This window comes from Pleurodeles waltl, chromosome 7, assembly GCF_031143425.1.
Source record: "Pleurodeles waltl isolate 20211129_DDA chromosome 7, aPleWal1.hap1.20221129, whole genome shotgun sequence".
NCBI classification, from domain to species: Eukaryota; Metazoa; Chordata; class Amphibia; order Caudata; family Salamandridae; genus Pleurodeles; species Pleurodeles waltl.
Window position 1 is genome coordinate 256,225,994 of NC_090446.1, and position 144,179 is coordinate 256,370,172.

Below are 144,179 nucleotides of genomic sequence, written 5' to 3' on the forward strand. Positions count from 1 at the left end.
TCCTTTCCTCCATACTTTGTTGCCCTTCTCCTTTCCTATTTCCTGCTTCCCTTGATTCTCTCCCTTTGTTCATTTCTTTCTTTTCGGCCTTCTTTCCTTCACTATGTCTCTTCCTCTTGTCTAGTTTGCCTGCTTTCCTTTTTCCTTTGTTCCTTTTTATTTCCTTCTTTCCTTTTGCTTTCCTTAATTCTTTCTTTCTTTCTCTCTTTCTTTCTTTCTTTCTTTCTTCCTTTCTTTCTTTCTTTCTTTCTTTCTTTGATTCTTTCTTTCTTTCTATATTTCTCTTTTGCCTTCTTTCATTATTTCTTTACTTTCACTCTTGTTTGTCTACTTTCCTTTTCTTCTTTCACTCTTTCTCTCTTTCCTTCTTTCCTTTGTTTTGCCTTCTTTTCTTCTTTGCTTTTTTGCAGTCTTTCCTTTTTTCCTTCTTTACTTTCTTTCTTTTTGCCTTCTTTCCATTTTTGACTTCTTTCCTTTTGTTTTTTCTTTTCTACATCTTTATTCCTTGTCATTTTATCCTTCTTTCTCTCATTTGTCCTTATTTCTTTTTTGCCTTTTCTTTCTTGCCTTAGTTCATTTTTCTTTCTTTCTTTCTTTCTTTCTTATTTTCCTTTTTGCTTCTTACCTTTTGTAAGGAACTGGGTCTCTAGATGGCAGCAGAATGCATCCTGTCAAGTAGGCACCACAGTCCTAGTCAGGATAAGTCAGATACAAACCCTAAATTAACCTGTGCTCCCCCTCTGGTAGCTTGTGTAAAGTGTTTATGCATTACTTAAGTACTATAACACAGTAAAAACACCACAAAATTACTCCACACCAGTTTAGAAAAAACAGAAATTATCTGTTTAAAATATGCCCAAAGTGATAAAAATCCAATCATTTGCATAGGCTATTACATTTCAAACATGGTTATGAAAATCACAGTGCTCAAAACGAAGTAGCCACTCTCTTTACAGGAGTTATGGTAATGTCTATTCTGTGCAGTGTCCCAACCACAGTGTCAGTCATAAGTTTATTTTAAACCATAGTGTTTAAACCATTGGCGCAATAAAGCTAATTCTGCATACATTATAAAAACAATACAACTAAAATCAGGCCAGGCCTGCGATTAAAGTCACTGGCCTGCCACTGTTCAATAATACAATAAAATATTCAAAGTTTTTCTAGAACATCATTCACAGACAATAGTACCCAACCTAAACACAAGTTACATCTAAAAACCACACATTAGGAAATGAATTAACTGCTTGCCACCTTTCCCTATTGTCATATTTGTATAAAACTGGCTTCAGTAGAGACTTTTGTTAGGCTAAAAACCACCAACAATCGACTAAAACATACCTTAAGTCTCCCTTCATATTAAGGTCACATTTACAAATGTTATCACCCTTTAACAAGGAGCCTAGGACATCAGAAATTAGGACCTGGCTTACCCCACATCTACATTTCAATAAGCTTTGCTTTAATCGTACATTGGGCATGTTCTCTAGAAAGGGGAAGGGCTCCCCTCCATCCACAAACTCAGCAGGAGAGTACTTATTTCTTATTCCTTAAATTACTTAGATATTCCTCTTGAGCCACCTGTCTTGTTATCCTTTTAACCTCTGTTTTTCTCACCCCTATCCAATCGATCTTGCCTTCTATTGTTAGCTTTTTGAGAGAGATCTAGGATTCTTTTTCTGACTAATCCTTCCCAATTTAGTTCACTTACCATTATTCAGCAGTGAAATTTGGGAGGATACTCACTGCCTATTGTTACTCAGAAAAGTCTTGTTTTTGTGAATGCTAAATAAGTCCATGTTGTGAGGCCTGTTTCCATCCTGGCCACCTGTACCATTGTAGGAGGTGGGAGAGAAAGCAACCTTTTTAAACAGCTGCCCTCTTCAAGGTCCCAATTTGATTTCCCACTAATACGGTGGGAACTCGAAAGCCTTTAGTCAATAGAGGTATTTCTCAGATATACTTGACCTTAAGGGTAATAGACTTTTAAAGAGAGTACTTGCTTCTCCTTGGCAGCAGTGCCCAAACTAAATATTGTACTTATAGGGTAATGGTTGTTCCCTTCTATCTGCAATACCTCAAACTTATCAATATAACTAAAAGCCCATGCTTAAACAAACAAGTAATATATTGGGTAGTTGTGATTGCCATAAACAAAGGTTTTCCTTGCTGAAAATCAGGTGGAACACAACCATTAAGGCTCACAAAGCCATTTGATGCTAGAAAGTCTAACAAGGACACATCTCTTCCTGTAGTGGCATTTTCTCGGAAGCAAATAAATCAAACGCAAACAGTAAATCATCAAACCTTTGATCAATCATCGTAGAGACTAATTTGTGATTAAAGTCACCCATCAAAAAAATCAATGTGAATACAATGAGCCTATTTTATCCATGTCCTCTTTAAGTGTCTCCATATTTTCCTCATAGTGATGTTGACTACTTGCGTGCAGGTAGATATTAAGAATAATGATACATTCCAGGTCCATCTTATCATTAGATAGTTTTACCCCACAAGCTAAAATTCAATTGCTTCTGATGTTGATTTCCCACACCTTTGTGGCGACTTTAGTGGATATCAATTTTAACATATCCCCTGATGGATGCCCTGTGGGATTACCTGAAGCACTCTGGTACACTTTCAAGAAACCATCTATCTGCAGAGGTTTCATACACAGCCATGTTTCTTGGAAACAAAAAATTGAGTACTGGTCAATTATAGTTTTGAAGATTTGCTGTTTCCACACGTTACTGAAGCTGTGTGTATTCCAGGAGAACATGGTAATGCTGTGCATAACATCCCTTCCCTAGTCTAAATTGCTCAAATTATTCCAGTCCCATTTAACTTCCTTATCTCACCCTAAGCAAGCATACCTATGTTGGCCAATTAGGATTTGCCTATATTTATTACACTCCGTTTGGGGAACAGTAATTTTCAAATTGTCTTGGCTAATCTCCAGGATCTGCCTGGGACTATTTAGCACCCTTTGTTTTTTCAGCCTACCTTTATATAGCTGGAGTCCACCATGGCATTGCAAAAAGCCTAAACTAGTGAATTTGACAGGTTCTAACTGAACCTCCAAAGATATTTTAAGGCCTTGAGATTTTAATTCACTTTCAGCAGTGAGCAGGACATCTCTAACCAATGCTGAGTAAAGAAGGATTTTTGTTTAATCTTTGCCTACTTTGTTCACCAGGAAGCAAACTTGCATCATATCACTAGAGGATATTGAATGGAGCCTTGGGCAATTAGAAAATATTTTGAGCAGCTGTGAGCTATTTAGGGGATTTAACTTCCAATGCCTTTTTCTCTGTGTACTTTCGGGGGCTTGTTCTAAAAATACCCATTAGCCCTTTCCATCCTTCCCCTGTGCATCAACATTTCTTTTAAGCATGAGGATACCCACAGCCTGAATGCCCTGAGGCTTACTTTCCTTGTCCAGATTGGATATTTTTGGATTATCCACTTGAATTCTGCTTCCTTTTTCCTGAACCCCACCCTTTCAGGACTCTCCCTCTCTTAAAACCCTTGCCCTCATATCTTTGTTTACCTCTTTGCATGCCGCATGATTCCCTAGCATTACCACAGACGATCGACCTGCCGTTTGCGATTTTAGATCTCCTAGCAGTAATGCCTGATTCTGTGCTGCAACATCAACTTTTATCCTGGTTAGTACTTAGGGGCTGATTTAAGAGCCCCTAGTGCCTCCTTGCGCCACATTGGCATTATTTTTTTATGCTAATGTGTCCCACTGAGGCCAAAATGTCAGCGCTACATTTACAAAGTGGTGCAATGCAGGCATTGCGCTACTTTGTAACCCTTTGCGCTACATTATGCCTGCGCCAGCCATAATGTTTGCAAAGGGGTGTTCCCGCATTGGGGGGGGGGGCGAAAATATTGTGCGAAGCAATCTAAAACAATTCTTTGCGTCATTTATCTCGGCACTTTTAAAGCCTGCTCAGAGCAGGTGTTAAAAAGAGGCATGACATTGTTTTCAATGGGCCTTAATGAGTTTTGCAGGATTAGCGTCAACATTTTTGGCACTAATCTTGCAAAACTCCCAACTAGAGTCAAAAAGTTTGACGCTACTTCCCCCAACTACCGCCATGGTGCGCCGTATCTTAGATACAGCGCACACATGGTGGCATTAAGGGTATGCTAAGGGGAGCAGGAAAAGTGGTGCTTCACTGAGTGCATTGACACTTTTCTTAAATCAGGTCCTTAGCATCTTGTTTTTCCTTAGGACTCTATCAATCGTCTTATTCAGTTTTTTGCTCTTCTTACTATGTTTCTTCCTTTTCCTGCCCCGAATACTCAGAGCCCCCGATACCCATATTTGTCCTCTGGATCTGCCTTATACACCCTCGGACAGAATATAACTGACAAAATAGGTACCCAATTTTTTTTGCTAACCTTGACCGTCTAGATAAATATACAGAGAGTTGGTCCCCAACAATGGTGGTTACATCTGGGGTATTTACTATTTTGCCCGCTCAATCACTCATCACATGATTCTGTGGCTCTTCCACACATTTTACCAGTCTTATTACTTTGGCATGCAGCTATTAATCTGATGTAGTTCAGAAGCAATGGTCTACATATAGGGCTTATGGGACTTCAGAAAGTTGATTTTGAACAGCTTCTTTCATGACTCTGTGGCCTTTGCTGTTCATGCTGCAAATTGTTGACCCACAATCATTGCTCTTTTCTTTTGTTGGAGTCAGGCTGTGTTAATTGCAACAATGTATATACATTTTAGAGGCTGGGTTCCATCTCGGAGGGAAAGACTTATAAACCACCTTGGCACTGGTTGCTTTCCTATTTAGGACCTGGCTGCCATAACCATGCACCAATGCACAATTAAAAACTCACATTTATGTCCTTCCAGCTGTACCTTTGCAGATTTCGGCTCCGTGGTAGGCAAAGAAGGAGGTCAAATGATAGTGGAAGCAAGGAGGTAAGAGCTGGCTGGGCTACCTATCTGAGGTAGTGAGGCTTGAAAATGTAGTAACAAGCATTTGCAATGCAATAGGTCTCGCATATTTAGAACAAATTAATTGTCATCTTTTGACGACAGCACCCATGAGCAAAAACAAAGTAAATCATGCATTGAAACTGAGAAAAGACAACTTGGCAAAATAAAAAAGTTAGCTTTAAAAAATAAAACTTGGCAATTTTGTTTGTCCTGCTGGGCATGTTTTTGCCAGTGACAAGCCTTTTCTTTGCGGGGCACTATAAGTTAAAAAGAATAAATAGTACCTCAATCACATCAGGAGCAGCGAATGGGCACTAATTAAGTTGAATCAATTAGTGCTTGATCCCTGCTCCACACAGAGAAATGGAAATGATGCCAGGTGTGCCTTGACAAATTACGAGGCTGTAAAGAAGAGTGCCAGGCAAACCAACAAATGGTGAGCGACAGGCTGACTCCAAGCCCTTTACTGAGCATAACAGAGTCTCGCAAGATAGACGCATGCACAAGCGCATGCCCTCACATGCACGACCCTAAAAAAGGGTTGCTAATATCCGAGGCTCAGAATGGATTTGCTGCTGTGAGCAACATCATCGAATCCAGAATTCCACAACATCCAGCTGTGAAGTGTAAACACATGCAAGCCCTAGTGCTGGCCTCTGCACACCTACTTGGGTTGGTTGAGTTTCAGTAATGTACTAAGCTACATGCATAGCTTCTTTCCGTTTAAATTAAATTACAGAAAAAGAGGCATCAATGGCTTTCTATGATTTAACCTGCTGTTCAAGCTCTGGGAAATATAGTACAGACAAAAAAAAAGCTTCATTTCGAAGCGTATGTGCAGCAGGGACCTCTGCTATAGCCTGTTTTCTTTACAGCTTTCAGCTGAATGGCAAGAAGGGATGGATTACATTTTAAATTCTGTGCTTTTGTTTTTCATATTGTCCAAAATTTCTATTGCCATATTCAGAAGCATGGACATTGAGCGGCCCAAACTGCACTAGGAGCTAGAACACTAGAGTCGAGGATCAAAAAGGGAGGAATTATGTTTTGAATAGCCAAGTCTTTAAAGCCTTGCGAAAGGTTAGTTCATGGCTGATCGTTTGCAGGTCAAGAGGTAGGGAGTTCCATAACTTTGGCCCTGGTAAACTAGAGATCTTCCACCCCATCTGCCCTTCTTCACTTTAGGGGTCACTACTAAGAATGCTGTGGAGGATCTAAGTGGCCTATTAGGTGAGTAGATGGAAGCTAAGGTCCTCAGCAGTTCCGGACCTTTATTGTGCAGTGCTCTATGCATATGGCACAGTGTCTTAAATTATATCGCTTGGCCACAGGAAGCCACTGGGCAGAGGAAATTCCTGATTTTATGGATTCATGTTTAGGTACATTCAGAAGCAAACGAACAAAAGTATTCTGGACTATCTGCAACGTTTTGATCACATATCCAGGCGCACCAATATACAATGCATTTCCGTAGTCCAGACGTGAACCAATCAATGCCTGTACAATAATTATTTTGGCTATCAAAGATAAGATTGTAAAGACCTTCCTTAGAAGCCTGAGGAGGCCGAAAGAGGTTGCAGCAGTTTTATTAGCTTGATGCGTCATGGACAATTGTGGATCAAGCCAGACACTAAGGGGGTCATTACAACCCTGGTGGTCAAAGACCGCCAGGGCTGTTTTGGCGATTGCACCGCCAACAGGCTAGCGGTGCAATCCAGGGAATTATGACCGCGGCGGAAGTGCCACGGTCGCACCGCCGCGGTCGCACCGCCGGGGCCGGCGGTTTCCCACCACAGTTGCCCCAGCGGTGTTAATCCGCCAGGGCAGTGCTGCCCAGGGGATTATGAGTCCCCGACCGCCTGCCTTTTCCTGGCGGTTTGATCCGCCAGGAAAAGGCTGGCAGTACGGGGAGTCACAGGGGCCCCCTGACAGGGCCCAGTGCAGCTTTTCACTGTCTGCTATGCAGACAGTGAAAAGCGCGACGGATGCAACTGCACCCATCGCACAGACGCTACACCTCCGGCTCCATTTGGAGCCGGCTCCTGTGTTGCGGCCGAGATCCCCGCTGGGCCGGCGGGCGGAAACCAGGTTTCTGCCCACCGGCCTGGCGGGGATCTTATAATGACCGCGGCGGGGTGAGGGCCTAAGACTCTTGATGAGTCCTTTGTGTGGAGGTAGGTATCCCAGACCGTCCGCGATCGATGGATTGGGAATGGGTTTTGTACGTTGCCCGAGTATCATCACTTCTGTCTTATTATCATTAAGTTTTAATTTGCTTAGGGACACCCATACCGCCACAGCTTGGGGGCATGGACCACGTGCTGAACCTTTAGTGCAGGAGTCATTAAAAAATAGTGATACAACTAGCTGTGTGTCATCTGCATATGATGCCAGGGCCAGCCCAAAGGGCTTGACTATTTCTGCGAGAGGTAACATGTAGATATTAAATGAGGTGGGGCTGAGAGAAGAACCCTGAGGGACTCCACAGCTGTTCTTAACATGCTCTGAGAAATATGATCTATCTAAAACTTGATATGATCTATTCTTAATAAAGGAAGTGATCCAGTCTAAGGCCGACCCAGATATTCCAATCTCTTGTATCTTATCAGTTAATACATCAAGGTCCACCGTGTCAAAAGCGGCCCTAAGATCCAGGAGAATGATAGCTGTCTCCAACCCCTGGTCTAAGTGCCTTCTGGCCTCTTCTGTGACAGTGATCAGTGCTGTCTCAGTACCATGTAGTGGTCTGAAGCCCATCTGAGTAGCGTGTAGGATATTGTTCTCCTCCATGAAATGGGAAAGTTGAGTATTAACATGCTTTTCAATTATTTTAGAAAGAACAGGTAGCAGTGAGATGGGTCTATAGTTGCTAAGCAATGCCTGATCAAGATTAGGTTTCTTCAGAAGTGTTTTAAGAATGGCATGTTTCCTTTGTTCTGGTACTGAGCTAGAGGACAGTGAAAGATTCACAAGATATGTAATAACGGGAACCGTCACTGTGGCATCTAATGTCAGCACCTGGGGAGGGTCTGGATCAAGGGGGGATCCTGACTTAAGAGATGAAAGGTATTTACGCATGTCTTCTTCAGATATGGGGGAAAAATATGAGAGAAAAGCGGAACCCATAGACTTCTGTTCCAATACCTTCTGTGCCTGGTCAGCAGCTCTAGGGAAGGTTGAATAGATGTCTAGTACTTTTTGTTGGAAATACATTGCAAGATTGTTAACATGTTCCTGGGAGGTGTCCAAGAGTGCCAGGTCCTCCTGTGGCTAGGTAATCTCATTAAATATGCGAAAAATCTCTTTAGGAGAATTTGCCACTAGCTCCATTTTTGCAGAGTAATAGCCGGTTTGGGCTAGTTTTATTTCAGTGTGAGAGGACCGAATGGCTTTCCTGTACCCTTGTTTTAACGCTTCATCATATGAGTTTCCCCATCTCCTTTCCCATTTTCTACATTCTCTTTTGAAATGCAGAAGATGCAGGGTAAACCAAGGAGAGCTCTGTCTACAGCATGCTTTGACTTTAGTGGATAAAGGCAAAATAGCATCTAAACTGCCGGTAATCCAATTATTAAAGGACTCGAACATATCCATAATATTATTTTTGGTAGATGGGTTATACCTCTCTAGAATATTAATCCATGCATCGGCTTTAAGATTACGCCAGCGTCTGTTAGGAAAAGATGTATTATGGATGGGTTTCCTATGCCTAAAAATTGCTAATTCAAGTGTTATCAGAAAGTGGTCAGACCAAGCCAAAGGGCGAGGAGACGTGGGATTTAGTTCTATGACATTCAAAAAAACGAAGTCAATCGTATGACCCCTATTATGCTCCGGACCCTTGATCAGTTGTACTAGGTTTAAGGCATCCATGTCAGAGAGTAAGGATTTAGTTACCAAATTGTCTACCTCCTCTGCATGAATGTTAAAATCACCCAGTAGAGTGAAATTAGGTTTAGAGCAAACCAACTCAGGGATGTTATCTGCGAAGAACTGTAAAAAAAATTCAGGGAGACCCGGGGGCGATAAACCAGATCACCTGACAGGGTATATTGGGGATTCAAACTGATGGAAAAGTACATACTTTCACAACCTATTAACTCCAGGGGGTGTGAGTGAACTGTTAGGTTGTCCCTACAGATTATAGCAATGCCCCCACCTCTGGCGGAAGCTTTGTCAGGTCTATCTATTAAATATCTGCTAGGTAGAGCCAAAGCAACATCAGGGGCCCAACCCTCATGTACTGATGTGTTTTACATGTCCTAACAGTGAAATACTGCCAAATGTGTTTTTCACTGTTGCACAACCTATCTCTCTCATAGGTTAACATGGGGGCTGCCTTTAAATAACTCTTTAAAGTGCAGATCCCCTTTGGGAACAGATAGAAATATGGATTTTGGGGTCTCTGAACTCACAATTTAAAAATACATCTTTTAGTGAAGATGGTTTTTAGATTTTTAGTTTAAAAATGCCACTTTTAGAAAGTAGGCATTTCTTGCTTAAACCATTCTGTGACTCTGCATGTTTGTGGATTCCCAGTCTGGGTCAGTTTGACAGTTGGGCTGTTTACACCTTTCCTCTAGACAGTGACACAAAGGGAGCTGGAGTGTAGCCTGCATATCCTGATGAGCCATCTGAGCTAGAGTGGAGGGAGGAATGGTCACTTACATGTGAAAGGACTGTGTCTGCCCTCACACAATGCAATCTCCAACCCCCGGTGTGTGTTTGGGGCCTGGCCTGGGCAAGGCGAGATCTTGCCAACAAGAGAGACTTCCCTTCGAAGTTTTCCAACATCAAAGGCATAAACGGGTATAAGTAGTGGACCCAAAACCCCAGACCTTTAGAAACTTTCTGGAATCAAGAGGAACCTCTGCCAAGGAGAAGAGATGAAGAGATGGAGGAGGAGTACTGACCCTTTGCTGTGTTGCTTAGCTGGGTTGGCTTCCAGTTGCTGCTTCTGCCCTAAAAGAGAGCAAAGGGTGAACTTTGCTGTGTATCCTGCTTGAGAAAGTTCACCCAGGGTTTGGAGTAGAGCTTACCGCCTGTTGGAAGTCTCAGGGATATCAAAGACTTCTGTTTCATCTGCCTACAGCACTGGGAACTGTGGGGCCAGAGATGTCAATCTCCAGCTCTGCGGCCGGCACAGTACCGCTGGCGGCATTATGAGCCTGCCTACCACCATGGTTTTTGTGGCATTAGCAATGCCACAAAAACCATAGCGGTAGGCCCTACCGGTGACACCCCACCCCCCTCTGTCCAAAGCCCCCCTACCCCTATACAAACACTAACCCCCCACCCCTGACATTCAAATACACCTCCCACCCCCTGATCTAAACACACATATCCTACTCCCTCTGATCTAAACACCCCAGCCCCCTCTGATCCTCTCACTCACCCCCCACGCACACTCCCAGACACTCACATTGGCATACAAACATTCATACATGCATATCTCAAGACATGCTCGCACACATTCTTACACACAATCCCACTGACATACCGACATGCACTCACTTCATCATTCTTACACACATTCAATCACACAAATACAACCACGCAAACAACACAACACACACAGACGCATTCACACACTCATCACACATTCATGCACACATTCGATACACACACACACAACACCAGCCATCCTCCCACCCCATCCCCTGTCTGAAGCCAGACTTACCTTGTGCAAGGAGGTCCTCCGGCAGGCAACAGGAAGGGGCAGTGCTACCGCCAGCAGCACCTGGTCAGAGAACATCGGCAGGCCATAATACTTGTCATAATACAGCTGGAGGCATTCTACTGGCGAGGCGGTGCTGGTGGTAACAGCGCCACCTTACCACCGTCTGCCACCATGAACACTGCCGGATTTCCACCCTTCTTGTGGCAGAAGTCCGTCAGTGCTCATAATATGGCTGACGGATGGTAGCCGCAGTGGCAATATTTTGGCATCCGTCACTTCGACGGTGGGCAGTTTTTACCACCAAATTTAAAAGGAGCACGAGTGTGTTTTGTGCTGTTCAAGAAGAAAAACCACTGAGATGCCACCAACAACACCGCTGGCCTGCACCTTGACCTGCCGATGCCGCACAAAGTCCAATTGCCCTGCTTCGCACCACAAACCTGGTCCCACCGGAGCCGCAGCTGGCACTGTGACCTGTGGGCCCCGCACTCTCACATCGCCTTTCTGACACTGCAGCCTGGGCATACCTCATGACATAGCTCATGCCGACACCAGTGCTGCTGCCTGCACTGTTTCCTGTGGACACTGCTCGTGAGGTACACGAAGCACTGTTCCATCCCACACCACTGGCTTGGGCTGCCGACTACAGCTCTTCAGCAACTACGATGATGCTGCCTGCACTGTGATCTGATGCACCACATGTTGCACCACCCTGCTTCATCACCAAACCGCTGCCTGCATTGTGACCTGTGGGCACCACACATCGCATTGCCCCACTTTGCACCGCAGCCCGACGCCATCCACACGAGAGCTCTTGACTTCATCAGCCCGGAGTTCACTCCGCAACACGTGTGGCTTTAACAGCCCCCTGCACCAACTCCGTTACCGACACCCCGATGCCAGCGACACCTCTCTCCGGATCTCATTGCAAGGATTACGATGCCCTGCAATTCCAAAGGTATTGTTTGTGGGTGTTCCCGAGACCCTAGCTGTCCCGCAGCGTTGGGGCCTGCTTGTTCTGTTAGTTTTGTTGATCACAACACCGTAATATCCCCAGGTGGAGCTATCGACTTCAAGGAACTGTATTTATGAGTAATTCTTGCAGAATTCATATTTTTATTACTGTATGTTGGATATTTATCATATTTGGTCTTTGTTTTCATAGATAAATATTGGCCATTTTCCTAAAACTGGTGTGGTGTCCTTTTGGAGTGTTTTCACTGTGTTACTGTGTGTTATGTGCAAATGCTTTACACATTGATTCTGAGGTAAACCTGACTGCTCGTGCCAAGCTACCCAGGGGGTGAGCAGGCATTATCTGAGTGGGTATCTCCCTTATCCAGACTAGAGTGAGGGTCCCTACTTGGACAGGGTGCAAACTGACTCCCAACTAGAAACCCCATTTCTAACATTGAGAATCAGGTTTCATTGGCTTTACATACCATAAAGGACTTGAATATTTAATTAGGAGCCTAAGCGTTTTGGAAAATTTCTGTAAAAATTGTGCTTTAAAGCACATTATTTGACCAATGTTTTTTTCAAAGTTGAATCGAGGGGAGAGCCCCAAACCTGTATAAAAAAGGTCAGGCTTCCTTGCTTCCCATGCTCACTGTAGTTCGGGACAAGAACTTTGCCCCACCACTTTCAAAGATCATGTCAGCCCTGTAATATTAGTCATTTTGAAAATAGATATTTATTTGTGTTAAATCTGTCATACCATTCTTGATGCTTCAGTGATGTCAACTATTGTCATGCCATTATGTTTAAGGTCATGTGACCTTCCTTCCTGGGAATTTTCACAGTCAAAGGTCATATGATGTCACTTTCATTGATGTCATGAAGGTCAAATGGTGTGTGATGTCACTTCCCCTACCCTTGGCTTGTTGATGAATTGATGTCCAAGAGTAAGCCCTCCCCGGCTCTACTGAGGCCTGAAATTCCTGAAATTCTGCCATATTTGAAAGGGGTAGAGATGTATGTGGGCTAAATTGGAAGGGGTAGTAAGGACACACTCTTCTTTCTTGGCAATTTCTTCCTCAAATATTTTCCCACAGTTTCTTTAATAGAATCTACCAAGAGCACTGCCTTAGAGTCATTGGATGTGTTTAACTCAAGGGCCATTATGTTACAAGTCTGAGCAGTTTCTGGAAGTAACTGGTCTAAGCCATCCCCTGTAGAGTTCACTAGACATATGTTTTTGCTGGGCTCTAGTTTTCCTTGTCCATTCACTCCAACTCCAGTAACTTTGTCTGATGTGCTTATTGGCATTATGGCTTTATTACTGTGACTGCTTATATCTATAGAAGTATGGGAGGCTTCACTTCCACAAGACTCTGACAAGCTTATAGACCAATTTCCACATATGGTGAAGTAAAAATTCAGTCAATACTGTGGCAATCTGGCAGATACAAGGCTAGAAATAAGGTCCTCAGGTGATCCAGGAATCTCCCTGTACTGCCGCCTCCACCACAGAACTACTGCCTGAATCCTTTTTCTGAAAGCTTGAGGGTCATAAAACTCTTGGCTGCTTTTAACTGCCAACTTGACCTGATCACCAGATGGTCTAGTGAGATCTGGAAGTGAGTCTGAATCTGAATAGGCAGCACAAAACTAAGTTGCCTCCTCTGCACAGCCCCAGCTCCAAGGGGCCGTGCACAAATATGGTCATGCTCCGGAGCCCTAGAGAGGCCTAATGCCTCACTGCTGCATGACCGGCCCAACTTCGGCTACCCAGGGCTGGATGACTCAGTGACTGCGAAGCCCTTCAAAGTGTGCTAGGAAAGATAAACAACTGTTAATTTACCTTTAGAGACTGCTCCACTGTGCATCAGTTGCCCTCACAATTAGGCACAGTCATCCTCAGCCTACCTTGGTCCTCCTCAGTTCCATGGTTCCTTCTACTGGTGGCTGGCCATAACAAAAAGGTAGCCCAGCACCCTGCCCTGCGCTATTGATAGAGCACTGGCTGCTGCCGCCACTCCATGAGACATAAGACCTGAGTTGTGCATGTTGTGCGTGTTCTGTGGTGGTAGCACGACATTAGACATTGTGGGAGGAGTCATCCAGCAGGTGGGGGAAAGGTCCTCCAGACCTGTCAATCCAAAGTGATAGACATGCGATCTCATTTTCCCCGACTCTCTGGGTTATGGCCTCTCCGGATCAAGGTGTGGGACCAGAGCACACAGCGGGCAGCCCAGAGCTGCAGCGCGTGTCCTCAATGGGTATATGCACACATGGAGGCTAAGCAGTCTGCACTGATTCCCCCACTCACAGTACCTTGTTGATGTCTGGACAGCCACATGAAGATGTTTTCGGTGTTGGCAGCTGGGCTGGGCAGGGCATAGTGCACGACGGATAAACAAAGGCGCAATCACCTGCAATGACTTGTAAAATGCTGGAAAGCGCTCTTCATGCACTCGTGGGTAGGCAAAGAAGAACTCTCTTGCACTGACTTGTAAAATGCTGGAAAGTGCTCAACACATGGTGGGCCAGTAGTTGATCAAGAACTCACCCACGATGACTTGTAAAATGCTGGAAAGTGCTCGACACACACTGGAAGGGTGCAACGTGTCACACACATGGAGCAGTCAGTTGCAAGGCTCCTGCTTAAAGCTCACTGCTGCCAGATTTATGATTGGCAGAGTTCCATGGTAGTTGTGCGCAGTTTAAATCTTTGATGACCCTGAGATTTCCAATATGGGGCAAGCCAACAAGCCCTTGGAGTCATTTGAAATGTCCTTTGAGGTTGTAGAGCAGGAGCAGTCATTCTCACTACAAGAGGCAGCAGGCCAGCACATCAGAGCGAGTTGCAAAGTGCCAGGCCCTCCTAGCAGGACAGCAAACAAGTAAGTAGCATGCCAGTACAACAGAGAGTTAGAAAACTGGGAGTCCCCCCGGTACACAGCTTCTTTTCTTGTCAGAGTCTCCTCAGGACCCAAATATTAACTGATTTTGTGGGGATTGGTTCAGTACTTATACCCAAATGTGCATTTGAAGAGGGGGAGACTTTAAAAGGGGCCTTTGAAGATCATAAGGTCCCTTCCCTTCCTTCCCTGGCTCCAGACACTTTACCGGGGGATATGCAGCCCTTTGTGTGAAGAGCGGCACAGCCTTATTTATGTGTATGCATTAGCTCCTCCCTCCTATCTAGCCCAGGAAGGCCCATCAGCCAGGTGATGGACAATCAAAATGCAAATGTCACACTAAGTTCCCTTTGTGTGTGATTGTCTAGAGGGAATGCACAAAGCCCAACTGCCATCTACCCAGATGTGTATTCAGAGACAGGCAGAGGCACAGAAAAAGTAAGAAAATGCCAGCTTTCTAAAAGTGGCATTTTCAGACTTACAATTTAAAATCAGACTTCACCATAAGTTGTGATTTTAAATTGTGGGTCCAGAGACACCAGACTCCATAATTCTATCTTTTCTCTATTGGATGTTACTCTTAAAAGATGCTTCTAAGTAAACCTATGACACAGATAGGCCTTGCAGTAGTGGAAGACAATTTAACAGTTATCCACTACCTGGACATATCAAACTTAAAAAGTACACATCCAATTTTTTCAATACTCTTCACCCTACCCTTGGGGCTAACTAGGGTTTACCTTAGGGATGACTGACTTTTATGCAATAAAAAGAAAAGTTTGGGCTTGGCAAGTGGGTGCACTTTCCAGGACGAAATGTCTGTTTAAAACTGCCCACACAGACCCTGCAGTAGTTTGAGAGGCTACTGTAGCGGATGGCCCAATCAGTGCTGCAGGTCCACCAATAGCATTTGAATTACAGGCTGTGGGAACATATGGTGCACTTTACTAGGGACTTACAGGGAAACCAACTATGCCAATTGTGGATAAGCCAATGTAAGATTACAGAGCGCCTGCACTTTAGCACTGATCAGCAGTGGTAAAGAGCACAGAATCCTAAAAGCCAACAAAAATGAGTCAGAATAACACGAGGTCAGAGGCAAAAAGTTAGGGGAATGCACACGAAGGATGCCAGATATAACACCTTTGTTAATTCTTTTTGGCTTCTTTGTTCTTTTCCACCATCTTTCCTTGTTTCCTTCCTTGCTTCTTTCTGTTGTGCCTTCTTTCTTTCATTCTTTTTTCTGTCTTCTTCCTTTTTTCTTTTTTCCTTGGTGTGAGAAAGTACCCTCTTTCTAGCCTTGTTACCCCCACTTTTGGCCTGTTTGTGAGTATATGTCAGGGTGTTTTCACTGTCTCACTGGGATCCTGCTAGCCAGGGCCCAGTGCTCATAGTGAAAACCCTATGTTTTCAGTATGTGTGTTATGTGTCACTGGGACCCTGCTACCCAGGACCCCAGTGCTCATAAGTTTGTTGCCTATATGTATGTGTTCCCTGTGTGATGCCTAACTGTCTCACTGAGGCTCTGCTAACCAGAACCTCAGTGGTTATGCTCTCTCTGCTTTCCAAATTGTCACTAACAGGCTAGTGACCAATTTCACCAATTCACATTGGCATACTGGAACACCCTTATAATTCCCTACCATATGGTACTGAGCTACCCAGGGTGTTGGGGTTCCAGGAGATCCCTATGGGCTGCAGCAATTCTTTTGCCACCCATAGGGAGCTCTGACAATTCTTACACAGGCCTGCCACTGCAGCCTGAGTGAAATAACGTCCACGTTATTTCACAGCCATTTACCACTGCACTTAAGTAACTTATAAGTCACCTATATGTCTAACCTTTACCTGGTAAAGGTTTGGTGCTAAGTTACTTAGTGTGTGGGCACCCTGGCACTAGCCAAGGTGCCCCCACATCGTTCAGGGCAAATTCCCCGGACTTTGTGAGTGCGGGGACACCATTACACATGTGCACTGGACATAGTTCACTACCTATGTACAGCGTCACAATGGTAACTCCGAACATGGCCATGTAACATGTCTAAGATCATGGAATTGTCACCCCAATGCCATTCTGGCATTGGGGAGACAATTCCATGATCCCCTGAGTCACTAGCACAGACCTGGGTACTGCCAAACTACCTTTCCCGGGGTTCCACTGCAGCTGCTGCTGCTGCCAACCCCTCAGACAGGTTTCTGCCCTCCTGGGGTCTAGCCAGGCTTGGCCCAGGAAGGCAGAACAAAGGACTTCCTCAGAGAGAGGGTGTTACACCCTCTCCCTTTGGAAAAAGGTGTCAGGGCTGGGGAGGAGTAGCCTCCCCCAGCCTCTGGAAATGCTTTGATGGGCACAGATGGTGCCCATCTCTGCATAAGCCAGTCTACACCGGTTCAGGGATCCCCAGCCCTGCTCTGGCACAAAACTGGACAAAGGAAAGGGGAGTGACCACTCCCCTGACCTGCACCTCCCAGGGGAGGTGCCCAGAGCTCCTCCAGTGTGCTCCAGACCTCTGTCATCTTGGAAACAGAGGTGCTGCTGGCACACTGGACTGCTCTGAGTGGCCAGTGCCAGCAGGTGACGTCAGAGACTCCTCCTGATAGGCTCTTACCTGTGTTGCTAGCCTATCCTCCTTCCTAGGTAGCCAAACCTCCTTTTCTGGCTATTTAGGGTCTCTGCTTTGGGGAATTCTTTAGATAACAAATGCAAGAGCTCAGCAGAGCTCCTCTGCATCTCTCTCTTCACCTTCTGCCAAAGGATCGACTGCTGACTGCTCAGGACGCCTGCAAAACCGCAACAAAGTAGCAAAGACGACTACTAGCAACCTTGTATCGCACTAGGAGCTCTGAAGAAATCTCCCGTGGGTCGACGGAATCTTCCCCCTGGAACCGCAGGCAACAAAAGACTGCATCACCGGTCCTCTGGGTCCCCTCTCAGCATGACGAGCGTGGTCCCTGGAACTCAGCAACTCTGTCAAAGTGACTCCCATAGTCCAATGACTCTTCAGTCCAAGTTTGGTGGAGGTAAGTCCTTGCCTCCCCATGCTAGACTGCATTCCTGGGTACAGCGTGATTTGCAGCTGCTCCGGCTCCTGTGCACTCTTCCAGGATTTCCTTCGTGCACAGCCAAGCCTGGGTCCCCGACACTCTAACCTGCAGTGCACAACTTCCTGAGTTGTCCTCTGGCGTCGTGGGACTCCCTTTTGTGTCTTCGGGTGAGCTCCGGTTCACTCCTCTTCGTAGTGCCTGTTCCAGCACTTCTGTGGGTGCTGCCTGCTTTTGTGAGGGCTCCCTGACCTGCTAGGCGCCCCCTCTGTCTCCTCATCCAAGTGGCGACATCCTGGTCCCTCCTGGGCCACAGTAGCATCCAAAAACCTTAACCGTGACCCCTGCAGCTAGCAAGGCTTGTTTGCGGTCTTTCTGCGTGGGAACTCCTCTGCAAGCTTTTTCACGACGTGGGACATCCATCCTCCAAAGGAGAAGTTTCTAGCCCTCTTCGTTCTTGCAGAATCCACAGCTTCTACCTTCCAGTGGCAGCTTCCTTGCACCCTCAGCTGGCATTTCCTGGGCATCTGCTCAATCTTGACTTTGTTGCAACTCTTGGACTTGGTCCCCTTGTTCCACAGGTACTCTCGTCTGGAAATCCACTTTGGTTGCATTGCTGGTGTTGGTCTTCCTTGCAGAATTCCCCTATCACGACTTCTGTGCTCTCTGGGGAATATAGGTGCACTTTACACCTAGTTTTCAGGGTCTTGGGGTGGGCTATTTTTCTAACCCTCACTGTTTTCTTACAGTCCCAGCGACCCTCTACAAGCTCACATAGGTTTGGGGTCCATACGTTATTCGCATCCCACTTTTGGAGTATATGGTTTGTGTTGCCCCAATACCTATGTGCTCCTATTGCAATCTACTGTAACTTTACATTGCTTGCATTACTTCCTTTTGCTATTACTGCATATTTTTGGTATTGTGTACATATCTTGTGTATATTTGGCATCCTCATACTCAGGGTACTCACTGAGATACTTTTGGCATATTGTCATAAAAATAAAGTACCTTTATTTTTAGTATATCTGTGCATTGTGTTTTCTTATGATATTGTGCATATGACACCAATGGTATAGTAGGAGCTTTGCATGTCTTCTAGTTCAGCCTAAGCTGCTCTTCTATAGCTACCTTCTATCAGCCTAAGCTACTAGAAACACCTCTTCTACACAAATAAGGGATAACTGGACCTGATACAGAGTGTAAGTACCCCTTGGTACCCATTACAAGCCAGGCCAGCCTCCTACACTTGGTTCGCTCTTTTTTGCTTCAATTCTACTTTTCTCATCTTCTTTCTTCCTTCTATTTTTGCCCTCTTTCCAATCTTCTTTCTTTTTGCCTTCTTTCTTGTTTGTTCTTTCTCCCTTCATTCTTCCTTTTCTCCTTCCTTCTTTAATCTTTATTTCTTTCTTCTTTTTCTTTCTTTTTTTCCATTTTTGGCTTCCTTCCCTTTTTGCCTCCCTCCCTTCTTTCCTTTTTACCTTCCTTCCTTTCTTTTCTGACTGTCTTCTGTCTTTTTTTGTCTGCCTTCCTTCCTTCTTTCTCTGGCTTCCTTCCTACTTTTTTTTCTTTCCTTCCTTGTTTACTTTCTTCCATTTCTTCTTGCCGTCTTTCTCAAAGGCAAGGCTAGCAGCAAATACCAGACCAATGGCTTTGCTAGGCCTGTGTTATTTAAGACCCTTTGATTTTATTAAAATTATGTATAACATAGTTATTTATAGGGGTTTTTAGAGAGGTCTCATCCATTAGTCTGTGATAGTGTCATTTCTTTTTTCTTCTGGCCACTCCAGTATGCATGAAGGGGCAGTATTAGTCCACTTCAGCCATTGAGTTACTTTATTATGAGTTACAGTAAGCTGCCATTTCACAAGGAACACATCCGCACACAAGATAGTTCCCTTCAGTCTCTGACGTACAATGGTAATGTGTACTTTCTTAAGACCAGAAAAACGCTTTGACTTATTGGCTTTGCCAATGCTTGTTTTAATTGTGTCATATCACCTGGGACAAAACAAAAACAACATATACACTGGTTCTTTCAAGTTTGCTCATCAAGTATCAGATTGATAAAGAACTCGGCATGCTGGTTCACCACTGGACACTGGATGTTAGATTGCAAGCAATTCTATTGTCTGTTTCATCTTAAGTTAACAGGCAGCTAGAAAATATGTAGACATTTCTACGTCGAAGTTCAGAAAAGTGTCATTCCACAAATCTTTAAGTCTTTTAATTAGTCTGAGTCTATTTTCCATTTGGAATGTTGGATCGTGAACTTGTTTACAAACCCCTCTACGGAAACGTGCCCAATTTTTGGGATTGTACTTTTTCAATCTTTTCCAATATTACTGAACATGTTTGCACCAAACCTTATGATTCAATGTGTGAGATTGCCTATGAGTAACCTGTATAGAAGGTCTTGATAATTTTCATAAAAATCAAGATAATGTTGGAGATGTAGTTTTTTTTGGTGACTTAAACTGTTCGTTCAATTGCATTTTGCTCATATGTAGTATTTCATTGCAGGTGGAAAGACTAGCTCTACAATGTTTATTAAACCATGACTAGAAGGCTGCAGTCTGACACTATAAAGCACAGGAGAAATGTGAAGAAATAGCCTATCAGTCAGTAGATGAGAAAGCTTACAATTGTGATGTGAGCTGTAACAGAACTTTTACACTGCCGATAAAGGGATTACTGTTATCTACCTATGTCGCTTAGGGTAGGCATCACTTCGAGAACATAAAGATAAATTAGTGGTGTGTAAAGTTGCAAAGATTTTTTTGTGTTTTTTGTAATAACCTGCAATTTAAAATTAGAACCAGTGAAGTTAAACAGAGTGCAAAAATAGGTATTGTGCAGTAGCAGCAATAGTACTAGCTCAGGATCCTGATCATACTGTCTCATTTGATGTCTCTTGGATATACGTCCCATTGTTTGGCTAGTTCGCTTCTGAAAAGCATATACTGTGTCTCCAAGTTGCCTATTATGGCTATGGTAGTCCATAGTGACAGTGGGGAAACACATTTCCATCCTGTCCATCTTGGGCAGGAGATCTAGCTGCAGATTATCGAGACAGATCAGGTTCAATTTTGCCTTGGGCGAAATCAAAAACTTTATCCATTTGTCACAACAGTTTTTTAATTTTGCCTAAATTTGCAGCAGAAGGTTTTTATTTTAGCCACCCCAGTGCTTAATTTGTAATAGAATAGGTGCTGGGCTCCAAACCTTTCCTCTGAAGCCCACAGCTGGTGCTATTGAAGGGCAGGATGCTGAATACCGAGTCTACATAGTCTAGATTACACCTCATTTCTCTTTAATCCACCCACAAACACTCCTTGTACTTTTATATCACTCTTGCAAGTTCTAGCTTTTCGTCTGTCATGTTTTTTGTCTTTCCTTTCCTCGTTCTTTCACTTTGAATGTTTTTCTTTTTCTTTCTCTGGATCAAAGTCTTTTAGGAAAAATAAGTGCTGGTCTCCAAAAATGGGTGCACCTGCAACCACTGGCTCAAATCAAGCACTGAACAACCCCTAATAAGGTCTTGTGTTTAACAAACAAATTAAAACAGCAAGACAGTATGAAATGTAAGAAATACAATCTTAAGACTAGTGGGAGAAACTTTTAAGAGTGTCAGTTAGTCTTTGCATGTTTATTTCGGCTACGTGCCATAAAAAGCAGGTAACACATAATAAAAAAAAAAACTCACTATAAAAGGCAAAAGTGTTCAATAAAACATAAAAATTACATTCAATACTATTTCTGCAATTCGAAGAAAAGTTAATAACTTGTTTAGAAAAAGACCTCAGTTTAAATTACCAAACTATAGCAGTTTCTAATCCGGATTGCACTCCTCATAAAATTTAGCACTGCACGCATGGCACATGTCTTCGTGTTTAATTTTTGTAAAAATTCCATTATGGGCCGATATTGCCTGAGCTCCACTTGTCGCAACAAAGGAATCAGAAAGGTGCTTCTACGGTTTGCACAAGGTGGACAAAATAAGATAAAGTGACACGTGCTTTATTTGGTGGCGTTATCACAGTGACATGGTGGTAATTCCCACTGCCAAGCACATTGTAACTGAAAAGCCACTTTCAAATTAATTAAATTAAATCTCAAGTATGTTAAAAGGAGACAGTGATTTGCATTATCAATCCATCCCAGATATGGTTCAAATAGTTTAATTGTGACAATTTGCAACTGTTTTCAAGTCCAAATACCTTGTAACCTTTCCTCCTCACAATAGCTGGCATACTAGGATTTCACAATGGACTTAGCATTGGGTGGATGATGGGTAGGAGATTTGAACACTTCTATTAAGCCCAATTTGTGAAAACCTGATTTTACATACCTCAACCAAAGTATCTTGTTCACATTTTCTAAGGCTAAACAGTCTGACATGCAAGCTCTGACCAAGGCTGCCTCTGGGGTTTGCCAGCACTTGGTCCACAAAAGGAGTGCTGACATTTTTATTTGATCATCTTTGTAGGGGAGGCCCAACTCCTCATGGCATATAAAATGTGCCATATGTTTTGGAACTGCAAGCAACCTGCAAGTAAAGGCAATATTGATATATTAAAGTTTATCTCATTTTGGTATCCCCAAACCCCTGCCCCATAAGGGGCAATGGTGATACATTTGGCTTTACACAGGGCAATCAACTCTACCAAAGCTTTGTGACCTAATGACCTTACAAAGTGAAAAATGCCCTCCACATTCCTTCCCTGTTGTTGGGTTGTCATTAGAAGGTGTGATTTCCAGCCTAAGGTTACCTAAATGGCTAAAATAATTTGTTCATTTTAGGATGGTGCACTCAATTTTAAAATGCATGGATTTCATGTGTAATGGCCCACATGTCATGGTGTACAATTTTAACTAATTCACTGTCAGGTCCAAGCCTTCCATGTACTCAGAGAAAAGATCTACTTGCCTCTGCAGTGAGTTTGGGGTGCGTGGAATCAGGACCGCATCACCTGCATACAAGAATATCGACATGGGTTGGTCCCCTAACTTTGGTACGTCCACACCTGCCTGTGATAGATGTTCTGTAATACCATTGATATATATCAAGAACAAAAAAGGTGCTAAAATACAACTCTGTCTAACGCCTTCTAAAGACTTTATTTGAGACAATCATTCCCCTTGTGTGCCATATTGGACCGAGACGTCAAGGTCATGGTGTAAGCGTTTTAATAGAATGAGCAAATTCGGTTCCACCCCTAATTTCTGCATGGCCTCCCATAATTTACCCTGTTGACCAAATGAAAGGCACTGGACAAGTCAATGAATGCCATGTGAATGGCACCCGCATTTGCCTTCACATATTTACTGGTGATCAGATTTAGGTTTAACGTTTGTTCCACAGTCCCTATACCTGGCCTCAACCCATACTGTATGGGCATTAAAACCTTGTTCTCTTCTGCCCATGTCCTGAGTCGGGGGAGGATCCCTATCCCAGGATTTTTACTGTTGTGTCTATTAAGGAAATTGGCCTTTAACAAGCTGGGCATGATTTATCTCACTTTTGAAAAATGGGGACAAGGATGGTAGATCTCCATGAGTCAGGGATTTCTCCCACCACAGCACTTCTTAAAACATTTCTCAGTACTGGACCCCATAGGTCTGTGTTATATTTAAAAATGTCAAATGGCACTCCATCCATGTCTGGGGCTTTTCCAAGAACAGTTTTATCTAGTATAGAAAGTACCTCGTTGATTTCTATGGGGATTTCACGGGGTACTGGGGCTGGGGCTGACTGGAGGTAGCAATTTAAAACCCCATTTGGAGGCGGGTCACTTTCTATAGGTTGAAATACGCCAGTGAAATGTGTCACCCACCGGTCTTCTTGGATTGTAACTTCCAGCTTGGGCGTGATGTACTCAGGGAAAAAAGAATGATTTATAATGGCCCAAAACCTTGCACTTTCCCCTTATGATGAGGCCTGCTCTTCCTAGGCGTCCTCCGTTATTAACATCTTCCTTTCCTCCACAACAGACTGGTACTTTCGCCTAGCCTTTTTGACATCCGCTGGATTGCGTCGTGAGATTTTGTGTACAGCCTTTAAATGCTTGTGTGCAGCTGAACAGGTGGCGTTAAAAAACTGATGTGGAGCAATCCCAGACTGTGGGCTATGGGTGACCAAACCGTCAGAGATTGACTCACATAGACTTTTAAATTCCTATAAAATGGAAATGTCAGTGCAATTTTCATCCAGGCATGCAATAATAGACTCCATATTATCATGGACAATTTTCTCATTTGATTGTAATGAATCTTAGTTTGTTTTAATGGGATATCAGGAGTTAGCTTAGCCTTTGGCTTGCAGACTCGTGCCCCCATCACCTAGTGACATTTAACCTACTTAGCTTGCTCTGTCTTAGCCCATTTATTTAATAAATTCTTTTAAGATGGCTGTGGTGTTTATAGTTAGGCCATTTGTTTAAGTTTATGTTATCAGTGCCACCGTGCTAAGGCGTCAAATCAAGTGAAAAAGACAAACAGACAGTAGGTGCTCACATTAGGTACTTTCCCTCGTCACGCTTTTGAGAGGATTGTTTATATTAATTACCATCCCAAGCATGTGGTGTGTTACCTATTGTTTGGGAACAACCTACGTCAAGGGTCCAAGTAGATCTGTATAAGTATACCTCACTTTAGACAGATAATTAGAGGGATTCTGACCAGATACCATCGCTGCTATCGATGCTGCACGTCGCCTTGACGCTGACCCGGACTTCAAGTTCTTATGGAGTCTGAGCTAGAGACCTCGTTCCAAGTTAACAAGGGTTGGGGCTCTTCTTAGGAACATGGCATTGGAAGATTAGGTTTAACAAACCCAGCTCCTTTAGGTAGAAAGTTAGGTCTATCACAATAGGGTAATAGGACATATTACGTACTCTATGTCTTTCCATGCTACTCCAAGATGGAGGGGGTCTTCATAATCATGACTCTTGTTTTTTCAGTTCTGTCTCTTGCACTGTTCATTATCCTAATCATTGCAGCCCATACGATTTATCGCAGATTGTATTAAATAAAAACTGTTGAAACATTACTGCATCTTCGTTATTGCCTGTGTTTGGTCGAGACATAAGGTATTTGTGAGAAAGGGGTGATCTCTGTTTAACCACGACATTGCCTGAGATGTCAGACTCTCAAGTCCATGCGTAAAGGCTGCCACAATTCACCTTTAACTGTTTGGGTTTTTGGTGAGGTACTGCTAGTGAGCCGGAAGGGTTGGGACTGCAGTTGCGACTTGTTGTATGATAGACATAGGCCCTCATTACGACCCTGGCGGTTGGTGGAGAAGTGGCGGTTTTACCGCCAACAGGCTGGCGGTAAAAAATGTGGAATTATGACCATGGTGGTCACCGCCATGGTCATCCGCCACTTCTCCGATCAGACCTCCAGGGCGGAAACGATCGCTGGGCTGGAGACTTGGGTCTCCAGCCCGGCAGCCATCACAATACCGCCGGCGGTATCATGACCCGGCTGACCGCCATGGATTTCATGGGGTTGGGAACCGCCATGAAATCCATGGCAGTGAGCACTATCAGTGCCAGGGAATTCCTTCCCTGGCATAGATAGGGGTCCCACCACCCCCCACCCCCACCCACCCGAATCCTTCCCCAACGCCCCCCACCCCCAGTTACCCCCCCAAAGGTGGCAGGACCCCCCTCCCCCACCCCCAACATCTCATTACTTATTCACACCCGACACGCACGCAGGCGCCACCAACACACATACCCGCACACACAAAAACAAACATGCCAACAGCCACACACACAATCATACATCCATACCCACATTCAGACATACACGCACACATCCATACAGACATACATACAGACAGACACGCACACATTTCCAAACACACAACACCCGCATGCATACACGCACTCACACACCGCCTCTACATACTCACACGCACAGCCCCATGCACACACACAACACCCCCCACCCCCTCCCCTAACGGACGATCAACTTACCTCCTCCGTTGATCTTCCGGGAAGGGACGGGATCCATGGGGGCTGCTCCACCGCCAGCACCCCGTCAACAGAACACCGCCACGCCGAATCACAGAACGTGATTCGGTGGGCGGTGTTCTGTTGACGTAGCGGTGGAGGTTGAGCAACCTCCACTTCCCCACCGACTGCCAGTATGGCTGCTGGCGGCTCTCCGTCCGGAAAAGGATGGAGGGCTGCCAGCAGTCCTAATGCGCCGAGCGGAAAACCGCCGGCACTGGCGGTCTTCAGCACGGCGGTCCCTTGGCGGTCTTGTAAAAAGACCGCTGAGGTTGTAATAACCCCATAGTTACCTACAAACAGAAGTACTGTCATTCTTAAACCAGCAGTCTTGCCTAGAGCAAGAGTCCAACTACGACATGGCACCACCAACGATGGTGTTTAGGCACTAATTTAAGGACACCCCGACTATCACTGTCTCACAGACAACAGGTACCCTAAGTACTGTTATACGGAGATGTCCGTGGTCCTCCTAAGCTGAGCAGTGAAGACCTAATTAGGCTGTAGGTTGTTCAAGCTCGACTTTACTCCCCACTTGGTGCTCCATCTCTTCACCCATTGTACAATACGGCTAACGCCATAGACGTTCCTGAGACTGCTAGACAAGCATTAACATTACACCTAGTAGCACATGGGGTTACAGAAGAGGGCGGTGACGTCACTTTCATAGTAGAAGCTAATGAAGCTTACCAAACAGAAACATTTTACTCTTGGGTCACCTTTGCAGAGGAAGACCACACATATACATATACAATTGCTGATGTACCACAGCGGTACCAAGCATACCAGTATCATAAAATACCGCTCACTTATCAGGAGCATTTAGAACTGGTTTGAAGGCGCCCTACCACATCTAATACAATGAGTGAGATTAGGTCCTTTAAGTTGTAATGATGGACCTACGTGGCCGATGTTTGCCACATACACACCTCACCTGGGTATACAAAATTTGCAAGCAGCAGATCTGCAAAACGTATATAATGAGATAGTAACATTATATAGATGGCTTGTTCAGTTCATAATGCGGACTTTGAACACAACACCAGTGCGTCCAGCACCACCAGCACCTGCTGGATACCAATTGGCTACTGGGATTAATCCACAAACAGTGCATACTATTATGGGTAAAGTACCCACAGAGTGGGAGAAAATACCATATTGGATAGCCCAGAAAACAAATCGCTGGAAGCTGTGTTTCCCCATACGGGACCACGGGAGAAACATAGAATTCTCACAATGTGCTTGCCCTTTGGGATGGTTCCCTCAGTGGATGACTGTGCCACATGGGGTACAGTCTTCGCTGCAATATATTCTACCACACATGGTACTCCGACACTTGCCAATTTACTGGAAGTGTTAAAACAAATACAAAGAATGAGCATGGGGCAGCACCTGCCCTAGATTTGTGGATGAAATTAATGCGTAATTTTGACGTAATTTCCTCAACAATACTCAGTAACTTTAAAGGGGAAGTGGTAGCACTGGCTATACCCCAGCGTCTCCGAGAAACTCCAAATTTGGAACAAGAGAGACAGCTACCGAAAATTATTTCTGATACCTATACTATTATAGGACGGGTTAGTCTGGGAGCCAGGCCAAAGAAGCTAGAAGTACAGGGTACCGCCCCTAAGGAGGGAATGAAACAGATGCAGAAGGGTTCTAAAAAGCTCTGGGATAAGCCAAGACAATTTAAAGACAGACAGAAGCAGAGAGCAGACTCTCCACATCCAGAGAACTCCGAAAGGAGCTACACTCTCAGAAATAGGAGAATATAAAAACTCCTGATAAATATACTGATTCATGTCCCTCTCGTTCGTTTCAGGAAGCACCGGATAGGCATAGCGAGAGAGGGGGCCGTCCTGACCGATGTCCTGAATACATGAAACAAAAGAAAGACTCCATACAGTCTACAGTTAAAAAAGAAGAGAAGACTTCACAACAAAAGCCACAGTTTAAAAAGAAAAAGGAAAAGGTGGCAGCACTATCAGTTAAAAATGCTGGTACACTTGAAAACAATGCTGAAGAACAAGACGTGGGCAGTGACACTGTTGTACAGCACAGCAGAGGTCACGGCATGTCGCCAGGGTCTGAAAGATCATCTGGATGCAACAGCAAACAGCGATTTTATTGCACTTGAAACGGGGACGGGCGCATATTCCCCCCTGATAGAGTTTATGATTTGAAGATTCAAATTGAGAGAGACTTAGAACGCACCATCAGTGTGTTATTTTGGGACGAACTTAATTGTGACATCCTATTGGCTGAAAGAGATTGGCCGTCCAAATATGTCCGTAAGCTCCCACATGGGGAAAATGTCATTTTGCCTTCTTTCTCTAATCTTGTTCCAGAGGCGGAAAAGGAAGCCTACGCTGTCAAATGGGCTTTAGCGCAAGCACATGCGTTATACCGCAATCTTGTAGGTTGGGACAGGGCTCTCTTTTTCATGTAATACCAATTAGGTCCACACCGCAACCTCAGACACAATATCCAGTCAAACATGATGCAAAAGCTCCGGTGAGGGAGATCCTCACTCAGCTAGAGTATCAGGGAGTAATTGAGCCCTGTGCCTCTGCAATGAATAATCCGTTATTTCCGGTTGTGAAGCCAGATCATTCCTATAGAATGGTATTAGATTACAGACAATTAAACAGTCATACACGTACATATGCTATACAAAATTCACATAGCACAGCACTAATAAACAATGTAGTGCGCAAGAAATATAAAACAACGTTGGATATTTCCAAAAGGTTTTTCTGCCAGAATTCAGCGGAAGAAAGTTGGGACCTAAGTGCTTTTTCATTTGCCTCACAAAGACGCTTTTGCCGTTTACCCCACGGATATAAGAATAGCCCAGGGCTGTTCTCAGCCCAAGTAACATCATTATTACATGATATTGATGACATTTATCTCACAGTCTACAACCTCAACTTTCATCTTGTTAGGGTTGATCAAACAATATTGGGGTTTGCAGCGGTCTGTTATAAATTAAACTTTAAGAAAAGTAGAATTGCCTTTCTCAGTGTATTATTCCTGGGATATGAGCTATCGAACAAGGGTAAGAGTCTGGCCCCTCACTTTCTAGAGAAATGTGCACAACTGCACCCACCAAACACTCTAAAGAAACTACAGTCTTTATTTGGTTTCTTCAATTTTGGCAGAACATACATTCCTGATTATGCACAACGTATCAAGCCATTTTATGACTTGATACGTCCAGACTTTTCTAGCAGATTTAGTGAGAGCAGCACATGAGGGTAGTATTTCGGCCACGGTATCACTCTTGCAGAAAAGATTCGGGTGGCCAGGTTTCTACAAACAGACAAGGCAATATGTCCTTTGTTGTGACATTTGCCGGCAAATAAAGAGCTCTAATATAAAATGCCCACCACAGACATCCCTCGTAGTGTCCGGCAGGCCACTACAATGTGTGCACCTGGACCATTGTGGCCCACTTCAACCCGATGGTGCATACAAGTACATCCTAGTCGCTGTAGATTCTTGTTCTAGATTCCTGTGGGTATGGCCGCAGCGGTCGGTTGACGCTTGAACTGTTATAAAAGACTTGCTGATCTTTATCACTACATATGCAGTTGCAGCATTCTATTCGGACCAGGGGCCTGCATTTGCCTCTAAGGCATTCAGGGACACCGGAACCATGGGTGTTGAGCTCCATTACTCCTCATCATACCATCCCAAGGGAAATTCGGTTGTGGAGAGGCAGAACCGTGATCTAAAGAAGTCCTTTACAGCTAGAGTATTGGATTCTGGTTGCAGCTGGCTTCATCACCTATGTGGGGTCCAGAGAGCACTGAATATTCTGCCAAGACGGTCCTTGGGGGGACGCACTCCCTATGAGGTTCTCTTTGGGATACCTATGTATGTCCCAGATCTTGATGCCTCTGGTTTGGTGGCAGCAGAAACACCATTTGACATAAATGAACGTCTCACTGTCTTGCAGGAGCTTTAGCAATTTCGCAATGATAAATCATCCACCAGTACTGCCACCTTCGGAATAAGGGATTGTTAGAAATGGGGTTTCTGGTTGGCTAGGGTATGTACCTCAGCCAGGCAGAACTTACCCACTCTAGTCAGGGCAAGGGAGTTACACGTCCAAGATAACCCCTGCTCACCCCCTTGGTAGCTTGGCACGAGCAGTCAGGCTTAACCCGGAGGCAATGCGTAAAGCGTTTGCACAACACACACATACATGTGACGCAATATCCCCACCACAAAGGAAACACAACACCAGATTATATGAAAATACACTGTATTGTACACAACGTAATTATTAGACCAACCTCACATAACAGTACTATCCTGCTACCTTAGCAGTTGTCAGAACGTTACACATTAGTTACCCTGCAAACTAGCAGTAGTCACACATAACACACAGGTTACTCAGTATTCTGCAACATAAGCAGTAGTCAGGAAACACGTTATCACATTAGCACACTTGTCATAAGAATATCATAAAACGCCCATAGTAGGAACATTAGAAAACCTATGGCAAGTTAAGCAAACATATTAGCAAGTCATGCCCATAAAAGGAACATGTGCACACATATGTAAACACATCATAGGACAGGCAGGCAATATAACATAAGTAGAAAAGTCTGTAACAAGAACTTCAATTCATAATCATATTGGTCCATTTTAAAAAGTACCTGTAAATGATGAAAAGGCACCTCCAGTGCCTAAAACGAATAAATGGGGCCCCCGGCGCTCTTCTGCGCAAAACGGGGGCCTCCCTAACTTGGCAACTAGAGAGGGGCGGCACGCACCCTCTCTGATTCCTGACGGGCCCCTTCTGGGACCCGTGATCGCTGGGGGGCCCCCCCGGGCCTCCACCGGCCCTCCCGAGGGGGGCCCAGGTCGCCCAATACACTTAAAGGGTAGAGGGGGCGATCGCGCCCCTAGGGCAGTGACCGGGGAGTAGGGAACTCCCGTTCCTCCCCGTGTCCTGCGTGCCAGGGGGCAGCCGCCCTTGTCCGCGGTGCGGCTGCCCCAAAAGGAAGTATGGGAAGCAGGGACCTCCGTTGAGGTCCCTCGCCGGCTTCCTGCGGCAGCTGCACCCGGTCTGGTGCACAGACCGCTCCCCTGCCGTCCCTCGTCCACGAGGGAGGCAATTTCGGAAGCTGGTGCCGGCGTGTGCCCCGGGGGCGCTCCGTAGAGCGCGCGTCACCCGGGGGCACGAGAGGAGCGGCCCGCTCCTCTCTGTAACTCCAGCAAGTGCCCCGGGGGCACAATGAACAGTGCGGTCCTGGCGGCCGTCCCCGATGCGGCGCCCGGGCCGCGGCGGTGATTCTGTCCAAGAACAAAAGCGCTTTAGGAAGGCGCAAAGGTCCTCCTTTACGCCCGGGTTGCGGCGGTGATCTCCTTTAGTAGAAACGCGCTCCAGGAAGCGCGAGGCACAATTAAAAGCCCGGGCTGCGGCGGTGATTTCCTTTTTAGTCAAAGAAAAGCGCTTTCAAAGCGCGAGGGCACATCAGCAGCCTCAGCAATTTAAAAGAATGCCTTGTTCCTGGTGGACGCATTCTGTGCAAAGGTCTAAAGGATCGTTACAGGGGTCAGGGGCCACAGCACCCTGCCCCTGGGAACAACTCAACAAGAAGGAGCACAGGGCTGGTGGGCCCAGCTACAGGCCAGCACAAGGGGTGCAGTTGGTGGCAGTTCCTCCTAGTGACCAGGCAGGTCACAGGTCAGCACAGCAGCAGCAGTCCATGGCGGTTTCCTGGTGAGTCCATTCATCAGCGTTCTGTGTCCAGTTTCAAGTTCCAAGAATGTTCAAATTGTGGGGAAAATTCCCCTGTACTTATAGTCAGTTCTTACAGTGTTTTACAGTGGTAGGGAGAGGAGGTTCCAGCCAGTTACAACTGGTTCTGGGAGTGCCCCCTCTCTCCTTTCAGCACAGGCTCCAAACATCAGTGGGGGGTTAACGACCCTATTGTGTGAGGCCAGGGCACAGCCTTTACAAATGTAGGTGTGCCCCGCCTCTCCCTTCTCTCAGCCCAGGAAGACTATTCAGTATGTAGATGCACCTCAGTGACACCTCCACCCTCCCTGTGTACAGGCTGTCTGAAAAGTATGCACAAAGCCCCAACTGTCACTCTGCCCAGACGTGGATTGGAGTCAAGCTGCAAAACACCAGAATCATAAGCACAGATAAATGCGCACTTTCTAGAAGTGGCATTTCTGTGATAGTAATAAAAAATACACCCACACCAGTAAGCAGTATTTATTATCACCATCACAACCATACCAAACACGCCTACGCTAGCCCTCATAAATCAGACAATACCCCTACACATAAGGCAGGGCATTTCTAATGCAATCCTATGAGAAGGCAGCACTCACAGCAGTGAGACACCAAGTTAGGCTGTTTGTCACTACCAGGACAGGCCATGCAATATGGCACATGTCCTGCCTTTCTACATACATGGCACCCTGCCCACAGGGCGTACTTTAGGGGTGACTTACATGTAGTAAAAGGGGAGTCCTGGGCCTGGCAAGTAAATTTAGATGCCAGGTCCCTGTGGCAGAAAACTGCGCACACAGGCCCTGCGCTAGCAGGCCTGAGACAGGTTTGAAAGTCTACTTCAGTGGGTGGCGCAAGCAGCGCTGCAGGCCCACTAGTAGTATTTAATTTACAGGCCCTGGGTATAGAGATACCACTGTACAAGGGACTTATAGGTAAATTAAATATGCCAATCAGGTATAAGCCAATCATACCAACTTTAGATGGGAGAGCACCTGCACTTTAACACTGGTCAGCAGTGATAAAGTGCTCAGAGTCCTAGAGCCAACAGCGAAAGGTCAGAAAAACCAGGAGGAAGGAGGCAAAAAGACTAGGGATGACCATGCGTATGGCCAAAAGTCCAACACAACCCCCTACCAGCCAAAAGCCAGGGGAGAACAATCAATACCTTGATGGACTTCCCTGATTGGGGCGATAGAACAAGGACCCAGGCCCACAACAGCAGGGGCATGTTCCAGTTCTACGCCTTCCTGACTCCACTGGGATCTCTCTGTCAATGCGTCCCAGGCAGCCTAGACCAACCCACGGGGATTCTCTAGCTGCCAATGGCCAGAACCAGGCCCCAGGCCATCTAGGAGCCTCTGGTCTCTGAAACCATAATGAGTGGGGGGCGGTAGCCCCAGGTGCAAAGCAACCTGTCTCCACTCCCTTTCCGATCAGTTCAGGGGCTCTACCCTGCCACTGATCCACCAACCTAGGGTCCGCACCCATAGGTTCTACAGGGGCTAGAGGCGAGGCTCTCCTCCCTCTACCCCTCCTTCTAGGATCCCGCCCTCCTCTCCTAGGAGGGGTATCACCAGAATCCACACTTGCCAGGGTGCTGGGTACAGCAGCCCTGCACAACTTTCTCGCCAGCCCAGGATCACTACCTGGCGACTGACCACCCAACCCAGGGACGACACCCTTGGGTTGCACCGGGGTCCGGGGCGGGCTTCCCCCTCCCTGAACCCCACTTCCAGAGTCCTGCGTCTCCCCACCTCGGGAGAAGCCACCAGAAGTTTCACACGGGGAGGTGAGCGCACTAACCGCCCCCCCAACCAGGTCAGAGTTTACCCCCTGAACCTGTCTATCTAGTCCAGGGACGACACCCTTAGACTGGACCATTGCCCAGCGAACCAGGACTTCCTTGGGAGCACACCTACCCCCTACCAGATCAGAGTTTACCCCCTGAATCTGGCAATCCAACCCAGAGTCACTACCCTGCGGTTGAACCACTGCCTGGCGCACCAGGACTTCCTTGGGAGCACACGTACTCCCCATCAGGTCAGAGTTTACCCCCTGAACCTGATCATCCAACCCAGAGTCACCACCCTGCGGTTGAATCATTGCCTGGCGCACCAGGACTTCCTGGGGGGCACACCTACCCCCCACAAGGGAAACACTTTCCCCAAGGGCCATACAAGAGTCTGGCTGGCGCAGGTCTCCTGACCTCTGCCCATCTGACAGAGTCTGGATTCCCCCCAGCCCAGAAATGGTCTCACCAAGGTCATTCCTGGGGGGCTCTGCACTCAGAGCTGACCCCTGACCCTCCAGGTTCTCCACTGGGGCCCGCAGCCCCCTCTCAACCCTATGCCTGGATTTCCGCCTCCTCCGCTGTAGAGCGAGACTACCAGACACCAGGACCGGCGGAACGCTATCACCAGCCACCCGCCCAAGTCCTAATGACAAAATGGGATCCTTCTGAACAGCTGGCCCTACGGCACAGGCTAGGCTCACCTCCTCGCGTTCACTCATGGAACCCTCCAGGACCTGGGACTGGAGCTCGGGTACCCTGGGCCTCAGCCCAACCCCATTCCCTCTCCTCTGAGACTGGACATGGGGTGCCTTACCCGCCCCAATACACTGGGACCTACCTGGGACACAAGCCTTTCCCACCACACCTGGTTGGGAAACACCTAGACCACTCTCATTAGGAACACCCCCTAATGTCACACCAGACCCTCTGGTACGCAACCAGAAGTCTGCCTCCTTTGCAAGCTCCCTGGGGTCAGAGAGCTCACACACTGACAAGTGTTGGCGTAACTCTGAAAAACAACAACGAAACAGGTGCTCTCTGAGAATCAGATTAAACAGCCCTTCAAAATTGTTTACTGTGCTACCCTTCACCCATCCATCTAGTGCAATGCAGCAAGCCTCCACAAACTCCTCCCAAGACTGGTGGGACAGTTTCTTACCACCCCTAAACCTTTTTCTGTATTCCTCAGGGGAGAAACCATACTTCACAATCAGTGCGTTCTTCACAGCGGAGTACCCCTCCCTGTCACTCTCTTCTAGAGTCAGTAGGGCATCCCTCCCCTCCTCAGGAATAAAACTCCCTAGGCCAGTTCCCCAATCCTTCTCAGGGATCCTGCGCTCTACCAGAGCCTTCTCATATTCCTTTAACCACTGACGTATGTCACCCCCCTCTTGGAACCTAGGTACCAGATCTATGGGTATGTGAGGAACCTCTTTGCTACAGCACTGTACATTGCTGCCACCACTGGACTCCACCTGCAGCGCTGGTGAGTCCAGAACCTTCAGACTGCGCTCTAGAGCGAGTCTTTCTCTGGCAAAGGCCCTCTCTGCCTCTGCCATTCTCTCCTGTACTAAGGCCTTCTCTACCTCAGCCCTTCTCTCCTCAACAGCTAGGCGCGCTAACTGCAACTTCAGGTCCCTCTCTTCCCGCCTATCTCTTAGCTCATCAGGCGTCAAGGAATGAGAGGTAGCCCTGCTTCTTACACTGGACCCAGCAAGGGACTCCCTATCACTGGGGCCTTCCCTGTCAACTGGTGTCCCCACCCGGTCATTCTCACCCTCCTGATCAGTCTCTCTACCACTCTCTAGGGATGAGGTCTGGGAGCCCTCCCATTGGGAACCCTCGCTACACTCAGGATCCTCTGGGTACCCCCTACGCACACTCCCTCCCTGGGTAAATGTCACAAACCTTTCAAAGAAATTCAGAGATCTCCTGAGGTCCCCTTCTACAGGCAGCCCTCTCTCTCTACAGAACCCCTCTAATTCCCCCTGCGTGTAAAACGGCAGGTCCTCTAAATCAAAGGTAAGCCCCATCTTGAAAAGGTACAAATAACTCAACTGTGACAACCACAATACCCAAGCGTGAGAACTGAAAACAGGAAAAATGACCAAAGAGAGAAAGTTAAGAGAAGCCAAACATGTGATGGTCTAACGCAATCCTTGTAGTGAAATAATGAGTCACAATGGTATTGTGCAAGCGCAAGTCCTATCCTCACCGCTGACTTCCAATGTTAGAAATGGGGTTTCTGGTTGGCTAGGGTATGTACCTCAGCCAGGCAGAACTTACCCACTCTAGTCAGGGCAAGGGAGTTACACGTCCAAGATAACCCCTGCTCACCCCCTTGGTAGCTTGGCACGAGCAGTCAGGCTTAACCCGGAGGCAATGCGTAAAGCGTTTGCACAACACACACATACATGTGACGCAATATCCCCACCACAAAGGAAACACAACACCAGATTATATGAAAATACACTGTATTGTACACAACGTAATTATTAGACCAACCTCACATAACAGTACTATCCTGCTACCTTAGCAGTTGTCAGAACGTTACACATTAGTTACCCTGCAAACTAGCAGTAGTCACACATAACACACAGGTTACTCAGTATTCTGCAACATAAGCAGTAGTCAGGAAACACGTTATCACATTAGCACACTTGTCATAAGAATATCATAAAACGCCCATAGTAGGAACATTAGAAAACCTATGGCAAGTTAAGCAAACATATTAGCAAGTCATGCCCATAAAAGGAACATGTGCACACATATGTAAACACATCATAGGACAGGCAGGCAATATAACATAAGTAGAAAAGTCTGTAACAAGAACTTCAATTCATAATCATATTGGTCCATTTTAAAAAGTACCTGTAAATGATGAAAAGGCACCTCCAGTGCCTAAAACGAATAAATGGGGCCCCCGGCGCTCTTCTGCGCAAAACGGGGGCCTCCCTAACTTGGCAACTAGAGAGGGGCGGCACGCACCCTCTCTGATTCCTGACGGGCCCCTTCTGGGACCCGTGATCGCTGGGGGGCCCCCCCGGGCCTCCACCGGCCCTCCCGAGGGGGGCCCAGGTCGCCCAATACACTTAAAGGGTAGAGGGGGCGATCGCGCCCCTAGGGCAGTGACCGGGGAGTAGGGAACTCCCGTTCCTCCCCGTGTCCTGCGTGCCAGGGGGCAGCCGCCCTTGTCCGCGGTGCGGCTGCCCCAAAAGGAAGTATGGGAAGCAGGGACCTCCGTTGAGGTCCCTCGCCGGCTTCCTGCGGCAGCTGCACCCGGTATGGTGCACAGACCGCTCCCCTGCCGTCCCTCGTCCACGAGGGAGGCAATTTCGGAAGCTGGTGCCGGCGTGTGCCCCGGGGGCGCTCCGTAGAGCGCGCGTCACCCGGGGGCACGAGAGGAGCGGCCCGCTCCTCTCTGTAACTCCAGCAAGTGCCCCGGGGGCACAATGAACAGTGCGGTCCTGGCGGCCGTCCCCATGCGGCGCCCGGGCCGCGGCGGTGATTCTGTCCAAGAACAAAAGCGCTTTAGGAAGGCGCAAAGGTCCTCCTTTACGCCCGGGTTGCGGCGGTGATCTCCTTTAGTAGAAACGCGCTCCAGGAAGCGCGAGGCACAATTAAAAGCCCGGGCTGCGGCGGTGATTTCCTTTTTAGTCAAAGAAAAGCGCTTTCAAAGCGCGAGGGCACATCAGCAGCCTCAGCAATTTAAAAGAATGCCTTGTTCCTGGTGGACGCATTCTGTGCAAAGGTCTAAAGGATCGTTACAGGGGTCAGGGGCCACAGCACCCTGCCCCTGGGAACAACTCAACAAGAAGGAGCACAGGGCTGGTGGGCCCAGCTACAGGCCAGCACAAGGGGTGCAGTTGGTGGCAGTTCCTCCTAGTGACCAGGCAGGTCACAGGTCAGCACAGCAGCAGCAGTCCATGGCGGTTTCCTGGTGAGTCCATTCATCAGCGTTCTGTGTCCAGTTTCAAGTTCCAAGAATGTTCAAATTGTGGGGAAAATTCCCCTGTACTTATAGTCAGTTCTTACAGTGTTTTACAGTGGTAGGGAGAGGAGGTTCCAGCCAGTTACAACTGGTTCTGGGAGTGCCCCCTCTCTCCTTTCAGCACAGGCTCCAAACATCAGTGGGGGGTTAACGACCCTATTGTGTGAGGCCAGGGCACAGCCTTTACAAATGTAGGTGTGCCCCGCCTCTCCCTTCTCTCAGCCCAGGAAGACTATTCAGTACGTAGATGCACCTCAGTGACACCTCCACCCTCCCTGTGTACAGGCTGTCTGAAAAGTATGCACAAAGCCCCAACTGTCACTCTGCCCAGACGTGGATTGGAGTCAAGCTGCAAAACACCAGAATCATAAGCACAGATAAATGCGCACTTTCTAGAAGTGGCATTTCTGTGATAGTAATAAAAAATACACCCACACCAGTAAGCAGTATTTATTATCACCATCACAACCATACCAAACACGCCTACGCTAGCCCTCATAAATCAGACAATACCCCTACACATAAGGCAGGGCATTTCTAATGCAATCCTATGAGAAGGCAGCACTCACAGCAGTGAGACACCAAGTTAGGCTGTTTGTCACTACCAGGACAGGCCATGCAATATGGCACATGTCCTGCCTTTCTACATACATGGCACCCTGCCCACAGGGCGTACTTTAGGGGTGACTTACATGTAGTAAAAGGGGAGTCCTGGGCCTGGCAAGTAAATTTATATGCCAGGTCCCTGTGGCAGAAAACTGCGCACACAGGCCCTGCGCTAGCAGGCCTGAGACAGGTTTGAAAGTCTACTTCAGTGGGTGGCGCAAGCAGCGCTGCAGGCCCACTAGTAGTATTTAATTTACAGGCCCTGGGTATAGAGATACCACTGTACAAGGGACTTATAGGTAAATTAAATATGCCAATCAGGTATAAGCCAATCATACCAACTTTAGATGGGAGAGCACCTGCACTTTAACACTGGTCAGCAGTGATAAAGTGCTCAGAGTCCTAGAGCCAACAGCGAAAGGTCAGAAAAACCAGGAGGAAGGAGGCAAAAAGACTAGGGATGACCATGCGTATGGCCAAAAGTCCAACAGGGATATACCAACAACTTCCACTGACTGGATTCCTAAAGTCGGGGATCTGGTTCATGAAAAGATCACTGTGAAGAAGGACTTCGGTCAATCGTACAGAGCACCTGTCACAGCCCTGGGAGTAAAAGGTCCCAGAACTGTTATCTTGCCACCGCTGTCCGGTTCACGAGGAAACAGATTTGTTTCAATTGACTACACCATGTGGCCGATCCTGCACAGTAGACCCAGAGGTCCCTTGGGTAGTTCCAATTCCCCTCTCACTACCCAACAGGACTTACCTCTTTGAGATAGAATGAACAACACTACTTTGGACTATGCAACAATGTCCAACAATGCTTCAAATTCCTCCTCGATCATGGGGAGGGTGCAAAATGAGCTCTTGCTGGTTCCTGTTACCACTTCAACATCAACTCCTGTCCAAGCTTTGGCTGTTTTATACACCAATACAACACAGACTGATGGCACCATCTACTATGAGCCTCCACGTGAAGTACTGCACTTGCTCCCGTGTTTGCAGAGACTGCCTCTGGTTACTTCATCGACATTGATGACTTTTCTTCAGATTCAACTACCCCAGTTACTGAAATAGTTTCAAGGATACGTAGACTATATCTATGGCTTAAGACAAATTAATTAGTATACCCCTGGAACTATCTATGGTTCAGCTTGACTGTTTTTACCTTATTTCTATGGATTGGTTTTGTGACTTAACGCCATATCTTTCCTCCCACAAAGTCCGAAGAGACTTGTCCCTGGTGAACATTTCAGCTGTACCCATTTCTGATGGGATTGTATGGGACGAAGTTCCATTTGAAATATACGGGCCTACTGAGGTCATCCAAATTCCATATGTATCTAAAATATCTATGACAGATGTTATTACACCTGGTGTTGTATCTGATGAATGTGATGTCCAGACAGTTGATTCTATGTTAACTGAAATGAAGGACTATTCAGTATTTGAAAGTGATGATGTATATGTAAATACAATGAATTATGGGAAAATGTTCTGCAATAACAATTGGGGACATTACTACCTGCACCGTGCAACTAGACACAGACTGGTACTTAACTACACACAGAGGGAACATTGTTCAACACCACCAGTGGGGAGCCCGAAAAGTTATTTAGAGAAATTCGCTTATTTTTCTGGCCATGACAAAAAAATGTTCTGATTCATATTTTTTCAAGTTACCTCCTTCAAAAATTATGAAAATTTTGCTAACAGACACAAAACTGATTTACTCAGATTCCTTTGTTTCACACCTTGCAGTTGAAGGTTACGACTACTAGAAAACTATTGAGTCAAAAAGTGTATGGGGAAGACAAGATTGGCAAATTCAGGGTAGGGAATCTTTGTTTAGAGCATGCTTGATTCCTGTGCAAATGATATTTTTAAATGACACCATTCAACAGACATCTTGCCTGGGGTTAGCAAAAATAAAAGACATGAACACACCCAGCATCCCCACACTGGCTAAATTTAAAGATTGGCAATTCATCCTGAATGTCACAGAGGAAGAGCTAGATGCAAAGATTCAGGCTGGCACCTATAATTCTTCACTTTCTAGTCCCGGTGAGTGGTTAATTTGGCCAATAGGCACCAATGGATGTCAAGCACGTTATTTTAATTCCTCAAGAGGTTTCAAGATTAGCCGGACAGATCCTCGCTTTCTCTAAGGTCAACACACAGGGATAGTTAATACATACAGTGTGGGTAAACCGTGCCAACAATGGGTACAGTATAACAGGTTAGCCGCAGTTAAAGAACACCTTATCATGCTTTCTGAAGATATAGACTTGCAGGACTTTTTGTTAGGTCCTAGGAAAAAGCGCTCTAAAAGACTTATCTATGCTATGTACAATGAGATATGGAAACTTTCTCAGATAGAAGCTGCTGTGCATTTAAGGCAATTAGATAAGGAGAACTTAGAAAAGGCTTTAACAGTTGTCTATAAGGCATGAACACTCTGTCCAACAGAATTTTTTTTCTAACAAACTTGGGGGGGTCATTGCAACATTGGTAGTAAATGCCGCCTACCGCCGTGCAGAAGACCGCCAACACACCACCGCGGCCGCAGAATTCCGCCACAGCTAATATGACCCACAGCTCAGAATAGGCCAAAATTTAGACACCCACACAAGTCCGGCACACCAAAAGTCAGTGATAAACTGGCGATAACAAACCCGACACCGTCATGCCAACAGGAATATGTCCACACTATCATGACCCACGAATCCCTGTGGCGGTCTTTCAACCGCGGTATTCCATTGGCGGTACACACCGCCAAGCTCAAAATGTACACACTCTTACAAAACACATCCACATTGGACAAATCGAAATACACACACCTGATACACATACACACACCACTCCCACACACTCAATACAATATAAAACACACACCCACATCACCCACAAACCCCTACGACCACAATTGCGACTGAAGACCAGAGAGAGACACCACCAGAAACAACATCTAGCATCCACAGGCACTCAACACCTTCACTCACACAACATCCACTCACCTCACACAACACACCCCTAAATATCACCCCACACATCACAACACACACCACCCCACACATCACCCACACCACCCCATGGCACCGCAAAGACACCCCAGGTTTTCTGAGGAAGAGCTCAGGGTCATGGTGGAGGAAATCATCTGGGTAGAGCCACAGCTATTCGGATCACAGATGCAGCACACCACCATAGCTAGGAATATGGAGCTACGGCGCAGAATCGTGGACAGGGTCAACGCTGTGGGATAGCATCCAAGAACTAGGGATGACATCAGGAAGAGGTGGAACGACCTACTGGGGAAGGTGCGTTCCGTGGTCTCAAGACACCAGATTGCAGTTCAGAGGACTGGCGGCAGACCCCCACCTCCTCCCCCAGAACTAACAACATGGGAGGAGCAGGTCTTGGCTATACTGCATCCTGAGGGCCTCACAGGAGTAGCTGGAGGAATGGACTCTGGTAAGTCAAATCTTAACTACTTCATCCCCCACCCTACCTGCATGCTATCACATACCCCCACCCTCGCCCTCACCCCCTCACTCCAACTCCTCACACATGTCCCACTATCACAAACCACACATCCCAAACCCAAGCTCTGCATGCAACACCAAAGCATGGACACCCATCACCAATGCATGGCCACTTCACATACCCACACCCCCCCCTAAACTATTATCACAGAATGTCCCACACAAGAATGCAAGCACTGGGGTACAGGTTCACCCACCCATTGCACACCATGGCACATCCAGATGCAATATTCATGCTTTTACACCCCTGCAGGACCGCTACCCAATGTCACCGGACAGGAGGGTCCAGACATGTCCACTCCACCCACAGAAGAGGCCAACAGTGATGACAGCAGCTCTGTCCAACTGGATCTGATGACCAGCCCAGCCCATCAGGGACCTCGGGACAGTCGGTTCCCCTCACACAGTCACTGGCAACTACAGAGCTTCCCCCCTCTGGAAACACCAGCACAGCACCTACCCAGCGGGCCCATACCTCTGTCCCCAGGACACGTCAAGCAGCAGTGTGTCCACCACTACAGGGAACCCAGGCTAACCCCCCACTCCAACAACACCCGGGACCTGGGGGCAGTGGTAGTGGGCACACGGTTCAGGGGACAGAGGCCCAGGAACACAGGGGAACTGTGAGGGCTGTTGTGCGACAGGGGGAGGACAGGCCCAGGGAACCCACTCTCCATGAGGCCCTCTCCAACATCATGGGAGCCTACCACCATTCCCAGGAGACGATGGCAACGGTACTGGCCAAGTTTCAGGAGACCCAGCGGCTGCAGAAGGAACAGTATTTGGGGTTCAGGGAGGAACTCAAATCCATCAATACCACCCTGGGCACCATTGTAGGGGTACTGAATGAACTCGTCAACACCAGGAGGGACACTGTGGCACAACAAGGGACCCCTGACACTAGCCTGGACGATGAACTGCCCACCACCTCCACCGGCGCAAGTGGACAGGAGGCACCGCCACAGGACCACGACACCAGCACCCCACCCCCTGCAGATGGAGAACCACCCCGCAAACGGTCCCTGAGATCCAGGACAAAGACAGAGAACAATGCCAAGACCCCAGCCAAGAAATTAGACCACCCTGAATGTCATCCTTCTGTCCCACTTTGTCAAAGTGTCCATCCTTAAACTGCCCTACCTCCACTTCCTATGCCCCTTTGGACAATGCACCTGTGAGACTAATAGACTGGACTCTGCCATGGACCTTCCTCCACCATCACCCATGACCAATTTACAACCCCCTCCACTATTTTGCACTTAAAGAAACACCCTTAAATCACAACACAATCTGCAGTCAATCTGTGCTTTCAAAAATGTGTATTTGCAAGACCTGTGGAAAAATGCTATATCCAATGTATTGTCAACATACCTATGCCACACAGCTCTACTCCATACAGAAACAAAACAAATGTCACACAGTGGGACCTACATCTGTGAAATTGAAAGGGAAAGTGACAAATCAGGGTCCATACAATGGGTGAATATGACAGACAGATGAGAGGTAGAAGAATTATATCAGATGTAGCAGGCAGTGTTGTCTTCTTACCTGTGTCTCACTGGAAGTATTGATGAATCACTGTGTTCTTGTTGTCTATGTCCTCTTCTTCTGCTTCCTCATCTTCACTGTCTACAGGCTCCACAGCTGCCACAACACCTCCATCTGGGCCATCCTCCTGCAGAAAAGGCACCTGTCGTCGCAAAGCCATGTTGTGAAGCATACAGCAGGCCACGACGATCTGGCACACCTTCTTTGGTGAGTAGAATAGGGAACCACCTGTCATATGGAGGCACCTGAACCTGGCCTTCAGGAGGCCGAAGGTCCTTTCTATAATCCTCCTAGTTCGCCCATGTGCCTCATTGTAGCGTTCCTCTGCCCTTGTCCTGGGATTCCTCACTGGGGTCAGTAGCCATGACAGGTTGGGGTAACCAGAGTCACCTGCACATGTCGAGGGACAACTGTTAGACACACACTAACTCTTAGGGCCATACCCAGACACCTAGTCACACTGTATTGGGTCTATGTCCTCACCTAATAGCCACACATGGTGCCTCTGGAGTTGCCCCATCACATAAGTGATGCTGCTATTCCTCAAAATGTAAGTGTCATGCACTGAGCCAGGAAACTTGGCATTCGCATGGGAGATGTACTGGTCGGCCAAACACACCATCTGCACATTCATCGAATTGTAACTCTTCCGGTTTCTGTACACCTGTTCACTCCTGCAGGGGGGACCAAGGCCACATGTGTCCCATCAATGGCACCTATGATGTTGGGGATATGTCCCAGGGCATAGAAGTCACCTTTCACTGTAGGCAAATCCTCCACCTGAGGGAACACGATGTAGCTGCGCATGTGTTTCAGCAGGGCAGACAACACTCTGGACAACACGTTGGAGAACATAGGCTGGGACATCCCTGATGCAATGGCCACTGTTGTGTGAAAAGACCCACTTGCCAGGAAATGGAGTACTAACAGGACCTGCACTAGAGGGGGGATTTGTGTGGGATGGCGGATAGCTGACATCAGGTCTGGCTCCAACTGGGCACACAGTTCTAGGATTGTGGTACGATCCAGTCTGTATGTGACAATTACATGTCGCTTCTCCATTGTCGACAGGTCCACCAGCGGTCTGTACACTGGAGAATGCCGCCATCTCCTCACCTGCCCCAGCGGACGTGCTCTATGGAGGAGAACAGCGAGCAGAGAGCCAACCAACACTGAGGTACGTAAACACAACTTAATTCCATAATTTCTTTTAATTGATATATGCCTGTATTAGTGTTTATGCAAGGCCTAGATATGTGTGACGCAGTCAAAATTAATGCCATGTGGCCCCCTGAAATGGCGGCTGCCTGACCTGTAAGGTGGGACAAGGGGATATGAGGTAAATACGCTGGCGTTGTACACCGTCACGGTAGGCGGTCGAAGACTGTGCGCAATCCTGCATTGATTAACATTGGACCCTATGGGTCCCAGGAGCCAATAACGATGTACGCCGGCGTTGACGGTACGCACCGCCGCGGACGTGACCGCCATTTTTGCTCTGTTCACTCACTTGATACCTGATCTTCGACAGGAGAGGACCTACACTGCAAGTGCTGCTGTGACCTCAGTCTGGAAGATACAATGGCTCATGTGTCTGGGAAAAGGGCCCCCGCCTTCAGCATGGATGAGTTGGAGAAACTAATGGATGGGGTCTTCCCCAGTACACGTTACTCTACGGTCCTCCAGACAAACAGGTAAGTACACTGTGAGTATGCCGAATGGGCAATGCCTGTGTGGAGTGGTGTGGATGAAAGATGGGGGGGGAATGAGGCGTGCATAAAATGACTGTGAGTGCATGTGCGTCATGGCAAGGGTAGGGATGCGGGCCAATGACTGTGACGGTGCGGACGGTTTTATCTTCTCCTTTTCCCCTGTACTATTCGTGTAGGTCAGCGCCCACCAGAAGAAGGATATTTGGCGTGCCATCGCCAAGGAACTCCGGACCCAGGGGGTCCACCACAGACAGAGCACCCACTGCCGACAAAGATGGGAGGACATTCGCCATTGGAGCAACGAGACAGAGGAGGACCAGCTGGGGATGGCCTCCCAACGTGGGAGGGGTGCCCGTCGCACAATGACACCCCCTGATGTTCTGGATCCTGGCAGTGGCATATTCAGAGTTGGATGGGCGCTTGAGGGCATCACAGCAGCCACAAAGGGGTAAGTACACTCTCATTCTGCTGTTTCAGCGTGCATTGTAGGTGTCTGGGTGGGGGAGGTGGGCTGAGGGTTCCCCTAGGCCAGGGCGAGTTTAGTAGGCAAGGTCCCTTCTTAAGGCAGGCCATGTGGCACCCCACCCCACCTGTGTTCAGAGCCAACTACACCTAGTCAGGCTCCTGTGACTTCCATGTGTGCAGCAATCGGGCATAGGCCTTGTACCCCATGTCCCTGTGATTAATTTGGGAACTCTGCACGGCGTAGTGCAGGGGGCTTCTGTGTCTGTAGTGTCCGCCAACGGTAGCGGTATTGCATGCACTCAACATGTCTTTCTTTTGTCTTCCCCCAACTTTTTGTGGTCTCCCTGTTCTTGTGTGCATTAGCACCATCAGGCGGAGGAGCAGTGGCACCGGAGCAGGAGGGAGCTGCATCCCACATGGCCCTGGAGGGCGAGACAACAGAGTCAGAAGCCACCAGTGGGACGGAGGGCGAGGGGAGCTCCACGGCGGGGACAGGAGTTGAAATCAGCGACACAGACTCCTCCTATGATGGGAGCTCCTTTGCGATGGCGGGCCCCTCTGTGCCCCCCGCATCTACAGGTACAACCGCCATCCCCCCTCCCAGCACTGACCTCCCAGCAGCCCCTCAGTGTGTGCCCCGTGCCCGCTCGCCCAGGAGGCTGGGCATCTCCTTCGCCCCAGGCAGCTCAGTCCCTGCCCCTGTCGGCCCTGATGCCCTCAGTGAGGAGGCCATTGACCTCCTCAGGTCCCTCACTATTGGGCAGTCTACCATTTTGAATGCTATCCAGGGTGTAGAGAGGCAGTTGCAACAGACAAATGCATACCTGGAGGGCATTCATTCTGGTCAGGCAGCCCAGCAGCGAGCTTCTCAGACTCTGGCCTCAGCACTGATGGCAGCCATTGTCCCTGTGTCCAGCCTCCCCCCTCCAACTTCCTCCACCCAGACCCAAACACCTGTACCTCAGCCTATCCCAAGCACACCATCAGACCAGCATGCACACACCTCAACACACAAGAGAAGCTCAGGCAAACATAAGCACCACACATCCCACAGGCACTCAAGCAAGCTTCATACACATGCACACATACCAACATCCACTGCCTCCACTCTGTCCCCCTCCTCCTCGTCTCCCTCCTCCCTCCCAGTCTCATCTCCACTCACACCTGCATGCACTACATCTTCAGCCACTACCTCCATCACCAGCACACCCACCACCACAACCTGCTCACTTGCACTCACCAACCCCACTACCATTCACACATCCCCTGTGTCCTCTCCCAGTGTTTCTGTGAGCCCACCTCCCAAGGTACACAAACGCAGCCACACACCCACCCAACAGCCATCCACCTCACGACAGCCTCCAGCCCAAGCACCTTCACCCAAAGTCAGCAAACGTACACCTCCTACAACCACTACCTCTTCCTCCACTCCCAAACCCCCTCCATCCACCCGTCCCAGTGTGTCCAAAAAACTTTTCCTGTCCAACCTTGACCTCTTCCCCTCACCTCCCCCACCCCTTCAGTCCCCTAGGGCCCGCCTTTCCAGGTCTCAACCCAGCACCTTAGCCACAACATCTGCAGAAACAGTGGTGCCAGTAGTAACCGGCTTCTGGACTGCGCCAAGCAGCAGGGCAGCCAGTGAGCCAAGGAGCCAGACCACGGACAGTCCCCCACCTCAAAAGCACAAAAAGTTGGCAACTGCCCGGTGGGGGAGAGGCAAAACATCTACCACCAAAGCCTCTCCCAGGAGTACAGTGGGGATTGGGAAGACAGCTGCGCCACCATCCAAGGTAGGGAAGGGGCACACAAAAACAGGCAAGTCACCAAAAACCTGCACGGCGGACAAGACCGCCACCAGCACCGCTGAACAGGACACCACCGCCACAAGCACCGCTGCCAAGGACACCGCCAAGACAATCACAGCTGGCAAGGACACCGCCGCCACAAGCACCGCTGCCAAGGACAAGACCGCCACCAGCACCGCTGAACAGGACACCACCGACAGAAGCACCGCTGCCAAGGACACCGCAGCCACAAGCACCGCTGCCAAGGACAAGACCGCCACCAGCACCGCTGAACAGGACACTGCTGCCACCAGCATCGCTGAACAGGACACCGCCGCCACAAGCACTGCTGCCAAGGACACCGCTGACACAAGCACCGCTGCCAGGGACACCGTCGCCACGAGCACCGCTGAACAGGACAGCGCCGCCACAAGCACCGCTGAGCAGGACACCGCCGCCACCAGCAGCGCAGGCCAATGAGCGCCAAAAGCTCCAGCGCTACTGAGGCCGCCACGAGCAGGATGAAGCACTCTGGACACCAAGCCCCCTCCAGAACCAGTGAAGTATCACATCCACTACCTGAGTCCTTGGCAGGATGAAGCACTCTGGGCACAAAGCCCCCTCCAGAACCAGTGGAGACTGTTATCCACTTGAGAGACTGTGGCTTTGCACTCCCCAGGATACAGCTGTGGGCAAACCACCCACTGTAAAGACTTGTGAGACTGTGGCTTTGCACTCCCCAGGATACAGCAGTGGGCAAACCACCCACTGTAAAGACTTGTGAGACTGTGGCTTTGCACTCCCCAGGATACAGCAGTGGGCATGGAGTACCCTTGTGGATCTGGCATTGTGCACTCATCCGGCTGAGGTGCCCCCCCTTCCCTTCCCCCTGAGGTGCCTGTTGTATTTCTATCTGATGCCCCAGCAGTGTTCTCTCCGTTTTGATCGGGGATTCGAGTGTGGGCCTCGCCCCTGCATTTTGGGCCTAGTGGTCCACGGACTTTAATGGTGGAATACCTTGGACTTGTATTCTTGGTGTATATATTTGTTCATAGTGTGTATATATATTTTTGATTACTGTATTTTAATAGATTACAAACGTTCAACTCATTTCCTTTTGTCCTTGCATTCTTCTGGGGGGGTGGGGGGATGTAAATGTAATGTATCAACATGTACTTGTGTGTGTGTTGTAGTGGGTGAGGGTGGGGGTGGGAGTGTTGCGTGTTTCGTGTGTGTGTCACTTTCTTTTCCCTACCCCCTCTCCTGTATCATAGGTGCAGCACTCACCGTGGTCTTCGCCGCCGTCTTTGATGCTCGTGGTAGAGGAGCAGGAAGACAAAGGCCGGGAGTATCTGGAGCTCGGGTTCCATGGCTTCCTGATTCCTCGTGGGGTGTGTAGAGGTGAGCGTTTTCCCTTCCAAGTCCTGTTTCCGCCATGTTTTTGTTTGCGGTGAATCCGCCCCGGAAAAGGTGGTGGATTGGACTGTTGTAATACAGTGGGTGGAATCTTGTCTTCCGCCTGTCTGTTGGCGATTACCGCTGCGGTGCTTGTTTCTACCACCGTGGCGGTCGGAGTGTTAAAGTGGCTGTCTATGTTGCCAGTTTCCGCCATGGTCGTGATTCCATTTGTTTTACTGCCAGACTGTTGACGGTTTTACTGCCGCTTTAACACCGACCGCCAGGGTTGTAATGAGGGCCATAGTGTCATCTACGATAGATATAATTCCGACAGACATGTCCCGTTTAAACCATGGACAAAGTCAGCTGCGTTCTACTATGCAGATTGGTTGGATGTTACAAACATTGAAAAATGGCCGTATTCCATGGAGTTGCATTAACAGTAGTGAATTATTCACTGCTTTTAATTTATCCAGGGAACAGAAGACAATGGCTAAAAGGGAAGCGAGTTTCACCATGCTTCACATAGAGAAGTTAGAAAAGTTGCCTTTTATGGTCGCAGAGAGTCCTTCAAAGGTATGGCTCTTACATGGCATTATTAATCTGGCCATTTCCACCTTTCGTTTTACTAAGTGCTTAAAACATCTTGCCTTGGGCAGGTACGAGCAACTGAGCGATAGCTATTTTAAGGAAGAGTGGGAGTTGCCTTTTGATTACAAATGTCTGAACGGCGGCATAGAGGTCTTTCTTAGCGGAAACGAATGTGTAACTACTGTTAGTCATTCAATGATCTGCAAACAGGTGTCCCTTCACGGTCATTGCAGTGCGGGGTTTGCAAACTTGGCCTGTTTCCTGAAGGGTACTCCCACCTCTTTGATTCGACCAGCATTTCATGTACTTTCCAATGGCAGATATGTGGTGCTGAGCGATCAAAGCTGTTGAGGTATGTGACCAGGAATTGCCTACACAATTTCGGTCTCTAAGGTTTTCAAGTGTGTTTGGCGGCTTTCCGGTAATTTTGGCATTAATTGGCGGAAGACTGCTGCTATTTTTTCTGATTCGCAGTGGTTGTTTCTTTACAGCTACATAGTGCAATGGAGCAGCTGCCACCAGCACAACTGTGCAATGAACGCATGTTTCCGATCTTCGATGCTTCCTTGCTGGAGGAACTAGAGTGGGATTGGTCATTGTTATTCCGACCACTCCTTTTGTGCATGCAGCCTGTCTTTCACTGTGTATGGTGCTTCTTCAAACATTTGCCAACAGTGTGTCTTGCTGTCACGCCAGTGCCTCCTGTGGACCAAGAACTGCTGATGTCCTCGATGAGGGTTCATACACGGTTCAGCTCCGTGAGACTAAGGCTGGTCCGCGAGGCCACGTATGAACATTCTCTGCTGAATGAGTTGGCTGTTCACTTTTACGGAACTTGGCACTAATGCAGGTGGGCCTGCACAAGAGACTACTGCGCACCTTTGTTCCGTGAATCCATCCGCTCATGTGATCGATCTGACATCTGAAATTTGGCCTAATTTTTTGATGACTTCCTAGTTGGTGACTTTGGAGGTACTCTTCCAGATCATGACTATTGTTCCTCAAATTCGTAATTGGCTTTTTTTTACCAAACAAAATTCAAAGTATGCTTTGATTGTCTTTACTCTGGCCTGCTGTGCTTGTCATGGTCGACATTAGATGTCTTCATATGTTTTTTAAGCTATTACATTTTAACAATGTTTTTAAACTTGTTTTTATGCTTGGCTTTTAGTCCAGAGCAGTTTTTTTATCTTTTTGGATTCATTCACCTTCGTTCAGAATGACCCCCAACCTAGTGTGTTTAAAATTTACCCTGTCCTTACATTCATCTGATGAAAAGCCCCATATATGGTTATCTCATATAGGACACAGAATGACATGAAAATCCCACAGCCATATTAGAATTACATTTTTTGTCAGTTGGGCAAGAAACCATCTAAAAATTAATCTAAGTCACTCATTCCCGTATCAGCAACAGGATTAAGAAAACTATTATAAAAATGTATCAACAGGATGTCTTTTTCTGTCTGCGAAATCAGTGATACCGAGAACTGTGCAGCAGACCATTTGTGGGAAACATGTACAGTAGGAATTTTAACAGAGACAAAAATGTCAAGGCCCCCATGTGCCCTTCCTGCAGGGGAAGGGAGTGCTGGTTGGAATAAGGAGGTAAAACTATCTATATAAAAAAGGGTCTAACATCCATGTTTCTATCAAAGGACGCAACCAGCTTTTGCCAGTCTGGATTTATTACCTTATGACGGACACCTGCAATATGTCACCCCCTTCAGTCAAGTTTTTAAGTTTCTTATTGCCTTGGCCTCGGGATCTATGCTCCCCCTTTTGTGAGCATATGAAGCTTCACTTCTCTTGTGGGATTAACATTTGTTAGTAGGGCCATGTTGACCCAAATGCAGTGAGGGTGAACTTTTTTCAGATTGCGTGATACCCCCTTGGTTTATTAAGTCTAAGAGGAAGGGCATATTCGTGCCAGGGCCAGGGCTAATATAAGCCTCCAATGTGGCCCTCCCATCCACACCACCTGAGTGGTGGTCAGGCTCCCTTGATAAGTGAGAGTCCGGCCCACTATTATTCCCCATTTTTGGATGTCTTCCCTTAGAGAGGCCATCTATTCCATTCTTAATACAAGTAGAGCACTGTGAAACCTCTTAGTTGACTAGTCAATCAACCTGGTCGAGTGTTTCAAACCGGTTAGACACTATGTGGCCCCACTGGCCGTAGAACGCTATTGTCAGGAATGCGGGGGCATTTGGGAAGCTGTACAGGGGAAAGAGCCTGAGCCATGCAGTGGTTTGTAAAAATGCCCCAGAAGACTGATAATAGTATGCCCCTCACGCAAATTCTCTGTATTGAATAGCTGTTTTTGAAACAGCTTGGGATCTTTGAAGTTAACTATAATGCAGTCCCCCAGGCAATCTTTTCTACCCCTCCTGATCCACCGTACTCTACGAGTAAAAAGTATGTTGTGGGCAGAGAGGTAAGAAAATTCTTGTTCTTCGTGAGCCAGGCACTTATTGGCTCAGTTGGCATGTGATTCTTTCTGCTCATCGCCCAGGATGGTACTCTTGTCAAAATAGCTACAGAAGGGCATGACGCCAGGGGTAAATTGATGACAGGGAGGTTCCTGGTCGCTTGTGGTAGTGCGACACTCCCATTTTGACCCGTGGTGCTCCCCGTTGACCAATTAGCATTGAACTTTGTCCAACCACTGGGTTATCCCCTTGTTTCCCTAGTTTGGTTGGGATTATGCTGTTGTGTGCCCTCAAAATACTGGCAGTACCAGCAGTTGCTGATGCAATCTGATTGATTTTCTTTGTTCTTCATTCACGCACTGCTTCTTCAGGTAGCTGTTAAGGTGCGCTGTCAGTGATAACATCGACCTGAGGAAGGGCCGGTAGCGGGGACTTTAGCAATATCCTTAAGAGTTTGTTCAGTTGATGACAGCCGTGCCAAGAAGGGTGTTAGACCTGCAGCCTTAAGGTGGTCACCCCCAACTTTTTGCCTGCCTCCCTCCACTTTTTTGACACTGTTTTTGCTGGTTGTAGGATTCTGTGCACTCTACCCCTGCTCACCAGTGCTAAAGTGCATATGTTCCATCCCTTAAAACATGGTAACATTGGTTCATACCCAATTGGCATATTTGATCTACTTGTAAGTCCCTAGTAAAGTGCACTACATGTGCGCAGGGCCTGTAGATTGAATGCTACTAGTAGGCCTACAGCACTGGTCGTGCAGCCGCATAAGTAGCCCTTTAACCATGTCTCAGGCCTGCCATTGCCAGGCCTGTGTGGGCAGTTTCACTACCACTTCAACTTGGCATTTAAAATTACTTGCCAAGCCTTAAACTCCCCTTTTTCTACATATGTCACCCCTAAGGTATGCCCTAGGTAACCCAGAGGGCAGGGTGGTGTGTAGGTAAAAGGCAGGACATATATCTGTGTGTTTTATATGTCCTAGTAGTGGAAAATTCCTAAATTATTTTTCCACTACTGTGAGGCCTGCTCCTTTCATAGGCTAACATTAGGGCTACCTTCATAAACTGTTTTGAGTGGTGGATTCTGATTAGAAAGGGGTAAACAGGTCATATTTAGTGTGGCCAGAATGGTAATACAAAATCCTGCTTTCTGGTGAGATTGGATTTTATTTAACTTTTTTAGAAATGCTACTTTTAGAAAGTGAGCATTTCTCTGCAATTAAATCCCCCTGTCTCACATCCACATCTGGGCTGGGCTGGTTGACAGCTTCCTTGTGCATTTCACCCAGACAACCTCAAACACAGGATGCTCAGTCACACCTGCACACATCTGAGTACTGAATGGGTCTTCCTGGGCTGGAAGGGTGGAGGGCCTGACACTTACATTTCAAAGGACAGTGGCCTGCCCTCACACAAAGGACTGCCAAACACCCTAATGGTACCCTGGCAGACAGGGTCGTACTGAAATGGGACCTTGTGCACTTCAAAACCACTCTTTGAAGTCTCACCCACTTCAAAAGCACTTTTGGGTATTTATAGATTGGGTGCCTGACCCTACCAAGTCAGACACTTCTTAGGACAGGCACTCTGCACCAGAACCTGCAACCTGCCAAGAGAAGCTGGCTGGCTGCCCAAAGGACTCACCTGGACTGCTTTGCTGTAAAGGACTGCAGCCTTGCTGTTGCCCTGCTGCATTGCTGGCCTCTGTCTCTGCTGAAAAGTGTTCTCCAAGGGCTTGGATTGAGCTTGCCCTTTGTTCCTGAAGTCTCAGGGCCAAAAAGACTTCATCTCTGCAAGTAAACTCCTTGTGTGATGAAACTCAACGCACAGCCTGCTGGATTTGATGCACAGCCAGTCCAGTGGTGAGAAAATCACTGAATCGCCAAACTGGAACGACGCAGCCTGGCCCCTCGAGAAGAGATCGATGCACTGCCAATGTTGCAACCAGAACTTCGACGCACAGCTCACTGGATCGACGCATCACCAAGCCGGAATGGCGCCGTCTGACTTACTGCGAGAGGAATCGATGCAGTGCAAGCCGTGCTTTGGAAATTCCGCTGCATCACCCACCGGATCGACGTGACAGCTGTCACTTCATCCTGTAAGCCCAGGATTTCCATGAATCGTCCCTGGGTGTCAAAAGCCCCCGCATCGCAAACAGGATTCAAGCCTACGTGCCGGAAATCGACACAAAGCCCTTGCCGCGTGAAAAAGAATTGATGCATCGTCTGTGTGCGCCCGGAAAACCGATGAACACCTACCTTTTTCCACGTATCTCCTCTTCTGTGGTCTTCGTGCATGTTATTTTGACGCAAACCAGGTACTTTGTGACTGCAAGAGACAATTGTTGCTTTTAAGAATTAAAGACTCTTCTTAACATTACAAATGTGGAATTTGAACTTGTGATTATCAAATCTTGATCATTCTGACCTTAATTTAATCAGATAAATATCTTATATTTTGCTAAACTTATGTGTTGTCTTTTTGCAGTGCTCCCACTGTAATATTGCATGATTTATTGCACAAATACTTTACACATTGCCTTCTAAGTTAAGCCTGACTGCTCAGTGACAAAGCTATCAGAGGGTGGGCACATGATAATTTGGATTGTGTGTGTGACTTACCCTGACTAGGATTGTGTCCCTATTTGGACAAGGGTGTATAACTCTGCCAACTAGATGCCCCATTTCTAACAAAGGGTATAATTTCCAATTTCAAAATACCTTTGACCCTACCTGCCAGATCTTCTACCAAGTGGGCCATCCAGCTTGGCCATCCAGCTTGGCTTTCCATTATGGACTGTATCATCCGCAAAATTTTCAGGTGCATGGTAAATAAGCAAGGTATTGGGAGGTATTCTCCACTTGTTATCACTGGATAGCCCTTTTTACTCATTTGGCAACTTGCTGACGCTCCCCCTCCTGTTGCTCGTCCACGCATAACCCCAGAGATGACGATGAAGCCATGCTATCATGTGTTTGATTAGGGGCCACATTAGGCAACATTACATACACTAGGGACTACTTCTACCACAGAAGTGCTTCCAGGGGTGCTGCCAGTTAGTCATGGGCCCATGGAGAGTTTCCTCTTCGTCATCTCAATTTCCATGGCTACAGCCCCAATTGCTCTCTGAAGTATCAAGTCGATCGATGTTGTTTTAAACTAACAAATGATGACTTCCCTATGAGTACAAATCAGGACGCCACCTGGCTAACAGATCGTTGGCACCCTAGGATGTTCCCAGTAAGATAGACCTCTTTGCACATCCTCTCCTACTGGATGGGACACCCACCTGATGACCAACAGTTGACAAGGACTATTGTAAGCTGGAGATGTAGTACACGGTAATGAACTGCTTGTGGAACTACTAGGCTGCTAGGCTGTTCGGTTACAGGTTGCAGCAGTATTGGTGGTGTTGGCGATGGATTAAGGCTATGAGCAGGGAGGACAGTTAATTAGGAAGTGTTAGGAAATCCTACACCGAGGGGAAGCAGATTCTGGGGTATATGGAACTGCAGCACACATGGAAAGAGGAAAAAACGAGGCGAAATGTAAGCATTTCTCCTTGTCATGCCTACCATGAGGAGGCGTACGTTTTTGGCACTGCTCCAGATTTATGCTATGTTGTAAATCTGGAACAGTGTCAAAAACCATGGGTGTTGAGTGGGAACACCCACAGCAATGCCCATGCGTGCCTCCCCGATTCAGTGTGAGGCAAAGCAGCAACTTGCGCTGCCTTTCACCATATCTACAAGGCCATGGAAAGTGAAGCAGAATGACTTTGCATGAGCTTGTAGATATGGGTCCACAGTGAGTGCCACCAAAGCGTCAAAAAAAGTGATGCTATAGTGGTGCAGGGGGCTTGTAAACAAGCCCTTCAGTCTCTGGTAAAGTCATCAAAGAGAAACACCCAATGGGTGTATGGACCTTTGATTGTCCACTTGAAGAGTAAGAAAGGAGCTGGAATCAGAAATAAATATAAAGTACACTGAACCTCTCTGGTTCCACAGAAACAACAGAGAGTATTTCTTCCTAACCTCAAGGGTTTATTAGCTATTTAGTCAAATCACAATACAAATCAGTTAGTAAGGGTTGAGTAAAAATATCATGCAATTTAAATTTGTATGTTAATAGGAAAAGGATGCAATATATAATCAGCATCAGATGAACCAAATTTAGGATTCAGGGAAGAAAAAAAAGTGCTTGAGACTGAAGCGGAACACTCCGGACAGAGGAAATCAGCAGAGTGGGGAAGAAGGTCTTCTCTCAGTGACGTCAACTGAGAATGTGCTCTAAACTATTCTAAAAACACACAATCAAAAGCAAGGAAAAATGTCTGTAAGATTCTCCATATCATTTCCCACTAAATGGACGAATCCAGACCAAGTGTTCTCTGGGAGCATGTAAAATCCCTAGTTTCCCAGCTCTCAACAATGAGGTACACAGCTGCTCGGCCTTGGATGTAACATCTGTCTAGTCTTGCTGGCACAAGAAGCTTGCCTCCCCTATCTCAATATCCATGTCCAAAGCCAACTTCTAATTAAGTTTCAGTCTAGTACACTAACAGTAAACAATATTCCTATTCTAGCTAATGAGGTACATGATAAGACACCTGCAAAGGAGCAAAAAACAAAACTTTTGAAAATCACTTAATAAAATGAAATTCATGTTACTCTGGCCTACTTACACAGTAGGCTAACTTTGCAGTAAAATAGCTTCCAAGCAAGTATCAAAAGCATGAGTAAATTGCATTGATTACATTATTAATATGTGTGGCTCTTGCTAAAAATAAATGCAGCCACCAACTGTTAATCGATTATTACTGTGCACATAGATTAATATGATTATCGTAAGACGTGTATAAATGATGCACAAGTGCACGAACCACTAAAATTGCCCTCAACCAATCTCCTCTCTGATGGCTAGAATAACCATCACACAAAAGTACCAAACCTTCTGAGACCACTTCAAAGTTTTGTTGTCTTCAAAATATTATACCTTGAGTCTACCAACCACACCTTTCTTTGACCTTATGTATTTAAATCCTTTCCTAATAGCAAATTAACTAATCAACCAAGTGCCAGTAATCAAAATATACTTCAATATATTGCCTAGAGGTACACTACCAACAATGCCGTCAACCAACCTAGGGTGGCAAATCCTTTTCTAGCTGCTTTCCAAACAATTGTAACTTCTAGATCCCCCAATTCAGTTTTCAGTCTGGTGATATTCTTCACAAACCCTTTTATCTCGTTGCTCTTATCTGGAAGAAAATTACAATGATGTCCCTATCTTACAGACTGCACCTCCCTTTGGTAGCAAAATGACTAATGCAAGTTAATTTTGCAAAACCAACTGCATGAACCTAAATGTTATTAGCTCTGTATCTACTCCCAGCAATGCACCAGCTGTACTCACGGCAAATGTGCCCACTACTGTGGAAAACTTTCTAATCTTTAAATCATTTAAGACAAACCCTAATGAAGGAATCAGTTCCCTAAATGTTGCCTATGAAATGATCCCCTTTCACATGTGTCTAAATCATCTACATGATTTATTTTTTAAAACACTAGGGTAAGATAACACAAACCTGCCCAATTTGCCGGCAACTTAAAATAAGCATTCAGTCCACGCACAAAATATACTCCAGGAATCATTTGATCTTCTTCTATAAGAATTTGAGCAGGGCCACCTAAAATTTCAAACTTGTATTCACATGCACTCTATCCCATGTGCTTATTCTTATCTGCATTTTCCCTCTTCTAAATGCACCATTTCTGCTTATGTTACCAATCCAATGTTAACGTAGGATATACTCATCTTCCACACATTCTTGAAAACGTCCTCCCTTCCCATTTACCGGTGATACATTTGGACCCTCTTTGCATCTAGATTGTGCATAAACTGCTTTCAAAGGGACTCATAGAACATGTCAAATTCAACCGACGGGCACAATCAGTGTCAATTTTAAAAGGGTGCTGAAAGAAATACCAGGCAGTATCCATCTGATATGTCCGGGGATGTGGATTCATGCGCCTATTAAGCAAAACTTCAGAAAGTATTAAGTCATAATTGAAAAATAATATTCATAGCGTACCTGTCTATATAAAAGACTACGCCGAATACTACAAGTAATGCCATACGAAAGGGGAATGTGGTAATAGGTAACTTCTTCAGCCACTTAGGCAAACAAGTGAAGGCAGACATAGTAGTCATTTGCCTCCATTGTATGTGTGTAGCAATCTAGAAAAAGGGTTTGTGAAAACAATTTCCCTCTGAAGCATCCTGGTGTAAAATCCTAATATCAAAACCATGTTCATCCCTTTCCAGAAGTCATGTGTAGTAGGCCTAGGTGTAAACCTAGTAGGGCCAGTGTCAGCAGGAGAACTTAACCTATTTGCATAAGAAGTGTATGAATATGATGGTAACAATCAGTGGTCCAGCTAATACTAACCTAAGCTGACCTTTGGCAAGGATTCCCTCAATTTCTCACAGCCAGACGTTAGGAATAGGACAGTAACAACCAGACTTATTAATTCTGCAATGTTCCTATCCATGAAAATGGCTAAACTGATTTTGTAATTACACAATGAGGTTAGCTTTATGTGAAATAATCTTTATGAGTCACCTCTAGCCCTTCTTCACCTTCTTCTAGAATGACAACCCTACTATTCTACTGGAGCCTTGGTACCAGGGAACCTCCAAAATTCAACCAAGTTCAATAATGTTCAGTTCATACATACAGTTCATTATAATAATTACAATCAGTTCAGGAAATCAAACTCTACTTCATGTGGTAGCATACTCCTGGAGGTTCTGTTGGCTCTGTGTAGTATATCCCCCTAGGGGTTGAATAACTTGAGTGCAGTACCCTCACTCTTCTCTGTCTGCTGAGCACTTTTTCTTCATCTTGAATGTCACTTAGGCCACTTGACTCTGTCTCTTCAGTGACAGTTTGAGGAATGCGTTCAACAGATAGGCTTGGTCTCAGTCTCTCACGCCCCGTGACCCCTCTTCTCACCCTCTGCAACTCCTGGTCACATTACTCGGTGCTTCGTCAGGATCACCATCATCAACCACCTGCGCATGAGGCTGATTCACTGTAGTTAGTCCTGATTCACTCACCACAGGCTCAGGACTTGCCTCAATTTGATTTTGCGTTACTCCTGGAAATTGGACCACAGGTGGACATTAAGGCTCTTGGGTGCTCCCGTTACCCTTACCCCCACTCCTTCGGGGTGACCACAAGGTTGTGGTTGCAGACCACTGGCAGGCATCACAACTTCCTTGATTAGACTCTTCACCTACTGTAAAGGGGAGGCATAAACCCAGTCTGGCAGACCTCCACATTTGACAGCTTTGCTGTTGACCAAAAAATCCCTAGTAAGCACTTTTACAACAGGGTTCCAGGCATGACTTCCAGATGTGCTTTTTGATGAGAAATTAACCAGTCCTCCAGAACTGAGGTCATTACATTGTCCTTGATATAGGAATTCAGTGGCATCTTCAACCTGATGAGAGACAGAATACACCACATCAGCCAATCCTTTGCAGTAGTTGAGAAACATCTCGTCTGTGATATTCACAAGCACTTTTGCAGGCACAGTTTGCAATCTCATGGCTCTCATCATGAGAATGTCATGGGATGGGAGTCCTATTCTCTTATTAGGAGAACTTCTAAGACTCACCAACACCAAAGGTAAAGAATTCAGCCATTTCAGGGAGGTGGATGCACACGCCTTATCAGTCAGTATCTACAGTGCAGTTTCTTTTCAATTTACAGGGCCACACACAGCTTTTTCAGGACTTCATTATTAAAATGAGTCACTCGGTCTAACTCCAGAGAATGCAAGAATCTAAACTTGGTTATTAGTTCCCGAAACAGCAGTTTAGCTACAGTAAGATTGTCATTCCTTCTACCTGGGTATGCTTCAACCCAACAGGATAAAAAAACACACACCACAAAAAGGACAAATCTCAGCCCTGTATACACAGTCATATCAAAATAATCCTGCTCCATTCTGTTGAAGGGACCTCCAGATCTCTTTATGTGACTCATGGTGATTGGGTTCTTCTCCCTACGTTTATTTGCTGACAGACAACACATCCATGACATAGATTTTCAGCAATAATCCTAAACCAGCAATTGAACCAATTCTGTCTAAACAGCCTTAACATTGTGCCCCTCCTTATGTTTGTGAGACCATGAAAATGCCCAGCCATCAGAGACAACATACTATCTGGCAACACAGGACTTCTAATTGCTGAAACCCAAATTTCATCCTCATTCTTCACACATCGTGCTCTCACCTAAACCTGATGTTCAACCTCTGGCACTTCTTCCTGCAATCGCTTCACTTTCTCCCACGTATCAGCAACCGATAACAAAATATTTAAATTAGTCTCATTTTCAGGTTTATTTGAGTATTTCCCATTGAATGCACAGGACCCAGGAGTTCAGTACGGGGCAAGTTAATTGGCATACCAGTTACCAGCTGTTACAAATTCATTTTGTTTCCTCTGTCCTGAGCATTTCATTTTCACAATTTCTTGGGTCACCTGCAATGAATCGAGAAGTTTCATGACCTATTTCAAATTTTGAAACAGAGATCGTGATGACATCACAAATGCCCTTTGTGACCACAACTGTCAGAAATCATTGATAATAGCAAAGCCGCACTGACTGTCAATGAAAATGGTAACTTTCAATTGGCCTGACTGCTAACAATGTGCAAGGATTCAGACTACACCATTTTTTCAAAGTGATGTTCTAAGCAGCCAGTATAATTCGTTTTAGTGGCTTAATCTGCTATTGGTTAGGTGTTTATATTTTAGTACATTTAAGCAATATTTCTGCAGCGTGAGGGACTTTTATTATAAGAGGATAGCCCTAACCTATATTCTCGCTCTGATGCTTACACCAACCGCAGCAAACATTTTAAGGCAGCTGGGCAGTCCTGTAGCAATGAGATCAAGTGTAGCAGAGAAGCAAGCAACTTTTATTTGGGAATCAGCATGCATTTGAGTTAGCACTGAGTCAGCAAAGCCCTCTCTCTCATTACAAAGTAACACAATCTGTTTACTGTAATTTGACATTTGCATGGGTACATTTTGCATATGCATAAGAGTACTATTTTTCATCTGGCCATCACTGGACATTTGGTTAGGGTTCAGTAAGCACTCCCGCTTACAGTGGCCCAAATTATTACAATAATGACATGGATTAGACCACTTCAACATCACCACATCTATCCCTGTACTTGGATCAATTGTAACATCATGACATCTGCCTTGTGGAAAACCATTTCCACCATGCATTAACTATCCTCCACCTTCAAAGATTTCCTATTCATCACTGCAATACTCCACATACCGAAGTATCTCAACCAAATGCTTACCTTAACAACAAATCTCACTCTGCTGAATATGCGGGCTAATCTCTGGATGCAACCCCAAAAAACTATTTAAAATTGCTCATATGACCCCTTTCAGGGTTATCAACACCACTATGCTGTCTGAACACCTGCAACAAATGCTCATAGTAAGCATCTACTGATTCTTGGTCTGCTTAGTAGTTCGATTAGTTTTCAACCAGTCAATTTCCTTTTGTGGGACTTTTCCCTTCAAAACGTTAATTACCTGATTATACTTGTCCATCATGGTAGGAGACGTTGCATTTGCCCCAGCCACTTTCGGAGTTTTGGAATAGGGCCACTGTATCAACACCTGACATTCAGCCCAGAAATCACAAGGAACAACAATATCAAAAAAAGGACTCAAATCCTCCTGCAAAACTTTTGAAACCTCTACAAATCAATCAACCTAAGTGTACCACAATGATCTGGATTCTCCATTAGTTTTGGGAAATGATTTGTAAGTGTTGCAAGAGCACCTACACTCCAGGGCATATGGACATATCCCCGTTCCTGTACCTCCTTCAAGGGGAACGTCTTGGCTGTACCACCATCTGGGGGTGCTGGGGTATTATTTTTGCTCCCCCAGTATCCTTCTTTCTCTCACTTTTCCTGGCCAACGTGTCTCTTAGTTTTTCTAGGCTACTCCATTTCTGTGTACTGACAACCAATTCTCTAATATGTGTCTTCAACCTAGAAAGCCTCATGTTCACAATTGTCTTTTCATCTACATATATTCTAAAGCTCCCCTGAAGTGGATGGCTTTTTAAGATATCAATGTTATATTCATTTGCCAATTCTGTCAATTTGCTATGCATTTGTATTGCACGAGTGATCTCTTTACTCAGATATTTAAGCTCATGTTCCTGATACTGATCAATATACTTCAAGTCCAAAACCCGGGGACATCTAGAGGTCTTATGTTTAACCAAATCATTGAGTCATCCTTGGTCTCTTTGGGTCTCCACTGGGGAATCTCTAGACATTCTAACTATGATTCCTTGATTGAGAAATACTGCAGTGCTTTGAGCAATTGGAATAGTAAATACTAGAGCTTTTGGTCAGAACCTCCCACTCCTGTAAATGGCTTTTGGGTTTCAAAGCAGTACTTGTGAATTGTGTGTTGTGGAAGCAGTAGTGGCAGCAGACATTATGCAGTAGTTCCTGAAACTAAAGATATCCAGGCCACAGTTACCAGGGTAGTTACAAGGGGAACAGTCAGGTCTGGGTCATGCTCACAGAGTTAATTTCTCAAAGAGCAGCACAACAGGCGCAACAGCCAGAGCAACAGGTGCAACAGTCAGAGTTGGGGCAGTAGCAACTAGGGTCAAAGTAGGAGGTCCTCCTGTCTGAGTCATGGCAGGGTCAGCAGCACCATTACGGCTACTTGTTTTTTTTCACCATCACCATTATCATCGGACTGAACAACATTATAGGGGGGAGGTCGGAAAAACAGGAAGTCCTCCAAAAAGTAATCACTAGCACTGCCGGTGCTGGGCTCATCTTGGGCATCAGCACCTTTCTCTTCTCTAGATATTGCTGTCTTGGACTTTTTTATTGTCAACAACGGGGGCAATGTCCCTCCCTCAATCATGTCACTTTCCCACATCTTTTGTCCCGCATCACGGAAAGCCCTTTCAGCTGTATTCTGCTACTTGTATTTATCCTTCGCAAGTGCATTGTGTACACTGTGAGATTTGTCATGTTTCATTGTGTGCTCTGTGTGATTTTTGAACAGTGTGAAATTGTGTGCGGCAAATGGTTCTTATATAAAATGTGCCATGAGCACGTTCTATTGTGCGGAAACTGGTATGCTGAGAGAAGTTTGATATTGGTTTCATGAGGTGTGGTTTCTTTTATGCGTGGTGTGCTCTATTATACGAAGTGTTATGGTATGTGGTGCATTACAATCTAAATCTGGGACCAAGACATGAGGCGAATGACAGCAGCACGATGGGTTATGTAGAGAATTATATGTTTTAATGTATGGCTAGTTTATTCTGCTGTGTACCGTGTTATGATGTGTTCTGTGTGACTTTTGGTTCAGTATTGGTTGTGGTCCATGTGTGTTGTATTAAAGACAGTATGGTCAACGAAGCTCATGTTGTGTATGGTAAGAGATTTGCAATCCTAGCATGTGAGAGACATATTGAAACGTGTGTATTGTGTACTTTGATGCGCGATTCTGTAGAATGCGCTTATGGTAGAGTGCGTGTAACGCTGTGTAGCGAGCAGTGTGTGACAGTGTTCACTGCTGTTCATTCTGCGCTGGGATGCGTGTAGTGGACGATGCTAGATAGAACATGTTATTATTTTATCATGCCGCTGGGGCCTCACATGCCCGTTAGCATCGGAGGGAGCCAACACTAAATGAACATTTAATGCAGTTACAGCAAATAGGCATACTTTGTTGTTCCCTGATTTGCATTAGTCTGTCAGGAAGAACGAACACTGTACAAAAAAACAAAAATAGTTAAAAACAGCTGCCTGCTGACCTAGTTAACCTCTTGCAACTTTTTCGTATAATTGAATCAAGGTTTTTTTTGTGTTTTTTTTTTCTTTGTAGTGCTTTTGCAGGAGTATGCGCCGCACTCATTTTCTTGATGCCGTGCCAATCACTTGTGTACGTGTCACTTTTGAAAGCTGCACCTTTTGAATCTTTGAACAAGGGCTTGTATTTTTGGCAGCTGCCAGCATTCAACTGACTGTTTGAAACTGACTGACTGGCTTGATGATCAAACAACTTCCTTCCTAAGAATACATATCCATATTGTTTTTTATTTGCTTTGTTAAAGTGTTTATTTCAGAAAAAGTTTTCTTTCAGGATACTCTTTCCTAGAATTATTTCCCAGCAGACTCCACAAAGAGCAATGTCAGACTTGAAAATTTTATTTATTAAAGGGAATTATACTTTTTAGGGATGCAGACTTACTGTAGCCATTAATTTTAAAGTGTTCTGGATGTTTAAGGAGGAGTGCTCATGGTGTCGGTGGATTTTTCTTCTTCATTTATGATTAATACATAATTTATACTCGTACGCTAATTAGAAAAGTTTGACTCACAATATTAATGGGAGTGAGTTTTTAAACATGTATATATAACTTTTCATCTAGGCCAAAATGATTACTGTATTCATGTATATTTTTTGAAAGAGGAGTCATTTTCAACCAGAAAACCACTTCGAATGTGGATACTTGAGGCCTGATTTAGGAAGGTAAACTTACAATTTCGTGTGTTTGCTATTTTCTTGGTATTCACAAATATACGAGTTTAATATTATTAATAGTAATTTTATTACTTCAGAGACTCTGTTGTTGTGGCAGAGACTCCACAATATAGCCATGACCTATCTTTTTATGTGTGGAGTTCGTCTCTACTGCGGAGGCTCCACAGTTATAAAATTATTATTAGTAAAATTAAACTTGAAGCTTGTGAATACCAAAAAAGTTGTAAAGGTACACAGAACTGTAAGTTTACCTTTGTAAATCAGGCACTTAGTTTACATACCGCATCAGGAGGCTAATGATTTGGTAAAAAAGGGGTACACAGGCCAAAAACAATACATGCATACAAGGTGATACATGTAATGATTTGAATAGGCTTTTTGATGATTTCTTGAGAAGTTGGGCATGTGTCACAAAGAAGTGTGGTGATGGAGGTAATGATCTGTGTGGAGATTCCAGATGGCAGAGATTCTTTTTGAGGGCAGCCTTAAACATGTTTATTAGTTAAGAGTTTTTTGGACGGTTGGGGGTGAGTTTCAACAGTGAAGGCTCAGCTATTTAAACACATGGACTCTGGATGCAGGACATGCCATTTAAGAGAGCTGTAGAGAGTTTGTGTTACTGTTGTCAATTGTAAGGGTTTGAGAAAGTTGCACGGTAGTTGTGCATGAACCTTCTGTGGAAAAAAAGTAGGGTCAACAGTAAGATCCAAAGCCTCAGGCCCATATTTACGGGCTTTTGGTACAAGGCAGTGCAAAAAGTCACCTTGTTGCACTGCCCTGCGTCAAAGCGAAAGGGCAGGAATGTGCTATATCTATGGCATAAGGCACATTCCTATTCTTTCCCACTGTGCTGGTGCCGTTTTGGCAGCCTGGGGCCAATGCAGGCACCCTTGCACCAAGGCCTGTGCTGTAGGCAAGATTGTTTTAGTGCACGAAGGGACACTGTCCTGCACATAAAATAATCCTGGGAGGCATTTTTCTCTTTCTATGTGTGCTGCAGAATGCAGAACTCAAAAGAAAAGTACAAATAAGGAGAAATAGTGATAGTCTCCCTCCTGAGGGGGTGTAAACTTTTTGCACATCCCCAGGTTACAAGGTCTTGTAAATCTGGGGATGCGTCACAATCCATGGGTGTTGTGTGGGAACACCCACCGCAGTGATATTGGAACACCTCTCTTGAGCAGAGAAAGGCAATGCAATGATTTGCGCTTCTTTGCCTTACTCCAAATCTATGAGGCCATTCAAAGCCGCACAAAGTGGCTTTGAGTGGCCTCTTAGATATGATTTAAAGGTTTGCACTGCCATTGCGTCACAAAAAGTGATGCAACTGCGGCGTAAGGCGGCTCAAGGGGCTTGTAAATATGCCCCTAATTGTAAGGCTGGTGAGCAGCTGATATTGGCGACAGGGAAAGTGGGTGTTGGTTGAGGAAGCTGAAAGACTATTCAGGTCGCAAAGTTTATGACTTGTTTCAGTTTTGCAAAGACATATATGAGTAAGACAATAATAAATCTATTGCTATAGTCCAATTACAACAAAATGGAAGAATTTATTAGGGTATTGACAGTTGCAAGTGGCTGATTACTGTGGAGTTTCCTCAAATTGAAGATATAAAACCTGGGGGTAATTGCTGTTGTTATTTTGATTGGATCCAACCCCAAAGTGGAATTACAGAATACTCCAAGATTCCTGTTGGGGGAGAAGTGGGACAGAATGTCAGGAGAAATAGGATGGGATGGACGATGGAAGAGGAAGAGGCCAGACAATAGATTATTTCAATCTTGGAAGACTTCAAAACTTTAAATGCTGTCCAATATAAAGGAGAGCCATTTGAATTAATGTAAGTGGGAGTTTTTTTTTTTAAGGGAAATGATATCTATCTATCTATCTATCTATCTATCTATCTATCTATCTATCTATCTATCTATCTCCCACTCACATATGTATATGTACAATGTACATGTATATAAGTATATATATATATATATTTAAACGCTGTTTAACCAAAACCAGTATGCAAGGCATTTGATTGGAGCAGTAAGTTAAAATCACATTAAAGAAGACAAGTGAATGTCAGGAAGATTGCTTCCCGGTTTAAAGACAATGTAACATGCCATATGTAATTCAGTGAGCAATGATTTTGTCATTCAATTTTGCTGTACTGCATTAAAAATGTAGAGTCTGTCGTTGCCATTGTAATAATAAATGTTATTATTACATATTCTCAAATAATGTGTCATTTGGCCACATTTATTTTCACTGACATTGCATCAAAATATAGTTTGTTTTTTAATTTGTGATTTGAACCTAAAAGAGATGTTTTTATCTGTAAGCAGTTCCACTCTTCAATTTGTAGGTGGTGCTATATCTGGCAACTTTGTTGTGGTCAGTGTATATACAGAATATTGATTTATTGTTATGTGTTTTTTTTTTGTTGCGCAAACCATTCTTGAACATACCTACGGAAGAAGGGGAAACAATACACCCTTGCAGGACAATTTTAAAGAGACAGCCTTATGGATTTTTAAAGAAATATAATTCTATGAGTGAAGATGTTTGAACACTGGGCTTCTTTGCAGATGTCCCCCCACTTTTTGCCCCCATTTGAACTGCTGGATGCTGTTGTTTTTGACATGTCATGGTACTGAGGCCTGATAACCAGGCCCCAGTACCAATGCTCTTTTGCTTAAAATGGTAGGTTGAATATCAGAGGCCAATTGGCAAGCACCTTACCACCCCTGTAGGTCCACAGTAAATGTTACCCAGGGTGGTGAAGGGGGTACCAGGACTGCAGCACTGACTGGGTCACTCTGGGTACCCCACGTAAAAGAGAGACTGCAGAGCTGCCATGTCAGCCTGCATGAGCAGCCTGTTGCTTGAGTGAGACTCTGCCCATACCAGGTGCAATGCAGAGTCCCTGTTACTACCCATTGACAGGTCAGTCACCCCTAAGGCAGGACCCTCGAGCCCAGGATGCATGGTGTACTGTTCTATGAGGGAGGGCACATGCCCCCGTGCTGAGATTCAAACTGCAATGTTGGCCTGAGTAACCGGCGGTCCATTGGATAACATGGGCTTGCATCTGACCACTGCTCAGAGGTCCAGCTCTGCAATGGCCCAGCCGAATCCCATAATGTTTGGTATCAAATACTGTGCTTTCTAACTCTGAATATGATGCCCTTGTTTAGAATTAAAAAGCAGATGCCCAGCTGGCCCCTTTAGAGGGTGCCCACCGAGTTACCCAGTCCTATACTCTTTTGGCAGGCTTTCTGAAGCTGCTGCCGACAAATACAGAGGTCTGACCTCCTGCCGATGTCACTAGCACCTTGGCAGGACATAAAACAAAAGGCCTGGGCAGGAAGGAGGTCACACCTGCTCCCTCCCATGCTGGCTAGTGAGAAGGGATCAGGGCAGTGAGCCTCAAAGGCTTTGATGTGAAAGCATTTGTCGTCCCAGTGGAGGCCAAAGCCTTCCTGCCCTGACTGGTTGGACAAGTGGAAAATTAGATATGCAGGAGGTGTGTACCTCCCTCAAACTAGCCACAACTTTGAGAATAGGCTAGGAGGTCTGCAAGGCCAAGGAAGGGTTCTGCCTTCTTGGCAGTCCCCTAGAATAGTGCATTCTAGGTAGAAAGTGATGTACACCCCACAGGAAGTCATCATTGCAGGGGCAGACTAGCTGCAGGTCACTGTCCCTCACACACTTAAACACCCCAGGACTTAAGGGGCTCCCCTGGCACCTCAACTTATATCTTACCTGGACAAGAAGAAAGGAGCACAAAGAGATGCCTGCACCAACAACAGGACCTAGACTAAAGTCCCAGTGTGAAGAAGAGGACACAGATTGACCTGCGGAGACCAGTACTGGAACGGTAGACCTGGCGTGTGCTAGTCCTGAAAACTCATTGGTCCCAATCAGAGGGACCCCCATGGACACCGAAATCCAAAGGAAGACTCCATGCAGGAGTAAAGAAGTGCTGAGGACGAAGAACTGGGACCTGACAGGCTCTGAGTAGCGGAGCCCAAAGAAACAAAGAAACAAAGAAACTCAGTGTCCACCATCTAATGAGTGGAAGTGAAGCCCGTACCAAATTTCAAGCCTCTACTCCCCACCAAATGCCCTCCAGCCACCAGAAAGCCAGTAGACCACCCTTGCAGCTACCAAGACTTGTTTGTCACCTGCGCCCAAACCGACTGCCACATGACGTTCACGGACTCCAGAGCATTCCCCCAGCATAGGGACCAATGTCACCAATGACCCCATTCCTGTGGGCCTGCAGCCTGAAGGAAGTGACTTTGACTGTGACTGGAGCAACAGAGCAGCTCTGGCAGGACCAGCCTGGTGATTGACAGCTAGGAGCTACCTATGCACTTGGAGCCACTGGACAAGGTGGTGAAGATCCAAGCATCGAATCCTGATCCTGGACCCCTAAAGAACTCTTCATCTGAAGGGTAGAGTGTGAGTGCACCCCCAAGTCCAGTTTTGCACAAAGTGCAAAATGGACCAGCCAGTGCGGGCCATTCAGCATCAAGGACAGCCAAGTCACCTCTGCAACTGGACATCCTGGGCAAGGTAACAAAAGTTTGACTGTTGACTTTTGGTCTAGAGTGCTGTGTTTTTAAACAACAATCTCCAGGGGGATCATCACCCAGCCCCCTCAGCTCCCTCCTCCTCATCTCATCACAAGCCTGGTGGAGAAGCTGAGAGGGCTGGCCTGTGCACTGCAGAGTTCATGTAAACATGAAAGTCATTCTAAAGTAAATTATTATAAGTGTAATAATTTAACTTAGCTGTACCTCCTTGGGCTCACAGGTGGCAGGGGTATGCCCTGGAGCTCTTGAAAAAGAACTGCTCCTGATATGCTGAGAAGATTATATTCTCTGAATACTGTCTTCATGCAAGTAGAAAGACAGGGATAATTTGGCAAACAGGAGGTCAGATGCATGCCTAAAGATCTCATTATGAAGAAGATAGTGTTCAATCACCCTCATGGAGAATGGAATGTGATTTTAGATCAGGATGAGATAAAGGAACCATATCACTGACTGTAGAGAAAGAGTTACTCTTCTTCACAAAGGTGGCAGAGGCACTGCAATCCTACTCCTTACATGTGAATAGAATATTTGTTGCCAATGGATCACCAAATCCTTATCGCCTGGCTCATAGACTTTGATTCAGAGTGGGCTGATATGTGATGTTACTCATATTATCACACTTACTGGAACTCCAAGGACTGCATTACCAGATGTCTTCAATTTTCCCCAGGTACATTTCGGTAAGTGAAAGATAATGTTATTTATCAGGGAAAAATGTCTGGTAAATACTGAGATATACAGAATTTGGAGAGGTGAGCACCAAATTTGGAATGTTGTGCTCCAACGTCTCAGTGAAAACTTGGAATAGGAGGTATCTACTGCACTCCTATATACCTCACCCCTTGGTGTCTGTGTTTACCTGGGTGTGGTGAATACCACATCCCTTTGTTCCCACTTTCAACTGGAACAAAAGTTAGAAAATGAACATCAGAGACCGTCTAGAACTACTTTTCTTCCTTTAGAAACTGGTGCTGCACACTTTAGCAACAACACATCAAGTCTACAAAAACATTAATTGAAAGAATGAGGTACTACTTAAGATTCACAACAAAACTCCAATAATTTTCAAATAAGAAAGATGGGTTCAAGGCAAAAAGAGTGGTTGTGGAAACACAAAGAGATCATAATCCGTTAGAAAAAGAGTGGTTGGGAATACACAAAGAGACCATCTTCCTTATTCCCAGATCAGCTAAATAGTACATTTCAGCCAGCAGTGGCTCTAAAATACGAAAGAAAGAGTTTTTGTCAGTAGCTGAAATATTCAGAAGCAATGCAGATTATAGAACCTCTACAGTGGCTGCAAGATAAATGGAGGATCACAAATCTAGAGTGGCTATAAGAGGAATGAAAGGTCACATTCAAAACAATTTTAATAATATAAGATATCAATCAGGGTAAAGGGTTTAACTATGGGACAAAGAATGAGAAACTATACAAAACAGCACTTAACATATGGCACATATGATCACACAAGAGAATAGCAATCTTGTTCAAGAAAAACAATTGTGATGTTGAATGTATGTGGAATCAAGGAATCTAAGAACCTAGGAATAGAGAAATGCCCCTATGCTTTGAAAAGATTAAAGATATATTTTTCACAACTATACATACCCATTGCCTAAACCTCAAAACTGCTCTGTAACTTGCTAAAGCTTTAACATTAACTGAAGAGAACAACAAATGCATAACACTAAAGGACCATAGGCTAGAAATGTATAGAACAGTAGGATGTACAGAAAATACAAATACCCACAAACCACCACTGTAAACCTATCATAGCTCTTATGGATGGACCAGCTAGCTTCAATTTTCTCTACTGCACCCCTCCAATTTTAAATGTTTTGATATGTGTGAGGAACTTATAACAACAGTACAAGTGATTGCCTTTTCAAGAACACTAGTTCTGTGCTGGTGGTGACAGGGGCTATCGATCTGTTGGGGGAATCCTGAATGATCTGAAGCCTCAATTTTCTGGTGCCAGCTCCCTGGCTCATATTGTTGCTGACATCATTATCCAATTAGTGCCTAACCTGTTCCTTGATTCTAATCTGAGAATCAAATATATCCACCACCTTTTCCATCTGTAAAACTCACTAACACGCTTGCCCACTAGGCATGTAGCCAGCCATTTTTGTTCTCAACTACAACTGTTACTTTAGAAAAACATTAAAGAAAAGTATATAGAGCTTTGAAATTAACTTTCTGGTTTCAGGTGGAACCATTAAATTCCTTTTTTACATAGGTCAATTCTTTAAAGGCTTTTTTGATCCCAGTTCATCACTGTAACTCCTTCTAGGTAGCGCTGCAGCTGCTTCAATGGAAACACAGATTAAAATAATCTTTTACACATTTATACTAGAAAGTAAAAAAAAGTGAAGGAACGTGACGTGCTGCTGTGCACATTTAAGAGAACTATTGATTTTAATTCGAAACACGCCACATTAAGACATTTCTGAAACTGACATACAAACGTAATTTTTTTTTTAATCAACAGAGGGGATACAAATATTTGTTCTCAATAACCACGCGCCATGCGCCTTTAAGTGTACAATGTTCCCCCAGAGAAAAGCAGCAAATATCAGTAAATATTAATGATGCTCAGCTCTTTTGCGGAAGAGCTGCAATTCTTGCACTGAGAGGGGTGAGTAATGTTCTTTGGTGATAGTTATTTCAAGATGGGGTTGATTTGAAAATGGAAAAAACGGATATAATGTGGTAGAATGAGAGATGGGATTCCCTGCAGGCAAAGTCGCCCATATCCATTGTGGATGTAAATGGTGTTCTTTTCTTTGACATTCTGATGGGAAATGGCTCGGATGTATTAAATGATCCTTCCCCAAAGGAATGATCAGCTGATTTCGCATCTCCAAAGGAGAGCGTGGAGCGGCTCTGCATGCCCTGGCTTGCAAGCATTGCACAGTTTCTCCATAGCTGTTTATGCTCTAACTGCTTCCTAAAACTGACCTTTCCAACATGAAAAGTCACAAATTCTGGGGAGAGACCGGGTATTTGCTTTTTGCAAATCAATGGTTTACTTTGATATTATAAGTCTATGAGGTCCAAGAAAATCTTTTGGTGCTGTGGTGGGTCACTATATTGCTTGCGGTATATAGCGTTTCAAAAATAGTGCACCTCCACATTGACCTACTACTAAATTGAAAAGCATGTACAAAATCATTATTCTTAATTACACATACTTACCTTCAGTGGTATTATAGTGGAAGTTAAGAGTAGCAACATATTTAGGGCCCGATTAATAATTTTTTAAAGCAACACAACAGAGCAAGAGAGCTTGTTGCACTGTGTGAAAGAAAGATAGCAGGGATATCTCTTAAGATATGGCTCATTCCTGTCCTCTCCTTGTTCTGGCACACTCAGAGCCCCATTTACAAGGCTCTGGCTGCACCCTGCGCCACCAGAGTGTCATTTTGTTTTATGCCCAGGCCACCCAAAGCCATGCAAAGCCGCCATGTGTGGCTTTTCATGACCTTGTAAATTTGACTCTAGTTAGACCTGACAGCCTTAGGGTGGTCACCGTCAACATTTTGCCCACCTCCCTCCATTTTTTTAAACTGCTTTTGCTGGTTTTAAGACTCTACACACCTTACCACTGCTAACCAGTGCTAAAGTGCATATGCTCTCTCCCTTAAAACATGGTGACATTGGCTCATACCCAATTGGCTTATTTAATTTACTTTTAAGTCCCTAGTAAAGTGCACTGCATGTGCCCAGGGTCTGTAGATTAAATGCAACTAGTGGGCCTGCAGGACTAATTGTGCCACCCACCTCAGTAGCCACTTAACCATGTCTCAGGCCTGCCATTGCAAGGCCTGTGTGTGCAGTTTCAATGCCAATTCGACTTAGAATTTAAAAGTACTTGCTAAGCCTTAAACTCCCATTTTTCTACATATAAGTCACCCCTAAGGTAGGCCCTAGGTGACCAATAGGGCAGGGTGCTATGTAAGGGAAAGGCAGGACATGAGCGTATGTGTTCTCTATGTCCTGGTAGTGTAAAACCCCTAACTTCGTTTTACACTGCTGTGAAGCCTGCTCCTTTCATAAGTTAACACTAAGGCTACTCTTATGAACTGTTTGAGTGATAGATTCTGATTAGAAAGGGGTAAACAGGTCATATTTAATATGGCCAGAATGGTAATACAAAATCCTGCTGACTGGTGAAGTTGGATTTTATATTACCCTTTTAGAAATGCCAGTTTTAGAAAGTGAGCATTTCTCTGCACTTAAAGCCTTCTGTGCCTTACAATCCACGTCTGGGCTGGGCTGGTTGACAGCTCCCTTGTGCATTCCACCCAGACAACCACAAACATAGGATGCTCAGTCACACCTACACACATCTGCATACTGAATGGGTATTCCTGGGCTGGAAGGGTGGAGGGCCTTACACTTACATTTCAAAGGACAGTGGCTTGTACTCACACAATGGACTGCCAAGCTACTGGGACCCTGGCAGACAATATTGTACAGAAAGGTGACCTTGTGCACTTCTAAGCCACTCTTCTAAGTCTCCCCCACCTCAAAGGCATATTTGGGTATATAAACTGGGTCCCTGACCCTACCAACTAAGACACTTCTTGACAGGATACCTCATGTGAAAGAAGCTCTGAACCAGAACCTGCAACCTGCTAAGAGAAGCTGCCTGGCTGCCCAAAGGACTCACCTGACTGCTTTGCTGTAAAGGACTGCTGCCTTGCTGCTGCCCTGCTCCCCTCTGGCTCTGCTGAGAAGTGCTCTCCAAGGGCTTGGATTGAGCTTGCCTCCTGTTTCCTGGAGTCTAAGGGCCAAAAGGACTTCATCTCTGCAAAGAACTCCTTATGCGGCGCGAATCGAAGACCAGCCTACTGGAATCAATGCACAGCCTGCCCTGCAGCGAGAAAATCACCACATCGCTGAACAGGAACGATGCAGCCCAGCTCCCCAAGTGGAGATCAACGCAGCACCAGCGTTGCGGCCGGAACTTTGAAGAACGGCCCACCAGATCGATGCAACGCTGAGCTGGAATGTCGCAGTCTGACTTCCTGTGAGAGAAATTGACCCAGCACTTTCCGTGCGTCAGAAATTTTCCCGCATCGCCCACTGGATCGACGCAGCTCCTATGACTTCATCCTGCATGCCCAGGATTTCTCTGCATCCACCTCAGTTCGTCCAAACACCCTGCAACCAGAAGAGGATGCAAGCCTGGAAATAAACACAAATCCCTTGCTGCGTGGAAAAGCATTGATGCACCATCTGTGTGCACCCGTAAAAACCAACGCACACCTCCACGTTTTCCACGCATCTCCTCATCTGCGGTTCCGTGTGGATAATTTAGATGCAAACGAGGTAGTTTGCTCTCGCATGAGACCATTGCTGTTTTTAAGAACTAAAGACTCTATTTATCATTACAAAAGTGATATTTCAACTTGTATTTATCAAATCTTGATCGTTTTGACCTTAACCTACTTAGATAAATATTCTATATGTTTTTAAACCTGTGTGGTGTATTTTTGTGGCATTTGCACTGTTATTGTATGATTTATTGTACAAATACTTTACACATTGTCTTCTAAGTGAAGCCTGACTGCTCCGTGCCAAGCTACCAGAGGGTGGGAACAGGATAAATTGGATTGTATGTGACGTACCCAAACTAGAGTGAGTGTCCTTACTTAGACAGGGGGTAACCTGACTGCCAACCGAAGACCCCATTTCTAAGAACTCCCTTTACACCCATAACTCTTGTTGAAAAGGGCATTCCATGGGTGTTGCTATGGGTGTTCCAATATAACACCCACAGAGCCTGATGGAATCTGAGGCATTTCCAGATTTACAAGACTGAGAATGCATCAGATTCCAATGCCACATCAGGCGTGGGGTTAAAGTGGTGCACTGGGGAGAAATAACAGTATTTCTCCCCTTTTTCCACTTTCTATGTGTGCTGCATTTTGCAGCACATGCAAAAAGAGGAAAATGACATTAATGATTGTTTATGTGCAGGAAGGTGCCCCTCTGCAATCCAGGCACTCTTATGCCATGGCATAAGGGTACCAGCGCTGAGAAAAGTACAGAGATGCATCATATTTCTGAAAAGTACAATCCATCCTTGCACTTTCAAAATAACGCAGCGCTGTGCACCATGCTGCCTCATTTCTTCATAAATGAGGTCCTCAGTGCAGTATAGCGCCCAAGAAGGCACCCGAGCACTGTGGTGCAAGGGTGCCTGTGTTGCAGGCAGTATTGTTTTTGTGCAGCAAGAGACAGCTTCCACATAACAAAAAGATTCTTCCTGTTTCCAAGTGTGCTATAGAAAGAAGAAACAAAAAGAAGAAATAAACATATTTCTCCTTGCTGCACATCCTCTGGCAAGGTGTGGCATTTTGATGCATTTCCAGGTTTACCAGTCATGGTAAATCTGGAAATGTACCTAAATCCATGGGTGGATGCGTGGGAAAATTCACGCTTCACACATGGAACGCCTTCCCAGGTCAGAGTAATTCATGGCAGCGACTTGCACTGTCTTGTATCATTCCAGATTTTCCAAGCCATGAAGGGCCATGCAAGTTGGCCTTGTGTGGCTTGGTAAATCTCATTCTATGTTTTGCGTCACCCTGCGTCCTCTTACATTGCCCATGGGATACACATTTTTTATTTATTTATATTAAAAACAATGACTATAACAGTGAAATTAAGGTGAAGTGGGTTTTCAGTAAACATCCCAAATTGTAAATATACGGGAAGAAGCACAATGGACAGTAGAGTTAAAGTCAAACCATTTCCCACGAACTCTCCCAATAAATGATCCTTTGTAGTCACATGGCAACATCATTGTCAATACATTTTAAGATTCATGAACCCTCCAAAGCCACCTGGAAGTTGCCTGTTTGGAACCCTTGTAAACAATTGACATCACAAACCATGGATTGTTCAGTATTTAGGTGTTAGACATCCCATTGCCAACAAAGATTCTAAAAGAGCTTCATAAATTAAGCGAATTGAGACTAAATTCTGTTTCGAGAGGTGACAGATATAATCACTCATGCACACTAGATTGTAACCTAGACTGTAGAAAAGGTGTGCATCACACTGGGTTGCCAGCGAGAAATTGGACATCTCAAATTACACAAAGGTAAAAGAACAAGGGAGACGAAGTTTGACTAATGGCTGTGTAAAGAAATAGGACTAAATAGGATCTAAGGGTTCATATTCAGTGTTTGCACAAAGGATCTGGAAGGTCGGCTGGCTGCCCACAGTATTGACAGCCACTAGATAGCCTAGGCAACCATCCTGGAAAATCGGTTTTGGGCAGGTGGATAGACCTGTCATTTATAGAACTAATGCATCGGAAGAAGAACTGAAACAAACTTTGTCAGTGTTATTCGTAGTCATGCCATGGTTCAGTTTTTTTTCTCACAGAAAACTGTTCTGGGCGTTTGGCGCAGACAGGTCATTTCGCTGTTGTTCTAACTTTCAGTTCATAGTATGGCTCACAACTATTTTTAATGAGTTAAGTTTGAAATAATACACAATGCAGTACTTTCATTTCAGGTACATTAATCTTTTAAGAGTTATAAACAATCTATAGTAGTCGTATGATTTAACACAAAAAATAAATACATATTACAGCCAAATCGCTATCTCATATCATGACAATTCAGTCTGATAGGATTTAGATGGCTCATATTTTTTTTTGCTTGGGGGATATAATATAGGTCTACATTGTTTGTTCAAATTCCCCCTTCCTTAAAAAAGTTCTCGCTAGGCGATTGTATTCACTTTGTGAAATAGACATATTAACAGGAAAGGCTTTAGGGTTTCCACGCTATCAAGGTTCAATTACTACTCGTGAAGGCAGGTTAATGAATTGTGATTGTTTTCTTTGAACAGGTACAGGAAGCAAATACATAGGAATCTTCCTTGTGCATGTATTTTCAGAATTTGAGCCATTACGCTTTTATTTGTGAACATTTGGGACCCTTGGAAGCTGACCGTGAAGACTTCTCATAGGCTATTAGAATTTCATTCACCACATCTCTGGAATTTGATATTGGAATATTTTTGTAACTAATGAATAAACGTTCGTTTCAACATTGATAAAAAGTATCATTTGAAAAATTGCTTGAACTATTACTGATGTGTAGAGGTTTTCATTAGCCTCCAGGGATGATGCATTCTCTACAGTGCTAATTTAGCAGCCAGCAAAATTAAACAGGCATTGGTAAAGCCAATATGTCTAGCCTTGGAAAACATGCATTGTTTTTTATTTATTATTTTCCAAATTATGTAAACAAATGTGGACAATCATGAGAAATGTATTAATAAATGAGTGCCTCTGCTGCCCTGGCAAACTAGTCCTGGCACTGAAGTGCATTCATACTCAGGCAGTTTGCAGTGGTGGCTCCTCCGTTAGGGTGGAGGAGCGTCACCACCCTGCCAGAAGCGACAGCTGCAAAACCTCTAATCCCTTGGATGCCATGGACATAATGGTTACGTCTGGTGGCCCAGCACTGAGGTGCCCCAGCCGTAACCATTACGTCCAGGTACCCGCCCTTGTGGTAAGTGCTAGTGCTCCCCCTGAGGGCCTCCCACCCTCCTTCCCTGGGCAGGGATGGAAGGGGAATCACTTCCCCTTCCGCCCTGACCCCCCTTGACCCTCCCCATTGATATCTGATGATGTCAGCGCATCGCGCTGGAAGCACAGCTTGCATTTCTCTTCCGATTGGAGGTGGGCAGAGAGACATGAAAGGAAAGGAAAGGCCCTCCCTTTCATGTCTTTCTGAGCATTTTTGCAGCCCAATCGTAAAACGATCGGGTTGCAGAAATGCCCAATAGATACCTGGGAGTTTATTTTTAATATAAATAATGAAGATGAGTGACCACTTGGACAAGGGTCGCACCCCTCGGGCGCAATTTTTTAAGTTTAATTAGGGGGGCAGAAGCCACTAGATGCCAGGGCTAATTATTTGAATGTGTTTTTTACAGGGGAGGGTGGACCCCTAAGGCAACAGTCGCTCCCTGGGTGCCTAAATGTGTTTAGACCATTTTTCCCCCCGGGGGCAGATCGGCCCATTTTTCTTATGCCAATCTGCCCCCATGGGGGGAAGAAACCACTAGACACCAGGGATTTTTATATTTGCACCAATTTCACGCAAGGGGAGTGACCCCTTAGGCAAGGTTTCTCCCCTGGAGGGGCAAATTTATTTTAGTCCATTTCTGCCCCTCTTGCGGGCAGATCAGCCTATTTCTATTAGGCGGATTTTTTTAAATTGGGAGGGGGATATGGCCATACCCCCACTCCCAGATAAATTGGGACAAAGTTGTTCTGCCCACAGGTGGGCAGATAGGGCAATTACCCTCAATCCACTCCCTGGGTGGGGCAGAAAGCCTACTAGATGCTAGGTGATTTAAAAAAAAAAGAAAATTGTGGGATGGTGGCTATCAACCAGTATGGGCATGGTTATGCCCCCATCCCAACTGAAGGGGGTAACAGTCTTTCAGCACTCCCCCCCACACTAAAAGATCTTATCCCAATGGCAAGCAAGAGGACATTTGATTTTTGTGGGTTTTGGTTTTACATTTGGGCCATGAGAGGCTGTCTAACTCTCAAAATCATCCCACTTGGAATGGTGAAGGCTGCACTTTTTGGACTTTGGGATGCTTCCATGTAGAAAAATCTTACGAGACCTACACCCATCTGAAAACTAAACATTTGGGTGAGTCCAGGGTGGTGTGCTTCACATGCACCCGCACCATTTTCTTACCCACAATGCCTTGCGAACCTCCAACTTTGCTTTAAATCACTCATTTTCCCCACATTTTTGTGCTGAAGCCTTCAGGAATCTGCAGGAATCCACAAAATTCCTACCACCCAGCATTGTCGCATTTATACTGATAAAAATTCTTGTCTAAAAACGTTTTTTTTCACACTTCCCTTTTGGATCAGCTTTGGTTCTCCCTCAATTTTGACATGTTTGTGGTTCTTTCCTGTTACAGGCACTTGGCCCACCTACACAACTGAGATATCATTTTTATCGGAAGACTGAGGGGTACGTTGGGTGGTAGGAAATTTGTGCTGGTGCAGTGATTCCACACAGAAATGTGGGGAAAATGTGATTTTTTAAACTGAAAATGAGGATTCTGGGTAAGAAAACATTGGAGAATCCACGCAAGTTACACCTCCCTGGACTTCATTGGGTGAAATGTCTGAGTTTGGTAGGTTTCCCTAGATATCTGCTGAGCCCAGGACCAAACACGCAGGTGCCCCTCCAGCAAAAACAGATAGTTTTGTTTTTGATCTTTTTGATGTGTCCATGTAGTGTTTTGGGGCATTTCCTGTCGCGGGTACTAGTCCTACTCACACAAGTGAGTTACCATTTTTATCGGGAGACCTGGGGGAACACTGGGTAGAAGGACGTTTGTGGCTCCGCTCAGATTCCAAAATTTAGCATGACCAAAATGTGACGAAAAAGTGTTTTTTTGCCAAATTTTGAGGTTTGCAAAGGATTCTGGGTAACAAAACCTGGGGGGGAGCCCCACAAGTCACCCCATTCTGAATTTCCATAGGTGTCTAGTTTTCAAAAATATATAGGTTTGCTAGGTTTCCCTAGGTGCCGGCTGAGCTAGAGGCCAATATCCACAGCTAGGCACTTTGCAAAAAACACGTCAGATTTCAATGTAAAAACTTGATTTGTCCATGTTGCCTTTCCTGTCGCAGGCATTGGGCCTACCCACACAAGTGAGGTACCATTTTTTGTTGGGAGACTTGGGGGAACACAGAATAGAAGAACAAGTGTTATTGCCCTGTGTCTTTCTCTACATTCTTTCCACCAAGTGTAAGACAGTGTGTAAAAAAGACATCTATTTGAGAAATGCCCTGAAATTCACTTAGTATGGGGACTGCAGTATTCAGAGATGTGCAAATAACCACTGCTTCTTATCTTGTGCCCATTGTAGTGATACAAAGTTTACCTTGATACCTATTTTTCACTCTTTATATTTCACCAAATGAATTGCTTTATACCCGGAATACAATGAAAACCCATTGCAAGGTACAGTCTCTTTATTGGCTTTGGGTGCCTCATTTGATGAACTTACAAGCCCTATATATCCCCACAACCAGAAGAGTCCAGCAGACGTAAGGGTGTATTACTTCTAAAAAAATTCCATAGCTGTAAAAGTTATAGAAGAAAACGTGGACAGAAATGGCTCTTTTTTCACCTCAATTTCTATATATATATATTTTTTTAGCTGTTACTTTCTGTAGGAAAACTTTGATGGATCTAAAAAAATTACCCCTTGCTGAATTCAGAGTTTTGCGTACTTTTCAGAAATGCGTAGCTGTCTGGGATCCAGCATTGGTTTTACACCCATTTCTGTCACTAACTGGAAGGAGACTGAAAGCATAAAAATAAAAAAAATGGGATATGCCCCAGTAAAATGCCAAAATTGAGTTGAAAAATGTGGTTTTCTGATTCACGTCTGCCTGTTCCTGAAAGCTGGGAAGATGGTGAGTTTAGCACTGCAAACCCTTTGTTAATGCCTTTTTTATGGAAAAAAACACAAAATTTCTTCTACAGACCCTTTTGCAATTTTTTTAATTTTTTTAAAATTTTAGCTGTATTTTGAGTCATTTCCTGGTTTTCTCCAGGGGAGTCCACAAACTCTGGGTAACTCTAGAATCCCTTGTATGTTGGAAAAAAAAGGACGCAAATTTGGTGTGGGTAGCTTATGTGGAGACAAAGTTATGAAGGCCTACACACAAACTACCCCAAATAGCCAAAAAAGGCTTGGCACAGGAGGAGGAAAAGGCCTGGCAGCGAAGGGGCTAAAGGAAAACGATAATACCTTTTGTTTATTATCATTTTCATTTAAAGAGACAGAGCCATGGGGGTGATGAGCAGCGAAGGTGAGTGCACAGCATTCCCCCTCAGAGCGCATGTTACACACACATGCGCAGTAGGCTCTCTCCAGCCCAGCAACACAGATACCGGGCTGGAGAGAGCATGCACAGGCTCCCAGTTTGCCTAGGAGCACCCTGGCTGTTCACTTCCAGCCAATCCTGACCCTACTCTGAGCAGCATCAGGATTGGCCGCAGGCAGGCTGGGAGCCTGTACCTGCCTGCAGCAGAGGAGCTGCGCGGCGGCGGAGAAGGTAAGTGTTTTTAAAAAAATGTATTTCACATTTTCATTTAATAATTGTAATGTTTATTTCCCCCCTTCTATCCCACCCCTGCATAGCCCACCCCTTCCGCCCCCCACTAGCCACATCTGGCAGTTGGGCAGATAGGACTTCAATGAGCAATAAGTGAAGAGGGCTGGCAAGAAGGTTCCTTTGTGTTTGTCTACACGTATGGATTTTAATCTAGATTTTTTGTAAAAGTGCCTGATTTAGAATAGGAATTTAACATAAATCATTGATTTCAGAGGGCCAGGGGGTAGGCAGGATCTACTGGGCCCAATGGTGGTGGTTGAGGCCTTTTACTCCTGATGTCCTGAGGCCACCATCTATGGATCCTGAGCAACTAGTCCAAGTTCCGCTTTCAGTGCTTGATTTACAGTGGCAGCACAGGCTAGGTAGTCCAAGCCTTCTTAGTCAGGGGAGGGAATCAAAATCAGGGGAGTGAACACTGACTCATAACTAAAAGTACATTCGTAATATCTACAAAAAATGATTGTCCAGTCATATACTGACTTTTATGGCAAAGTAGTCTATCTATCTATCTCTCTATACACAAATTAAAATACGGCATACATAAAAATTGCACAGATCCTATGAGGTCACAGCTCTAGTGTTTAATAGACAGCCCCCAGAGTTTCACTTCCTTCTCACTAGCGGTGGTGGTTATTCTCCATTCACCATAGGTGACATTCAGGTTAGGCTGCACTAGTAGTCCGAATTTCAGTAGTCCTACTCTGACTCTGTTAGAAAAGACAAAAGTGTCCCAGCACCGAAGCACTATCTGGCAGACAAGTTCTCCCCATGACCTTCCGGCCCTTCACTCTGTCAAAAACCTGATCTCAGGGCGCCACTAGTGGAACATTTCAATGAAGCTGTCAACACCAGAGCAGTATGCGCTCTATTTACGACTAAAATGCAAAAACCCAGCACTCTCAAAACAACGTAATTTATGCATTGTGCTGATATGTTGTGGTTTAACCTTTTGCATTGCAGAGTTCGATCCTAAAAACTTATTTTTAATATACTTACAAATACTGTTCCTTTGCAATGTATTGCTGCAGGTTTTCAGAGTGTGTTAGGGTGTGGCCCCTTTCCAGGGCCTTCCAGAGACTTTACCTGCAACATGCCTGGGCCAAGACTCTATAAAAGAGAGCCAGCCCAACTCCCAATGCTCACTATTCAGAGGTCCCGGTGCAGAGCAGCAGCTTCTTCCTAAACTCCTGTCCCAGCGGCCTATTGGATCTTCCAGGCTTCTGCCCTTCATCCTTCATTGGTGATCATTGTTCTAGGCGGTAAGACGGTGGTTGGACTGTCCCGAAACCGTTATCTAGAATTTTCATATTCTTGGTTTAATTCTTTAATGATTAACAGATTGCTTGCGCGCTACCATTTCGTGAAATTTATATGGTAGTTTACAAATCGCCAAGATGTGCGATTAGTTTCATAAAGGTTTGACTTTGTTATTCATTGCGCGTTATCACTTCTTGACATTGTATGGTGGCTTACGAATCGGCAAGACGCGCAATTCATTTCATAATGATTTGACTTAGTTATTCATTGCGCGCTGTTATTTCTTGACATTTGCATAGTGGCTTAAGAATTGGCAAGACTCGCAAATCGTTTTATAGTGTTCTAACATTGTTGTCCATTGCACTCTACTATTTCTTGGTATTTACATGATGTCTTACGAATCGGCAAGATGCGCGATTCGTTTCATGAGGATTTAACTTTGTTGTTCATTGCACGCTACCATTTCTTGACATTTACATGGTGGCTTAAGAATCGGCAAAAGACGCGTGATTCGTTTCATTGTACTTTGATCTTGTTATTCATTGTGAGCTGTTATTTCTTGGCATTTACATCGTGGTTTCCGAATCGGCAAGACGCGCGATTCGTTTAGTGATGACTTGACTTTGATATTCATTGCGTGCTACCATTTCTTGGCATTTTACATGGTGACACTCGAATCGGCAAGGCGCACGATTCTCTCCTCGAGTTTAATTCATGTTGTTTATTGTATGCCACTATTCTAAGAAATTTATTATGTAATATTCAAGTTGACAAGTTATGTGATTTGTTTCCTGAATCCATATTGTGTTATTCATGGTGCACAATCCTTTTATGGTGTTCATTATATATATATATATATATATATATAATTTGTGTTGAAACATTTTAAGAGTACACAGAAGGCCAGAGTTTCTAGATGCAATATTGTATGGTCCTAGTATGCATTCTCAAAAAAGGATTTATATGACTGGTTTAAAATTTAGTCAGAATGTTTTTCTGATTCTCATGTAAAGGAAAGTACTTGAATAAGAAAGATTTCATTTAATCCATCTTGATTCCCATACAGGTATCCGGCCATCTTGAAACTTAGTAATTTTAAACTTAATTCTTAGATTGTTCATGTTTTCAGAATGACTAGGCTTAGAATCATAGTCTAGTATTGATTTCAAGAGATATAATTTTCATATTGTGTGTTCTAACCTTTTTCTTACTACAGGTCTCCTTCCCAGCTGTTCACTTCCGAGTCCCCTCTTTAACTCTCTTAGCCTCTGTGATTTATCTATCAGAGTCTTGGAGCTGTTCAGTGGTGGACGTGTTGGGAACGTGCGCAGACCCCGAGGATCTGGTGACTCTGACAGAAGCTTACCCTGAAGATCGCACTTTTACTTTTTGTGGTCTTCGACGAATCAAACCGCATCCTAGAGGAGGCAACTTACAATTACGACTACACCAGGAAGAAAGTCTTTTAATCATCCTTCATGACACAGTTGGTCATGGACTTAATAAGGATCCAGAATGGCATTATTGGCTGATGTAATGCCCTGTTAATGCTCTCATATCTCTTGTCTTATCTCTTGTATTACCATAATGCAGAATGTTTTTCTATACAGTTATTTGGTGCACAACTTTGGGTACATTATTGACTTTCACGTATTTCACTATGATATTTTTTTCCTTTTCTTTTACTTTGATAGAAGTTCCGGGGCAATGGCGAACAGAGTTTTTTACTCTATATTTAGTTCTTTCCATGAACAATTTATAGCTATCTTAATAACGGATTAGTTAGTTCCTGTCTGGTTGCCTTTTACGTGCTTGATGTTGGACACTAGTTTATATCTCTGGTAACTGTTCTTTCTTTATTTCTATTTTGCTCATAGATAACAGTAGTTTAGTGTCGTAAATGACTAGAGGTTGACCAATGAGGATGGTGTTTGCTCTTTTCTCCTCTCCCTTTTTTTCTTCTCTCTCCTCTGTCTCCTTTCTTTTCCCTCTTCTATTCCTTCATCATTATCTCAACCTAATTTTTCAAAAATGATGCTATTTTTAATATCAGGGCATATTTTCATTTTTTTTGGCTAATATGCAGTATATAGCAGATGACGGGCGCTACCTTCAAGATGGCGGCCCCCACACCTAGTCCTTTTTTCTTGTTACTAAACAAGTGGAAACACACTTTCCTCAAAATACAAGACGGGCGCGACCTCCAAGATGGCGGCGCCCGCTGTCTGCCCTCTTTTTGTGTCTAATATTTATGCGATGCCAGCAAATAAAAGAGTACTTGCTCAGTCAGCGCGTCCCTAATAATGGCATCGGACGCGCTGTACTGTTTCTCTTCGTAATTGTTGCTGTATTTGAAATAAGGGTAAGCACTATTTTCGTAGTCTAAAATCTTGATTTGGTTCAAATCTTCTTTACTCTTTACTTTTTGCTGTCTGCTTGCTAATCTTTTTTCTGCAACCTGGTCAGTTTGCATGACACTAACGAGCCCTTTTTGAAAACCACATAGTCTAGGCCCCATGATGAAAGTGCTTTGTTTAAAATGTTTTGTTTACAATGACTACAAAATTTTGGCCCTATAAATTTTGGTTGCGGGCACCTATACATTCACATTTATATGCCCTTTCCCCATGCCCTTTTTGTTAACTTTATTTGTATTGAAAAGAATTCCCTATGTTATCAATAGAGGTCGTAAAGTTCTTAAATACCGGGATGTTCCCTATCTTTGTGAGTCACTCTACTGTGCCTTTGCTTCCAGTAACCAATGTGTTTTAATGGGAAAGCTAGCACGCTTAAATGTCTGTATGAACAAATAGCTGATAACAACAACTGTAAAAATGTCGTTTTCGCTTCACAAGAATTATTAGAATTGTTAGTTCTTTCCTATTGGTCCAAAAGATATATGTTTCTTTTTATGTTTTCGTTTTCAGAATTCTGTATATGATTGCTCAGGACATCCCTAGAGGTTCTAATGTATCTTTATGGTATGCGATTCCCTTGTGTCACTTATTCCAGTGTTCTATTCCTCACATAATCTTTTTCCAGAGTGATGGTTCTTTCAAATACCTTACAGTGCTGGCACCACCACTTTGTCACAGATCAGTATTAATCAATAGAATACTTTTTTCTCTTCACATAGCTCACAGTCTGCGGCATGTTCTTCACTTTCAAGTGAGGTATCTCCACTTGATCACCCTCTTATCTTACCACATTTTTAAAACTTTTTTAACTTTCAGTCTGGGATTGCTCTATACTTTGGCACCCCTATTGCATGGATTTTTAGAGTCAACTATTATTATTTTTTTCCGCATGGACAGCATGCAGGCCTATTTGTTCCCGACGTACTTTGGGTTTCCACGTCTTGGTGTTTCTTTTGGTTCTCAATTTCTAATGTCCCAATCTTCTTAGATTCCTTTACATTTGCTATTCCTTTTATCATTTACAGCCTTGAGAAAGCCCAGGTGAATGCACCCCATTGGGCGAAACACATGTCGGCTGGCTGAAAGTTCACTATGATTTATGATTTAACCAATGAAACATAATATGGAAATTACTTATTCCTTCTGGATAAATTTCAAACTGGATGATGCTTTGAGATATTTCTTTGAACATTTTAAGGAACCCTCAAAAATATTTGGTAATTGGTTGCCTTAAAGTTTATTGCTACAAGTGGGAACCCAAGGTTGGAGGATTAGGGTCCATTTCCTCCGGTTTGAGTTTCCACGTCTATCACATAAACAGGCAATTGGTACGGGAAGTATTTCAACTGGACCCCTTCATACCCTTTTCAGTTGCCCTTCACTCTGTCTAACCTGCTCCAGCAGCAGTTGCCCAGCTGGCGTCTTCAAGAGTATCTCTTTCTCAGGCACAGTGGATAAAGTAGCTGCCTCTGGTGGGTATCGTACATGTAGCCCAGCAGAGGCTGCTGCTGGGTGTCCTCTACACTCTTCTGATGGGAAGATAAGTTTTCTTTGATTTTCGCCAAGTGTTTGAGGAGGGCGGTTTAAGCAGCTTCTGGTTCTGACACTCAATCAGAGCTCGGGCCCGCATGGGTCATCACAGCAGCCTCTCCTAGGAATGAGGGCATCTACCAGGCTACAATCCTTGTCTGTTTTTGATGGCCTCCTCTGGCATTCAGGGTCACCACACTGGCTCCTCATTCAAGCAACACTCAGATCAGCTCAGTGACAGGTTCCTCTACATGGTGGCATCCTGTGGTGTTCTGGGTTGCTGACTTACACACCGCACATGGGTGACTGCCAGATCGGCACAGCAACCCTCACAGCAGCCCCCGGTGGCATTATGGGGTTGCCAACTTACACCTAGCACAGGGGCGACAGCCTGATCAGCACAGCAAACTTCACAGCAGCCCTCTGTGTCATACACAGTTGCCAACTTACATACCACACATGAGCGATAGCCTGATCATCATTCCAAACTTAATGGGAGCCCCCTCTGGCATATGGGGTCTTCAACTTGAAACTGCACACTGGCAAGTCCTCAATTGGAAGAGTAGCCATCTCCTCACACCTTGCTACAAGGATCTACTAGCCAGGTTTCCCCACTAGACCTCAATCATCCAGTGCTCTCCTCTTCCTTGCAAGGCTCACTGGTCCTGCCACGCAGGCAGGCACTGGTGCTGCAGGCACCAGGGGGAGGTGGTTTTGGATGTCCCTGAGGGATGATCCCTCACCCACCTGGGAGACTGGCAGGCTTCAGCCTCCAGCCCTGGTCACAGGCAAATGTATTGCAGTGCTTTAACCCTTTGCACAGCCCAGCGACCTCCAAATCTAATAGTGCATTTCCAGACACCAAACATTATTTAGGGTTTGAGGGCTTGATTTACAAAGGTAAACTTAGACTTTTGTATAGGTTTATGATTTCTTGCAATTTACAAAGGAATGTTACAGGTACTATCTTTATGACTGCAGAGACTCCACACATTAAAATATAGTCACTCATAAAGATATTACACATAAATGGGGTCATTCTGACCCTGGCGGTCACTGACCACCAGGGCCAATGACCGCGGAAGCACCGCCAACAGGCTGGCGGTGCTTCCATGGGCATTCTGACCGCAGCGATACAGCCGCGGTCAGAAACGGGAAACCGGCGGTGTCCCGCCGGTTTCCCGTTGCCCCAGGGAATCCTCCACGGCGGCGCTGCAAGCAGCGCCGCCATGGGGATTCCGACCCCCTTACCGCCATCCTGTTCCTGGCGGCTTTCACCGCCAGGAACAGGATGGCGGTAACGGGTGTCGTGGGGCCCCTGGGGGCCCCACATTGATTTTCAGTGTCTGCCAAGCAGACACTGAAAATCGCAACGGGTGCCACTGCACCCGTCGCACGCCTTCAACTCCGCCGGCTCCATTCGGAGCCGGCTTCCTCGTTGAAGGCGCTTTCCCGCTGGGCCGGCGGGCGGCCTTCTGGCGGTCGCCCGCCAGCCCAGCGGGAAAGCCAGAATGGCCGCCGCGGTCATTTGACCGCGGTGCAGTCATTCGGCGGCTCCCGCCGGGCGTGCGGTTACCGCCGCCGGCGGGAGTCGGAATGACCCCCAAAGTCCTTTGTGAATTGCAAAAAAATGTAAACTGCACAAAACTGTAAGTTTGCCTTTGTGAGTCAGACTCTGAATCTTTGAAGTTTGTGTTGGGTCTGATTCCTTTTGGAGTACTCTCTCTTCTGCCATATTTCTCCTCCAGAAAGCAGTCTGTCACAGCAGGAGCAAATCCATATCTGATAGCCCCACAACACTGAACTTGTGAGTGACTAGAAATTCACACCTGGATGTCAGTTACTGTGAAATGTGTATCAGAAAATTACCCCATGTCCCCAGCCCCACTCTTTATGATTCTCTTATCGGCCCCATCTCCTTTCTGAGATGTGCCCAGGCCCCTTTCCAGCGACTCGTCTACCTCCAGTCAATCTCAGGTATCCTAAAATGGAACCAATAATATTCCATGTATTGTGCAAACACCGACACACATGCATCCAGCAGATGCACACTCACTGCACAACACAACATGCCAAATTGCGGTAGGCCAAGGGTAAGTTAAACACAGAGTAACATACCTTTACATAGGTAAGCCTGTAGGCCTCACTCCAGTGACACAGGTAAATAGGCGTGTTCACGTTTACTGCCTGTTACATGGTATGCTTCCACCACCGCACCCGTGCTCCCTAACTCCTGGAAAAGACAGTAGCCTTTCACGACTATGAGGGTAACACTTTGGGAACCCATACTGGTCCAACGATGCTGCAATCTGTGAGACTGGCATATGGCAAGACTCACTTGCATGACTCATGTTTCCCCATGACAACAAAAATTAGCACCAAGAATCCAGAGATCTTTGAAGATGGGGCACTGAGGGCAGGGGTACACATCCTTCAACATGTGAGGGACTTTTCAGGGGAAACATCCTTTTTTACGACTTTTTTTTTCCGAAAGTCGTGGTTAACGAAAGCGCAACAACGCTTTTTTTAACCACGACTCCGTTTTTTTGTGCCTTAACTACGTATGTTCTGAACAACAAACATGCGTGGTTAAGGTACAAAGAAGGGAGTTGGCGAAGGTAAGTGGTAGGTTTAGGTTTTGGGGAGGGGTGGGGGGTCAGGGGGTTTTAGGTTTTGGGGTGGGGTTTTGGGGGTGGGGCTTTTTTGGTTTTGGGGAGGGGCTGGGGGTCAGGGGGTTTTAGGTTTTGGGGTGGGGTTGGGGGTTGGGGCGTTTTTGGTTTTGGGGAGTGGTTGGGGGTCAGGGGGTTTTAGGTTTTGGGGGGGTTGGGGGGTGGGGCGTTTTTGGTTTTGGGGAGTGGGTGGGGGTTAGGGGGTTTTAGGTTTTGGGGTGGGGTTGGGGGGGTGGGTGAGGGATGTAGGGTGAAGGGTGCCTATTACTAATGCTTTTATCAGGAAAGCCTTTACAACAAAATATCGTTGTTAAGGCATTCGTGGTAAAATCATTAGTAGTAGCAACGAGGTCAGTGTTCCGACCTCGTTGTTAAGGCAGTAGTTGTTTTTGAAGTCGTTGTTTCGTCGTACAATCACTTTTCAGTCCTAAAAGGATTGCTATATCCAAATGAGAATCCACTGGTGGAAATTTCTTGTATCATATAGTTTAATGAAATATATCCAGTTGATTCTCAACCAGAGTTAGAGTTTTTACTGATAGTCAGATGAGTCACACTGATTGACTGTCTTTCTGGTAAGCACCTTTGCTCACTTCTTTTGATAAAACATTCAAGGATTTGACCTAGCCTTTTTGCCAGGACCATTGAACAAATTGGACCAAACTTAAGACAAACTTTGCGCCACTTTTCCACCACAGAACGTGGTATATGTGCGACATAAACCTTAAGCAGTTGCGACTCACGGGAGGGAAAAGGGGGGCTCACGGGAGGGAAAAGGGGTGGGGCAGCATGTGGCGAGGAGGGGGGCGCACAAATAAAAAAATAAATTAAGTTACCTTCTTTCCAGCGTTGGGCCACTCTGTTCCTCCATCGTAGGCTGCAGGCAGGCACAGGCTCCCAGCCTGCCTTACGGTCAATCCTGATGCTGCTCAGCGCAGCATCAGGATTGGCTGGGAGCGCCCAGCCAGGGTGCTCCAGGCAGACTGAAAGCGTGTGCAGGCTCTCTCCAGCCCAACAACAATGAGGCGGGGCTGGTGAGAACCCTGTGCACATGTGTTTGGCTGGCCCCAGATGACTGGCCAAACATCCTAGCGCACTGAGGGGGAATGCTGAGAACTACCCCTCGGTCCACATCATGCTAGTGGCCCTGCTCACTTTTACAGAAACAACATAATAAACTGAGTTTATTATGTTGTTTCTATAAAGGTTTTGCAGCTCCTGCTGCTGGTTGTGGGCGACTCTCCTCGCGATAGTGGAGGAGCTACCCCTGACCTTAAGTGAGTTTTATGAACCCATGCAAGGCCACTTTGCATGGCCCTTAAATCTGGAGTAAAGCAACACAGTGCAAATCACTGCATTGAATTACCCTCCACTAGGGAGCATTCCATAGGCATTGCATGGGTGTTCCCATGCAACTCCCATAGTTTTTGATGTATTCCCAGATTTTTGAGAACTGGTAAACCCATGAATACAGCAAAAAAATATGCCAAAAAATATGCCTCACCAGGAAAAGCGTAACAAGGAGAAATATTTGTATTTCTCCTTGTTTTCTTCCTCTTCCTATGTGTGCTGCATTCCGCAGCACACATACAGTAAAAAGCCTAAGGAGATTGTCTTTGTGAATAAAAACAATCCTGCATGCAACGGAGCCACCTTTGTACCATGGTGCAAGGATGCCTGAGTTGGCACCAGTACACGGGAAAAGGCAGAAATGCATCATATTCTTTTAAATACAGTACATCCCTGCCCTTTCCCTGTCAAACATTGCAGCGCAGGAAGGTCACTTGCTACACTGCACTGCATGATAATCCCCATAAGTATGCCCCTTTGTACGTGGAGGCCATATTTGCTTTGCAAAATCCATCAAAGTTGAATTTGTATGCGTTACTGATATAAGTATGATTAAATAAGGCAAAATAACTTCAGAATTAAGAAAGCTACTGGAAGTTGTTTCCAGCACACATTGCATGTATGCACATGGGCCACGTAAGTATACACATCTCGTATGCTAGACATCACTAACTGAAATAGAGAGAAAACACTTTGCAACTCATAACAAATTACAACGTAGAACATAAGTAGCAAAAAATATGTCTCCTTGTTGTGTTTTCATCTTTTGTCTAGAGTTGTGGTGGTTACCCTCTTCCCTCAAACAAAGAAGATTACGTCAAGGCCTCAAGGTTCATCTAATTTGCTATTTGTTTTTCTTCTGTTTGGGGGTTAGGTGAGTCATTCCATCTTTGGATATGTAACCAATTCACCAAAGCGAAAATTAATTAAGAGTATTTCCAATTCGGAAATCATTTTCTTTTGGGTGCCTGTGAATAATTAAGGACTCAAGCAGTCCAGACAATGGGGGAAATTAACTGAAGGGAAGCGCTGATAAATTCTTTGAATTGAAACCTTATCCTATCTCACAAGATGAATTTAGTGATTAGAAGTGTGCCAGGATGAGAATGTGAAATCTAGCTAGAAGGTCATGTGAGCACAGTACCACACACGAATTGGGTGTTTGCTAGGCTGATTTTAAAGAAGAAAAGAACATCGGCCTCTCGGTTCTGGTGTGCTATCTAAGAATGGATTTTTAAAAAAATAGGCTTGCAGTAGTCATTAGCAATTTTCTTTTTTTTAAAGTTAGGGGCGCTTCATGAAAAATATCTTGTATAATAACAAGCGTTGACAATACCAATCGGCCTCACCTGGGTGCGTTAAGGAATGGAGTGATGGTAGGTGGGAAAAGGAAATAATTTCTAGGGGTGGGGCAATGGGGGTTGGAAGGAAACAATGCCTGGGGGGACTAGCAGATGGGTTAAAGGAAGCAATGACTGGGAAATGGGGAGGGCAAGGGTTGGAAGGAAACAGTAACTGATGAATGGGTCAATGACTGGGGAATGGCATGGGAATGTAGGATGTCTGTTTACCAGGAGTTTTGAGACTTACCCACCCCAAGAAAAAACTGATAAAATGGTGAAAAGGCAGCAGTTTTCAAGGATGAGCCTCCAAAAGTTGGCAAAAAAAGCAATATGAATTATGAAAGAATGGATGTGTTATGAGTGAAACTAGGGGCATGGTGAAATCAAAAATTAAAAGACAACCGTGATGTAATCAGTGATATCATATGAGGTGTCATCAGTGATGTAATCTGGGATGTCATTTAATATATCATGAGTGATGTAATATGTGAGTGAGTGAAGTGGTACATGGCAGGACACAAGTTACAGTTAATGCACTGGACTATAACTAGTGAATTTTTGTCTGTTTTGGATTTACAAACATTAGATTTTAACCCGGTTCAACATTAACTATAAGCAACTTTAAACTTTCTTTTTTCATGAATTTCATTTTAATGAGGAGGAAGATGATATCACCATATCTTACTTTCCTATTAACTTTTGTTTTATTTCACAGAACTTCTGTGTTTTTTTTAATCATATTGAGCCAACACATAGCCTTCAGGCATGAACAGTAGGGGTTGTCCAATGCCTACCCATTGAGTAGCCAGCCCACATCAGCCTGACATCCTTTGTTTGCTGCTCCTGCCTCCTTCTGACTGCCCTCTATTCTCTCTCTGCCATTTCGGCTTCTCTCCAGCACTCGCCCAGCTTGCTGCTCCTGCCAACCTGCTCTGAATATTCAGCTTGCTATGCCCTCCTCCATCTTGCCTGCCCCTCCGTTCTCTGCCTCTATGCCCCTGCCCTCCATTCTGTGCGTGTGCCGCTACTTCCTCCTGTCTGTTCTCTGTGGTCCACTGTTGTGCTGTTCCTGCCCAAAATGGTCAGCTTGCTGCAACTGCCTTTGCTGCTTTCCACCTGCCCTCTGTGGTCAGCTTTTTGCATAAGCCTATGCCAGCATAGCCTCTGAGGGCAGCTTGCTGCCCATTTCTCAAGCCCACCACTTTCCCTCCTTTCTCTGGATGCACCTGCCGCCTTCTGCTTGCCCTCTATGGTCAGTTTACTTCCTTTGCCCCATCTCTTTTGATCTCCGTGAGTGTGCCACTATGCCACTATCCAACCCCCTGCCCTCCATTGTCCATTGTGTTTCCCTTGCCCATACTGACCTAGGATCCATCATCCGCTTGCTGCCCGTTGCCCTCCCCCGTTACCCCTGCCCTCAGCTATCCACACCCCTGTCCTTTCCCTCCTGCCTCTATGAATCATTGTTTTCTCCCTGCTCATGCTGTCTTGCTTCCATAGTTAGCATGCTGCCCTTTTCCCCCTCTCACCTGCCCTCTGTTCACCCTCTACTTCACCTTCATATTCAGCTTGCTGTCCCTGTCATACTGGCTATTCCTCTGTGGTCAGCTTGCTCCCACTGCCCCTCTTCCCCCTGGCCTCCATTCTCCATGTGCATGCCCCTGCATCTTCCCTCCTGCCCTCTGTTTACCATTCTGCTCTCATGCCAGCCTGCTCTCCATGGTCCAACTATCTGTCTCTGACCCCTGCTTCCCTGCCCTTCATTGTTCCTGTGCATAACCTTGCACCCTCCCTACTGACATCCGTGGTCTGTTGTGCTGCCACTGCCCTTGCCACCTGCTTGTCATCATTTTAGCTTTCTAGAGCACTAACCATTTTGTCAATTTCTAAAGGAAATGCCTCAGGTTTTATAACTTTGTTCCCTCAAGATGGCTTCAAGTGTGCCACATTTTTGTCATAAAGTCAATTGTTAGCTTTCCAGTTGTTAATTAGAGCACTGTGGGAAGTTAACTTCTGCCGGTGTTGAAAGTGCACACACTGCATGTCAGAATATGCTACTGACATGGATGAGAAATACATTTGAGAAAAATGTGACCCCATTTTAGCCTTCTAGAGCACTATTCATAATTTGTAAGAGAAAACAAGCCTTCTCATTGTGTTCATTTCTAAAGTTAAAGGTTTAAGCTATCAAGATGACTTCATGTGTGCCACACTTCTATCATATATAAGAAATGTTAGCACTCTACTTGGCCATTTGAACACTTCTGGGTGGCTGCAGTAGAATGCTAGGGAATCAATTGAAATGATGCTACTTTTGTTAGAAGTACACGTTTTGCTCAGAATGTCACACTTTGTTTTTCACATGGTTGAGGTAGATAGTGTGAATTTATGGAAAATGTGCTCTCAATTTAACCAATTTAACTTCTGCATCACCTTCCATAACATTTGTGAAAAAATCATTAGAGAATACATTTTTATTTCAAACATGGTCCATTAAAACCCAGCAGAACAACAGCATTTGTCACTGGGTAAAAACATTTTAAAACACACCACAATTACCAAAATGTGTTAGGGACTGCCAAAAAATGATATATATTGTGACTAGACTCTGTTATCATCCCTTTCTAAAACATAGAAATTCAATGAAAACATTTGAAGATTAAAGTGGAGTTATACGTAGGAACGGTAGTATCATTTTAAGGTATGTTGAAAAAAACATAGAAATTCACTGAAAAACCAAAGTAGAGTTATATTTTGTCTTTTCAAACCAAAAAACACTGAAATTCAGCTCTTATATGTAACTGCACTAAGTATAACTTTCACCGTTGTGATGCACTACATACCACACATATTATAACTCTGATGACATGTGAAACATATAGCAGTGCCAATTACTCTTAGATCAGTTACGTATAACTGATGAATTTCAGAGATATTTTTTAGACAAAACAAATTATACAAACATCTATTTCTAAATTTCTATTAACATTTAAAAAAACATTTATCTTACTTAAGCCCATAAATTATTAATACATCTACTAAATAGTATTGAAAATAAAATGTTCACTTCCATTGGTTTTTATTGTTTAAAATGTATATTTATAAAGTAAATTAATATATTTAAATTACTTAAGAGGCCTCATTACAAGTTTGGCGGTCAGACCACCATCTAGATGGTCCTGAAAAGACCACCATGCTGGCAGTCTTCCAGACCGCCCTATTACAAGTTATACAGGCAGGACCACTGTCCACCAAGCAAAAATGGCAGAACAGCAGCAGTGCAGAAGCCTGAAAATAGGCAGTCCAACCTCCAGTGCCGGTAGCACTGCGGCCAACTAGCAAGTTTATTACAAACACACAGTCACTGTGGCGGTCCTCTGGTGGCAGTCAGCCAATGTTGGTCCGGACCACAGCGGTTCATGGTCAGCAAAGTAACAGACAAGTGCATATTGGATGGATTTGAAGACACACTTTGCTTCAGTGGACACACCAGCAAAGGCTGCAAAGGAAACTATAAAACACACACCTTCACAGACCACAATACTTTGCTTTTCCACTGGAATACACAGAAGTCAGAGCACCTTATTTTCTTTAGACTTCATAGATTAGGCACCCCTTTTTTCATCATCCCTGCACACATTTTGACCCTGTTGCACTTACCCTGTTAAGTAAGTCCTTGTCAACCATATTTTTGTTCCACCATATCACGTTCAAAAAAATCCCAATTTTTCAGAAGATGAGTTAAGAGTCATGGTGGATGAAATCATAAGAGTAGACCCACAATTGTTTAGAGCACAGGTCAAGCATAATCCTCCCAGTAGAAAAATTTAAGTGTGGGACAGGATCATCAACAGAGTGAATGCTGTAGGCACCAACCACCCTGCGCGCAAAGGAGGACATTACGAAGAGGTGGAATGACCTCAGGGGCAAGGTTTGTTCCGTAGTCTCCAGGCACCAGCTACAGGCCTAGATGACTGGCGGTGGCCCTCCCAGAGGCTCATTAATACTCCTTCCCTGGGAGGAGAACGTCTTGGCCATCCTGCATTCTGAGGGCTTGACAGGAAAACCTGTGAGAGTGGAGTATGGTAAGTCACAACACAAAAAATGTCACAAAATGCAAAGTCATGCATGCTCATAGCTCACCTTTTGCCACTGTCTTGTTCATGTACCCCACCAATGTTCAATACCCAGGGTTTAAACACTGCCAATCTGTATTATTGGACCCAATATCACAGCTACCAAGGACCATCACATGCCATAAGTCCAAATGGTGTATGTGAGTCTTTCAATGTGCAAAAGGAATCCCAGGACTCATGGTATGTCTTAACATGTAAATGTATGCCCAAACCTAAGAGCAATCTGCATACAGATATGTAATACACAACATTTCTATATTGTGTGTAGTACAGGGATTGGCCTGACTGCAACTCCTAGCAAGCCCTGTTTCTGTAACTCCAAACACCAGCACAGTGATCAACTGTCCAAACACCCTTGTTTGTTAACTCTCAAATTAAGTGTGCTCACCTGGAAGGATACTATATGTATAGTGTGTGTACTACAGGGATTGATCTGACTGCAACTCCCAGCAGGCCCTGTTTCTGTAACTCCAAACTCCAGCACAGTGGTCACTTCTCCAAAAACCCTTGTTTGTTAACTCTCAAATGAAGTATACTCACCTGGGGTAAGAACATTCATTAAGTAAGTTGAGGGTAGAGAGAGTAACCTGACTGCAACTCCCAGGAGACCCTGTTTCTCTAACTCCAACCAGCAGGACAGTGTTCGCTTGTCCAAATACCCAATGAAAGTGTACTCACCTGGGGGATAACATTTGTATAGTGTGTGTAGGTCAGGGATTGACCTGACTGCAACTACCAGCAGCCCTTGTGTCTGTAACTCCAAACACCAACTCAGGGGGTTACTTGTCCAAATTCCCCTGTTTTTAACTCTCAAATAAAGAATGCTCACCTGGGAGTGATCAAGCACAGATCCTACACAAATCAGAGATGTGTCCGTCAACATAACTCCATCTAGACCTGTTAACCCAAGATTAAATTATTGAGGACAGGAATGACTCCTTACCCAGTGTGTACAACAAGTATTCATAAGGCCTCAAGCTGCATCACCAGATTGGTACTGGCAGCAGAAACATTGATATAGCACTCTACACATGATGACTCCAGTCACATATACAACAAAACCCTGAGTCTGCATGCATCACAACCAACTAGGGGCCGGATTTACGGAACAGTGGCGCAGTGCGGTGCTGTGCCAAAATTGGCAGCGCCGTGCTGCGTCACTTTAGAAACGCAGGTATGTGTCGTATTTAAGTAAATATGGTGCACCTCTATGTTGTCCCCCGTGCTGGCACTAAATTCAGCTGCCAGCACCAAAGCAGTTATCCTTGCACCATTGTGCAAGGATGTCTGTGTTGAGGGGTGTGATTTTTTAACTGCGGGAAGGTGTCTATTCCCGCACATAAACAATCACTAATGCTGCACACACAGAAGTGCCAAAGCATAATTTTCAAATGATTGTTTATGTGCAAGAAGGTACACCTTCACGCACATAAACAATAATTTCTGGTATTTTGCTCTTTCTGTGCATGCTGCTGAATGCAGCACGCATAGAAAAAGCAAAAAACATGGCGGACTAAAAGTATTCCTCCTCATTGCGCCCTGCTAACTGCCTATGAAATTTCATAAATCTGAGGCAGGGTCAAAATGCAATGGCGTGCCACAGCAACACCCATTGCACACCCCTTCCACGCACAGTGCTGCATGGGAAGGGGTCGTATTTACAAGGTGATGCTAAGCCACAAAATGTGGCTTGACGCCACCTTGTAAGTATAGCACAGTGTTTAGCGCCACAGGAGTGTCATAAAAAGTGACGCTCCTGTGACGCTAGGGGCCTATAATTAGGCCCCTAGGTCTCCAAATGGTCAAAGCCATATCTTGCCTTGCCACTGTTTTGGCTGCACTGGTGGCAAGCTGTCATTGGCAGGCCATCCTCCCAAGTGCAACTGCACATCTCAGCAGCTGCTTGAGTCAAGTTGGGTTGGCATGCTTCACACATGACATGCAAAAGCGTCCAATACTATGGTTTCTTGCCACGATTGGATTAACTACAACTTAACATTGTACAAGGTCTCTGCTTACTGTAACTCTAAACCATTGGAGGTAGGTGTTACAATACAACCAGTAACATTGCACATTTTACAACAACAGGTTGAGCTGCCGCTGGCCACACAGAGGCCACGGAACAAACTGCCTCTACCCCCCTGGATGAAGCCCGCAGTGAAGATAACACCCCTGGACTTGTGGACATGGAGGGCGGTTCTAGACTGTCTGAGCAGCCTGGTCAGGTGACAACAGCGAGTCTCACTGTGCCCCTAACGTCACCTCCCCGCCCTGTTACATCATCACCGGCAACCATTCACCCCCCAACCTCTGCCACTGGCACCCTGTCACCATGTCATGCCCCCCAGTCTAGGATCCTGAGTTGCAGTGCAACACTTCAGACAATGTAGATCCAAGGCCAAATTGGAGAGGGCAGTCTCTGGCAAGGGCACAGGCCTGTGGGGGGGGGGGGGAGGGTGAGTGAGAGGGATGCTCTGGGCCTGCTGGGTGAGGCCACTGGGGCTGCCCTTGGCCAGGACAGAATCAGCCTCGTCTTTGAGGTGTATCAGATGATCCAAAACATGATGGGCAGGTGCTGACCAAACCCTGGGAAAAAAAGAAGCTACAGAGAGATATGCATCAGGACATGGGTACTGAGGGGCATACACACCACCCTGAGCTGGGCTTTTCAACAACAGTCTACCCCTTCCTTTGGCTCATCAACAGCTGGCCCATCAACGTTGGTGCCAGTCACTGGAAGGAAGGCCCTGCCATAGGATCTACAAGCCCCAAACACCCTGCCTCTGTAGCAGTAGATCTCCCTGCATCACGCAAGAAGGTACATCAAGCAAAGAATACAAGAGGTGAGGATGGCAAGACACCCATCACTGCCAGTAATAAGACTCTTCCTCAAGGACCTCCTTTGTGTGTTACACATTCACTCTCGACTGATCCTGAACCACCAACCATTTCCGATGGGAGGAGTACTCTGGACTTTGGACTCCTAATGGTGTGGCATCTACTCCAACTGTTTCATTCACCATGACTGACGCCTTTAAATTTGAATTTTTGTTGAGTCATGTCATGTATCTTTTGTATGAGTCATAGCTGAGCAATAAAATCACCCTTCACTGACTGTCTGCTGATTTTGATTTCATATTTAGACATGTAGCTATGTCAGACCATGTAAACCATACAATGATGCTTCAAGGTATTTTTTCAAGATGGGATATGTTGCATGTACACAGTGTCCAGATCAGGATTACAACCCTCCCACACAAACACATACATACAAGTGTCTGATCAAACCAACATTTTTAATACAGTGTTCAGCACATAGGCCGTCAATATGTCTGAACTGTTGGAAATCAAGAACAATTGACTCATACCGAGTAACTGAACATATTGGCAGGTTCAGACCTCCAGACCATGAAGTAAGGGATTTGTCAGACATTGTCCTGTAGAATAGGCAAACATTGATGCGGTTGATGTCAGCAGCTTGAGCCCTATCACATACCACACCAAAGCAATTCAACATCACATAATGCAAGATGCAGACACATGGCAGTACAACAGTCCCTGATCACAGGGCCATCATAATCTAATTCCCATGCATCTGGTGATATGACACAAACTTATGTCAATGCAGTGGCACAGGCACTGTGGCCTACAATGACGAAACACATCTACAGCTATATACAAGTCATACAAAAAGTGTTTAGCCAATGTGAAGGAAAAATTACTTGGTCGTAAGATAGGACTACATATGTGATGACCACATGATGACACACAAGATGCATCAGGCCCAACACAGGACACAAAACAAGTCTTATGGGCACTTCAGAACCTCCACCCAAACACTGTGCAAACTGTCTTGGTATGGGTCTCATACACCCAAACTCTGCGACCTACATTACCTGGAACAATCCATGTCTATTTTGCATGTCAGAACAGAATCACATACCTGCCAATGTCACAACTCTGAAATTCCCACAGGAAGATGTCATGGTGAAGGTACCTGTACAAAGATCAAAACAAGGAGTATGGGCTTTACACCATATACATGACACAAGTCCCATAGCAAGCATCTGGAAAACAACGTACATTGCAAGAAACTTGACACAAACAAAGCAACATCATCAAGGTGGGGATGTGTCAAAAACTACATTATCAAGCAGCCTCTGGCTGAATATTGTAGAGTATCAGCTTCCTAGATGTTTCTAAAACACTCAACTCCACGCATTCTCACAACTACAGTTAATTGTATAGTCAAAGTCATTACATAACATGGCATAATTACACTTATGAGAAGTAGCTGTGGATGAGATCTTCTCGCAAATCATCTCCTTCCTCTTCGCCACTGTCATCCTCACTTGGCATTTCAGGATTCTCACCCTGTGGAACTGCAGGCGTCCCCTCCTCTGGGATGTACAGGCTGATGTTGTGGCGCATGCAGCATGCTACAATGATCTGACACACTTTCCTGGGTAAGTAGAAGAGAGCTCCACCGCTCTTGTCCAGATAGGGGAATCTGGACTTCGGGAACCCAAAGGCCAGCTCCAGTAGCCGCTGTGTTCTTCCATGGGCCTCAGTGAAGCGGACTTCCCTTGGCGTAGTTGGATTACCCAGCGACGTCAATAACCAAGGACAGTTTGGATATGTTGAGTCTCCTGTTACGGAATGGGACATAAGTGCAACAAAGAGTCACTGACTTCATAATTGTATCACCTGACATTGCTCAAACACAGTCAGGACTGACATGACTTACCAACAGTTATGGCATCAGCTGGGGTATGGTGCTGTGCCGCATTATGAAGCACTCATGGGCTGATCCAGGATAACAGGTACACATTTTGAGATGTAGAGATCCGCCAAACAGACAACTACATGTTAATGGAATGGAAGTTCTTTCTGTTGAAATAGACTTGTTCAGTAGCCTATGGTGGCATCAAGTCAATATATGTGGGAGGCGGGCACAGCCATAGGAGTTAGCCTTCATATTTGCTAAATCCTCACATCGGGGGAGCATGATATAGCTGTCAATGTGTTTCAACATTGCTGAGAGGAACTTCTTCAACACCAGACTGAACATAGGTTAGGACACAGCAGCGGATAGGGCCACTGATTTTTTGGATGACCCTTTGGCCAAGAAGTGCAATGCTGACATGGTTTGTACAGTGGGTGGTATGCAGGTTGGATTGCTGTAAGCTGGCATCAGCTCTGGCTCCAACTGACGGCATAAGTCCACTAATGTTTGCCTATTCAGACTCTACAACTGTATGATGTGGCATTCTTCCATGGTCTGAAGACCTGCCAGTGTACGGTAGACAGAAGGTTGTCACATCATCCCTCTCCCAGGGTACCTATGTGTGGCAAAACATGACTTGTAAAATTAGTCAGTGTGTCCACAGCAACACACATGATGCATGCCAACAATATCTTGTGACAAAGCTTTTCTGACTGGATGGACATGACACACAGTACACACCCCAGCTGGCAACTACACAAGGATCACATGTGACCCCGATTGTTGTCCACACATGTGTCCTCAACATTGATTTGGGTGATTCCCAACTATATGCTACACAATTGCCCCTCTAAATGTGACTGCCTTTTCCAACCACCAAAAACTATTGCTGGCAGTGGTGGCCCGTGCACCGCCATCATATGCGATCTGTGTACTGCATCACACTACACTGGTAGTTGTGTTGTAGGGCCTACACCATAAGACAGCATGAGGATGTTCGTGATGACCTACACATATATTGTATGTGTGATACAGTTTACACAGTAATATAGAGTATTTGTGCCTGCCAAAATGGCAGATGTCTGGCCTACTCCACTGGACATTAGGAACAGTCTGCAACTTCTGGCAGAAGTTGTCCGTGCGATAGACGGTTCCAACTGCAGCGTACACAGCCACAGGCTAATGTTGTTGCCTGTTGTGGTCGCGCCCCAATGGCTATGTACGTCGGCGGAGATGGCCACCTATGTGGCAGATGTGACCACCATGTTATGTAAATTCACTCACTTGACTCCTGACACTGCTGCCAGCAACGCCTCCACTGCTTGAGCTGCTGTATGCGGCGTCTGAGAGAAATCACGCCAATTCCATAGGAGCTGGAGAGGCTTGTAAAAGAGGTCCTTTCCCTGTATGGCCAGGTCTATGGCTCACCCGAGGAGCAGGTCAGTACCTCATTTGCACAATTGACTTTGTTCAACATAATCCTTCCCTCCCCAGAAGCTACAAGGTGCCCCTGTGTGCCAGTTGGACTTCTTGTGTGCCTGTTGTTGCAGTCTGCGTGGCATCACTGAGATGTACATGGTGCAGGTATTGGTGAAGAGTACTATATGTTGTGTTCATTAACATTGTGTTGTGTGTCCTAGATACTCCTAGTGTTGGATGCACATAACTAGGCAAGGAGAATTTACTGCCATCGAATGACAATTCTTTCTTTATTAAGGTTGTAAATATTAGATCACATGTATGTGCATGACAGCATGAGCTGTGCATGCATCTTGTCTGAGTCACTTGAAAGCAATGTGTATAGTGCCACAGAACGTTCAAACCATATCTGGCCTTTAAATACTGTTGTCTGGAAGGCATATCATGACTCACTCAGCCCTTCAGGTTGCCACACAAAGCACAAGCCACGTTGATGATGGGCACGATTTACTGTCGCGCATGGAAGTGATGTAAATGTGAGTGTCATGTAGGTGCTGTATTCTCAGCCTGCAGAAGCCAGGGCCTGTCAAATGTATCTCCCAGTATGAGACATAGTCCACGTTGTGTTAAAGTCACTGTGGCACTGTACCCACTCCCTGTGAATCAGTTGATCCTGTCATGTGGCCAATATAATGCTCCAGTGGCAAAACATGCCATGAATGCCTCAGTCCAACGACTAGATTAGGAATGGGTACAGAGGTACATCCCTGAACTAGTCCATATGTGCATTTTGCATTATTGTCAATGTGTGTCTTTGACTTATGACAGGTCTCGTACTCCACAGCTCTGTTGTCACATTCACATGTCATAATTGTCCTGCACAGCTGTATTGCACAAACGACAGAACTGCTGTGCAGTGTGTAGATTCCTGGAAGGCCATGACATGTGACTCAGCAGCTTGGTCAAATAGCAGAAATTGCACAATGCATACTTTTGTATGTTGGATGCAATCTCTGTATTTTTGATACATATGTTCTGTGGTACAGGTACATACCACACAACCTCTGTCCCACCCCCCAAAGTGGTATGAGTCTGCATTTGGTAGGCCACATTTCCACACATGCCCAGGGGAAACAATTTCTGTACCCACCATGGCAGCCCCTTCATTGCCACTCAAGTGTAAGGGTGAAGTCTGCACATTAGAAGTTACCTGTAGGGACTGTATGCAATGAGTCAATCTTACAGACTGTGAATGTGTTGGCCCAGTCAGGCCGAAGGAGTTTACCCTTCAAAAGCCACATGTGCATGTAGTGTTTCATTGTGGCTCACACCACAGTACATGTTGCAGGAACATGGGCTACCTTATGTGAGTAGGCTTGCTTAGTCATTGTAGACCATAAGCAAGGTAGTGGGTTAGTCTGCAGATGGATATAAAAGTGTATAGTCATGTCCCGGTACATATTGGCATGTGTGCTTTATGCTTGTGATAAGTTGACAAACTGATACTTTTTTGCTTGGTCTTTCTCACATGTGTGTGGCACACACAACCATTTTGGGAAAAATGTTTGATTTTAATCGCTTGATTTGTCTCTTGCATTCATACAGGTAAATGCCCATCTGAAGAAGGAGATTTGGAGAGCCATTGCCTGGAAGGTGCGGACTCTGGGGGTCCATAACGGGCAAAGCGCCCACTGTCGCAAGAGATCGGAGGACCTGAGACACTGGGCCTGAAAGATCACTGAGGTCCAGCTGGAGCTGTCCTCCCAACATGGGCGGGGTGCACATCGGACCAGGACCCACTTAATGGCCTGCATTCTGGTGGTGGGATATCTGGACCTTGATGGACATTTGATGTGAACACAGCAGCCACACTGGGGTGAGTAAGGGCATATTCCTTCCTGTCAGATAGCCAAGTTAATGTGTTAGGTTTTGACATCTCACCCTGATGATTAGGGTTGAGCCTAACCTATTAGCCCAGAAACCTAGGACACAACTGTGTGCACTCAACAATCAATTTGCTCTCTCCAGAGACAACACATGGCTGTGTACATTGATCAATCAAGTAAAAAGTGTTGTTGTTGTGGGTGTAAATTGTATGCTACATAGCACTATTCATCAGTGTTACAGGTCAACGAAAAATAAGTGATGGATCACTGTCCTCAGCCATACGTCTTGTCAAGTGAGTAAATTGGCATCTTCCCCCAGAGGCCACTTGTCTTCAGTGTGTGTTGAGTGCTGGTGCCTCACTACTGTCTGTCATGTGAAGATAGCCATCATACATGTGACATAGAATACATTGTTCCTCGTGTCAGCTACAGATTAGAACTTTCCCTTGGTAAGTGGGAAATGTCCATTGACATGATTTATGTGCCATCAAAGTTGCCAACGTTCCTTGTGCCTACGTGTTAGCATTATTCCCTTTCTCTTTTGACAAAATGTGTACAATACGGTTTAATGCCCGGTCTACCTGTGTTGCAATGGGGAAGGTTTGTTACCTGACTGTTGGCATGCATCTTGCAGTGACTTGCAGTCATGTTGGAATCATTTGTGGTTGGGTACAATTATTCATCCACAGACATCAGTGTTCGAAGGACCAAAATGGAGACAGTGCTGTACCTTCCCATTAGTAAAAGATGTTGAGGGCCTTTTACAAATATTTGCAAATCTACGGGTCTCACCAACATACAAAGGACTAATGGTGTCTGCTGATGAATTATATGGGGTGCTAGACATCAGTGGTGATTTCCCTGGGGCTAGCTGATTCATTTTGTTGTGGACTTTAGAGACATATCTCCCTGACATTTTGCACATGTTGTCTCGAGTGTACATTTCCATAGTGGTTCCCAACTGTGGTCCAGTGATCCCTAGGGGTCCATGAAGTCTCCTCAGGGGGTCCGCAACTGCTTCAACAATATAATAATTTTAACAGATTAGGTGACCAGCTTTCTGTAATGACTCAATGGGGGGGTCCCAGATTTCAATGTTTTAGTGAGTGTCGCCGGGTTCCAGTATTGATAAAGTGGGGGGCCATAGAAGTAAAAAGGTTGGGAACCAGTGGTGTAGGATGTCTGTGATTGCACAACTTCAGCCATGCAACTATATTTGTCAGAGTTCTGGATTTTTCTGTGGGCATGCATGCATATTGTATGGCACATGTAGGAGGCACTTTGATGTATTTTGTTGGCTGGGGCCGACTTGACGTGATTATAATGTTTGCTAATCACAGCTGTTGTTCAAGTGCGATCAGAAACATGTGGTGACCCCTTTTCTCGTTGTATTTTTAGCATCAGCCCAGGCAAGCGAGGGAGACAGGGCACAACCAAGTGGGGAAGCATCTGGCCATGGTACCTCCAGTCATGAGACCACCAGCATGAAAGGGACCCAGTGACCCAGAGGGTGAGGAAAGTGCCACAGAGGAGACCCAATCTACATTCTCATCATTAGATTCTACCTCCAGTGACCCTCTATAGTGATGGCAGACCCATCAGGACCTACTCCTGTACCATCCTTGTTTGACACCCACAATTTTATTGCCAAACTTCCTGTTGCTTCCCACCCAGTTGGCCATACCTGTTCACCCAAGAGGTTGGGCATATCCCCTTGCTGCAGGCACCTCTGCCTCAGGCCCTGTTACCCCAGCTGCCCTGAGTGATGAGGCTGTTGACCTCCTAAGGAGGATCTCTGTAGGTCAGACTGCCATTGTGAATGCCATCCAGGGTTTGTGCGAGCCAACTTCAGCAGAGCAGTGCTTCCCCGGAAGGCACTCATAGTGCCATGTCCGGCTTACAGAGATCTTTTCAGGCTCTGGCCTCCTCACTGATGGCAGTCAGTCACCTCCCCCAAATTTCACCCCCTCACCCTCCCTTTTCCCAATCCAATTCCCCTATCCCCCTACCCATTCCAAGCACACAAACACATCTGTACGCATCCACCTCAACACACACAAGGAGCACATATTGACATAAACATCACAAGACACACTGGCACGCAGGCACTCAACATACACCCACAAACACAACATCAGCCAGCATTTCACCAGACACCCCCACCACCCCGACCGACCCACTCATCACATCAGACATACCCACAGACACCAGCACAACAGCCAGTGACACATCCATCACACCCACCATACCCGCAGATACCAATACAACACAGGCACAGCCACCACATCAACCATACATGCAAACACAACACCCACAGAAAAATCCACCACATCAAGCATACCTGCAGACACCACCTCAACAGATACACAAACATCTACAACATCCAGAATACCCACAGACACCATCCCAACAAACACACACACACATCCACCACTCCATCACCCAGCACCTACACCGTCTAGCCCACCAAGACACACTAATGCCATCACTCACATACATACCATACACCACCCAAACAAAATCATAACTCACACACACATACATCTAAGACATCTACACCCACACACCAGACAACCACTTCCTCAACCTCCGAATTCCCAAGCCCTTCTGCACATCGTGCCCGGCTTCCCAAGGAGAGTTTCCTTTTGAGCTTGCTCTTTCCCCTGTTCTCCCGACCCTTAGCCAAACCCAAAAGTCCCCCACCTACATTCCAAGCCTCCTTCCACATCAAAGCCCTCCCAAGTCACACCTGCCCCCCTGCAAGCACTCATACCCCTACCCCAAGAAGAAGTCTGCCACTCCAAAGAAGAATACCCTCCTCCCAAACCTACCCCACCCAAGGATGATCACTGAGGTGACTGTCTGCCCACTTGATGCTCCTTCCTGTGGAGGTTCCCTGGCAGTGATTGGAGTCAAGTGTGGGCACAACCATGTGCATGGACATTAATTGTTCTGAAGATTTTCCAGCTAATAAACCCAAGTAGTTGTTTTTTTGGATACGCATTTGTCATGCAATTCCTTTTCTACATTTAAGGGGTTCTTGAGCATCTTGTGTTGTAGGCCTACAGTAGAGTGGGTTTCACCCTAATTGTGATCCATTTTCTGTTATTTGCTTGCAAACTCTGACTTTGTGGGCAGTGCTTGTGTCAATCAGGACAAGGATAGATGTTGACTGTATGGATATGTGTTTGTTAATGCAACTGAGGTGTAATTGCATTGTGTTCTGTTTGGTATGGTATCACATCTTGTGTTGTCTAATGTCAGCATGTACGGTATTAGACTTGTCGCCCTGATATGGACTGCACATTTGTCTCATGTGTGCAAGCTAGAGTTTTGTTTGTCTAGACATGGAGGGTATTCAATTGTGCTAGTGTCCTTTGCATTTTACTGTGAATGTGTCAATTTTGATGCGTGTACCTTGCAGCTACTTCATCTGTTTAATCCGACAACAGTCCATGGCATGTGTACAACGCGAGGGTGCCATTTGTATTGGTGGATGTGATGTTGCTGTAGTGTGACACAATGTTGTGTACACTTTGCTGTCTCTGTGCCTGAGAGGGTCTCCTGTGTGTTTTTGTGTAGTGTTGTGGTGCAGTGCCAATGACCTGCCCAAAGGGGATGTTTAATGGCTGTGAAAACGTCATTTGTTGTGAATGACTCTGATTGTGAACACAATGACACGTGTATTTGGTGCCCATAGCGTGAGCCCCATATCGTGTGGACGATGGTGCAACAATCTTTTGTTAGGCTTAATGACACAGGTAGGTGTGTGTACTTACTGTCAGTTCAGTCCACAGCTGCGTGGATGTTGTGGACCTTCGATGAGCAGAAGCAGTGGCAGAACGTGTGTGATGCGCTCCATGGTGGCACAGGACGTGTAACGCTGCCTGCAGGTGAGTTTCGTCCTTTATGCACTCCATTTCCGCCTGCTGGTTGGACCGCCACAATCACATTGGTGGTGTGGAACATCAGAATGAGTCTGGCAGAAACACAGACTCTGCCGGCCTGTTTGTCCTTCCTCATCACTACGGCGGTCTGTGCTGTCTGCCGGTACAGGTGGGACAGTGGCAGTCTTTGCTCTATATGCCCACCAGCATCGTAATACAGTGATCCAACAACCAAGCCAATGGTGGTCGGACTGCCGCTACCACCATGGCAGTGAATGGACCACCAAACTTGTAATCACAATCTTCATTATTTGAGAGACATTTAGGGCCCAATTACAAGGCTGGTTGTCTCAAGACCGCCAGCCTAGTGGTGGCAGTTGGACTGCCGCAGCTGTGGTGGTCTGACTGCCACATTTCAAGGATTGTGGGCAGACCTGCCAACCTACCGCCGTCCCCGCCAGGATCAGTGATCCCGGTTGTTATCAACCAGGGCATCACTGAACTCAGTGCTGCCCTACTGATTACAACCTTGTTCTATGCCTGCCTTTTCGATGGTGGTCTGACAGCAATGAAAAGGCTGGTGGAGAACAAGTACAGGTGGCCTCCGGGGGCCCCCCACACTGCCCATGCCCAGCACCTTTGAAATGTGCTGTGCAGACATTTTGCATTTCAAGGGTGCTGGTGCCTGGGTTCCCACCCGTCAGTCCAATTGGAAAGTTGTAATAGGGCCGATGGGGAGACACCTCACCACAGGTCTGGACGTTGGATTTTGCTACCACCAAACTCGTAATCAAAACCCTAAGTTGGAAGAGTTGATGTGCTGTAATATTTCAATTTTTTATTTCTACACCACAAATAATTGCTTTATAATTATTTTACAATTACGTTTTACTTTAAAATATATTCAATATTTTTAAAAAAAATCAACTAACTTTATTTCCTTATCCCCATACTTTTTCATAGGGAGCTCTCTTCCAAGTTGGAGACTTTTACACCTGCGTGTGAAAAGGTATTAGTTATTAATTTGCAATAGATGTCTGTACTCCCTGAAATGTAAGCCTAAACTTATGTTTAACACTAAACTCAGAAATGGTGAATAGCAAAAGAATTTAGGGGCTGATTATGATCTTGGCAGCATTGCCGCCAACACCACCAATAGAGCAGGGGTGAGGCTACCGTCGTATTATGATGCTTTCCTCCAGTCAACCTGGTGGAAACTGTGCAGTGGCATTGACCTCCATGCCGCCTCACACAAGCACCCTCTGAATGTGAACTGACTACACAGCAGACAGTGTACATTCTGAGGGTGCTGCAAGGGGGCCCCTTCTCAGCCTACAATATAGTCATGGGCAGGGCAGGGGCACCACTGTAGCCCCCAGCACTGTCTTTCTGCCAGCCTTTCCATGGCAGTGTTACCACCACAGAAAGGCTGGCAGAAAGTGGAGTTGTGATCAGCATTGTGGTGCTGAACTCGGCACTGCAGTGGCTGACCATGACTCTGACTGCCACCAACCCATTGAGATCAATGACCCTGGCTGAGGTGGCAGTCTGCTGGTGGTCCGACCGCCAGAATCATAATCGGGCGGTCGGACCACCAAACTCGTAATCGGGCCCTCAGTTTTACACCTAGGTATAGTAGTAAACATACCAATAAGTAAATATTAGGCCTGGGCAAAACTGTAATTATGTCTGAGTAATTGAAGTTATTTCAGTAATTTCACATTATGTTGTAAAAGCAAAATTAAATAAAATGACATAATTATGGCAGTTTTCGTAACACAGCAATTTTAAGGTCCATTTTAGGCCTGAGGGTGCTCTTTACTCTAAGAAAATAATGCTAAATGATGGGTTACACTCCTCGCTTAATTCTAAGTAATTTGCTAAAATTTCATGTAATTACAGTACAGCAAATTATATAAGATACACCCACTCCTAGTTAATATACACATACATATTTAGGCCCATATTTATACTTTTTTAGTGCCGCTTTTGCATCATTTATGGATGCAAAAGCAGCGCTATATTTTGTAAGTTTGCACTTTTGCATCCAAAAATGATGCTAATGCAGCGCTAAAAAAGTATAAATATGGGCCTCACTTTTGTGACTAGGCCCCTTAGGGTCTCATTTAAGAATTGTAATATTCAGGATCTCAGCGAAAAAAATCAAATTGTAAGGTAGTATAACCACTTGTTTTCCAATGGTAAAGCTTTAGACGGCTCTGCCTTCACAAACCTCTAGCCAGCCGATGAGCTGCTACATGCTGCCTACATCAGAAGGGCCACCTATTATGAGCAAGTCTTTCAGTGCTACTTTTTCTGTTCTTGAATGCTTGTAAATGAAGGTGACTGCAAACAGAAATAAAAACAATAACCCCGCTACATGCTGGGCCTTTTGTCTAGTTGGTAAGGGTCATTGTTTTTTTCCGATTTTCTAAAATAACTTTTGTTTCCAAAAATCAAAATAACCATCTAGATATGGTAGCCAGCTTTACGCTTTAATGATAAGGAGGTAGCAATTTTGGTGAAAAGATCTCAAAAACCCAGAGAGGATCACCTAGTGATATAGCAGACAGCTTGTGGCTTGGCCAGAGGTTGCAATGCCTCCACAGTGTGGTGGGTTAATACATCATCCCAGCCATCAAACAATTCTCTCAATAATTGCTCTGAGGTAAATATCAGTTCAATGCATGAGGCTGCAGGCAATGTCCATCCCTACTCCCACTGCTCCAGATACTGTGGGCTATATTTACTAATCTTTCACACAACACAGTAAAGCAAGGCAACTTTCTGCATATCGTGAAAGGGAGAGAGCAGTAATGTGCCATACCTACTAACATATGGTGTACTTCTGCTCTCTCATAGCACTGGTGCACATCAGGCAGCCTAGCACCACATTATGGTACTTGGTGCAGGCCCTTGATGACTGGTAAGTAGCATCATTGTGGTTGAGTTGCGCCCCCCTGCATGGCATGATGCCCTCACATCACCTCTCTCCCAATGCAGGCTTGTTTTTAGCTCACTTGCAGCAAGGATGCATAGCACCCTTCTACTGCGGACTGTCCTCTCTTGCCTTGCCCCTGAGTCTATCATGCTCGCATTCTTGTGCCATGAGTGTAATCTGCAAACCTCCCCTTTGCCACTACCCACTATTAGGACCTATAGTTGGTGACCACTCACCACTAACAATTTGACATACTAAGGACCCCTTCTGCACAACCATAAAAATGTTGGGTCCTTACTTAACCTGTGCTTCAACATTGTGACTGTAAAAACTATCCTACACAGTGTGGAATAGGTGTGGAGGTTGTGTTCTGGGCCTCTGATTGGGTAATAATTGAACTACTCACTGCCCTCTTTGTAGTTATACATCCTGTGACGTGGTAGGGTTTGTCCCATCTGGCTAGTTCCGCTGCTGTGGCTGGCCATATTTTTTGCGGCTGGCCAGCTACAGAAAGTGGGCCAGCATATCAGGTCTGGCCACCTTCAGAGCTGACAGATGTTCAGACTTCTTCACACCAGAGGACTTCACTTGACTTGGTGTACTGGTTTATGCATGATGTTAAGATCCTTCTATTACACTTAGAGTCGCTATGGTGGTGAGAAGACTCAACTCTATAAAAAAGCCCAATTGTCCTACCCAGGTTGCTGTAACTAAAAGGCTGTGGCTTTTCCAACTCAAGTACACCATCAAGCCTGCTAAAAAAATAATTTAATAATTGGACACAATATGTGAAGCAATTACAATGCAAAGGACATCCTGTGAAACCAAAATACACAAGGTGGTGCTTGATGCAATTCAACTGAATGGCGATCATAAGAAATTGGCCAACATGGTGTCCCAATCGGAATGAAAGCTGCACGGGCTACAGCCACAATGATCAGAACTACGACAGCAACTACTTGACCTGATGGACTGTGTGCGATTTGTCAAGGGTGGACTGAGGCTGTTCCCTGGAGCAACATCAGACTAGTAGGGCTGCCTAGTGCTCAGAGGTTTGTTCCACCCCTAACAAAATATAATATTTTTCTCCATTCAAAGGGCCCACAGTGTACCTTCGCAAAGGCCCCCTCCTGCCTTTGCACTTCAACCGATTGCTCCTACTACTGTAGGATACCAATGAAATCCTGCGCACAGTCATGCAAATTGCTCATTTTGATATAGGCAGCAATTGTTTTTTTGAGTTCATGTACTACTCCCTAGGTACAACAACAAAAGGACTCCTTTGCAGGAGAGACATGGGCTTGAAATTCTGCTGTTCCCTGCACAGCTCAGAATTATAAGTACACACAACTCATACTATTTCATGGATCCAAAACAGATGCCCCTAGAAAATGGGATCAAACAAGACAACACTCATGCAAAAGACACAAGAAGAAGCATACTATGCAGCAAAACTGCCTAGTGACCCTATCTGAAAAACAGGTTCAAGTTAACTGACACTCAGCTTTAAAGACAGCAGTTTCATTCAGAGACTGCATGTTTACACCAAAACCATTGGCTCCTTTAACCATAAACATAGACATCTCTACTGGGTATGACCCCACAAGGTGTTCAGATAAAATATCAATTCAAAATATCGAGTTACAGAAATACCAAGTTTTTAATATCGTGATGCAAAAATATTGTGTGTAAAAATATAGTTGACAGAAATATCGATGTTTTAAGGTAAGAAATAAAGGGCCAAATTTACAATAAAGTGTTGCAGTGCCACGCTGCATCACTTTAGAAATGCAGGGATGCACCATAATAACAACAATATGGCACACGCCTGTGTTTCCCACTGCAACGGTGCTAAATTTGCTACTGAGCCCCAACGCAACCACCCTTGCACCATGGTGCAAGGATGGCTGCATTGCAGGGCAGATTGTTTTTGTGCAGGAAGGGACGCCTTCCTGCACAAAAACAATAATCAACGGCGATTTCTTCTTTCTATGAATGCTTCAGAGTGCAGCACGCCTAGAAAGAGCAAAAAACAAGGAGAAATTAAAGCATTTCTCCTTGTTGCGCCATGCCAATGCCACCAATGGGGTGGTGTTAGTTTTTGGTGCTGTCTCAGATTTATGAAATCTCTTAAATCTGAGGCAGCGTCAAAAGGCAGTGGGTGCTGCTGTGGAACGCCCACAGCAAGAACTATTGCACCCCCATTACATGCAAAGTGCTGCATATGAAGGGGCGGTATTCACAAGGAGGCGTTAAGCCACAAAAAGTGGCTTAAAGCCACCTTGTAAATACGGCGGAGTGTACAGCGCCACCAGAGTGTCACAAAAAGAGACACTCCACTGGCACTAGGTCCTTGTAAATCTGGCCCATAGTTTTTTAAATTTCTTTATGTGTTTACATTATATTTTTCTGTCAATGTTTGATATTGTTTGTGTGATAGTTGTTAACGTTTATAAAAAATAGTTTGTAATTTGAAGTTATTTATATTTTCAATTTAATAGTAAAGTAGTAAATAGTAAATTTATAGTTTTGAGGCAGGTTGTGAGTTTTGTAGGGCTAAAGGGTGGGAAGTTAATTGACTATGATTCATTTATATATATTTTTCAATTAATGTGTATTATTTATTTGAATATTAAGTATATAAATTCTGTAAACAATATTTTTTAAGTTATGTTTTAGGTGCAGGTTGTTGGGTTTGTAGGTGTAGACGGTGGGAAGTCATTAATAACATGTGGTATTATTAATTATTATTAATAAATTATTAATGAATTATTTGTTAGTTGACTATGTAAATTGTTTAATTATTACAATTTTGTAATTTATATTTGGGTGCAGGATGTTGCACTTGCAGGAGTGTAGGATAGGAAGTTAATTGGATAATTAATTGATTAATTACTAATTAGTTAAATGTTAGTCAGTTATGCAAATTTTGTAATTATGATTTTTTTTTATTTACATTTTGGGTGCAGTTTGTTGGATTTGTTAGGATAGAGGGTGGAAAGTTAATTAAATGATAAATAGTTAATTATAAATTATGTATTTATACTTAGTTAATTAATTGGTAATTTATTATGTACATTGTGTAAATATTATATTTTTTAAATTTAGATATATGTTTAACGTGCGACTATAGTATGGGAATTTAGTGAAATAATTATTTAATACATTTTTTCCTTTATTAATTACAAAAATTATAATTATTTTAACAGTTTAATTGTTTTTAATGTATATATGTATTTGTATGATAATAGTTTTATAAATGTATTAAATTAAAATTTGTATTAAAATAAGGTATTTGTTTGAAGTGAACTACTCTCCCTACTGTTGCACAGACTGGAGTGGGAATAATAAATTATACCCCTCATGAGTCCAAAGTTTTCCCTACTGTAGCACTGCCTGAGTGGGAAAAGTAAATTTTACTCTTCCTGAGCCCTACCCTTTCCCTACTGTGGCACAGAGTGGAGTGAGAATATTATATGTATTATTCCTAGAAATGTATAATTTTTTGTATATTTTTTAATATGATTAACCTTCAAGGACCGCCATCCTCACAGTGGCAGTCGGACAAAACCAATGCTGCTGCACAGTTTCTACTGAGCTGACCTGCATAAACCTTGGTTTTTGCCAGTCAGCCCAGTGGAAACCTTGTAATGGGTCTGGTGAGGAGACCGCCAGCTTTGCGGCAGTCTCCTCAGTGCAAGACAGGCACAGTCGGCTTGTCTGACCACCAAACTTGTAATGAGGCTCTATATTATGATTATCATGGGGCCGATTACGAACTTCTGACAGGGAGGTTGCCCCCTTACTGGTGACTTCCCTGCCGGCCTCATTACAACTTTCCGGCTGGACTGATGGGTGGAAACCAAGGTTTCCACCCATCAGCCCAGTGGGAAAGTGGCGGCAGCATTTTTGCCTGCTCATAATTGATCTGGCGGAAATGCTGCTCCCAGCCGGCGGCACCTGCACCCTCGTAATGTGGACTGTCTACACAACAGACAAGGGTGCTGGGCAGGGGGACTCCTGCACTGCCCATGCCATGGGCAGTGCAGGGTCCCCATTTGGCCCCCTGCATCTGTTCTCCACCAGCCTTTTCATGGCAGTGAAACCACCATGAAAAGGCTGGCGGAGAACCAAGTTATAATCAGCAGAGCAGCTCTGAGTTCAGCGCCAACTGGCTGATTCCAACCTGCACTGCCGTCAGCCCGTTGGGAACATTGTTCCTGGCAAAGACGGCAGTCATTTGGCTGTCGGACAACCAAACGGCAGTAGTCATGACCGTCACTGGGAGTCTGGTGGTCTGTAGACTGCGAGACCCGTAATGAGACCCAATGTGTATTTAAATTATTTATTATTTTTTAATCTTTGTAGTATATATTTTTAGTAAAATGTATTTTGTGTATAAATAAATTAGTATGTTTTTTTACATTTTTTCTAAATTATTTGTTACGGTTTTTAATATATTTTATATATGTATATACATATAGATATATACATGTATATACATGTATATATCTATATGTATATGTATATACTTGCTATATATATATGTATATGTATATACTTGCTATATATATGTATAGATATATACTTGTTATATTATTAAATTATAATCAAAATTGAAATTATTATTTTAATAATAATTTTACATTATATGTGTGTAAATATACACATATACATATATATGTGTGTGCTTGTTTAAATAAGTATATATATGTATTTTTTTTTTAATTGCTTAAATATATTCAATTTAAATTATATTACTGTTGCACATTAATAATGTTTAACGTTTACTATTTTTAACTATATTTTAAAGAGTATTATTTTTCGATATTAGTGTAAAACAATATTTTTTAAAATAATTTTGTATTTTCAATTATAAGTATAGGAAAACTATATTTTTGTGCTCAATTTCTTTGAAAATATTTTTTTGTATGATACTCCCTTACAACCCTTAAACACGATGGGTTCTAGTTACAAGCTCATAAGCTGGATCATGAAGGCATTAAGAGGGATTTTACAAGGTGTGGGAGACTGGACTATGGCGAGCCTTACATGATAAGGAATGGGATAGGGCACATGTCTATTCACCCAAAATACTAGACTCAAGTATATGCAACTTATTATTCATCATAGAGCCTACCTCCCTCTGAGTCAGTGTTACTGTAACACTCCCAGAGCAGATCTACCACATGTGCTGTGGAACTGTTCTTCTCCGATGAAGTATTGGTCAGAGAAGAATTATTTGTCCACCATCATTGACACACTCACCAATGCTACTGGCTGCTCTAACCTGAACAGCTAGGAGATTTGTGCTTTGGGCATTTTTTTAAGTACTAAAAACCCAAACTGAATGCCTGTTTCCTAGACATCTCTCTATTACTTTCCAAACAATCTATAACAATGAAATGGAAAGCCAAAACACCGCTACTGGTGTCAGCCTGCATTAGACTGTGATAAAATGGGCTGAGTCCGAAAGTGAAGTCTTTGAAAATGAAGAAGTTAAGGGCAAGTGAGATACACAACAAGCACTGCCTGAACTTCAGGTATACTTCAACGGCAGGAGAGAGAAATGTGTAGTACATAGCCGCTGCTTTTCTGAAACCTCGGATGCCATTCGACACGGTCAAAAAGTAGAATATTGGCGCCAGATGGACTACATGGATTGAAACTTTTAATGATTTCATAGATGCTCTAGAAGAACTAAATAATGAGAAAATCATTAGATACCTAAAGAATCTCACTGGTGAAGAAGTGAAAGAAGTGATAAAGAAAATCTCACAAGCTGAGACAATGTCAAGGAAGCTTTGGAAGCCAAATTGAGTCTGATCCCAAATATTGACTATGAAAGATACATTTTCAATTAAGTGAGACAACAAGCTGGTGAAACAATGGATGAGTTTTTGGAGAGACTTGATATGTTTGTTAAACTTTACAAATTCAGTGAATTTAATGATGAAGAAGCCATGTGCCTCAGAGTTATTGATGGTTGTTTGTCAGATTCATTCGGAAGATGCATGTTGAGAGAGAAAGTCAGCTTCGAAAAGGTACTCATGGTTGCCAGAGCCAGGGAACAAGCAGACCGGAAAGCTGCCGACATAGAAGTGGGAGTAATGAAAGGTGAATCGACTTTGTTCATGAAGAGCAAACACAAGCACTGAGCAAACATCTGCCAGTCAACTTCTTCAAAGAAAGAAAGCTGTGCTTCTAATATGTATTTTCATTTCCAAATGGGAACAGATGTCCAGCCATTGGATGAACATGTGAATCGTGTGGAAAGGAGAATCATTTCATAACTGTTTGTAAAGCAAAAGAGAACGAGAAAATGGAAGGCAGAAGTTTCCAGAAGCAGTCTTGCCACACCCAAAGAGATAAAAAGCAACCTAAACAGTGGCAGGAGGAAACTAAATGAGGTTGATAGTCATCAAGTTTACCCTGAAAGAATTCCTCAAAGTCATTATTGAGTGACAGTGAAGAGGGTGAATGTGCAAAGAAGACCAACGAGTGTCAATAACAAGTGAGTTTAGTAAACAAAAGAATTCTCATGGACATTGCCCAACATCAAATTAAACCCATAACTTTTGCAATTGATAGCAATGTATCAAGTAGCATTATGTTGATCAAACAATTTAGCAGTCTGTCACATGTACCTCAACTGAAGGCATCACATATGAAAGTGTACACATGAGGTGCGTCCAAGCCATTGTGCAGGCAAGGGTCATTCACAGCGACCTTGTGGCATAAGAACTTGTCTGTGTATGCCCAGTCCACGTTCTCCAAGGTACTCCATCTAATGAATGCCTACTTAGTTCTGTAGCTGCTGCTGACATGGGACTGAAGTCTATCAATTATAACGTAAATACGCACTCTGATATTGCAAGTCAGTTTCCATCACTGTTTCATGGTCTAGGAAGGCTCAAAACAATGAAAGTGAAACTTCACATTGACAAGGACATCTGGCCTATTGCACAACAACACTGCAGAATAGCCTTTCATCCACAAGAAGTGATTGAGAAGGAACTAGAATTTATACTGAAACAGGACATCATCAAGCACTCTACTGGTCCCACACCATGGGTGTCACCCATCGTAGTTGTGCTGAAAAGGACATTGTGGGTGCAGTGCGCATTGGCAAGGATATGCGCCAAGTCAACAAAGAAATAGAAAGAGAAAGACATCTTGGGCAGCACATTGAGGATATAATCAGGCAGCTGAATGGAGCCATAGTCTTCTCCCATCTTGATTTGAACAAGGGATACCATTCGTCCAAACTGGAAGAAAATTGCAGGTACATTACCATTTTTTTAATCATGTTGGTTTGTTCAGATATAAAAGATTGACTTTTGGAATGTTATCTGCTACAGAAATCTTTCCAAGACATTATACACAGAATCATCCAGTCTGTCACACATGCCTTCAATAACAGTGGCGATACAGGGGTCTTAGGCACAAGACAGACAGAGCATGACAATGCTCTCAAACAAGTGTGTCAGTTGCTTACAGATGCAGGGCTCACAGTCAATGGTGAAAAGTGTGAATTTCACCAAACAAAACTCAAATTCTTTGGGCACATTTTTTCTGATGGATGGATGACTCCTGATAAATTGCAAGCACTATCAGCCACCAGTCCTCCACAATATGTCACAATGGCACAGTTCTTCTTGGGCATGGCCAGCTATTATTCAAGGTACATTTGTGACTTTGTCACAGTAAGTGCCCCATTGCAAAATCTGACAAAACTTAATGTGATATTTTGATGGTCAGCTGAGCATAAAACATGCAATTGAAAATGGAACTTAAATGTCTTACTTTGATCCTAAATTGCACTCTGAGATTACTATTGATATGAGCCCGGTGGGGCTGGGAGCAATCCTTGCTTAGCATAATGGACATCAGATGCTCAATGACAAGTTGTGGCATATGCCAGCCAAAGTTTATCTGACACAGAGCAGGCCTATTCCTAGCCAGAAAAAAAGTCTGACTGTAGTGTGGGTCTGTGAACATTTTCATGTGTTTCTGTATGGAAACCATTTCACGATCATCATAGACCACCAGGCCCTGCTCACTATTTTCAGAAACCCAAAGGCCAAGATGTCCCCTCATATTGAGAGGTAGGGGTTGCATCTACAAGAGGATGACTACACAACTGTGCACAAGGCAGGCAAAAATCAAAACCCTGCATCCTGCCTCACACCAAAGCATACATGTAAAACATATGCAAACTGCTTGTAAGTCTCTCATGCTGTCATCGCTTTGAGAAGTCATGTTTTTCACTCCACTTCATGTAATGTTACTTGTTTACTGTAGTTTGTTTCAGTAGAAAACCTAAACCAACAGCATTACATCATGCTAAGCGTTGAGAGTAGTCTTCCTCTGATGATCAGATATTTCTTGTTCCTGCTGCTCATCTCCTAACGACATCATGGATGCACTGTATTTAAATGCAGAGCTCCATGGTGCACCTTCCCACAGATGCATCAGAAATTATGACGCATCTGTTGGCACTAAATTGACTCATTGTTGGAGTTGCATCGTTAAACTAACCCAACTCCAGCAATGTGAGGAGATTCTCTTTGGAAAAAGCCCTGTGTCAATTTTACACCTGGTCTGAGCAGGCGGTAAAAGTTTGACACAGTGAAACCGTAGAGTGATGCAGTGAAAAGTTGTAAATGTCACTGCGTCAGTTCTATATGGCTTTTCCCATGGGAACACCTACTCTTCATACATTATACCTGGCGTAGGTATAATGTGACACAGGGCTTTACAAACTGACGCACTGGGCCTGATGCATAAGCTTGTAAATATGGAGCAGTGTAGTGCACTGCTAGTGCTGCATCAACAAATATGATTCAGCGGCGGCACAAGGGACTTGTAAACGAGGCCCTGAACAAGTAAATTAAAATTTGAAAGCATATCTAAGATGTTTCTTGCAAGATCAATTAGACTGGGCTAGGCATCTTTAGTTGGCAGAGTTTTGTCACAATATTTCAGTACTCAGCTCTTTAGGCCAGTATCAATTCTTCATTTCACAAGTTTATCAGCCTTTTTAGGATCATTGGTAAATGTTATAATTTCAGTACTCTCTGTAGACAAATATTTGAAATTGATTATAGAATGTCTTGATGAAGGTAATTCATTCTTTTACATGTTTAGGTGTCGCAGAAAAGACAGGCAAATAAACTTTGTTGAGTAGCTTCTGAACACAGTGTAAGAGATGCAGTTTGGTTGGCCCCCAAACAAATAAAGCTACATGGCAAAAATAAATTGCAACCTTGATTTAGTGGGCCTCGTTATCTAACAGAGATGAGTAATGCTTTAGCACTGTAACTTGTGTTACCATAAAAATAAACAAACATCCAGACGCATAGTTATACTCCGTCTGCGCCGAATGTGCGTCAAAATGTTTGTTTCTTGTATAGGTTTTTGATCCATTGGAATATGTATTATTCTTCTTTCAATCACAAGCACTTTTTCTCACACTACCTGTCCTTTGGTGTGTTGTTTTATCAGATGGGCTGTCCATATAGGATGAATATATTAAATTGATATTTATGTATAAGTAAATAAATGAATATTATATTTGCATGAATAAATGATTTGTTTGTTTTCACCTATGTTGTTTTATGATATATAAACAATTTGTTTTCCCCCGTTAGGGCATTGTTGTATGTAATGGGTGGATTTATAAGGCTGGTGTGCCATTTCCTACCCCTAATGATTGAGGCAGGTGGGTGGGTGATACAGGGGTATCACACTGAGGCACGGAGGCTCAGGTGGGCAAAGGTGTTGCATCATCTGCAACGGATTTATAGGACACCAAGAAACAACCACCAGCTGAAGCACTGCTGGGCTGACCTTATCTCCAGGGAGCAAGATCTGCTGGACCACTTGGGGATTGTGATTGGTGGCCCTGTTGGTGAGCACAAATCATGTAAATGTGCACGTTTAAATACTCTGTAGTGACATCATCTGATTTTTACAATATCTGCCGGCAATGTTGCTGAGTGTGTGAAATGCTACTGAAACATACAGGGTCATATATCTACTTTGTTAAGGACCACAATTGCTAGCTGTTAGGAAGTAAGAGCTCCGCAAACGTACGGAATACATTTGCATTATGTAAGTTAGTGCCACCTTTGTGTCAAACAGCAACACAAATCAGGAGCCAATTATGTATAGATATCGGCCACAGTTGCCTGTGAGGTATAGGAATTTCCAAATATTTACCATCATCTGTTGACGCAACATCTAGACTGACTTTTGAAACACTACATGAGGCTGAAAATGAGTGCAGGCTTCTCATCAATTGATGATAGCAATGTGGCCCGAACATATGTCTCATGTGTGTCTGGTGAGTGTGTAAAGAAACCGATCATGGAAATTCCAAAAATCTTAGGGATTATTGTGTCCCTCCTTCATTTCGGATACATGTCTGATCTGGATTTGAACACATAGGGAACAAGTTCTAGCTGCGCTCAGCTAACATCTTAGACTGGTATTTGGAGTTCGTTGTGCCACATTTCGATTAGGGATGGCTGGCCAAAGGTATGCACATGGGTTCATATCTCTATGGTTGGTGCAACTCATGATAGCTGTGCCACATCAAATGAAGAAACTGTAACAGCATGAGGGCTAACAACTCTCCCTGCCCCTCTGTACATTGTACCTGTGTGTCATCATTTGTCATAGTCGCAATGGCTGGTTGACTGGTAATGCAGTCCTCACAGAAAGTGGCTTTGGATGTCTCTCTCGGATACACATGATGAGACGAATACACTCCATTATTATGTCTGCTCACTAATGAAGGAGCATGTTTGCCACCACATGATAGTTAGGGCCACTGCATGTGTGCAGATATGTGTGTAACACTCACTGCAGACTTATGGTATGTACATGTTAGCTGTGCTATATAGGATGCAGTATCATCATGTCTGAGAGGATTTACTTGCTGATGTAATCGTACACATAGTATTTGTCTTTGGAATTGTTGTACAGTGCACAGACATTGAGCACATTTCTCCCTTCCATGCCTTACAGGTGGACGGGCACCCTACACTGTTGGCGAGGTGGCTCGATTCAAGGACCCAGACAACTCCAGTAAGTGTTGATATGTCTGTTATGTGTTGTGTTTGCTGGTGATGTGTGATGGACTCCTGTGTGTTGGACACATAGGAAGGTGTGATGCGCTGGCCAATCATTTGTTTTGTTCCATGAGTGGAATATCATTTTATCACCATCTGTGAGTTGGCCAATCCTTATCCTATTGTCTTGTGGATAAAACTTGAATCAGAAAGAGTGGCACTGGACCAAATTTGTGATTTAGTCAGCCAGTCAGACCCAAATTCTCCCAGAATGGGGCTGCCAAATGCTTACCCACAGACTTCTGCTTCCTGAATCACTAATGTACTTATTAAACTGTAGGTTAAACTTCCTAGCAGCATGTAGCTCCACATGTAGTGCTACGAGTATGTGGCACTTGAGTGCAATGGCCTAGGTGTGCATGCAACTCATGGCCAGAGGTGTTCTTGCATCTTTGTGTCTGTTGTAAGTCATGGCTTACTGGTAGTAAATGATGTGGACAAAGGTCTGCATTTCCAAATATGAGTGGCGCTGGGATTGGTCAAGGGTTTGCTGTCTCCTATTTGGAGATCCTCCTTACCTGTGGTGTGTGTGCTGAGCCGAACACATGTCCAGCTTTTCTAAGCTTCCTGGGTGTCCTTGTTGTTAGAAGTTATTAGTTGTTAGTCCACCCCCCACCCTCAAATACAGACATTGGTTTGTGAATAGTGTACCTAGGACTGATGATAGAAGTTTGGTACACAGACATGTAAATCAGTGAATCACTTGTCTGAACCTAGTATACACTAGTATACACACTCCTGTTTCGCACGAGTACTATACTGGCAAGTCCATTTACAACTTGCAGATCATGTGGCCCTAGATTTCCATCCCGTACAATGACATCTGTAGCCCTGGCTGTGGTGGTGGATGTGCAGCATGATTGTTAGCTGACAAATGGCAGAACATAGATGCCAAAATCATGGCTGTTGTTACCCATCTTGGATGTGCTATGTGTGATAGGACCTTTGTAGGTTGGCTTGCCATGTACTTACTCCGGGACAATCAATGATCTGTATGATGATATGTGCTGTTACAAGTACAATAGATGTATTGTCTGATTTACTTCTTGTGCCATTTCACACAATGCAGTACCTAATGTTAGATTTTCTATTTGTCTTAACAGCTGCAAATATGACACCCATCCAGGTCAGGGAGTTTCAACGGTAGGCAATGAGGTACCAACACATACTTCAAGTCTACCGAAAAATGGCCCGCATATATCGGCATGAACGAGCCTCCGTAGCCTGGAGGGCATTTCCACAAGGCGGACCTTTTTTGCTCACCACAACCACCACCACCACTACCACCCAGGTGATACCACCAGCAGCTGGGACCATTGCAGGAACATCCTCAGCTAGTGCTCCAGGCCCAAGCACAGCACCACCTGCAGGGCAGCCCGCAGCCATGGACACTACACAGCCCCATACTTCCTCGGCTGGCACCCAGACCACCCCAGCTGCAGCCTTCACCCTGCTGCTTTTGGACAAATGCAGCGAAAATTGGACCGTGTCCTTCGGAAGATGAGGCCACTGCGGAAGGAGGTGCGAGAGGTCAACCGGCGGGTGCGTTCGATAAAGAGGACCCTCCGGAGGGCCAACCTGTAGATGAATGGACGGACATGATTCCCTCCCCTCCCTCCTCTTTCCTGGTTCTTATACTTTGTGAGTTTAGGGGACTTAGTGTTAGGTTAGTATAGGATGTTAGTTTAGTTAGTGTTAGTGGGTGGGGCTCCTGAATAATTCTACTGTTTATTTCTAAGTGTGTTGGGCAATGTTGGAGTTCTTGTGTGTTTACAAAAAAAAAAAAATATATATATATATATATATTTGTTTAGTATAGGATAGTATGTGTTTAGGTTAGTATCTGTTGTCCTCCATGTGTCCCGTCTCATAAGGAGGGTGGGGGGTTGATGTTTAGAACGTTTCGTTAAATGTGATAAGTAAGTTTAGCTTAGGTTAGTTAGGGACAGTTGTGGGTAATGAGTAGTTAGAGTAGATTAGGGTAGGTAAGGCTTTTCCACGAGTTTTCACTTCTGGTTTTACTGTTTATTAAATATGTAGGTAACCCTTTACAGTATGTGTGACATGCTTGTAGATCAGGGCCTTGGCATGAGTGTGCAGTGTTTCTTTTGTATTACATGTTGTGTCCTATGCTGCTAACAAATCACAACTGAGCTTTAACATTGGCAGCTGCTCCAAAGCCACCTTGCAAAGATTCAGCCATTCATTGCAACCACCAATCACAGTTACTATGGATCCCAAAGTGTTTTTTTTTTCGTAGTGTGTGTTTTCAATGGAACATACAGTGCTTCCAGATTTGGGATTGGGGACACTGTGTTATGTCTGACTGCAGTCTCATATCCAAGGAAACCCTTATAAGGTGAGTGGTAGTAAGCTCTCTTGTAGTATAGTGTACATAACTCACATAGATCATTTGTTACACTGTTCAGCATGATTACTTATTTGGATGTAAACTCATACACCTCCATTCATGCAGTTTGGTGAGTGTTAGCTTATATTTGTGGGCAATGTTACATATGTTAGTTTTGCATTGAAGCAACATTTTGAAGGCACTATTTTATGGTTTAGATATTCCTTGAGGAAGCGTTGATCTGTCCAACACAGCATTATGGTGTATAGTTTCTCTTTTCCTCAGATATTACCCTCAGGAAGGGCAGAGTATGGTAGAATCCAGGTCACTGTGCATAGTTATCAGCCCACATTATTTCAGGACAGTTTTATTGACAATCTATGATATTTGTCAGGAGGCAAAATTCAGTGATCTACTGCACAGTTGATGTGTCACATTACACAGAGACAAAGTGGTTGTATAAGTGCTATTTATTCAAAAGTGCTGTAGTGCTATATGTACATTGTCCATGTGTCAACACCAGAGCAGTACGCGCTCTATTGGCGACAAAAATGCAAAAACCCATCACTCTCAAAACAATGTAATTTATGCATTGTGCTGATATGTTGTGGTTTACCCTTTTGCATTACAGAGTTCAATCCAGAAAACTTATTTTTAATATGCTTACAAATACTGTTCCTTTGCAATGTATTGCTGCAGGTTTTCAGAGTGTGTTAGGGTGTGGCCCCTTTCCAGGGCCTTCCAGAGACTTTCCCTGCAACATGCCTGGGCGCGGTTCTGGGCTGGGCCAAGACTCTATAAAAGAGATCCAGACCAACTCCCAGTGCTCACTATTCAGAGGTCCTGGTGCAGAGCAGCAGCTTCTTCCTGAGCTCCTGTCCCAGCGGCCTATTTGGATCTTCCAGTCTTCTGCCCTTCATCCTTCATTGGTGATCATTGTTCCAGGCGGTAAGATGGTGGTTGGACTGTTCCGACACCGTTATTGAGAATTTTCATATTCTTGGTTTAATTCTTAAATGAGTAATAGATTACTTGCGCGCTACCATTTCTTGACATTTATTTGGTAGTTTACAAATAGGCAAGACGCGCGATTTGTTTCATAAAGGTTTGACTTTGTTATTCATTGCGTGCTACCATTTCTTGACATTGGCATGGTGGCTTAAGAATCGGCAAGACGTGCAATTCGTTTAATGGTATTTAAACATTGCTGTCCATTGCGCGCTACTATTTCTTGACATTTACATGATGTTTTACGAATTGGCAAGACGCGCAACTCGTTTCATGAGGATTTAACTTTGTTGTTCATTACGCGCTACCATTTCTTGACATTTACATGGGGGCTTAAGAATCGAAAAAAGAAGCGCGAATCGTTTCATTGTACTTTGATCTTGTTATTTATTGAGAGCTGTTATTTCTTGACATTTACATCGTGTTTTACGAATTGGCAAGACGCGCGATTCGATTAATGATGATTTGACTTTGATATTCATTGCGTGCTACCATTTCTTGGTATTTTACATGGTGACACTCGAATCGGCAAGACGCACGATTCTCTCCTCAAGTTTATTTCATGTTGTTTATTGTATGCCACTATTCTAAAATATTTATTATGTAATATTCGAGTTGACAAGTTATGTGATTTGTTTCCTGAATCCATATTGTGTTATTCATGGTGCACAATCCTTTTATGGTGTTTACTATATATATATATATATATATATATCTGCAATATGCGCAATTTGTGTTGAAACATTTTAAGAGTACACAGAAGGCCAGAGTTTCTAGATGCAATATTGTATGGTCCTAGTATACATTCTCAAAACAGGATTTATATGACTGGTTTAAAATTTAGTCAGAATGTTTTTTCTGATTCTCATGTAAAGGAAAGTACTTGAATAAGAAAGTTTCCATTTAATTCATCCTGATTCACTTACAGGTATCCGGCCATCTTGAAACTTAGTCATTTTAAACTCAACTCTTAGATTGTTCATATTTTCAGAGTGACTAGGCTTAGAATCATAGTCTAGTATTGATTTCAGGAGATATAATTTTCATATTGTGTGTTCTAACCTTTTTCTTACTACAGGTCTCCTTCCCAGCTGTTCCCTTACTAATCCCCTCTTCCCCTCTTGAACTCTCTCAGTCTCTGTGATTTATCTATCAGAGTCTTGGAGCTGTTCAGTGGTGGACGTGTTGGGAACGTGCACAGACCCCGAGGATCTGGTGACTCTGACAGAGTACTCCCCTCTCCCAGACGCGCTCTAGGGCCTGGTTTGCTTGGATTAAGACGATGAAAGCGTCTCACAAGTACTGGAGCATCAACATCAGATGCGGAAACCCATGAGTTGCTTTCAGGACCATAACCTTTCCATGAGATTAAGTACCATAGATTACGCCCTCTCAGTTTAGAATCCAGTACATCCTTGACTTCATATTCTTCTTCCCCTTGTACTAGAACAGGAGCTGGATGAGGGTGAACCTTTTGGACTGCCTTTTTCAAGAGGGAAGTGTGGAACATTGGATGAATCCGTAAGCATCTGGGCAATTGTAGTTTATAGGTCACCGGATTGATTTGCTGAAGGACAGTATAAGGACCTATGAATTTGGGGTTAAACATGTGCTTCTTCTTGAAGTCTATATGTTTTGTGGAAAGCCACATTTTGTCACCTGGTTGATTTTGCGGTCCCTCACAATGTTTCTTGTCATAATGCCTTTTAAATTTTTGTTTGGCTTTTTCTAAATGCTGTTGAATCAGTTTCTGGGTTTGATGTAAATGCTGAATGGTTTCTGACACAGCTGGAGTAAGAGAACTTTCTTGAGGAATTGTGATGGGCAAGGTGTCGGGATAATAGCCAAATAAACCAAAAAAGGGTGTAACGCCAATAGAAGTGTAGAATAAGTTATTGTAAGCTAATTCAGCTAACCAGAGCATAGATGTCCAAGAATGAAGTGCCTTTTCAGCGTAGGCACGTAGGTATTGTTTCAAAGTCTGATTTAGTCTCTCCGTTTGACCATCTGTTTGAGGATGGTGACTAGTAGATAGCGTAGATGTCACTTGGAGTGTTTTACACCATGTCTTCCAGAAATTGGAAGAAAATTGTGACCCCCGATCGGAGAGGATAACCTTTGGCAGTCCATGATAACGAACCACTCTGTTCAGTAAAATAGTTGCCAATTCACTAGAAGTGGGCAATTGTTTTAAAGGCGATGAAATGTCCATATTTCGTGAGGCTATCTACTACCACCAGAATTACTGAATGCTGTTGAACCACTGGCAGACCGGTAATAAAGTCTAAAGAACTGTGCTCCCATGGACGACTTGGGGTTGGAAGTGGATGTAACAACCCTTTTGGTTTTGAATGACTTGTTTTAATGCGAGCACAAACTTCACAGTTGTTTACCATTGCTTTTATATCTTTTGTTAGGGTAGGCCACCAAAAATAGAGTTGGATCAGTTCAAGAGTTTTAGGAGTACCTGGGTAACCTGCCGTAGGTATAAAATGCAACCAACGAAATACTATCTGGCGAAGTTTGGTAGTGGGTAGGAACAAACGACCGTCATGAAAGGGTAAACCTTGCTTGATGGATCTTTTGGGATCTGCTTGGGCCCATGATTGCCATTTTTCAACAGTGAAAGAGTTGCGAATTTCTTCAAAGAAATCTTCAGTTTTTATGATACATAGAACCTTGTCAGGAGCAATGATAGCTCTGGAGGCTTGAAATGCAGGCAACGTGGTAGACTCTTGACGGGACAAGGCGTCAGCCTTGCGATTATCTTTACCAGGCAGGAAGGTTACTACAAAATCAAATTCGGCAAAAAAAAGCATCCAGCGTAATTGCCGAGGGGCCAAAAGTCTGGCAGAACTCATGAATTGAAGATTACGATGATCAGTACATACTGTGACAGTGTATTTGGCACCCAACAAATGATGTCTCCATTCTTTAAAGGCGTCACAAATCGCTAGAAGCTCTTTTTCAGCAATGACATAGTTCTGTTCAGCTTCGTTCAACTTCCAAGACATATAAGCTACAGGATGAAGTTGACCAGTGTCTTTATTTCGTTGTGATAAGACGGCTCCTATTGCTACATCTGAAGCATCAGCTTCCACTATGAAAGGTTGATTCGCATCAGGATGAGTCAAGACAGGGGCAGTGGAGAAAGCTTCCTTCAAAGTCGAGAAGGCTTGATCAGCTTCTGGGGACTACACAAACTTTTCTTTCTTTCTTAGTAGCTTAGTGATTGGAGCCACTGTCTGGGAGAAATGATTGATGAACCTCCGGTAAAAATTTGCAAACCCTACGAAACATTGTACATCACGAACAGTCTTTGGGGTGGGCCAATCAGATACGGCTTTTACTTTCTTTTCTGCTTTCACCATACCTTGAGGGGTAAGAAGAACCCCTAAAAACTAAACTGTGGTAACACAAAACTCACACTTGGTTAGTTTGCAATATAAACGGTGTTTTCCAAGGGCTGCAGGAATTTTCTTGACATGTTGGACATGTTCGTTTTCATTGTCTGAGTAGATCAAAATGTGATCGATGTAGACTATGGCAAATATGTCAAGGTACTCTCTAAGAACGTCATTCAAGAAAAATTGAAATGCTGCTGGAGCATTACACAGACCAAAAGGCATGAAGGTGTATTCAAAAAGGCCATATCTTGTCTTGAACGCTGTTTTCCATTCGTCACCCTCTCTCATTCTGACCAAATGATAAGCACCTTGAAGGTCAAGCTTCATGTAGATTTTTGCTCTCTTTACTTGTTCCAATAAGACCGGAATTAGGGGTAAAGGATATTTATTCTTGATGGTGACTTTATTCAAACCCCTATAGTCGATGCACGCTCGAAGTTCTCCATTAGCTTTTGGAACAAAAAACAAAGGCGAAGCTGCAGGAGACTTAGAGGGGCGAATGAAGCCATTCTCCAAAAATTGATCTAGGTATTTTCGTTAATGTTGATTTTCATGTTCTGACAGGGCATATACACGACAGTTGGGAAGTATCGCACCTGGGGCTAGATCAATTTGACAGTCATAAGATCTATGAGGAGGTAGAGTCTCTGCTCCTTTCTCATCAAATACATCTTTGTGAGATGAATACTGTTTGGGCAGCTGAATTTCTTTCTCTGCGGCAGTAGCTATGTAAGAGTTGCAAACTTTTGGTACTTGAATCTTTTGGAGACATTGTTCGTTACATAGAGCAGATGAGAACATAATTTTTCGTTCTGCCAATTGATCTCCGGATTGTGATGAGTTAACCATGGCAATCCGAGGATAATCCCACATTGGGGAGCATGGATCACGTCAAGGATGATTTTCTCTTTATGTTTCTTTCCTTGATTCTTATCTTCACAAATCATCGACAAGGGGATAGTCTGAAGAGTTACCGGACCCCCAGTCAAGAGTTTTCCATCAACTACCTGGATGATTTCTGGGGTCTTCTTTTCAATACATGGGATCCCCCATGCACAAACTAATTGGACATCAACAAAGTTCCCAGTAGCCCCAGAATCGACTAGAGCTTTTTTAAATAGATCTTTTTCTTGACCTGAACTCTTATTTCCAATTTAAGATGTCTAGATTGTGAAGGGTCCACGGTGACACCCAAGAGCAACCCTTCTCTGCATCTTGGGTGTTTTAGTTTTCCAATTCGACTGGTGCATTGGCTGCGACCTTCTGAACTGGACCTTGCTTGCTCTTTGGTTTGATTGGACAATCTTTGGCAAAATGACCTTTTCGCCCACAATAAAGACATTGTCCATTTTTTCTGCGTAGGTCCTTTTCATCTTTGGTCAAAGGTATTCTGATGGTTCCAATTTCTTTCGGTTCCGGCGTTCTTTCTTTCGGAGTTCTTGAGTCTCTGTTATCATGAACGCGCCATGAATATTTTTCAATATTTTTGCGCGTTCCTTTACGTTCTGCTAAACGATGATTAAGTCTCAAGACAAGATTTATTCATTCTTGACAGTCTGTATTTTGTGGGTCGATTTGCGCTAAGATATCTTTTAGTTCCTCTTTGAGTCCCTTGTAAAACAAGACCGCTTGTTTTTCTTCAGGCCAGGATGTCTCAGCAACCAGCCGGTTAAAATTGGCTAAATACGACACTAGGTCTTGATTCCCTTGGCATAAATCTAATAATTCACGATCTGCTGACTGTGTTACAGTTCTACGATCAAAAACTCTCTCAAATTCACGAACAAAATTTCTCCAGCTGTACAACAAGGGACTATTTTTACGCACAAGAGGAATTGCCCAAGTAGCTGCATCCCCAGACAGATATGATAACAAGAAAGCTACTTTGGTCTGGGCATCAGGGAAAGTATTTGGTCTGCAGGTGAAGTGTAGTTCCACTTGAACCAGGAAAGATTGCGCTTTCAAAGGGTCACCTGAGAAACGTTCTGGGGAGCTAGAGGAATTGCAGAAGGAACATTTAGGGAAATCGGATTACTTCCAGAAGCCTGAGAAGAAGTACCTGGTCAAGACACACCTGTGGGATATTGTTCCTTCTTCTCTACCTTATCTTGCAACTGATTCACTCTCTCTGCTAAGCTAGTTGTGAATTCTTTGGATGATACCACCTCTGCTTGGAGCTGGGTGATAGCCTTGACTAACTCGTCTAGCGTGGCCATGCTGAGAACATACACAAGCCAGGAGGACAATAATTTGTGGGCTCACTATTCTGTCAGAGTCACCAGATACTCGGGGTCTGTGCACGTTCCCAACACGTCCACCACTGAACAGCTCCAAGACTCTGATAGATAAATCACAGAGACTGAGAGAGTTCAAGAGGGGAAGAGGGGATTAGGAAGGGAACAGCTGGGAAGGAGACCTGTAGTAAGAAAAAGGTTAGAACACACAATATGAAAATTATATCTCCTGAAATCAATACTAGATTATGATTCTAAGCCTAGTCACTCTGAAAATATGAACAATCTAAGAGTTAAGTTTAAAATGACTAAGTTTCAAGATGGCCGGATACCTGTAAGGGAATCAAGATTAATTAAATGAAAACTTTCTTATTCAAGTACTTTCCTTTACATGAGAATCAGAAAAAACATTCTGACTAAATTTTAAACCAGTCATATAAATCCTACTTTGAGAATATATACTAGGACCATACAATATTGCATCTAGAAACTCTGGCCTTCTGTGTACTCTTAAAATGTTTCAACACAAATTGCGCATATTGCATATATATATATATATATATATATATATATATATATATAGTAAACACCATAAAAGGATTGTGCACCATGAATAACACAATATGGACTCAGGAAACAAATCACATAACTTGTCAACTCGAATATTACATAATAAATATCTTAGAATAGTGGCATACAATAAACAACATGAAATAAACTCGAGGAGAGAATCGTGCGTCTTGCCGATTCGAGTGTCACCATGTAAAATACCAAGAAATGGTAGCACGCAATAAATATCAAAGTCAAATCATCATTAATCGAATCGCACGTCTTGCCAATTCGTAAAACACAATGTAAATGTCAAGAAATAACAGCTCACAATAAATAACAAGATCAAAGTACAATGAAACGATTCGCGCTTCTTTTGCCGATTCTTAAGCCACCATCTAAATCTCAAGAAATGGTAGCGCGCAATGAACAACAAAGTAAAATCCTCATGAAACGAGTTGCGCGTCTTGCCAATTCGTGAAACATCATGTAAATGTCAAGAAATAGTAGCACGCAATGGACAACAATGTTTAAACACCATAAAACGAATTGCGCGTCTTGACGATTCTTAAGCCACCATGCCAATGTCAAGAAATGGTAGCACGCAATGAATAAAAAAGTCAAACCTTTATGAAACAAATTGCACGTCTTGCCTATTTGTAAACTACCATATAAATGTCAAGAAATGGTAGCGCACAAGTAATCTGTTACTCATTTAAGAAATAAACCAAGAATATGAAAATTCTCAATAACGGTGTCGGAACAGTCCAACCACCGTCTTACCGCCTGGAACAATGATCACCAATGAAGGATGAAGGGCAGAAGACTGGAAGATCCAAATAGGCCGCCGGGACAGGAGCTCAGGAAGAAGCTGCTGCTCTGCATCGGGACCTCTGAATAGTGAGCACTGGGAGTTGGTCTGGCTCTCTTTTATAGAGGCTTGGCCCAGCCCAGAACCACGCCCAGGCATGTTGCAGGGAAAGTCTCTGGAAGGCCCTGGAAAGGGGCCACACCCTAACACACTCTGAAAACCTGCAGCAATACATTGCAAAGGAACAATATTTGTAAGCATATTAAAAATAAGTTTTCAGGATTGAACTCTGCAATTCAAAAAGTTAAACCCCAACATATCAGCACAATGCATAAATTACATTGTTTTGAGAGTGCTGGGTTTTTGCATTTTTGTCGCCAAAAGAGCGCGTACTGCTCTGGTGTTGACACCATGATTGTAAGTCCATTATAGTGACATCTTCCATTGTGATCCTACACAAGTGCAAAAGGACATGCCATAGGACATGCTGGGGTGAAGTGTCAGACAGAGCAGAGGGACAGGACTTGTCAATGAGTTAGTGGGGGACAATCACTGGGCAGGCTGACAAGATAGACAGTGGGTTGCAGAACAGTGCCTGAGTACAGTTGTTGCAGGACTGGCATGTTACAAAGCGCAGGACCTTGGTAATAGGTGGCCATGTGGCAGGGACTAGTGCTTCCGGGGACTTTTACGTGTGAAGGTGATCTGTTCCCGGTCTTCATCTTCTGATGTGTGTGTTGCCTCCTCTGCCCTTGGTGGTGGTGGTTGTGAAGGGGAAATATACACCTCAGTGTGTGTAGACGTGGAGTCAGACATCCCAGTAGCTGCTACCTTTGGGGGTCTTTAGGGCAGTACTGCTGCAAGGAGGATCTGCTGGTTCTTAAGAATAGCATCCACATCACGATGGTATGCAGCCAGGTCGGCCCTGCGGGGTTCAACGTTGCATTCGTGCACGCGTTGACAGGATTGCTGTTGTAGGTGTTGTGTCAACTGTATTACAGCTGTGCTGATTTCCTTCAGCCTTTTTTCTACTTCCTGCAAGATAGTTGTTCGCCCTTGCATAGCTGGTGCCTGTTCTTCAGTTGACATCATGCACGAACGCACCCCCTCTAGGCTAGCTGCCATAGTTTGCATCCCCACCCCCACCTCCTTGGCCAGCTCCAGCTGTACTCCCTCTACAGTTCCCTCAAAGCGGGTGCCAGTGTCGTCAGATTCCTCAGCTGTATTGGAGCTGGCAGGTTGTACAATTGGGGTGGTGGGTGGATCCTCTGCGATGGCTGCTTGTTCTGTGCTCCTCCTTATGACTGAAGGTGGGGCCTGGAGGGTTCCAAGGACTTCTTGGAGGGTCTGCTGGGTGATGTTTGTCAGCTCGTCATCCATGTCATCAGGGTAGTCCCAGACTGGCATATCTGCAGGAGATCCATTGTCCTCTGCAATGAAATACAGTACAATTAGTGTGTCTGTGTTGTGACATTTGTGATGTGACATGCCTGCCTTGTGATGCTTTTCACATTGTGATCTTGGTTCCTGTTCATTGATCCAGTCTTTCAGATGGGCATTCTCCCAGGCCTATGCCCCACCTGCATGTCACATGTACTGTGGTCAGTTAGTGGACTTGTCGGCATCATCTCCTCTAGGTGTTGGTTTTGGCCAAATAGTGAATTGCCACTTTCTTGTCCTACTCAACCCTCCCCCTACTTCCATTCTCATGGTGAGAACTTTCACTGGCTGTGGGTGCTCTGATGGCACTAGCAGCACATTTAACAATCTGGACCTGCCCCAGTCTCTGATCTTTCACATCCACCTATATGTAGTTGAAATAGCGTATATTATGCATAGCATTGTTATGGCACGATATGGATGTCAGCATTGGTAATGTGTACAGCTGATGTTGGGGAATGTGTGGTACATATTGCCCTGATAGTCGTAGCAGTGTCCTATTTCCTCCTCTGACTGTGCAGGTGTATTTCAGTGACCAGTTACATGTGGCCTGCCCCTCAATGCTGTTGTCTGAGCAGTATGACATTTGGGATGTTGCATGTATTGTTGTAGCAGTTGCTAGACTGAAATATCATCTTCATGGTATCCAGATATGCTTCCCTACCCTGGGTGCACAACTGTGTAAGTATCTGGTTTCCTGACATTTATTTTGGCTACAGGATCACAAAAATCTATGCATGAGTGCAGTCCCCTAGGAGTGACCTTGACTATGTGAGGTTCCGAACCTGTCCTCTTACATGGAGGGCAGTATCAAGTGTGTCCTCTTAATGGACAGAGGACTTGTGTCCCTGACCCAGGTATTGCACATTACACATTCTTGGTAGCAGGCTTTGTCTTGTAATTGCTGGTAAGATCAAGTTTTTTTATCTGTATCACTGAGAGTGTGGCCCACAAGCCCCTCTTCTGTGTAAAGTTCCACCATCATATGGATGCCCAGAATCTTGTTCTGACCTTATCTTTGTGAGTGTGTATGTGTAGTGTTCATGTAGCATCTTGTTAGAAATTGGATCTTTGGTTGGCAGTCAGGTTACCCTCTGTGCAAGCAAGGATAAAAATACTTGGGCCCATATTTATACTTTTTGACGCAAAACTGCGCTAACGCAGTTTTGCGCCAAAAAAATTAGCGCCGGCTAACGCCATTCTGAAGCACCATGTGGGCGCCGTATTAATTGAATGGCGTTAGCCGGCGTTAGCCGACCGGCGCTGCCAGGTGTGCGTGAAAAAAAACGACGTACACCAGGCAGTGCCGGCGTAGGGAAAAATGGCGTTTGGGCGTCCAAAAATGGGGCAAGTCAGGCTGAGGCAAAAAAATTGTCTTAACCCGATTTGCGCCATTTTTTTGGGGCGCCCAGACGCCATTAACATGACTCCTGTCTTAGCAAAGACAGGAGTCATGCCCCCTTGCCCAATGGCCATGCCCAGGGGACTTATGACCCCTGGGCATGGTCATTGGGCATAGTGGCATGTAGGGGGGCACAAATCAGGCCCCCCTATGCCACAAAAAAAAATTAAAAAAAATACTTACCACAACTTACCTTTTCTTCCCTGGGATGGGTCCCTCCATCCTTGGGTGCCCTCCTGGGGTGGGCAAGGGTGGCAGGGGGTGTCCCTGGGGGCAGGGGAGGGCACCTCTGGGCTCATTCTGAGCCCACAGGTCCCTTAACGCCTGCCCTGACCCAGACGTTAAAAAGAGGCGCAAATGCAGGGTTTTTTGCCCCGCCCACTCCCGGGCGTGATTTTTGCCCGGGAGTATAAATCTGACGCACATGCCTGGGAGTCATTTTTTAAGACGGGAACGCCTACCTTGCATCTCATTAACGCAAGGAAGGTGTTCACACCAAAAAAATGACGCTAACTCCATGAACTTTGGCGCTAGACGCATCTAACGCCAAAGTATAAATATGGAATTAGTTTTGCGTAGAAAAAAACGACGCAAATTCGGCGCAAACGGAGTATAAATATGCCCCTTGGTTACCCCCGACTCACTCCCTTGGTAGCTTGGCACAAGCAGGCAGGCTTAACTCAGAAGCAATGTGTGAAGTATTTGTAACAACACACACACAGTAATACAGTGAAAACACTACAAAATGGACACCACACCAGTTTAGAAAAATAGGCAACATTTGTCTAAATCAAGACCAAAACGACAAAAATCCAACATACACAAGTTAAAATATGAATTTTCAAAAGAATAAGAGTCTTACTCCATTGAAAACAATGGAAATGATGATTTTGCACAAAGTAGCTGGTTAGCGTCAATTCCTTCCTCGCAAGGGAGGGCGTGTGTCGTTTCTTCTCTGGTCGGGTCGGCGATGCGTTGTTTTTGTCCCATGCAAGACAGTAATGTGTTGATTTCCGGACGGGGCACCTCGGATCCACGCAGAGTCGGGTTGACTTCGACACCCAGGGATGATGCATGGAAAATCCTGTTGCACGGTGTTAGAAAACCACAATGCGTGGGGTTTGCGTCGTTATCAGCAGCCACAAGTGGGTGTTGCACGTTGTTTCTCCAGCCGTGATGGTCAATCTCCCAGCCACGATGTAGGTGGAGCATCGATTTTAGCCGCAAGGCCGGTGGCGTGTCGTTTAACCGCCGCGTTGCGAATGGTGCGTCAAAAATATTCCTGCACAGCGTTCTGTGCATGGATTTTCAGTTCTTGTCTGCCAACTATACCTTTCAAGTGCACAAAGCCTGGATAGGACACCACTTGGCAAGGCAGGAGTCTCAGCAGTGAGTCCAGGTGTTAGCAGAGGAAGTCTTTGATGTCCCTGAGACTTCAAAACAGGAGGCAAGCTCAGTTCAAGCCCTTGGCGATTCTTTACAAGCAGGAATACACCACAAAGTCTAGTCTTTGTCCCCTTTTACAGGCAGAAGCAGCAACTGCAGGATAGCCCAACAAATCAGTCACAGGCAGGGACAGCACTCCTCCTCAGCCCTTCAGCTCTTCTCTTTGGCAGAGGTTCCTCTTGAATCCAGAAGTGATCTGATTTTCAGGGGTTTTGTACTTATACCCCTTTCTGCCTTTGAAGTAGACATACTTCAAAGGAAAGTCTCTGTTGTACACAAGATCCGGTTTTGCCCAGGCCAGACCCCAGACACACACCAGGGAGTTGGAGACTGCATTGTGAGAGGGAGGCACAGTCCATTCAGGTGTGAGTGACCACTGCTCCCTCTACCCTAGCACAGATGGCTCATCAGGATATGCAAGGCTACACCCCAGCTCCCTTTGTCTCAATATCTAGAGGGGATTCACAAACAGCCCAAATGTCAAACTGACCCAGACAGGCAATCCACAAACAGACAGAGTCATAGAATGGTTTAAGTAAGAAAATGCCTGCTTTCTAAAAGTGACATTTCCAAACTAACAATCTAAAAAACCAACTTCACTAAAAGATGTATCTTTAAATTGTAAGTTCAGAGACCCCAAACTCCAAACTCCATATTTCCATCTGCTCTCAAAGGGAAACTGTATTGTAATAATAATATTTAAAGGCAGCCCCCATGTTAACCTATGAGAGAGATAGGCCTTGCAAAAGTTTAAATAGAATTTGGCAGTATTTCACTGTTAGGAAATGTAAAACACATCAGTACATGTCCACCTTTAACATACACTGGACCGTGCTCATGGGGCTCCCTAGGGCTTACCTTAGGGGTGCCTTACATATATAAAAAGGGAAGGTTTAGGCCTGTCAAGTGAGTACACTTGCCAAGTAGAATTGGCAGTTTAAAACTGCACAGACAGACACTGCAGTGGCAGGTCTGAGCCATGTTTACAGGTCTACTTATGTGGGTGGCGCAACCAGTGCTTCAGGCCCAGTAGTAGCATTTGATTGACAGGCTCTGGGCACCTTTAGTGCACTTTATTACGGACTTACCAGTAAATCATAGATGCAAATCATGGATAAGCCAATTACACATTCATTTTACATAGAGGCACTTGCACTTTATCACTGGTTATCAGCGGTAAAGTACCTAGAGTATAAAACACGGAAAAAGTCCAGCACACATCAACAACCTGGGAAGCAGAGGCCCAAAGTTAAGGGAGACCACACCAAGGATGCAAAGTCTAACACATGCGTACAGTAGTAGGACTCTATGTGAGAGTGAGACTGAATACTGAAGTCATTAGGCTCCATATTGGGTGCCCCTTTGTTTGGCTTGGCTCCAGATAGAGGATGAAGACAGCTTCTCCAGACAGTGGAAGTGTTTTGTGTACATTCCTGTGCCTAAATGGTGGAGATCCAGATCTTGAAGTAAGTACGATAGAGACTATCTTTCAAATTTCTATGAGAAATGTTGTTAGCATAGGGCTACTGCTTAGTACTTCCTGAGCCCTACTATTTGGTCAGGCAGGGTGGTTCTCACTGGGGTTTGTGATCTATGCTGTACTGAAACCGGGAAGCAGCTTCTGTGGACTGCCTCTAACTAGAGCAGGCCTTTGCGTGAAGGGAGAAGACAGCTGCTGGATCCTCATTAGTCGGGAGCAAGAGTCTCAGAGACTAATCTCCTGTACACTACCTTATCAGTGCCAAGAAATGCAAAACACATGGACTGAGGGTGTATTTCACTTGTGGCTTATTAGAATCTGCACCCGAGTCTGATTCATGCTTTTTCCATAATTGCTTAAGGTATAAGCCAATGAAGTGTCACCCAGGTGGGAGGTTGCATTGGGACAATCACCAACTGAAGTGCCACAAGGGATAATAATCACCATGACCACTGTTCTGTATCTTAAATTGAATTGTGGAACATTTAGTACTTGTGTGAGATAGTGTTTTTTTCTAAAAGATCTGCACTGGGCTGGACAATGAAGTTATTATGGTCCTCATTACAACATTGGCAGTAAATGCCGCCTACCGCCGTGCTGATGGCCGCCAACATACCGTGACCACGGCGGTTTACTGCTACGGGTATTATGACCCACACAGAGAAATCCGCCACTCTACAGACAACCACAGAAGTCCGCCAGAGCCGAGGTCAGTGATAAACTGGCGGTACCAAAACCCACACCGTTACTCCAACAGGAATACGCCCACACAGTATCAGAACCCACAAATCACTGCGGCGGTCTTACAACCGCAGTAAACCATTGATGGTACACACCACTGCGTTCAAAATATACACACACTTACAAAACTACACCACCTTGGACAATTCAAACTGCACACACCTGACACACATACACACACCACATCCACACACCCACACCACTATAAAACACCCACCCACATTACCCACAACTCTTTCAATGAAAAAAAGAGTGCTAACAGAGAGAGAGAGACAAGCCAGGAGCACCCCCTCAATCTGAGCCACAGAACACCATGACCCATACACCATCCACGCACCTTACAGCACACACCACAACACATCACCCCACACATCCTCACACATATCACTCACACCACATCCATGGCATCCCAAAGACACCTCAGGTTTTCAGAGGAGAAGCTAAGGGTCATGGTGGAGGAAATCATCTGGGTAGAGCCACAGCTATTCGGATCGCAGGTGCAGCAGACGTCCATTGCAAGGAAGATGGAGCTATGGCAGAGAGTCGTGGACAGGGTCAATGCCGCGGGACAGCACACCAGAACAAGGGATGACATCTGGAAGAGGTGGAACGACCTACGAGGAAGGTGCGTCCAGGTAGCTGTACAGAGGACTGACGGTGGACAACTACCTCCTCCCCCACAACTAACAACATGGGAGGAGCAAGTCTTGGCGATCATGCATCCTGAGGGCCTCGCAGGAGTAGCAGAAGGACTGGACTCTGGTAAGTCAAATCTTTACTACTATATCCCCCACACCACCTGCATGCCATCACAAACTCCTACCCCTACCCTCAAACTCATCACTCCACCACCTCACATATACCCCATTATCACAACCCACCCATCCCAATACCAAGCCCTGCATGCAACACCAATGCATGTACACCCATCACAGACCTGCATGGACACCCATCACTAAAGCATACCCATTACAAAGAATCACCTAGCCCACAAAATCACCACGCACACAAGGCAAAGCTGACAGCGCTATCACAACCATACAGGGAAACACACCCGTGCACAACATGGCACATGCATAAACTATAACCCTGCATTTACATCCCCACAGGACCCCCCCACTCAACGTCACTGGAGAGAGGAGGTGCCACTAACATCCAGTCCCCCCACAGAAGAGGCCCACAGTGATGACAGCAGCTCTGCACGCCTGGATCACGATGACCAACCTGGCCCATCAGGGACCTCTGGACAGTCCGTTACCCTGCCACAGTCCCATACCACCACACAGCCTCCCCCTCAGGAAACACCACCACCACAGCACCCACCCAACGGGCCCATACCACTATCCCCAGGACACGTCAATCAGCAGTGTGTCCACCACTACGGGGACCTCAGGCAACCCCACAAACCCAAGATAATCAGGGACCTAGGGTCAGTGGCAGTGAGCACAAGGTTCAGGGGACAGAGGCACAGAACAACAGAGAATCTGGGAGGACTGCTGTGCGACAGGGGGAGGACAGGCCCAGGGAACCCACTCTCCACGAGGCACTTGCAGGGATCCTGGGAGCATACCACCATTCCCAGGAGACCTTGCGCCAGATACTGGCCAAGTTGCAGAAGACCAAGCGGCTGCAGGAGGGACAGTACCTGGGGATCAGGGAGGACATCAAACACATTCACACCATCCTGGTCACCATTGCAGGGGTGCTGGCTGACATGGCCAACACCATGAGGGAGGCAGTGGCACACCAACGGGCCCCAGACACTAGCCATACTGAAGAACAGCCCTCCACCTCCGCCGGCGCAAGTGGGCAGGAGGGCCCCGCTACTGGAACAACAGGCCACCAGCACCCCAACCCCTACAGAAGGAGAACCACCCCACAGACGGTTCCTGCGATCAAAGCAGAAGCCAGAGAACATTGCCAAGACCCCCGCCAGGAAATAAGACTCTCCTGATTGTCACCCTTGTGTCCCACTCTGTTACCCTGTCCACCTTGAACTGCCATTGCTCCCCTTCGTATGCCCCACTGGACAATGCACCTGTGATACAAAGAGACTAGACTCTAACTGGACATTCCGTCACCATTACCCCAGCCCATTGCACATCCCCCTCAGCCTCTTAGCACGTAAATAAACACCCTTAGAACAAATACTAAGGTCTGTCAATTGATTGAAATATCCATTAGTTCAACAATCTGTAAACATTGCAATTCATACGTACAGTTATATATACTTTGGTATGACCTGTAGTGGGCAGCAGTAAACACACCAGGAGCCAGAGTGGGGCACAGAGATCTGAAAATAGAGATGCCAGAGGGTACAGTAAGTGGCCATAGACATAGGGAAATCATGCTGCCATGTCCAATGTCCAACACAAAACTGCAATGTAAAGTGAAGTTACAGTGTCTTACCTGTATGTCACTGGAAGTACTGCTGTATGAGAGAACTTCTGTTGTCCACATCTTCATCCTCTGCCTCCTCTTCCTCACTGTCCACAGGCTCCACCTCTGCCACAAGACCATCTCCAGGCTCAGCCTCCTGCAGAAAAGGCACCTGGCGTCTCAAGGCCAGGTTGTGCAACATGCAACGATGATCTGGCACACCTTCTTGGGTGAGTAGTACAGGGATCCACCAGTCAGATGGAGGCACCTGAACCTGGCCTTCAGGAGGCCGAAGGTTCTCTCAATTATCCTCCTTGTTCGCCCATGTGCCTCATTGTAACGTTCCTCTGCCCTTGTCCTGGCATTCCTCACTAGAGGTTAGGGTAACCAGAGTCACCTACAAACATCGAGGGATACCTGTTAGCCACACACTCACCCTTAGGTGCAACCCCATACCCATACACCAACATATACTGGGTGGGGACCTTGGGCTCACCTGTTAGCCACACCCGGTACCTCTGGATGTGAGCCATCACATATGGGATGCTGCTATTCCATCATGCACAGAGCGAGGATACTTGGCATTCACATGGGAGATGTACTGGTCCGCCAAACACACCTTCTGCACATTCAGAGAATGATATCTTTTTCTATTCCTGAACACTTGTTCATTTCTCCTGGGGGGGGGGACAAATGCTACATGTGTACCATGAATGGCACCAATGATGTTGGGGATATGTCCCAGGGCATAAAGGTCAGCTTTCACTGTGTCCAAATCCTCCACCTGGGGGAATACGATGTTGCTACGCATGTGTTTCAGCAGAGCAGACACACTCTGGTCAACACGTTGGAAAACATTGGCTGAGACATCCCTCATGCCATGGCCACTGTTGTTTTGAAGGAACCACTTGCCAGGAAATGGAGCACTGACAGGACCTGCACTAGAGGGGGGATACCTGTGGGGTGGCGGATAGCTGAAATCAGGTCTGGCTCCAATTGGGCACACAGTTCTTGGATTGTGGCCCGATCAAGTCTGTAGGTAAGGATTATGTGCCTGTCCTCCATAGTCGCTAGGTCCACAAGGGGTCTGTACACGAGGGGATGTCTCCATCTCCTATTCACCCTCAGCGGTTGAACTCTAGGGTGGAAAAACGATGAGCAGAGGGTCATATTCACACATATGTTGCAATAAAAATGCATTTCTTCCTTTACAGAAAAGGGATGTGAAATTGAAAATCAGTTGATGTGCCAATGTCTGCTGTGACGCAGTTAGGTGCCATGGCTGTGCTCCCCTGAAATGGTGACTGCCTGACCTCTGAGGAGAGACAAGTGGAAATGAGGTAATTCCACTGGCGTTGTGCTCCATTGCGATCGACGACCGCCGCCCAACTTCACATTGGTCATCATTGAGCCATATGGGTTGTACGCTGGCGGTGACGGTACGCACGCTGCAGACGTGACTGCCATTTTCTAACTGTTCAATCACTTGCTACCTGACCTTCAACAGGAGAGGACCTTTAGTGCAAGTGCTGCTGTTGCCTGTGTCTGGAAGCGACAATGGATCGAGTGTCTGGGGAAAGAGCCCCTGCCTTCACTTTGGAGGAGTTGGAGAGACTAGTGGATGGGATCCTACCCCAGTATACTTCACTTCATGGTCCTCCAGACAAACAGGTGAGTACACTGTGAGCATGATGCGTGGGCCATGAATGAATGGAGTGCTGTGTGTGTATGCCTCGTGTGGGGGTGCTGAGGGGTCCTTGGTAGAGTGCTGCATGTCTGGGGTCATTGTCTGTGCGTAAGGTGATGGGAGGGATATTGTGGGACTTGAGTGTAATAGTCCGGACGGTATTCCGAATCCCTTTTTTCTATGCTTATTTCCCTGCAGGCCAGCGCCCATCAGAAAAAGGGTATTTGGTGTGCCATCGCCAAGGAGGTGCGGACCCTGAGGGTCTTTGACAGGCAGAGCACCCACTGCCGCAAACAGTGGGAGGACCTGCGCCGCTGGGCAAGGAAGATGGCGGAGGCCCACTTGGGGCTGGCCTCCCTATGAGGAAGGGGTGTCTGTCTACCCTGACCCCCCTGATGTTCCGCATCCTGGTGATGGCCTATCCGGAGTTGGATGGGCACTTGAAGGCATCACAGCAGCCACAAAGGGGTGAGTACAGATCCAGATTCTTGACTTTGCACGCGTTAAGGTTTTACCTGGGTGGGGGACGTGGGCTGTGGGTGCCCCTAGTCCAGGACCAACTGGCAGGGTAGGTCCCTTGTTCTGCAGGCTCTGAAGCACTCCAACCACAATAGTGTTAGTGGGCATCTACTAATGGGCAGGGTCCTGTGGGTTTGTGTGCATTAGCATCATCTGGCAGAGGAGCAGAGGCACCGGCGATGGAGGGAGCTGCATCCCGCATGGGCCTGGATGCCGAATCTACTGACGGTGAGGGCACCAGTGGGACAGAGGGCGAGGGGAGCACCACGTCGGAGACAAGAGGGGACAGTACAGACAGCGACTCCTCCTCCGATGGAAGCTCCCTGGCGGTAGTGGACACCTCTGTGCCCACCCCAACAACAGGTACAGCCACCACCCCCCCCTACCAGCACTGCCCTATCAGCAGCCCCTCAGCGTGTTTCCCATGCCCGCTCACCCAGGAGGGTGGGCATCTCCTCCGCCCCTGGCACCTCAGGCCCTGTCCCAGTCAGCCTTGCTGCCCTCAGTGAGGAGGCTATTGACCTCCTGAGATCCCTCACTGTTGGGCAGTCAACCATTCTGAATGCCACCCAGGGTGTCGAGAGGCAATTGCAACAAACAAATGCATTCCTGGAGGGCATTCACTCTGGCGTGGCAGCCCAACATAGAGCATTTCAGACTGTGGCCTCCGCATTGATGGCAGCCATTGTCCCTGTCTCCAGCCTCCCCACTCCAACGTCAGCCCAGCCAGTGTGCCACCAACACCTGCCAAGGACAAGAAGTTTCCGCCACCAGGAAAGGGCAAAAAGGGGAGAGCATCCAGAAAGGAGAAGGAGGCACAACCAGCCAGCAAGGCCAAGGCAAAGACTCCAGCTGGCAGATGCAATGAGGCACCACTATCTGCGAAGGGCAGGAAGGGGCACAGAACACCAGGCAGGGCACTTCAGCCATATGAGGCTGCAGGGGAAGGGCTGGATCCTCCCCCCTCCACTGGCAGCACCGCCACCTGCACTGCCACCTGCACCGCGGCCAGCACTGCCACCTGCACCAAGGCCACCACCGCCAGCTGCCCCACGGCCAGCACCGCCACCTGCACCACCGACAGTCGCACTGCCACCAGCAGCATCAGCCCCAGTGGGCAGCCATCCGAGACTGTAGGGGAAGGGCTGGAGCCTCCCCCCTCCACTGGCAGCACCACCAGCTGCACCGTGGCCAGCACCGCAACCTGCACTGCGGCCAGCACCGCCACCTGCACTGCGGCCACCACCGCCAGCTGCCCCGCGACCAGCACCGCCAGCTGCACCGTGGATAGCAGCACCGCCACCAACAGCAGCAGCCCCAGTGGGCAGCCGTCCAAAGCTGCAGGGAAAGGGCTGAAGCCTCCCCCCACCACTGGCAGCACCGCCACCTGC